This window comes from Arvicanthis niloticus, chromosome 4 (assembly GCF_011762505.2).
Source record: "Arvicanthis niloticus isolate mArvNil1 chromosome 4, mArvNil1.pat.X, whole genome shotgun sequence".
Lineage (NCBI taxonomy): Eukaryota > Metazoa > Chordata > Mammalia > Rodentia > Muridae > Arvicanthis > Arvicanthis niloticus.
Genome location: NC_047661.1, coordinates 99,389,715 through 99,533,893, shown reverse-complemented (window position 1 = coordinate 99,533,893; position 144,179 = coordinate 99,389,715). Strand labels below are relative to the sequence as shown.

Here is a 144,179-nt window from a genome sequence, read left to right as displayed (position 1 = left end):
CACATTATTATCATTTATTATTATTATTATTTACTGGCCTGCAAGTATTGTTTCCATATTGGAGTTGTGTCCTTTTGTTAATCAGTTGTGGGGATGTTACCCCAACTTACTGAGCTCTAATTAATAGAGATTTGGTAGGATGCTCTTTATGTGCTCACTCTGAAAAATGTGGCCTTGATCTTTGATGCACATATGGCAATTGCCTCTTCCATCCTGTTTGGGGTGGAGTAAGGTGTCTGGCTGCAGTCCATGTGTGGTTCAAATACCAGCTCCTCCTTAGAAGTCATAGTTCTCTTTAAGGATTTGGAAAGACTGTCATGTGTGATCTGTCAGGAGTTGTTTTTCAATATTAATTGTGTCTTCCTTGGCCCCCCATTCTTCTGTGGACCTCAGATGGTCTCACTGCTACTATGTGCTAGAATTCTAGGAATTGTCTCTTCCTTTTAAAGGCACATATACCTGACAGTGTGGTGAAAACCACAGTTTATTACACATGATGATTTTGTTCCGAAATTCTATGACTTTTCCAGAAGGGCACTGAGGACATTATTTCAGTGTAACACCTCATAGAGATGATATTATTATTATTATTATTATTATTATTATTATTATTATTATTATTTAGTTTAAAAAACGTTTTATTTCATACTGTCTTAGGGTTTCATTGCTGTGAAGAGAAAAAAATGACTAAAGTAACTCTTATAAAGAAAAACATTTAACTGGGGTTGGCTTACAGTTTCAGAGATTTAATCCATTGTTGTCATGGTGGAATGCAGGCAGACATGGTGCTGAAGAAGGAGCTGAGGGTTCTATGTCTGAGGACAGGAGACTGTATACCACACTGGGTAGAGCTTGAGCATAGGAGACCTCAAAGCCCACCGTCACAGTGACACACTTCCTCTATCAAGGCCACACCTCCAAATAGTGCCACTCCCTATGAGCCAAGTATCCAAACACATGAGTATATAGAGGCCATACCTATTCAAACCACAACACATATGTATGGGTATTTTGCTTCCATGTGTATCTGTACAACAGGTATGTGCCTGATGCCCACAGAGACCAGATCAGGGCATCAATTTTCCTGAACTGGAGTTAGAGATGGTTGTTGGTTATCATATGAGTGCTGTAAATAGAACCCTGATCCTCTGGAAGAGCACACAATGTTCTTAACTGCTAAGCCATCTCTCTCTACTTCCGTGGAGCTCTCTGACCTGCTGCGGGTCTAGTCTTCATGCTCTCTTGATTGAGAATACTCTTTTCTTTCCTTAACCTTCTGCTTTCAAATCTTGTCACCTCAGGCCTCAGAATGAGAAGTGAGTTCTAAATAGCCACCCCCTTGACCGTACCCTGCACAGTGGGTTTTTTGTTTGTTTGTTTGTTTGTTTGTTTTTTGTTTTTTGTTTTTTTACAGAATCTCTGTGAAAGAAAGGACTTTGCTTTGGACCACAACATCTCCTTAGTCTAATAGAGAATCAAGGAGGAAGCATTGGTTTTGTGCCTTTGGGAAAGGAAGCATGAGGGGGATCAAAAAGGACAGATACAGTTTTACTTCCTACCCTGAACTTACAACACAAGTCAGATTTTGAGTTGTAGATATGCAGCAAGCAGAAGACAGGATGGAAGATGGTTGGATCTTGGAAGTGCACCATTAAAGGAAAATCAGAAAGAATGGCATACAAAGTGAATTTCTCTTCCCCATCTCCCCCCTTGTTCTACCTCTTCTTTTCTCCCTCCTCCTTCCCTCTACCTTCCCTTCTTCCCTCCTCTTCTCCCTCCAACTTCCAATAGAATCTTGCTATAAAGTCCAAACTGGCCTCAGCCTCATGAAGGTTATTTCCTCTTTTGAAATGAAGACACGTTTTTCTTTGGCCTGGAAATCTATGTCATTTACAAACATAGGCATCACATCTGGCTAAGGAGGGAAGGGGACAAAATAGGAGAATAAGACAGAGCATAGACTGTGTCACACTGTTGAAGGGAGAAAGCTGTGGTCATGGCATGTGTATGTGTGTGTGTGCATGTCTATCTGTCTGTGTCTGTGTTCTGTACATATTCAAAGATAGATGCTGGTAGGTTGAGCTGGGTTAAAAGACTTAGTGAGACATGACTAGCTGGAGAGAGGAAAAGACTGTGTTGCTGTAACAGTGTATGTCATGGAATAAAATTTCAAACAACCTGGGGAAACATTTGTGGGTAGTCTGTGGACATTCTGGGAAAGGAATGTGCCTGTTAATGACCAAGACAAGTTGGTACAGAGACAGGGGAGACTCCTAAGGGGGTTATGCAAAAGTTTTAAAAACACCTTGGCCTGAGGGAGACTCTTTATTACAGGTACTGCACAGAGGAAGTGAATTTTAAAAAATCATCTGCATTTAGCTAGAATTGATAAGCAGTGCAATCACCTATGAGAACAAGGAGTTATTGCTTAATGCATACATGATTTCTGTTTGATATGATGAAAGGCTTTTATAAATACTAAATGTTGTTGGTTATACAACAGTCTTAGTATAATTAATACCACTTACACATATACTTAAATTAAAATGGCCCTGTGTGCCTTCTCTGTATAAATTTGTCCCAATAAACTCCACCAGTTAATTAAAACATGAAAAATGGTCACCTCCCCAAAGTTTTCTTGCAATCATGAGAAGTCAATACCATTCCCTCGGACCTGGAAAAATCCAATCTATTTTTTTGTCACTATAATTTATCATTTTCTAGATTTCATATACATATAATCATAAATTATGTAAGTCTTTTATGTTTGAACTTTTAAACTTGTAATGTCTTCTAAATTAATCTGTGTGACTGTGTGAACCAGTCTTTTATGACTGCCATTGTTATTAACCGCTGCTTTAAGGATATTTGTTTGACGAAGAACTCCAAAGGACAGAACTGATGCCTCTCAGTAGAGTAAGTGGACATGTTCGCTTGCTGTCTGTGATGAAAGGTTTCAGTCAGGGTTTTTAAGCTCTTGTAACACTGACCATGGTGTGCCTGTCTGATGATATCTGGTGTTCCTTTTGGTACACTGTGGGAGTTAAAGCTTAGGAAATAAGTACAAATGCCAATATAAGCCAGTTGTAGTCGTGATGCATGATTAAGATCTTTGTCCATGACCAGGAGTCTCATGTCTTCTGCTGCCACCCTGAAGCTGTGGCCAGCTAATTTAAATTATAAGTAAGGCAAAATCTCAGGGCTCTTCAACATTCTTGGCAAAGAACTATAACCAAGAGGGGATACGGACAGACAGTCCACGAGAAAGAAGAAATGAAGGCCCCTCGGTCATTTTGCAGGTTTAGCCAGGAGCCCCTGGGAATCAGAAGTGGACACATTAACCAAATTTTATGATCAACAAGGCATCGATTCTTTTTTTATGTTTTTAAATTTTCCTTTTGAGATAAAGTCCCCTGTACCCAAACTGACCTTGAATTTATGACCTTGAACTTTGGATCCTCTTGTCTGCTTCTACCTTCTGATTGCTGAGACTGGAGGATTGCTCTATCAGGGGACCCATGCAAACTGAATAAGCTCCCTACTAACTGAACATGCCTGGTTCCTGATGGTCTTCCTCTTCCTCCTCTCCTCCCTCCTCCTCCTCTCCCTCTTCCTCCCCTTCTTCCTCTTTCAGTTGTAAGAGTGAATTAAAGACTTACAGGTTTACTATTAAAGTAGATTCAAAGTCAGCTGCCTGGATAAGACCTTGGGTGTCCCTGACCCTCCTTTCTAATCTAGTGGTGGAATTTTGGGTCTGCTCCACCATAGCAAATGAACTACTATTTATCCAGTGGGAAGGAGATTTGGTACTTTTTGGAAACTGGGCCATGATGTGGCTCAATTACACCTACAGTCTGGCATACCCAGCCTTACACTGAGACAAAAGTAAAATGCCTCATGGTTTTCTAGTAGATCTTTATGGCTGATATGGAGCTTTGGCTTTTAGGAAGTATTCTGTGACACAGAATGTCAAAAGCTACACGAGTAACATTTGAGCTACCTCCTTCCTGGGATTGGGTTCACAGTACCAGAACAAAAGAACCTCAGGAGAATGAGAAATAGACTCCAAGAATTCTAGAAAATTCTTGTGGCCAGCTTCGGAGCCTTGGAAAGCTTATGGTGAAACTTTATGTACTGTATTTTGAAACTAGATCAGATTAAGATAGACTCCTTAAGCAGATTGGCAGTGGTGTGAGCCCAGCCTAAGTCAGGAAAAGGCCACGAGGTCAACAATACTGTAAAACTGTGGCTATGGCTTTGGACCCAAAGCATCCCCAAGGCTGAAGGAAGGGAACCTGAACATGGAGAATAAAGCACTTGGCTGATCTGAAGGACTGTGGCACCACTTGGTTGACCCATGATCTGCTGCCACACGGTGTGAAGTAACAAGTAAGTCCCTGCCAGTCAGAGAGGCTCTCTCCTCCTTTGTTGACTTCACACCTTCTTCCTCTACTCTCTCCTCAGTTATGGATAGTACAGATATTCAATGTCCCTTCCATTCACCAAATATTTCCTCCAAGGGTCAAGATGGAGCTCGGTTGGTAGAGAACTTGCTCAGCACACACCACACCCTGGGTTCAGTCCTTAACACCACATAAAACTGAGCATGGCCTATGTCTGCCATCCCAGCACATGGGAAATGAGATGATAAGGACCAGAAGAAGTTCAAGGCTATGCTTTGCAGCTTAGAAAGTTTGAGGCAGTTTGAGGCTGTCCAGGGGATGTGTGAAACCCTGTCCCGAATGAATGAACAAGCAGATACTTCTATCCACAGGCATCTGAAGTATTGAGTAATGGGATGATCTTTTTGTTTTTGTTTTTGTTTTTTGAGACAGGGTTTCTCTGTGTAGCCCTGGTTGTCCTGGAACTCACTCTGTAGACCAGGCTGGCCTTGAACTCAGAAATCCTCCTGCCTCTGCCTCCCAAGTGCTGGGATTAAAGGCGTGCTCCACCACCGCCCTGCTGGGATGATCTTAAAACTTGATTCACGAAGCTTTCTCACTCATTGCTTGCACAATAATCCCTGAAAGATCATCCTGTGACTAGTTTCTTGATAATAATCAGGACAAAAGGGGTGGGCAGCTGCATAGATTTGAAACTTGAAGTTTCTCTCTGACCATTCCTAGGTACAGGGAGTCTTCCTCCCGTCCCTCCCAATAGCAACTCTATGACCGTTGATACTCTAGATGGTGGTAGCCAAGACAGGCAGCCCGGGAAATTAAAGCTGAATTCTAATTCAGCCATCTGATTTCTCTGGTTAGATTCCTAGATCCTAAGGGTAATCGTCACTTGGCTGAGCACACACTCACCAAAACATCTTCCTGTGGCCCACACAGGCAAATACAGAGACCTTCTCAGATCTCTAACACTTTTATGAAAACGTCTGACCTTCTGAATAAAAAAAAGTCTTGGTGTGATTAGAGGGTGCTTGAAAAAATAATAAACGATAGTTCTGGACATGGACATAAGAATTTTAAGCAGGAGAGGACAAGCACCAACAATATCAGCTGGTGTGGAAGCCCCTCTGTGATGCTCATGTTTCGAAACTGGCCTTTGTTCATGGTTCCTGGTTCATGACATTCTCTCCAAGGCAGACCATACAGACTAGAATTTCACTTCCTCCAGGTGACTCACAGAAACTAAGAGCATATTGCAATCTTTCCCTGCCTCTCTGTCTTGGCAATGCCCACTCTCTCATCTCCAGTTTCCCTTCGCAAGTGAAAACTTGAGGGATCTTCACCATCCCCCAGAGAGGAGAATGCTATAGACATACATATAATCAGGAAGAATGCCAAGCAGTTGAGTCTTGAGAGCTGGGTTTCCCACTAGCCCATTAGCAATCCTGTCTGTGAAACAGAGGCTTCATCAAAAATCCAAAAGGACGGGGTTCAGGAAGTTTTCATGTAGCTGAACGTGGAGGTTCTTAGAAACGGCAATCTCAGAAAACACGAAAAACTCCATTTTCTTGCCCGATGCCAGTTTCTCTGCATTTCTTACATATTAATTATAATAAAACAATAATGTAAATGTTTCTCTGAGTTCTGAGCAAATGAAGTGAACCTGCAGAGGAGTTGTGAGGATCCAAGTTGTAGCCAGTGGGTCAGACCCACAGTGGGACTTACAACTGGCATCTGGGAGGTGGGTGGACAGCAGCTTTGGGGATTAAGTCTTCAAACTATGAGGCTTGACATACATCTTGAAGGAAACAGAGTCAGAGCCAAACTGGATTGGAAGACCCCCAGCTGGCAGCCACTGAAGTTCTGCTTGGCATGTGGAGAAATCTGGTGTCAGAAGTCTGCTGTACTGGTTGTTGTGATAGAGAAAGCGCAGGAATCATATTTACCTCTACAGAACCTCAGGCCACTGAGAAAAGGGGTGTTCAATAGTGTTTATTTTTCAGAAGGAAAACACCCACAGAGATGTTCTCAAACTAGAGTAAAGGCTTTCAGTTTAACTGACTCCTGGATCTGCAACCCTTGACCAATAGCCCTGCCTGACTCATCTGCCTTGTCCTCTGACCCTACTAGGAAGTCTGTCAGAAACAGCAAAGGATGACTGTAGCTCTGTCACTTCCCATACAGAACACCTGCCAACACCTCCAGACGCCTCTCCTAACCCAGCGCTCAGAACTATAATGGATTCCTTTGGTGGCTATAACCCCCAACTGATGATGTTGAGAAGCAGAATAGATTAGCCTAACTGTCCTCAGCCAGTTTTAAAACCAGACTAATGTTATTTAAATGAAACTGGAATTTTTAAAGTTCACTTACTGGCCAAGAAGTGAGGTTGGAGACCCCTGTAGCCTGTTCCCCTAGTCTATGCAGGACCACTTAAGGGTCTCCAAGGATGATAAGCAATCGTTTCTTCTTTGGTGTGATGTTCATACTGGGACGTTCTATCTTTTGTGGAACTGAGGCATTAACTGAGGCATTGTGTTTTGTAAACACAATGGTTTGCAGAGTTGCTGTCATCTTAAGAAATCTTTAAGCACTCGGTGGTGGTGTCATGACTGCACAAGCCTTTAATCGCAGCACTTGGGAGGCAGACAGATCTCTGAGTTTGAATCCAGCCTGGTCTACAGAGTGAGTTTTAGGAGAGCCAAAGCTACACAGAAAGACCTGTTTTGAAAAAACAAAACAAGTTCCAGGACAGCCAGGGCTACACAGAGAAATCCTGTCTCAAAAAACCTAAAAAGAAAAAAACAAAACAAACAAAAAACATTAAATCTCAATTTTCAATTTGACTGGATTTAGAATCATCATAGAAGCACATCTCTGTGTGTGCCTGCAAAGGTTTCCAGGTAGGTTTCTGGTTTGGGGTTCAAGAAAGAAACTGAGGTGAGCTGTCCATTTGGATAAGAGAGTTATTGGAAACGTTATTAGCGCCATGGGCAGATGGACAGTGGATATCCCAGGGTCTGGAAATATGTGTTGAGACCCGTACTCTGCCTGGCTTGGCAGCTACTGTGTTGCTGACCGCACTGCCCCATGCTTTGGGGCTAAGTTCTCTGGGAGGGAGGGAGGGAGGGAGGGAGGGAGAGAGAGAGAGAGAGAGAGAGAGAGAGAGAGAGAGAGAGAGAGAGAGAGAATGGAGGGACAAGAGATTTGAAGAATGGAGACAAGACAGGGTGTGTAGTCAAGTCTGGTTACTCCTTTATTTCCCCTATTCTCCCCCTCTATTACAAGAAAATCCTGGGTATTTATAAGCACAAGCAGGAGAACACAGGTGAAGACATTTTACCATGTGCACCATGCAGCTGGGGTCACTAGACAGCAAAACAAGCTATGTGGGATAAACAAGGTGTTTGTCAGAGTGTGCTTCAGCTGTTGTAGGCTGTTGAAAAACAAGTCTATCAGGGTATATGGTTCCAGATGGCTGCAAAGATGATCTAGCCACTTTCTGCTAAAAGTTGGCTCCCAACAGGTCCCCCTTTTAAAATTTTTTTTCAAAAGGGCAGGCTGGGAAAACTTACGGAAACCGTGCCTGTCCTAGGTTGGAACAAAGGACCCCAGCCTCCCTTTCCCATCCTTGGATACTCAACAGCCATTGGTTGAGCTCCTGTCTTAGGATGGTGAGGCCTCCCTTCTTTTAGGGGCAAGGGTCTCAATATGTTCTCATTGACTATCTGGCTTAGCACATAAGTTAGGGGTTAATCCTTGTCAGTCTTGATGACAAAGGTTTCAGAGTCCCCTACTTTCAGCCTGTAATATTGGACCTGTATGGGTTTCATTTGAATAGTATCTATCTGTTGCCCTACAAAAGCCATCAGTTTGTTGAACAGCATGAACCCGAGAGACAAGAGACTTAATATCTAAACTGTTGATATAAAAGCAACACTCTTTAAGGCAACACACAACTTCCCCTGTTGGAGAAGTAAAAGGTCTAAGCCTTGTACCCACAAATTTTCAATAGAAGAAATTATACCAATGATATCCTTGAATTTGCATCAGCTTAGTAACAATTATACAGATTTCTACCAATAGATTATGGCTGTGTAATCAATTTTAGCTCTTCCTCCCCGGTCCAATAAAACCATTACTTTTCCCTAGAAAGACAGCCTAATATTAACCACCTCAGTCCCCAAGTCCAGGGAATTGGGGTGCCAACTCTTCATTAACTTCTTCAAGCTGAACATGGGCATTGAGATATTAGAAGAGGGATGAGGGGAAGGGTAAATTGATAAGCCTCTGATATCTGTCTTAACTGCATCCAGCTGGAAGTCCAGGGCATCAGTGAACACGCAGGTGATAAGATTCATTCACCAAAGCTGTGTATTCTGTAATATACAAATCTCAAAACAAGTTTTAGTATCAAGATAATTATTTTGTTTCTCTGGAATCTAGTCTTCTGGAGGCCTACCTCTGTCATGTCTGATCCATATAATTCTGGAAGACATAACTACTACCTTAATGACCTCATCAGAAAACTCATAGAAAAACCTTTTCTTCCCAAATCTGTCCATCCTTTGGCCAGTAACCAGAAAAACCTTTATATTGACCTTTTATCCAGAGGAAAAATAACTATACAACTCAGAATCACACCCATTTCGAAAGTTACATCAATTAACATTACCATTCTGCTCAGCTCTCTGCCTAGAGCAACCTTCTATTTATCTCTTTATCTGTTTGGCTCTCTTGACTCAGAGCAGCCTGCAATTTACTCCTTGCATCTTTAAAACCTTTTTCATCTGTTTCTGCTTACTTATTTCTTGCCCCATTTTTGTTACTATGACCTACTGGTCTCCCTGCAATCACCTTTGTTTCACTTCTGAATTCAGCCAGCTTCATCAGTCGACTGGTTCTCCAGCGCAAGGAGCGAGGATGGCCGCTTCCAATTCCTGCAGTGTCCTTCACTGTATACCACTTACTGGAACTCCACATTGGGTGCCAAAATGTTGAGACCCGTACTCTGCCTGGCTTGGCAGCTACTGTGTTGCTGACCACACTGCCCCATGCTTTGGGGCTAAGTTCTCTGGTCAAGAGAGAGAGTGGGGATGGAGGGACAAGAGATTCGAAGAATGGAGACAAGACAGGGTGTGTAGTCAAGTCTGGTTACTCCTTTATTTTCCCTATTCTCCCTCTATTACAAGAAAATCCTGGGTATTTATAAGCACAAGCAGGAGAACACAGGTGAAGACATTTTACCATGTGCACCATGCAGCTGGGGTCACTAAACAGCAAAACAAGCTATGTGGGATAAACAAGGTGTTTGTCAGAGTGTGCTTCAGCAGTTGTAGGCTGTTGAAAACAAATCTATCAAGGTATATGGTTCCAGATGGCTGCAAAGATGATCTAGCCACTTTCTGCTAAAAGTTGGCTCCCAACAAATGTGAGATCTGTAAAGTCCTTGGGGCAGTGTGAATGGCACCTGCCATTCTACGGGAATCCAGAGACCTGGGGAGTCTGCTAGAGAGAAAGTTGGGGAACCAGAGAGGGGGTGTGCCACTTTCTTATAGATGCCACAACAATGACAGACTTCTGCAGGTAGGACGAATCCTGTTGATGAGAATGTACTTGAGAATTGTATGAGACAAACTGAGTGGACTGGATGTCCTCTGTATTCATCAGTGACCAGTGGAGTTGTCATTATTACTTAGTATTATTTATTGAGCTCAAGGCCTAGAACATGTGAAGCCTGTGCAGTATTGTTGAGCTATACTCCAGCCCCTTTCTAGCAAAGGATCATAGCCCACAAGATTATTTCCATCATTTTGAATATTAGAAGACTAAGACACAGGGTCTTGAATATCCTGTGTAGCTCATACATCTAGTAAAGTGACAAAGCTGGAATCCTCAGATCTGCTCGGAACCTGCCGGGCAACTCTGTTAGGTCACCCTAGGCCATCACTTTCAGCCTAAAGTATTTCAACTGATCCTTGGTACAGTTTCCAAGACTTCTCAATGCTATCTTAAGAAGAAGAGAATTTGGCCCTTCTGGTCTCCCAAATCTGCCTCTGCCAGCTTCCCTCTCCCAAACCCAACCTTATGATAGAGGGCCAGGCACTGATGACAGACTCTGTCCTGTTCCAACATCCACAAAGGGAGACAAAGGTTAACATGTGAGTGTCTGTCTCACAGTTTATCTCAGAGATGCTGGGCTTGAAGCATCTTGATATAATGAACCTGTTGGAAGAACATCTACTGTGTGGGGCAAATTCCATCTCTCTGGAGAGACTCTTTGCTTTTAAGATCTGCCTGAACCAAGATGTATTTATGTATCTTTTAACTGTATCTTCTTACTATCAAGGAAATAAAAAGCTCTTTAAGCATGTCTCAGGAACCATCTACATATATAGATTTACATATATAAACACACACATATATATCTAAAGATTATATATTATAAAACTTTTCGGCTGGAGAGACGCCCCCTGAATTAAAAGTGCCTGCTGCTCTTGCAGAAGACTGGGATGCTTTTCCCCAAAGCTTCATTAGGTGGCTCACAAGCACCCATAACTCCAGCTCTAGGGGTTCTGATGCCTTCCTCTAGAGCTCTGTTCTGGCTCCCACAGGCATCTGCACACATATACAAATATATAAATAAAATAAATCTTAAATATATATTATAAAACTTTCTCTGTATATGTTTAAATAATTATAACTGAATACTACGGAAACATTATTTTTTCTTCCCTTAATAATTAGCACAACAATAATCCCAACGTTTCATAGACAGGCAGGGGAAGAGGCGTTTAACTGCCAGACAAGACCAACTTATTCACCTCTGCTCTCCTGCCCTTTGTCCTGGGAAGTCTCTTCCCCTCTCCTCATCCAGAGAGCTTGTCTGCTGATCCCATTCTGCCCAACCTGTGACTTCGAGAAAAGGTGGACTTTGCCCAGGAACAAATCCTCCCTGTCAACTCTCCATTCACCACCCTCCCCACTACTACCAACATACAATCTAGATTGTTTTAAAGAGTCAAAACAAGGAGGGAAAAGGTGAAAGACATTCTGGAACTGGGGCAGAGGTTATCAGGAGGGTGGCTCTGTTTGACTAATTCAGGGCCGACTCTTGCTTCATTGTGGTGCGGCAACATTCCTTACTGATGACCTGCTTGAGGTCATCCCAGAAGAATCAGAAACAGAAGTCACATTGCAAACCTCATCTTTAGAGATTGCTGAAGCAAAAGGTAAATGCTAGTGAGTGAAATGGAGACAGATGTACTTGACTTTTGAGACATTGCCTGAAATTTAAACAGGAGTGGCTTCTTTATTTTGTTTTGCCTCCTAAAATCTTTTGCATTATGAACACCTGTATGTCCCTTTAAACTTCTCTGATTGTAAGCAGGTGGCTCAAACATTATCTAAATTTAAAAGTAAGAAATCTCTTTTCTAACTCATACTTTGACGAGAAAGGTGGAGGGCTCTCAATTTTGTACAGAGAGCTAATAATGAAGAGGACCCCCAAAGGGAGTTGGAATATTTCTTTGTGTGTTTGCTAGAAGTTATTTACTTTAGATTTTTAAAATGTGATACTCATTTTTCAGATGAAGAAGAGGAAGAGGAGGAGGAGGAGGAAGAGGAAGAGGAAGAGGAAGAAGAGGAGGAGGAGGAGGAAGAGGAAGAAGAAGAGGAAGAGGAAGAAGAGGAGGAGGAGGATGAAGAAGAGGAGGAGGAAAAGGAAGAGGAAGAGGATGAAGGAGGAGGAGGAAGAGGAAGAAGAAGAGGAGGAGGAGGAGGAAAGAGAAAGGGAGAGAGGGAGAGAAAAAGAGGTGTAGAAATAGGGATGTTAGATGCTTTTCTTTCTGAGAATGCTCCTGGGTATGTTTTATTTTTGTTTTTAGACAGGGTCTCTCTGCATAGCCCTGGCTGTCTTTCAACTCATCATGTAGACCAGGCTGGCTTCGAACTTAGAGGTCATCTTGCCTCTGCCTCTTGATGAACCACCACACACCCAGCTTCTACTGGTTTCTTAATGAAGTAGTTTAAAACTAAGGAGACTGCAAGATGATGTGGAAATAAAGTACCAGCCCTTGTATTAGAGCTAGCAAGCATTTACTGAGTAATTCTTTAGAGTTATCTTTAGCATAACATTCTGTATGACCTGAATGTGTTGGCACATGCCTATAATTGCAAGCTCAAGAAGGAAGGAAGCTTCCAAGAGAGTACCAGTTTGCTTTTGTTTCATGTTCTGTGACCTCTTCAGGAATAGGGTCTTAATGTCAAGTTCTGGAGGGTAGCCAATAGGATTGGCAATAGCTTATTATTTTGAGGAGGTCGAGGGGAATCCCTCGAGGGGAGTGGAAAGTGTGTGCATAAAGGCATAGTGTAGAAACTGCCAATATGACTATTCTATTAGGTGAAAGGTTTTTATTGTAGGCAAGAGAGAGAAAATGTCCAGAGCATCTGGAAGAGTCTAGAGCAGAGAGAAAGAAAAACAGACTGGACATGGCCAAGGCTGTTCGAAAGAGAGACAAGAGAGAAGAGAACCCAAGAGAATGTGAAATAACATGGGGCAGACAAATCATGTGGATTATGGGGTAGGCGGAGGAGCTGAGGGGTGGGACTTCTGAGATGCAAAACCCGTTTCACAAGTTCCCAAGGAAATCTGGCTTTTATATAACTGCAAGAATTTCTTCTACAGTCCGGCATGAGCTCATTTCTAGATGGATGCACTCCTGAGACCTAACATTCCAGCCTTTTGTTGGCAATGAGGGTGACATTATCTCTCTCTCTTTATAGCTGCTTCCTGTCAACTGGGGGCTTGAGAAAATGGAAGTCTGCAAGCAAGGGCTCAAATAAGCGGGTGATGGTAGGAGACCAGAAGAAAATCCAGCAGAGGCATCTGGCATCTGGCTTACTGGCAGTCAGGCTAGGTGATTAATTTCACCAAAAAAAAAAAAAAAAAAAAAACCAAAAAAAACCCCAAAAAAACAAAAAACAAACAAACAAACAAACCCTGGAGAGACAGAGAGCTGTTGCATTATGTTTGAAAGGAAAGAGATCAGTGGGGCTGAGTTGCCAGAGGACCTAGAGGCTCAAAAGAGGCCTTGGAGTTGGTACCTGGAGGCCAGAGTTTGCAAGCCAGCTCCTCACTTTGGCTGGACTGGTTGAGCAAGTTGAGGGCTTGCCAGTTTTGCAGGACCACTTGAGGCCAACAGGGTGCAGGCCGCTTTGAAGCCATTGGTGCGTGCAATGCAGTTGATTCCTGGATGGGAATTCCTGTAGTCAGAGTAGGAATCTGCTTCAGGGACACATAAAGACGAGGGAGAGCAGGTATTAGCAGGACCACTGTCCATTCTCTTTGCTATAGATAACAGCAGTTGGCAAGTGTCTGCAAACAGCTGGAACAGATGCTTGCCTTTGAGTCATAGTACACACAAAGCCTGAAGAGTTAGCAACATAGTAGAAGGTGAGCATTCATTTGATATAAGACACATTTTGGGGGTGGGCAGGGAAGAGCCCGACTGGGATGAAGAACTTGAGGACCCAAAGATGGCTTTAGAATAGAAACATGAACATTTTTTGCCCTTCATCTAGAGGTCTGGACAGACAGATTGGATAGGAGTGTTTTCAGCACAACGAGGAACATTTTAAAGTATGTATCTAGAAAGCAACCAGAAGAAATTTAAAAATTTTGAGCCCATACTATGATAATTTTTAAAACTTTTTTTTAAGATGGACTCTGTGAATTTCCCATCATGTACCCCAATCCCACTCATCTCCCTGTCCCTCCATAGCCACCCTCTGCCCTTGCAACTTCCCCCACAAAACAAAACAGAAAACATCTCTCCATGAAAGCTATAGTGTGTCACAGTGTGTCCCAAAACACACCCTTTTGTCCAAACACTTTTCTTGCAAAGGTTCATTGCAACGAGTCATTGGTCCCATTCAAGGCCTCTGGCTTCTGCTATACTATCTACACTGGATCCTCACTGGGAGTCCTGCTCTTCTTCCTGGCCAGGATGCAGCTCTGGGCATCACAGCAACTCACACAGTGGTTGGGTTTCTCAAAGAGAGAAGGCATAGTTCCACTGGCACTTGCATTTATTACTGGCTGTATTGATGGACAGTGTAATTCACCATTTCCCAAGGGGCAAGAACAGCAACCGCCTTGTCGTCTCTAGTTCTGCCTCTCTTCAAAGCGCACAAACCACTCGGCTACTCTTCCTCTTCTATCTCTCCATCTCGTATTTGCTGGTTTCTTTCTCTCCCATCACTCCACCACGTACTTGCTATCTTCTGCCAGGCGGCACAGCCCGTGGTGTTGCTTTGAGCTTCTCACAGAGAGTGCCTGCCAGACTATAATAATTATTGAAAAGGTTTAGTAAGCAGTGTTTTTGTTACCAAGGTTACCAAGACCAGATTAACAAATCAGAACTCCACTGATTAGCATCAAGCTCTGAACTTTGAAATCTTGACACCGAATATATCATCTTTAAGTCTCACTTTTTACATACACCAACCACTCCCTCAGACCTTCACAACTTGCATCCACACATCCCAAATCATTTCTTCAGACCTTCACAACTTGCATTAGCTTTAGGCTTTCTCTTTTTTCTTTTATCTGGAACCATCCAGTCATTAACCATGAAACACATAGGTGGTTAATTACTGAGAACAGTCATTGAAAAGCAAGTTTTTTTTTTGTTTTTTTTTTTGTTTTGTTTTGTTTTTTTTGTTTTTGTTTTGTTTTGTTTTGGTTTGGTTTGTTTTGGTTTGGTTTGGTTTTTTCGAGACAGGGTTTCTCTGTGTAGCCCTGGCTGTCCTGGAACTCACTCTGTAGACCAGGCTGGCCTTGAACTCAGAAATTCGCCTGCCTCTGCCTCCCAAGTGCTGGGATTCAAGGCGTGCGCCACTACTGCCCGGCGAAAAGCAAGTTTTTAAAATAAGAATTAGTAAAATGGCAAATTTCTTACATTGAAATGTTTTGTGAGTTTCCCTTTTCCCGTGGGAAGCCTGTCAGCCAGGTAAATCTGTGAGCTTAAACTTTTGGTTTAAAATTTGTATCCTCAGCGAGCAACATGTACATCTTTCATACCCAAAAGTTACTACAAAGTCAAAACTGTTTTAAAGGTGAAAGCAGACTTTTTAGCTAAATGGACTGACTGCAGCCTTGTAGAGAAGAGCTGCCTGAGGTTGGCTTCCGGCTACTAAACTGTCCGCTAAAGCTAGTACCCCACCCCCACCCCCACCCCCCATCAGTGCCATCACAGAGATCCGAGAGAGATAAATTTGAGTAGGTAGTATGGACCAAAGTCTGTTGCTTGGACAGCCAGCATTGGATCCTCCATGGTGATCTAGAGGGCTTAGTTGGGACAGAGGCCATCAGTCTTTGGCCACCAGACCTAGGTCTAAGAGATTTTTCTTTACAGGAGGTGGCTTACCTTGCAAAGGCAAGAAGAGAGAGCTGACTTTTCAGCATCTTGCTTGTCCACAGTTTGGTAGAGTTCTGGTAGGGTATGAGGAGAAGGGTAATCTGCCCAGAGACCCTTGTGGTCGCATTTGAAGCAAGTTCCAGATGAAGTCTACTGCCCCATCTTCTTTGGAGGAGACCTTAGGGCTGCCACCAGGAGTTGGCATTTCTGTCTACCATGGGAAACCTTTTCCTTTCCTCTTCTCTTCTCTTCTCTTCTCTTCTCTTCTCTTCTCTTCTCTTCTCTTCTCTTCTCTTTTCTTTTTTCTTTCTGGGTTTTTGAGATAGGGTTTCTCTGTGTAGCCCTGGCTGTCCTGGAACTCACTCTGTAGACCAGGCTGGCCTTGAACTCAGAAATCTGCCTGCCTCTGCCTCCCAAGTACTGGGATTAGAGGCGTGCACCACCACTGCCCAGCTAGAAACCTTTTTCATTGGATAACCTTAAATACCATATTCAGCAGATATCTCTGAGGGGTTTGAGGACCATCCTCTAATGTATTAAGTATACCTGATTTTAAACATACTTTGCTTGTTTTAAGTTACTTGTTTTAGGCTTAACCTTGACAACATGTATAGAAAGCTAAAGCTTGTCCTTGTAAATTAATTACATGACTAGAAATGTAGTTCTGAGCATAAAAAAATTTGAACATTTATAAGGTGACTATCAACTTACATATCTTAATTATTGTTAACAGTTTATGACAAGTTAATAGCTTTTGTAAGATTGGGATTTCATATATTTATCCCTGTTAACTCTGAGCCTTAAAGTTTTGAATTGAAGATTCTTTAGGATTAAAATAAAGTGATAAACTATAAATATAGTCCACAGAAAGGCTGTGAACCTTATTTTCCTTATCCTTTTATAGGATACCTTTACAAATATCACAGTTTCAGGTATGATCCAGTTTATCTAAATAGCTAAAGTTTAATGGAGTTACCAAAGACAAAGTGGCTGAACATACATTTTCAAGTCATTTCTGCTAATCTGAATAGACTTTAGGAATTCATAAACCTTACTCATCAAAGATATATTGTTCCTTATGCAAAAAAAAAAATTTGGAAGCCTAATTTTGAACACAGTTAGCAAAGACATAAGTATACATCTCTAAGTCAGTTTCTATTAACCTGAGTGGACCATTATAACTTTAGAAATTTATAAATCCGGGCTGGAGAGATGGCTCAGCAGTTAAGAGCACTGACTGCTCTTCCAGAGGTCATGAGTTCAAATGCCAGCAACCATGTGGTGGCTCACAACCATCCATAATGAGATCTGATGCCCCTTATGGGGTTTCTGAAGACAGCTACATATTACATATAATAAATGAATAGAATCCTTTAGGCCAGAGTGAGCTGGGCTGGAGCAAGAGGGATAAGGGGAGGGGAAAAAAGAAATTTATTAATCCTAATGATCAAATACATGTTGTTTTTAAGTCCTATTTTCCTTAAACTTTGTTTATTGTTTTGTCCTCATCGGTAACTTTTCATTCTCAGGACAAAAATCATCACACAGAAATCTATTCTAAACCAAAATATCTTGGAAGCCTGCTCTTGTCTCCTCACTGTAGGTGAAATAAAACAACCCAACTACCTTGGAGGTCTGGTTTTGCCTCCTTAGTCTAAAAAGGGAGACACAATGAGCAGAGATTCAGTGGGACTGAGAAATTTTATGGGATTGTGTAGGTTCTACCTTGGGTTGTTTGTAACAGGTGGTCACTTTCACTAAGATGGTGGTGAACTCACATGGCATGTTCCCTCTTTACCCTTAGTGAAGATGGTGGCCATTTACATGGTTGTGACTTACTCCAAGATGAGCCCACTAGGCACATACCCTTTATAAAAAAAACAAATCTACTTTTTAAAATAGGAGTTGAATCTACGTTACATACAAGCATGCTATAGCGAATTTATGTGTGTGTGTAGTAATATGTCTGCAGGTGCGTGTATATATATATATGAAATCAACCATTTCTGTTACAAGTTTTAAGCTAACGTTTTGTTACAGAGTTTACAGTTCTTTTAAACCACACCTAGTGAGTTTATAAATTCCAAAAGATACATGAAGTTTATACAATGGTCTTACAAATCTTGAGATAAAAGGAAGTTTATACTTTAGCAGAAGTTTTCTTTAGAGCTATACAGGGGGCTATATTCACAGAGCAAAACATCCGTGTTTAAAGACAGTAAACACAATTTTAAAAGAAGTATGAGATAAGTAGCAATAATCCTTATTGGAAATAATTGGCCTTTTAGCTGTCTTTAAATACAGTGTCATCTCATGAGCTTTTCTGCATTGTTCTTCTCCATCTCCTGACCCAGGGTAGAGACTATGGGAGAAATGTGTGAAGCATGAGAAGGCTATAACTCAACTCCAGAAGCAGCTTCTTATTAGAGCAGAACACGGCATGAATCGTATTATCTCAGTGATCAGGGGAGGGGAGAGAGCCAAGAGTGAGAAGCCTTAGAGATAAGAGATTTTTGACAGTGGAGAGCAAAGAAAGCTTAAAGATAAAGGGATTTTCAAATCATTTGCTTGTGTGGAGGCAGACGTTCTTACAATCTGTGAGAATTTGGAAATCGAGTGCACCCTTTTCTGGCCATTGAGACGGATTATCTGGTCTGTATTGAAGTCAAGTCGTTTCCAGTAAGACAGTGAGGCTCTAATGGAATCTCTAAGTCTGAGGAGCTAAGAGGTTAGAGAAGGCAGGCGAGGCATTGAGGAGCCGAATTCTGAATGGGAGGAGCTCCTCCAGGATCGAGCTGAGAGAGAAAACACAGAAGCAGAGTGAAAAGGGCTTGGGGAAATAATTACAACCAGGAACTCTGGCAGAGGGAGAATTCTGATCTTACAGAGGCCCGGGAGGGCACAGAGCAGCTGCCTGTTGTACATTTACAATTTACAGTCGGCTCTAGGGCTAAGCAAGAATAAAGACAGAGCAGGCAACTCCTGGGGGAAGGTGAAGGGAGACAGGTGGTTAGCCATGGTAAGAGTCAGTGAAGCTCCAGGCGTCAGCTGAGAGAGAGATGAGGAGGGAGCCAGGAACAGAGCAAGGAGGAGATGGGAGAGACTTACAGGGGTAATGCTGTGGTGAAAAAGGTTCCAATCTGTGGTATCCTCAAGGGGAACAAGAACCTTGTCAGAGAGATGGGCAGGATTAGAGGAGGGGTATCCCTCCTCTACATGATGGAGTGCCCAAAAGGAAGCTGCCTGATGAACAGGGCATAGGTTTTTGGTAGGCTTCAGGAGGTGAGAGAGACAGAGCAGGCAGCTCTGAGAAAGACATTCACCCAAGTAGATGAGGATGGGCGAGTCGTTAGAGCAGGTGAAGACAAGATGGACTCCAGAACCTGGAGTGAATTTGGTGGGTGACAGAAGCCAGCAGAAATAAATAAATGACCCATACCTCAGGAGAGTCAAATCAGCAGCTTGATTTGGTTAGAAGGCAGACTCCTTAAAAGGGGTCCATTTGTGTTCCAAACGTATGCAAGGGGACTCGTTACAGAAACTGCCAGCATGACTGCCTCATTGAGGAAAGGGTTTCTTATTTGGGCTAAGAGAGAGAAAACAGAGGTGTCTGGAAGAGTCCAGAACAGAGAGAAAGAAACAAAGTGGTCATGGTCAGGGCTGTCTACAATAGAGGCAAGGGAATGCAAGAGACCATGGGGTGGGCAAATCATGCAGATTAGAAGAAGGACCAGTAGCTGGAGGGAGGGATTCCTTCTGGGGACAGAAAACCGTTTCACAATTTCCCGAGGAAGGCTGGCTTTTATCTAACCACCAGAAATCCTTCTAGAGTTCAGCCTGAGCTCATGTACTCCTGAGACCTAACAGAAAGATGGGGAGAGCCAGATGTGGTGGGTAACCTCAAGGAAACTGTTTTTCAGACACAACAGGGCAGTTGCACATGTAAACTCAAGGATTGTAATAGCACTCACAAGTGCAAAAATAACCAGACGAGATAACCAGCATGGGGGAGGGAGGGAGGGCACAGAATCCCATTAGCTGAGAAGCTATTGGCATTGGGTAGCTTCTGACAGAGGGAAAAGTTGGTTTTCTTTAAAATTGTGACCTCTGGTAGGTTGACCAAGAGTAGTTGGGCAACACAAACTGTTCTCAATTGGGGAAGAAGAAAAAAGGAAAGAAAAGAAATGCCTCAAAGTGGGCTGGTAGCCAGTAAGGGTAGAAAGGGAAGATATGGGGGAACTGTGGGATGGAGTGAATATGATCAAAATATATTGTATGAGGTTCTCAAATAATTAATAAAATATAAGAATGTTATCTATTATATACACACACACACACACACACACACATACACACACACACACACACATATATAGTCGTGATTCCAATATGCAGCCAGAACTAGTTCTTGTATTGCCTTATGATATAAATGCTACAGATTTTGCAGTCACCCCTTGGCTTTTTTGAGATAGGATCTCACTATCTTTTCAAGTATGGCTTAGCTTGGAACTCAAGCTGTTTCCCAGACTGGCTTCAAACTTACCATTCTCCTGTTTCTAGTACTGAGATTTTAGGCATGAACCATTATTTTTTGAAAGATCTTATGTTTTGATTTCTAGTTTGTTGTTGGAGAACATACTTACATGATTTCAATTCTTTTATATTTGTCAGGATTTCTCTTATCACCTGGGATAGTTTGGTGTGTGCTCCATGGGTCCATGAACAAACTGTGTCCTGCAATTTCTGAATATAGTTTTCTACACCTGTTCTTAGGTCTTGCTGGTTGATATAGCTCTGAATTCTTCTAAGCCTTGATGATTTTTTTGCCTAATTATCCTATTAAACCAAAAACTAAAGTTACATTTACTTTGTGTGTGTGTGCGCACACACACACACACACACACACACAGGTGCACAAATGTGAATGCACCATAGTGTAAAAGGTTGGCTTCGGGAAAGACGCTCTTCTACCATGTGGTCCTAGGGAATTGAATTCAGGTCATTAGACTGGGTGGCAAGTGACTTTGCTTGCTGAGACATGCTGCCAGCCCTGTATTAATGTGTTGTTGCTTGTCTGTTGGCTTTTTGATTTGTTTTGTTTGCTCACCAGCCAACCCTGACTGGACTGAAACTTGCTATGTAGGTCAGGCTGGTTTAGAACTCATAGAGAGCAAACTGCCTCTGCCTCCCAAGTGTTTGGGATTAAAGATGGTGACACCATTTACTGCTTTCTATTGATTTTTTAGAGGAAAGGCATTGAAGTCCTTATTGTCATTGCAGGCATATCTTTCTCTTCTTTTACTGCTGTCACATTTTCTTCTTCTTCTTCTTCTTCTTCTTCTTCTTCTTCTTCTTCTTCTTCTTCTTCTTCTTCTTCTTTATAGTACTTGAGTTTGTGCATGTGTTTGTTTTAATGTATTGATGGCAAATGGAGGCTTTGATAACACAGAGGCTTGAACTTTGCCCTGTGGGGTGATGAGTGGAAACCACAGCGCTAGGTGCTGCAAGTGCAAAGATCAGAGCTCACCTCATTGGAGAAACCACCACTCACCATGTCCCTTCAACCCAGCTATTTCCTGATGGAGAGAGAGTTTGAAATCTATACTGACAGAGGCCTCAGCTTCTCCACTGGTTATGGTCGTGACTCTCATGACATGGAGTCAGTCCCGGTGTTCTCAGTAACGGGTCCTTGAAATGTGAAATGATTTACAATAAAAAAAAAAAAAATCAAAGATCATTACTGCCTCTTTATGCTATATGTAACTTTTCCTGTACAGCGTTGCCTATGTCTACGTAAGGACACCATCTCCCTGAAAAAGTTTTAATCCTAGAGGCTTGCCTATTTTTCAACAAAATGGTTTTTCTTTCTTTTTAAGGGAGAGGTGTGATAAATGCCTTTTAACACAAATGTACATACGATGTGTTAGCCACATGATATGTTTTGCTTTCTCATACAAGAGAAAGGCATTAAACTCCCACACTAGCTACTCATAGAAAGCCCTTTCCTCGGGCTCTAGAATATTTTTTTAAGGAAGTGAGTTTAAAACTAGTCAGATTATTTGTATTGAAGTAAGAAGAAGGTTCTGGGTAATAGAAACTGAGAGCTTTGATGCCCCTAGCCTAATGTAGAAGAATGCGTGGATAAACTCATTAGTGACTAACATTGAGTCACTAATAATGCGTTGGTATTGAATTAAGGAAAGAAGGCACTTCACCCTTGGAAGTCACTTAACCAAGAGTAAATCTGAATTCGAATTCTCTATGTCATGCACCAGAAAGAGCTTCTACTCTCTCTTTTATTGAACAGCACAGAAAAGGAACGGGATACTTCACAGAAATACTAACAGACAAGGGATTAACTCACAGACTTCAACTGACCCCAGCTGACCCAGACAAAAACATTACTACAAATGTCATTGCTTACCTACCAATATCCAAATGTTATGTTCAACATTTAGGGTAGACATTCTTCTTCTTCTTCTTCTTCTTCTTCTTCTTCTTCTTCTTCTTCTTCTTCTTCTTCTTCTTCTTTTTTTTTTTTTTTTAATTGCTTTCAACATCTGTATTTGCTGCTTTCAGCAAATGATACACATACATTGTCTGGTCAGGGGTATGGACGAATATATAATTTCAAATTAAAGCTATCTATTAGCTTAGGTTACAGAAGTTGATTGGTTGGGAAATGTGGGACAAATAAAGTTGGTTGTTACATTATTCTCTTAAAGGCAGGTACACAGTACACATTAGGATACTGGTCTTAAATTTTAAGTGACCTCAAGGTGTATTGTTATTATTAACTCTGGCTGTGAGGTCCAGTAGAAGTGATTGTTATCTCCGTGAGGGCCTCAGAGGAGGAACAGATGCTATGTCCCAAGCAAGTAGCTCATGAGACTGGCTATCCCAGATGACTACCTTGGTTAGAGCCTTTTAGCCCATGCAGTTCTGCCAGGGCTTCTCTGATGCTGACACAGGGGACTTCCCAAAAGACAGAGACTCCTAGTGGCAACTCTTATGGGGGTGGGGGGGGGGATGAGGAGGGAAAGAAGTACAGTTTGAGGTATATTTCATGATGATCCTCAAAAGACTATTTTTAAAGAATTGGCTTCTGTAACAGTGATGCTTTCTGGGATTGTTTCTTCTTCCCTTTTGACTCTCCCTCATGCTACTCTTCCAGATCTTACACTTCTATATCAGATAACTATACATACCCCTGTCTCAGACTCTAAACATAGGAAGCAGGCTAAGACATCAATCTTCACAGCCAGAGTGATTTTTTATTTATGTACTTTCCTATGTCACATGTCTAGGTAAGGCTTTGTTGCTATGAAGACACCATGGCCACAGCAACTTTTATGAAGGAAAACATTTAACTGGGGCTGGCTTATAGTTCAGAGGTTTAGTCATGGCAGCATGCAGGCAGATGTTGTGCTAGAGAGGAGGTAGCTGAGAGTTCTATGTCCTGATCAACAGGCAGCAGGACAAGAGAGCAACACTGGGCCTGGCTTGAGTTTCTGAAACCTCAAAGTCCACCCCTAGTGACAGGCTTCCTCCAGCAAGGCTATCACTTCCCAATAGTGCCACTCCCTATGAACCTAGGGGGGCCATTTTCATTCAAACCACCACATGGTGCTTTATGTACAGCTGAAGCTGAAGAATGAAGACTTTATGCACGGAATTCCACGGATGCCCAATAGGACCATGGCATTAGAGTTGATAGTCTGTCTTTGGGGACCACACTGGAAGCAGCAGGCCTTCAGAAATCTTTATTGTTGAGCCCTGGTTGTCATGGATCCTCAGGCTTGTCCCACTTCCGCTGTACTAGGAGTTATTCGTGTTTCTACTGGTTGATGAACTTTGGGGCCTCCAGGGCGTGAGGCTCACTTCTCTGCTATCCTTCTCAGTCACTTTCTGCTTGATTGCTTCCCTTGGAGTATTGCTGCTCCTTCAACTAGCCCACCTGTCTCCCTTCCTCCTTCCTTCTTTTCTTCTTTTGTCCTTCTCTCTTTTTTTTTTTTCTCTCTCTCTCCTTCTCTCCCCTCCTCTTCCTTTCCCTTTCTCTCATTTCTCCTCCTTCCTTCCTCCACTTACCCTCTTCCTTTCTTCTGGTAGATTCTCTGTAAGAAAGCTCACAGCCCATTTTTAAAGTAACATTCTCTGAGTCACACTTTCACATAGTCAGATGACAAGCCTTCAAACGCAGTGTTAAGAGAGGGCTGTAAAGATGCAGATGCTGTAAAGATGTAAAGAGCTCACAGTTTGGTAAACAATGTCACCATTATAAAGCAATTCTCAGTGTAGAGATGATTAGCATCGCTCTTCTTTTCTTTTCAAAAATATTTTTGGAGACAGGATCTCACTATGTAGACCAGGCTGGCACCAAACTCATAGAAATCCACCTACTTCTGCCTTCTGCATGTTGAAATCATCCCCAGTCCTTTCTCTTTAAATATTTATGATTGTTTTTGTGTGTGTTTGAAGCTTCAAACTCCTAGTTCTTCATAAAGTATAAAATATATGTGTGTGTGTGTGTGTGTGTGTGTGTGTGTATTGTGCAGTGGGACATTAGCATTCAGTCCTCCAACCTTCTTGTTATCTCTCTCCTGTCTTGTACTTACAGTATCTGCTTGAGCTGAGCTTCCTTAAGTCCCCCACCTCCCACTTCTGCAGTGCACACTATGTTCAGTATTTCTCTGGGGGTGGGGGAGGGGAAGAGAGGGGGGAGAGGGTTGGGGAGATGGCTCATCGGTTCTTAACCTTAAGTGTTCTTAAAGAGCACCATCTGCTCTTCCAGAGGTCCTGAGTTCAATCCCCAGCAACCACATAGTGTCTCACAATGATCTATCCTTCAGGGATCTGATGCCTTCTTCTGGCATGCAGGCACATATGTAAATAGAGTACTCATATACAATAAACAAATAAGTCTCTTTTAAAAAAAGATTTGAAAGAGACTGAGAGAGGAAGGAAGAGGGAGTGACAGAGAATAATATGTGTCCTGTGGCCAGTTTCACCTCTGTGTCCCCATGGCCCTTTTATAGTGCATGTTATCAGCTGCCAATCCTCTCCTAAATGTCTTAGTCTGGGAAAGCTTAGAAACTCCAAGCTGTTTTACTTGGGATCCTTCTTTTGAACTCAAACGATTCAGGAAATACATAAGGTTATTATGAGTATCCCATAGTATTTTTGTTGCCATGGTAACATATAGACGGTACCCTTTTAATAACTGTTAGATAGTGCAGAGATATCACATTCATTTCTTTTCTTTTTTTTTTAAACATTTATTTTTTATGTATATGAGTACACTCTAGCTGTTTTTTTTTTTTTTTTCAGACACACCAGAAGATGGCATTAGATCCCATGACTGATAGTTGTGAGCCACCATGTGGTTGCTGGGAATTGAACTCAGGAACTCTGGAAAAGCAAGTCAGTGCTCTTAACCACTGAGCCATCTCTCCAGCCCCACATTCATTTCTATTCTTCTGCAATCAGTTGTAGCCACAATCCCTCTACCGTGCTGTTCACCATCCGGAACTGGAACGCTGTACCTGGTTGACAGTAACTTCCGTAGTGTTATCACCCAACTTTGCTGACTTTATAAAGTGATCAGTCACTAGTCTTCTTGGTGTGGTCACCTGAGAGTTCTACCTTTAGTAACTAAAACCCAGGTGTGTAGTGAATACCACCAGCTGTGCTGAATTGGGTTTTTCATTGGGTGGGTAGGTAGCCCTTCCATGCAACAAGCATCTAAGCTGTCCTGGGCTGAAAAAGAAAAGGCAAATGAACAGGCATTATGATCTTTATTTTAAACACGTGCTGCTTGTCACAGCCAGAGTGCTGATGCCCTAATGAAGAAGCTGTTTTTAAACCCGGTCCCAGCAGCTCGTGCCTCCATGTCATTCTGGAGATCACACTTTCACATACTTGGTGATTGCTTTGTGCCAGAATTCCAGGATCTGAGATTCAAAATGAGAGGGAAAGGTCTTATCTGCATGGATTTCAGGCCCTGTAGACGCCTGATGTTGTCATTTGCATTCAATTTGCATAGGCGAATTCACAACTGTTCTGGTCCTTACCTACTTGGACCTCAACGGAATCGCACTAGGAGTTGAAAGGATGAAAACATGGGCTGTGGTTACCTGGTGCTGATCGATGATTCTGGGAATGTGAAGTGAGGATTCAAGGGTCATCTGTCATTCACATCACCCACATGGTTCTTTAGAGAGCCAGCTCTTCCAAGCACTGACATTCTATTTGACTTAAAAGCTAAGTGCACAGATTTCAGGCAGGGAAAATACCCATCCCATCTCCAGAGCTGTCTCCTGCTGAGCAGACTGCAGGGAGTGCTTGGGGTAGCTCTTTGCTTCTTTGCCTAGTTGTTTTGAAGTATGTGTTTTGCTTGCCACAAGATCTCTCTTGCAAGAAAGGCTGGTCCCTACCGATTCTTACATAATCTTACATAATCGTTCTGCAATGTCTCATTCCTATGCTCTCACATCAAGGTTCTTAAAGCTGATCATCTTTTTAAATCTCATACCCATAAGATGCAGAGCAAGAGTCATAGCTACAAAGAGTTCCTGACCCCAGTCCAACCTGTAGACATTTTCACATTCTGACAGCACAGTGAATTTAATATTTCAAAGCTCTCACTTAAAGATATAGAGGCAGCTGGGCAATTATGGTACACACTTTTAGTCCCAGCATTCGGGAGGCAGAGAGGCAGGTGGATCTCTGAGTTCAAGATCAGTCTGGTCTGCAAAGCAAGTTCTAGGACAGCCAGGGCTACACAAAGAAACTCTGCCTTGAAAAAAAAAAAAAAATAGGGAGAGTAGAATTGTTAAGTGGATACTAGTACAAACTGGTGCTTCAATCTATCTTAGCTTTAAGCTTTTCATCAGAAAACAGAAATAATAGAAACCTCACAGGTTTTCTTTTAAATATTTTTTGTTTTGTTTTAATGTATATGAGTGCTTTGTCTGCATATAAATCAGTTGTGTGCCTGGTGCCCATGGAGGCCAGAGGAGGGATTTAGATTTCTTGGAACTGGAGTTACTGATGATTGTAAGCTGCCATGTGGGTGCTGGAAATGGAACCTGGATGCTCTGCAAGTGCAGTCAGTGCTCTTAACCAGCTAGCTATCTCTCCAGCCCCTTCACCGGTTAGTTCTTACCCTAGCGACCATAGTCCAAATGCCTATTAATAAATAAACAGAAGTTGTATGTGTATGATATTTGTTTAGCTGTTCACCCATTGATGAGTTCCATTTTTGAAATGTTGATGCTTGCAAGGCAGGTAACTCTACAACTGACCCACACTCATGGCTCTACCTCCCTAAAGGATTCCCTCGTGAACAGGAATGGAACTCTGACACATGCTATTGGATAGATAAGCCTTAAAAACATGATACATGAAATAAACCAGACACAACAGGAGCCATCCGTATTCTATGATCCCACTTAGGTGTCTAGAACAGTCAAATGCACAGAGACAGAGAACATAGCAGAGGCCACTGCAGAATTTAAGAGAGGGGGGACACGATGTCACTGTTGAATGGGTACAGGGATTCAGGATTTTAAAAGCCTAAGTCAGGTGTGGTGGCGCAGGCCTGTAAATCCAGCACTCAGAAGGCAGCCCCTCTGTAATGGGTGGTTACCCTAGGCTACAGAGTGAATTCCAGGCCATTGTAAGACCTTACCTCAGGCTAATCTAAACTAAATCAAGGTGCTTTTTATAGAGGAACAGTGGTTAGGGTCACACAGTGTGAATGTCGTTTATGTCATTGAACTGTACATTTAAACTTGGTAGGTTTCATGTGATATATTTCTACCTAACGAAAGATGTTTTTAAATGGCTTGGAACAGAGTCTGATGCACAGTGCAACGCTTGGGTTAGTCTGCCATGCTGTTGCCTAACTCTCTCCGTCCTTTCACGGCTGCATTTTTGTTCAGCATTCAGTTTGATGTCAAAGGCAAGGGCCATATCATAATTTGGCTTGTCCTTTGCTGACCTCCCTGTGTGCCTTGCTGTTAGCTGGACTCTGTAAATCATTGACTTGGTAAGTGCAGGTTCTACATAACCTGTTTTTGTAATGATGTGGCCCTTGCTTGCAAAGCAGCGGAGCCGGTTCTCAGTGTTTTCTCTGTGGGAGGATTCTAGGATGTGGCTGAGAGCAAGGACTTAGAATCCAACAGACCCGAGGTTGAACCGTCATTTCCTAAGCATGTGTCCTTGGGGGAAGTCACTCTGTCTGTCCATCTTCTATTCACTCTGGTTTGTATACTAAATAAAATGAAATAATGAATGCTGAGAATATGGCCTTCATGGCTCAGAAAACAGTACCCAATATAAACGTTTGTTTTGGTTTTGTTTGTTTGTTTTTTGTTTGTTTTTTATTTTTTTTTAAATATGAAGCAACATCTCCAACTTAAATTCATTAAAAGTCTGGCAATTTGCTCAAAGCAGATACTGGTTCCCATATTACAATGGATATTTCTGCAACAAAGGACCATGTCTTGGGGGGGGGGGGGGAGATGGCTGTCCACTAAAGTGCTTGTTGTGCAAGCACAAGAACTTTATTTTAGATCTCCCAGAACCCATCCACATGGAGGAAGGAAGGAAGGAAGGAAGGAAGGAAGGAAGGAAGGAAGGAAGGAAGGAGAGAAGGAAAGAAAGAGAAGAAGGAAGGAAGGAAGGAAGGAAGGAAGGAAGGAGGGAAGGAAGGAAGCAAGCCAGCTGAGTATCCCAGCCCACACCTGCAGTCCCAGAGCTGAGGAGGCAGATACGGGAGGATCCCTAGGACTTGCTGGATAGACAGGGTAGCTGAATCAGCAAGCTTTGGTTTTAGTGAGAGTCCTTGTTTCAAAATAAGGTGAGAATGATTAAGGAAAGCACTTGATATAGATCTCTACATGCAGGCATATATATATATATATATATATATATATATATATCCCCATGCACATACCCATACACATACAGACACACTCACTCATGTACACACACAGACACACACACTCATGCACACACACACGTACTCATGCACACACACACACACACACCAGCACACACAGGATAATGTCTTGAGAACCATGAGGGAGATTTAGAGTGTCGTAAGGCCTACCTGCCTAGGCCCTTATGCAATCCCAGGCGCACCAGTAAGATGCTGAGTGCTCTGACAGAGGGAGAAGAGGCTTTCTCAAGTCAGGGAGAGTTCTCACTCAACACTACTTAGAACCACTCTTTGATGGAAGTGGCCACTCAGAGTCTTCAAGGGAAGCCAGACTGTTGAGGCCTTTACTCTGCCTCAACGCTTCGCCTCAACACTTTTGGGGCTAAGTGCTCTGGTCAAGAGAGAGAGTGGGGCTGCAGGGGCAGGAGACTCGAAGAATGGAGACAAGACAGGGTGTCTGATCAAGTCTCGTTTATTGAAGGGAATTCTGAGCTATTTATAGGCTTTTGCCACGTGCCTTGTAGGCGCGTGGATACCACGTGCCTTGCAGGTGTTGATATGACGTAAGCCTTACAGGCGTCTATAGCGTGGACAGCATGTGCACTGCAATGCTTTGCAGGTGTGGATAGCACATGCGCCTTATGAACATGTATGGTGTAGATAGCACGTGGACAGCACGTGAACTGCAATACCTTGCAGGCGTGGCCACCACGTGCACCTTGCAGCTGGGGGCAGTAAACAGCAACACAAAATATGTGGGATATCAGAGTGTGCTTCAGCTGTTGTAGGCTATTGAAAACCAAATCTTTCGTCAGGATATATGGTTCCAGATGGCTGCAAAGTTGATCTAGCCGCTTTCTGCTAAAGTCGGCTCCCAACACCAGACTCAGTAAAATCAGATGGAGATTATGATTTGTTAAGAGAAGAATTGAAAAACTATTGGCCTTACCCCATGAAGAAAGTGAATTACTAAAGACCACTTAGAGGCTGGACTTGTTTTAAAAACTGCTGCGGGTGTAACTCAGTTGGCTGGGTTGGCTGGCGCGTATGAAACCCTGGGCTCCCAAGGCTACAGGCCAGTGCCTGTGATCCCAACACTCAGGCAAGAGGGCGGAAAGCTCTTCCTTAGCAACAAAGTGAGTTCGAGCCAGCCTGAGGCACAGAATAGCCTGTCTCAAAAATAAAAGTAAATATATCTGCTGTAGGTGGCTTTGATGCCAGAAGACAAAGCAGATGACCTGACCATAGAGATGAAGTAATGAAAGGCCAGCTTTCCCTGTAGCATAAACCAAAAATGAAATCTTCTCATCTTCTAACTCACCAGGGGCTTATTACAGCCTGGAGCAATGGCATCCTGTTAGCCTAGGGAAAGGACCCGTGGCCATATTTCCAAGTGAATGTGAGTGACACAAGAGACCGTCTTGGAATGGACATTCCAGAAGTCTAGAAATGATCTTGAGAAATAAAATAAATCATATACTAGAATAAGGCCTTTGATGTCCCAATACCTGGTGGGGTGAGGAAAGACCTGAGAAGGAGAAAGCAAACACTTGGCATAGAGCAGTTCTTGGCAGAGGGCTGATGGTGAGATGACTCTGTGTTGCTGCCAAGCCTGACAACTTTAGTAATGTCTTGGGACCCACATGGTGGAAGGAGAGAACCAACTTCCAAGAGTTGTCCTCTGATCTCCACATGGACAGCATGACACACATGTGTGAGTTACACATGTGCATGCACACGTGCATACTCATCCACCCGCATACAAATAAAGTAATAAAAGTGTTTAAAGAAAAGGAGAAGACCACAAACTGTCCACAGGCTGCTGCGCACAACTCCTCTTACCTGATGGGCAGTCACTGTCATGAAGCAGTAATGCTAACCTGCTCTAAACTCCCCGGAGGGTGCATGTGCGCACCTCACTACTGTTCTGAATTCAAGAATGAAAGACACACAGGCAACCTTATTTTTAATATGCCCTAAGCAGCTCAATGACTGGGCACTTCCACATCTCCCTGTAACTAACATAGCTAACACACTCTCCCCTCTGATATCCTGGAATTATTACTTCCATCCTCCATGTACACAGGCCTGCAGCCCTCATGGACCACGACTCCTGACTCTTATATCTTGGCAGTCTCTCTCTCTCTTTCTCTCTCTCTCTCTCTCTCTCTCTCTCTCTCTCTCTCTCTCTCTCTCTCTCTCTCTCTCTCTCCTACACTTCTCAAGCCAAGACATTCTCCTCCCTGGCAGTGGCAATCCTTTTCCCTTCCCATTTCTTGCTGGGAGGGGGTTGGGTGGGGTTGGGGATGGAGGGACACGACCTCAAAGTCCTGCCTCTGTCTTCCTGCCCAGCCATTAGTCACCAGCAACTTTATTTACTAATTAGAACCAGCTAGGGGCAGGGACCATCTTGTCTCACACACAGATGTGTGAGTTCCCATGTAATTTGGGAACCCAATTAGCACAGCATAAGCAATAAACCAAATCCACAAATTCACAACACCTGTCACCCTCACCCTGCCACCCATTGTCATTTCTTTGGGTGTCTTGGCCCTGGTGGCATGTAAATATCCCATATCTATCAGTGTTTAAAACGTAGATGAATTCTATTTTCCCACCCATAGAAGGTATGCAAGTTCCTCCAAGGAACTTGATACTTCAAAGTCCTGTGTCTAACATCTGACTCACTTATAATTGTCACTCAGAGCTTGGAAATGTCACCCTAATAGGACTTCAAAGAATGCTTATCTGTCTTTATAAAGACTTGCCTTGGGCTTGCAAATGTGATAGAGAAATGCATACGGTTGTGTTTGTATAATAGGACATCAAATAGAACATCAATGCATGATCTTAAATTTGAAAAATGTGTCCAGGAAAGATAGAGTGGAAGCATATTCACACTTTCTCCCAGGGGTTATGTTGTATTATCTTTTTATATTTAAATATACCCACCTGTGGTTTCTAGCATTTTAGAAGTTTATTACCTTTATAAAATTGATGCTTTTTACTTTTTGTATTTTTTTCCTACATTTATTTTTTTAAATAGGGTCTTATGTAGTCCAGCAATGTCTTGAGCTGTTTATAGCCTAAGCTGGTCTTGATCCTTCTGATCCTGTTGCATCCACCTCTCATGAGCTGGGGTTATGTTTGTACCATCATCCACTTTTGTTTTGAGACAAGGTCTCAAGATGTAGCCTTGGCTGGCTAGGAACTCACTATGTAGATGAAGCTGGTCTTGAACTCACAGAGATCTGCCTGCTTCTGCCTCTGAGTGCTGGGATGAGCATGGGCCCACATACCTGGCTTTTATACAGTTTTAAAGGATGCAGATATCAGAGCACATTCCATGGAAGGAAGGCGAGCATCCAGGGTAAGAGGCTCATGGGCAATGACAATCTATTCTTAAACAGTGTCCTTGAAGGTCAGGAGAAACAGGCTTCTTCCATTATATTGATTTAGGTTATCCTAGTTTATATTTAAAATTTGTAATAGAAGTAGTAAGTCAAGAGTTTCACGAATACAATTCTGTTTTCTTTCAAGACTGGTTCTCTCTGTGTAGCTTTTGCTGTCCTTGAATTTGCTCTGTAGACCAGGCTGGCCTCAAACTCATAGAGATATTCCTGTGTATGCTTCCTGAATGCTGGGACTAAAGGCGTGCACCACCACCTGGTTCCATTTTCTTTCTTAAAGGAAAAGATTGTTACTAAGAAAACTTAGCCTTTATTCTGTCTACTATATATTGTTAGCTCCAACAAAGACTATTGATTCAAGTCAGCACATGTTCACACTTCTTACAGAAGGCTTTGAAATAATGCAAAGCTGAACTTTTACCTGGTAGAGAGGGCACTATAAATACATAAATAGTAATATCAGAAATCATTGTCTATTTACATACTCAGCAGAAGACTCTCAGAAGACTCTAAAATGCTCATATGATTTTTTTTCATACATTCTAAATTTTGAGGAGCTAATATGAGGATTTATAAATAATAAAATGTTTGGATTTTGTAGGCAGCCAATTCATCATTTGATGACTAACGAAGTCCACTGGATCGTTTGAGATGCTTAATGAGCCATGTTACTTTGGTTCTATTTATTTTTTATTTTTGTTTCAGACTGCAAAGAAAAAAAATTTTTTTTGAGCTTCTATATGATGTTTGCTGGCTCTTTGGTTTGATTTTTCCTTTCAGTAAACATTTGCCATTAATTCTGCATTTGTAAACCTTCTTTCTGTGTGAAATGTATCCTGTTAATATGCCTGACTATTTCACAATAAAGGGCAGCTCCTCCCCCTTCTTCCTCCTCCTCCTTTTCCTGCTTCCCCCCCCCCCCCCACTTTCTTGCTCAGTTTCAGTTTATCCAAAGGTAGCCTCACTCAGTCTCTTGGTCCAGCTGATCTTACTGATGAGAGCCACCATGCTTGGCTGACTCCACAGAGCTTCTTGCCAGTGTGTGGGTTAGGACAGCCCAGGGGCAGGGGAAGATGTTCTGCCTCTGCCTCTTGATTCACTGCTATCTTGGATGGACCAGGGGCAGGGGAAGATGTTCTGCCTCTGCTTCTAAATTCACTGTCATCTTGGATGGATTACTTCACTGAACTTCTGAGCAGTGTGATGTGATTCAAAGGACTCTTGAGTCCCTGCTGTTTATTAGGTGATGGCTTTGCTGACATTTTAAAAATTAATTAATTAAGTTTACATCCCAACAGCAGTTTCCCCTCCCTCATCTTCTTTCCCTGCACCCCCCTTCCCCCCCTCCCCCCGCACCCCCATCCACTTCTTTATTTCTCTTCAGAAAAGGGAAGGCCTCCCATGAATATAAACCAGCCATTGAAGCCTAGTTGCAGTAAGACTAGGCACCTCCCCTAATATTGAGGCTGGAGGAGGCAGCCCAGTAGGAGGAAAGGGTCCCCAAAGCAGGCAAAAGAGTCAGAGGTAGCCCCTGCTCTTACTCTTAGGAGTCCCACGAGAACACCAAGGTACACAACTGTCACATATCTAGAAGGCCTAGGTGTGGGCCTCCTGGTTGGTGGTTCAGTCTCTGTGGGTCCGTATGAGCCAAGGTTAGTTGATTCTGTGGATTTTCTTGTGAACACATTCTTTTCTTTTCTTTTATTTTATTTTATTTATTTATTTTGGTTTTTTCAAGACAGGGTTTCTCTGTATAGCCCTGGCTGTCCTGGAACTCACTCTGTAGACCAGGATGGCCTCGAACTCAAAAATCCGCCTGCCTCTGCCTCCCAAGTGCTGGGATTCAAGGCGTGCGCCACCACCGCCCAGCGAACACATTCTTTTAAAGTAAGACATTTCTGCTTTTGCAGATTCCTAGGTCTTTTGTCCCCTCCCTGACAGCACCAGGCTGTTGGGAGCCGACTTTAGCAGAAAGCGGCTAGATCAACTTTGTAGCCATCTGGAACCATATACCCTGACGAAAGATTTGGTTTTCAATAGCCTATAACAGCTAAAGCACACTCTGATAGCCCACATATTTTGTGTTGCTGCTTACTGCCCCCAGCTGCAAGGTGCACGTGGTAGTCACGCCTGCAAGGTATTGCAATTCACGTGCTGTCCACGTGCTATCTACGCCATACATGCCTGTAAGGCACACGTGCTATCCACGTCTGCAAGGCATTGTGGTGCACGTGCTGTCCACACTATAGATGCCTGTAAGGCTTACGTCATATCAACACCTGCAAGGCACGTGGTATCCACACGCCTACAAGGCACGTGGCAAAAGCCTATAAATAGCTCCGAATTCCCTTCAATAAACGAGACTTGATCAGAATCTCTGTCTTGTCTCCATTCTTCGAGTCTCTTCCCCTTTATCCCCACTCTCTCTCTCTCGCTAGACCCTGACCCTCAGACCGGAACGGGCAATACGGGCTACAACAGTTTTGTGCCCAAGCGTGGGGGGTTCGCGACAGTTTGGCGTCCAACATCGGGCTCCAGTAAGCACAACAGTTTGGCGCCCAACGTGGGGCAGCAGGAACGAGAGACCCAGTGAGGGACGTTACTGGAAGAAGGTGATCACGAATCTGCCGAGTTGAGAAAGGTAAGGAAAATGGGACAGGAAATTAGTCAACCTGAATCCAAAATTAGTCAGCTTGAATTCAACTCTCTGTTTTGGTTTTGTTTGCTGCTCACATGTGTTAATTTTCTGCTTTTGTTCTTGAATGCTGTCATTTTGGTTCAAAATAAAAAGAGGCGTAAGTTAGAATCCAAAATACAGCCAAAGGTTGATGACAATTTGTCAGAGCCAGATTGTGCTGACCGAGAGGAAGAGGAAGTCAAATTTTATGACGCTGAAATGCCCTCTTTCTATGTGCCTCCACCTCCAAGTGCTCCCCCAATGGAGACAATGGTTGTAGATCCTAAAAAGGAGTTACAGGACAAAATTACTACCCTTAAACAACTGATAGAGTTAGAAAAAGAGTATCAGGGCTTAAGTAACCAGTTACAGAAATTAAGGACAGGGAAGAGGTCTCAAGAGACTAACTGCGAAAATCCCCCGGATTTTCACGTTCCTCAACCTGGTGTCCAAAGGCAGTCCCTATCCTCTAGCTTTAGTTCAGCTACAGATCAGCCAGAGGAGGGAGACGCTAAGGCTTTCCCTGTATCAGAGACCAGAGACGCTCAAGGGGTTGCTTGGAGACATCACACAGGGTTTAATTTTCAAATTATTAAAGAATTAAAAAATGCAGTATCTCAATATGGTGCCACTGCTCCCTTTACTCTTGCAATTTTAGAATCTGTTGCAGAGGAGTGGCTAACTCCTAGTGATTGAAATATGTTAGTGAGGGCAGTTCTTAGTGGTGGAGACTATCTTATTTGGAAATCAGAGTATCATGAAAATTGTAAAGAGACAGCTAGGAGAAACATTCAGGCAGGCAATGGTTGGTCCTTTGATGCCTTAGTAGGAGAAGGGCAATTTGCTTCTAGTGATAACCAGATGCAATATGACCCAGGTTTATATGCTCAAATTCAAAATGCAGCCATGAAGGCTTGGCGTAAACTCCCGGTAAAGGGAGACCCTGGTGCATCTTTAACAGCAGTCAGGCAAGGGCCTGATGAGTGATTTTCTGACTTTGTTCATCGATTAATGACAACAGCAGAGAGGATTTTTGGCAATGCAGAGGCAGGTGTAGATTATGTGAAACAACTTGCATATGAAAATGCTAATCCTGCCTGCCAAGCGGCCATTAGACCTTATAGGAAAAAGACAGACCTTACGGGATATATCAGACTCTGTTCTGACATAGGTCCCTCTTATCAACAGGGCTTAGCTATGACAGCTGCTATGCAAGGAAAATCTGTAAGAGATTTTTTGACAAATAAAGACAGAAAGACATGTTTTAAATGTGGTAAGCCTGGACACTTTGCAAGAGATTGCAAAGTAGAAAATGAGTTAAGCCAGAGACAGCCCAGAAAACAGCCTGGGCTCTGCCCACGTTGCAAACGTGGAAGGCATTGGGCTAGTCATTGTATGTCTAAAAGAGACACACAAGGTAACACCCTTTCCCATAATCAGGGAAACGGGAACAGGGGCCAGCTCCAGGCCCCGAACCGACACAAGCCAAAACAGGCTTATGGAGCAGTCAGTGTCCTACCAGCAAACACCAATCCCTTTCTGAACTTAGTTGAGCAACACCAGGAAGCGCAGGACTGGACCTCAGTTCTGCCACCCACACAGTATTAACCCCAGAAATGGGACCTCAGGCTTTACCCACTGGAGTGTTTGGACCACTCTATCCAAATGTGTTTGGCCTGATAGTGGGAAGAAGCAGTACTACTATGCAGGGATTACAAATTTTTCCTGGAGTTATAGATAATGATTATCAGGGTGAGATTAAGGTAATGGCGCAGGCAATTCAGAACATAGTCACCATTCCTACAGGAAAGAGGATAGCTCAACTATTGTTACTTCCATTGTACCCTACTAATCACAAATATAAGAATCCTAAAAGAGGGGATCAAGGTTTTGGTTCCTCTGATGCATACTGGGTACAGCCTATAGTTAAACAAAAACCTATGATGACAATTTGGCTAGATGGAAAGACATTCCAAGGCTTGGTTGACACAAGAGCTGATGTGACTATCCTAAAACAAAGTGATTGGCCTGCTACCTGGCCTCTGACCCCAACCTTAACCAATTTAAGGGGTATTGGCCAAAGTCAAAATCCACTACAAAGCTCTAAGGTGCTAACGTGGAAAGATAAAGAAGGAAATACAGGAAATATACAACCCTATGTCATCTCAGGCCTTCCCATTAATCTCTGGGGCAGAGATCTGTTATCCCAGTTGGGATTGGTTATGTGCAGCCCTAATGAAGTAATCATGGCTCAAATGGTAAACTCTGAGCTTTCCCCAGACAAAGGATTAGGAAAAGGTAAAGATAAAATTATTCATCCTACTGAAGTTTATGACATCAATGAAAGAAGAGGCTTGGGGTATTTTTGATGGGGGCTACTGATTCAGCTGCACCCCTAGGACGTTGTGCGGATCCCATCACCTGGAAAGGGGACTCGCCCGTCTGGGTGGATCAGTGGTCCCTAACCACCGAAAAATTACAAGCTGCCCAGTTGCTAGTGCAGGAGCAATTACAGGCAGGACATTTGGAAGAGAGTAACTCTCCCTAGAACACCCCAATATTTGTCATTAAGAAAAAATCAGGAAAGTGGAGGTTGTTGCAAGACTTGAGGGCTGTTAATGCAACCATGATTAAAATGGGAGCCTTACAACCTGGGCTGCCCACACCGGTGGCCATACCTTTAGGTTATTATAAAATAGTTATAGATTTAAAAGACTGTTTTTTTACTATCCCTTTACATCCTAATGATAGAAAACGTTTTGCTTTCAGTATTCCCTCTATAAACTTTAGAGAACCTATGAAAAGATATCAATGAAAGGTATTGCCTCAGGGTATGGCTAACAATCCTACCTTGTGCCAAAAGTTTGTGGCTTCTGCCATAGAGGGTGTTAGAACTATGTGGAAGCAAATTTACATGATTCATTTCATGGATGATATTTTGATAGCTGGAAAAGATGGAAAACAGGTACTCCAGTGCTTTGATGATCTTAGAACTGCTTTACAGACTGCAGGGTTACAAATAACACCAGAAAAGGTGCAATTACAAGACCCATATACCTATTTAGGATTTCAGATTAATGGTCCAAATATTATTAATAATAAAGCCACACTGAGGACTGATTCCCTTAAGACACTTAATGATTTTCAAAAACTACTGGGAGACATTAATTGACTAAGACCATATTTGAAACTTACAACAGGAGAATTAAAGCCTCTGTTTGATATTCTCAAGGGAGATCCTGACCCTAAATCTGACAGGGCTCTAACAGAGGAGGGTAGAAAAGCCTTACAGAAGGTAGAGAATGCTATTTCATCCCAATTTGTAACTCATATTAATTATTCTAAGCCTTTATATTTTCTTATTTTTAACACTAAACTAACTCCTACTGCAGTTTTTTGGCAAACTGCACCCATATTATGGGTTCATCTTCCCTCATCCCCCAAGAAGGTTCTTAATCCATACTATGCAGCTGTAGCAGATATGATTATGTTAGGCAGAGATAACAGTCAAAAATATTTTGGAAAAGATCCTGATGTCATAGTACAACCCTATACAAGGCATCAGGTTGATTGGCTTATGCAGAATTCTGAAGTCTGGCCTATTGCATGTGCCTCATTTGCTGGTCAGATAGATAATCATTATCCACCAGATAAATTGGTTCAGTTTTGTAATCATCATGAATTTGTTTTTCCATCTCGTACTGCACATGAACCTATCAAGGAAACATTGCTAGTTTTCACTGATGGTTCCTCATCAGGAACAGCTGCTTATGCCTTTAAAGATCAAGTAATCTCCTTTGCTACATCATCTGTGTCAGCTCAATTGGTTGAATTACATACTGTTATTGCTGTGTTTCAAGCATTTCCAAATCAACCCATTAACATTTATACAGATAGCTCATGCATAGCTCAGTCTATCCCTCTGCTAGAAACTGCTGCACAGATAAAGCATTCCTCAGAAGCAGCTGATTTGTTTTTACAGTGCCAACAATTAATTTTGAAGAGAAAGTGTAAATTCTTTATAGGACATCTGAGAGCCCACACTGGGCTACCAGGTCCTCTCTCTGAAGGAAATACCAAGGCAGACCTAGCTACTCGAATAGCTACAGTGACTTTATCAGATCAAAAATCTAATTTGGATCAGGCCATAAAGGCTCATGAGTTACATCACCTTAATTCTAAAACCTTAAGAGTTATGTTTAAAATTACCAGAGAACAAGCTAGACAAATTATCAAACAATGTCAATCATGTGTTAAACTTTTACCAGTTCCTCATTTGGGTGTAAATCCAAAGGGACTGATACCAAACAGTATCTGGCAAATGGATGTTACTCATTATAATGAATTTGGCAAACAAAAATATATACATGTATGTGTAGACACATACAGTGGTTTCATCTATGCAACATTACAAACTGGAGAAGCAAACAAACATGTGATTGCTCATATGCTTGCTACAATCGCTGTAATGGGTGTGCCTAAACAGATAAAAACTGACAATGGCCCAGGTTATACAAGCTCCAGTTTCCACCAATTTTGTAAAAGATTGGGAATACTACATAAAACGGATATTCCATATAATCCACAGGGCCAAGGTATAGTAAAAAGGACACATCAAACCATTAAATGTCAATTTGAAAAAATTAAAAAGGGGGAATGGTACCCTACCAAGGGATCCCCCAGAAATATCCTTCATCATGCACTCTTCATTTTAAATTTTTTAAATTTGGATTCTGAAGGAAAATCTGCTGCAGATAGATTCTGGCATCCTGATACAAAAAAAAATTTTGCAACAGTCCTCTGGAAAGATCCATTAACTGGAACCTGGAATGGGCCAGACCCAGTGCTTATCTGGGGAAGAGGTTCTGTTTACATATATTCCCAAACTGCAGATGCTGCACGTTGGCTGCCAGAGAGACTGATTAAACAAATAGACAACAATAACAAATCCAGGGAGGAGAAACCCCCTGAGAAGCATATTTTTTCTTCACAGGAAACATAAAGATGCTTCACAATTGCCTTCAAATTGGAACAGATCAACAAATAAACCTGACTTGGGAAGTTATCAGTGCTGAAGAAGACATCACCACCCATATCTCCAGGGTGGCTCTATTGGACTCTTGATTCCCTGACTTATGATTTAGTGGGGAACTAGATTGTTTTAGATTTAGTGGGAATTTAGATTAGGAGAAAACCCACTACCACAGTTACTATAGTTGTTTTTTGGGTTTGAGATTGACTAGAGCAGGAACAGGGATTTCCTTAGTTTTCTTTAGATCAAAGCTATGATCAGTTTTGTATTTATATAGATTTAGATTCTGATATAAGACATTTATAAACAGAATAGAAGAGCTTACACTTTTTACTCCTCTGATAGAGGGAGTTATGTGTTACCCTTAAAAAAGAGTGTTGCTTTTTTACTGACTGTTCAGGCATTGCTAAGTCTCTTGTCTCTTGGGTTAATAAGGTTCAACAAACTGATGGCTTTTTGTACGAGATACTATACAAATGAAACCCATACAGGTCCACTATTACAGGCTGGAAGTAGGGGACTCTGAAACCTCTATCATCAAGACTGATGAGGATTAACCCCTAACTTACGCGCTAAGCCGGATAGTCAGTGACGGGTAAGAGAACATACCGAGACCCTTGCCCCTAAAAGAAGGGAGGCCTCACCATCCTAAGACAGGAGCTCAACCAATGGCTGTTGAATATCCAAGGACGGGAAAGGGAGGCTGGGGTCCTTTGTTCCAACCTAGGACAGGCACGGTTTCCGTAAGTTTTCCCAGCCTTCCCTTTTGAAAAAAATTTAAAAAGGGGGACCTGTTGGGAGCCGACTTTAGCAGAAAGCGGCTAGATCAACTTTGCAGCCATCTGGAACCATATACCCTGACGAAAGATTTGGTTTTCAATAGCCTATAACAGCTAAAGCACACTCTGATAGCCCACATATTTTGTGTTGCTGCTTACTGCCCCCAGCTGCAAGGTGCACGTGGTAGTCACGCCTGCAAGGTATTGCAGTTCACGTGCTGTCCACGTGCTATCTACGCCATACATGCCTGTAAGGCACACGTGCTATCCACGTCTGCAAGGCATTGTGGTGCACGTGCTGTCCACACTATAGATGCCTGTAAGGCTTACGTCATATCAACACCTGCAAGGCACGTGGTATCCACACGCCTACAAGGCACGTGGCAAAAGCCTATAAATAGCTCCGAATTCCCTTCAATAAACGAGACTTGATCAGAATCTCTGTCTTGTCTCCATTCTTCGAGTCTCTTCCCCTTTATCCCCACTCTCTCTCTCGCTAGACCCTGACCCTCAGACCGGAACGGGCAATACGGGCTACAACAGTTTTGTGCCCAAGCGTGGGGGGTTCGCGACAGTTTGGCGTCCAACATCGGGCTCCAGTAAGCACAACACCAGGCTACTCTTTGTCTCCCCTCTCCTACCCCTGCTGTTTCTCTTCCTTGCCCACCTTTTTCTTCTGGATGGCCTGAAGAACCCCAACTCTTCTATTGTGGAAATCAATCTCACTTCATGAGTCCTTTTCACTAATGAGGTAAGGTGTTTACTTCACAAAAATCAAACCTGCAGAAGAAATTGAATCCTGAATTCTGTACTTGAGAGAAAAATACCTTTCTTAACAGAACAATAGTCGTATGTAGAAACAGGCATTGTAACGCACATTCTTTTAGGAGGAGAAAAAAATACAGCAACTTCTGCTCCTTGTCATTGAAAGTTATCAGCCAGGCAGTAGTGGCACACTCCTTTAATCCCAGCACTCGGGAGGCAGAGGCAGGTGGATTTCTGAGTTCGAGGCCAGCCTGGTCTACAGAGTGAGTTCCAGGACAGCCAGGACTACACAGAAAAACCCTGTCTCAAAAAACCAAAAAAATAAAACAAAACAAAAGTTATCAAGTGTAATGTAATAGTTACGCAATATTTATCTTCACAGACACATGGTGTGCATTTGTGTAAGGGCATTATTAAAACTTATTTGTAAGCTCCTTGTTCTAGATAGACTGAACATTTTTTTCTGCAGAAATTCTCATTTTAAAGTAATTTTTATGGGAAGAAATAATTATTAGTCAGACCCTTGCTCAGTGAGCATACACAGATTTTTTCTTTTAAATAAAACTTTCTCCAGATATTGATGGTGGAACATGAGTTTCCTCTCATAGCTTACAGGGTTCTTTTCAAAATACTGCTATGGATGATCCAGAATTTGATTTCAGGTTGTATTTCCTCATTTGGTAACCTGGCCTTCCATGTGATAACTGCTTCCGGTGTCAGTGATATCTTCCACCTGAAGTCCACACAAGGTGTGAGTTCCAACAGTGGAATGCCTCCTACAGTGCCTCCTACACACAGCTGTTCAGGGACAGGCTTCCACAGTGATGGGCTTGTTCTCTTAGTGGGCCTCAGTTGGCTTCATATTACACTGAGGATAAAGGCCAAACCCAACCTAGCTTTATCAGTGCTTCAAATCTCCATCCGGCCATATTTCTAGGCTTACCTTCAGTCAGTTATTTTAGCAAATATCCATGAAGTGTCCTGCATGTTGGGTGCTGTGCTTTGCTGGGATGACACAGAGATGGACAACCTCAGGTCCAGTTCTGGGCTCACATAGCTTAATGTGGAACATGTGGTGCTTCTCTTCTGAATTCCATGGTCACAGATAACTCACCACACTCCAGATACACTGTACTTTCCTTTCTCCAGACTTCTCTTCCCTTCCTCTCTCCCTCCCTCCCTCCCTCCTTTCTTCCCATGTTTCTCTCCTTTCTTCTTTCTCTTTCCTCTCCCCTTTACCTTCTTCCCTCCCTCTTCTCATTCTCTCTGTCTCTTTAAAAAGAGAACTGAATTAATTTTGCCTTTTCACTCTTAACTTGAAGCCAACCATGAAATTTCAGTGGTCTGGGGCTTGGGACTCAAAGAAGGTAGTTTTCCTCCTCTTAGGAGCTGTGGCCCTGTTTTCTAGAAGAGGTACAGATAGGCCAGTCTTGCTGGAACCACTGGAGGAGCATGGGTGGCTCTGCCTGAAGGCAAACAATGCTTACCTTCAGCCAGTTATTATAAGAGCAGACCTGGGAGACAATGGCCTTTGGAGCTTCCAGCATGCACTAGTCACTCACTGTGGGCTGTCACCCACAGTGGCCAGTGAGCTGGCAAATCCCTCACCTCCCTGGAGTAGTGCTTAGCAGAGGTGATGGCTGCCTTTTGTGGTGCTCAGCCACTTCTGCCACAGGTATGGAACTCTCTGTCTCCTTGTGAGCCTCTCATTTGCCTCCTATGTCTCTGTGAAATGTTCTTGAAGATAAATATGCCAAGGACAGACGATTCAGATGAGCCCAAAGGTGTCTGCTGGCTTCCTGCAGACACTCCTCACCTGCTAGAGATCAGGGCTCTGTGCTGGGTCATTAGTTCTCCAGTGTCAAAGCAATCCATGCCTAACTGACTAATCTCTGTGGAGACAGCAGCAGCACATGCTCATCACTGTTGTTCGGGGTGAGGGGGCGGGGAGGGCTGCTGACAAAACAGGGAAGCTGGCTAGACCAGGCCAGGTGGAGGTGTGCAGAATAATGCTGTCCCTCTACCAGGAATGACTAGCATGCTACCTGGTCAATGGCAGCAGTAGAAGATTATTGGTTACTGTTCTCAAGGGATGGCACAATGAGTCCCCCTTTTCTATAAAACTGTCCTGTACCTCACAGAATGTACCATAGAAGCAACTCTGGACCCAGAATCTACATTGTAGAAGGCAGACTTCACCATGCCTCCTGGGATGGCTGTGTTTCTGTAGGATTTGCTTATGAACTCAAATACATTGGCAGCCATGTTCCCTGAAGCTCCATGTTCTACCCATTGCCTCTACTTTGACCTACACATGAATTCTCCCCTGGCACACTTTCCTTTCTCCACAGTTACCTATAAATTCTTCAAAAGGCCAGACTTATATATCTCACTTCCTTCAAAAGGTTTCTCCAAGTCCCCCAGCTAGGATTAATTTATTTACACTCCAGAAGCTCTCTGCACTACTGTCAGAATTTATCACAGCACAGAGGAAACCTGAACTTTGAAGTTACAAAGCACTAAGTTCAAAGCCTGTTTTTAACACTTACTGACCATCTAAATGAGGTAAAGTCTTTATTTCCAGAAGGGAGAGAATAAGATCTGTTCCTTGTGATTAAATTATATTTCTACAGAAGGGAAAATATCACGGTTCATAGAAGTCGAACTATTACTCTTGCTCTTCTCCATTCAATGCAAAAATTTTGAAGTGGGTATAGTCTTTCTCTATGGCGATGCTACTTTACCTGTTTGGATGGGGATAGCAAGAAAGGTGGAGAGAGGAAATAAGAGGACAGTAAAAACAAAATACAATGATATATGTGTGTTTAAAAATTCCAGATACTCCTCAGGGAGTTAGGGATCAGGGAAGGCCACTGACATTTACACTGGAGCTTCAATGTAGAGTTAAGATATTGAGACAGGATAGAACCCAGAGGAAGTGGGCCTTCCAGGAGCTCTAACCAGGGCAGTATCTTAGGTAAGGAGAAAGCAACACCTGCCTAAAACAGGGAGTAACAGGGACCTACTAGGACCCAGGAAGTCACTCCTGGCCTGGAGCACTGATTCCTTCCTGTCTGCGCCTGAGCACTGAGCAGATCTTGGGCCCCCATCTCTAACCCCAGTAGTAACACTCACCCCACACAGTTCTGATACAACCAAGATAATAGAAAAGACAGGCTCCAGTCAGAGACAGGGCAGGTAGCACTAAGGAGATCCAGATGGCAAAAGGCAAGCGCAAGAACATAAGCATCAGCAACCCAGGGTACTTGGCATCATCAGAACCTAGTTCTCCCACACAAGAAAGTCCTGAATTCCCCATATCACTAGGAAAGCAAGATTCAGATTTAAAATCACTTCTAATGATGATGATAGAGGACTTTAAGAAGGACATAAATAACACTCTCGAAGAATTTGAGGAGAACACAGGTAAACAGGTAGTAGCCCTTAAAGAGGAAGCACAAAAATCCCTTAAGGAATTACAAGAGAGCACAACCAAACAGGTGAAGGAATTGAACAAAACCATCCAGGACATAAAAATGGAAGTAGAAACAATCAAGAAATCACAAAGAGAGACTACCCTGGAGATAGAAAATCTAGGAAAGAAATCAGGAGTCATAGATGCAAGCATCACCAACAGAATACAAGAGATAGAAAAGAGAATTTCAGGTGCAGAAGATACCATAGAAAATATTGACACAACTGTCAAAGAAAACACAAAATGCAAAAAGTTCTTAACACAAAACATCCAGGAAATCCAGGACACAATGAGAAGACCAAACCTAAGGATAATAGGTATAGAAGAGAGTGAGGATTCCCAACTTAAAGGTCCAATAAATATCTTCAACAAAATTATAGAAGAAAACTTCCCTAATCTAAAGAACAAGATGCCCATAAACATACAGAAGCCTATAGAATGCCAAATAGACTAGACCAGAAAAGAAATACCTCCTATCACATAATAATCAAAACACCAAGTGCACAAAACAAAGAAAGAATATTAAATGCAGTAAGGGAAAAAAGCCAAGTAACATATAAAGGCAGACATATCAGAATTACACCAGACTTCTCACCAGATACTATAAAAGCTAGAAGATGCTGGACAGATGTCATACAGACCCTAAGAGATCACAAATGCCAGCCCAGGCTACTAGACTCAGCAAAACTCTCAATGACCATAGATGGAGAAACCAAGATATTCCATGACAAAACCAAATTTATGCAATATCTTTCCACAAACCCAGCATTACAAAGGAAAATAGCAGGAAAGCTCCAATACAAGGAGGGAAATTATACCCTAGAAAGAACAAGAAAATAATCCTCTTCCAACAAATCCAAAAGAAGATAGCCACACAAAGATAATTCCACCTCTAATAACAAAAATAACAGGAAGCAACAATCACTGTTCTTTAATACCTCTTAACATCAATGGACTCAATTCCCCAATTAAAAGACATAGGCTAATTGACTGGATATGTAAAGAGGACCCAGCATTTTGTGGCATACAGGGAACCCACCTCAGTGACAAAGACAGACTTTACCCTAGAGTAAAAGGCTGGAAAACAATTTTTCAAGCAAATGGTCCTAAGAAACAAGCTGGAGTAGCCATTCTAAAATCTCCAGCCCAAGAACACAAAGGGAGGGACTCATGGCTCCACCTGTATAGGTAGTTGAGGGTGGTCTTGCCAGGCATGAGTGGAAGTGAAGGGCCTTGGTGCCTGAAAATTTGTATTCCCTAGTGTTGGGGGAATTTTGAGAGCAGGGAGGCAGGAATTAGAGGATGGTGGGAGCACACCTTCATAGAAACTCCCAGAATTATATGGATTAGACATGACAGAAGCAGGCTGTCAGAAGACTAGATCCCAGAATTCAAACAAAAAATTATCTTGATACTAAAATTTGTTTTGAGAATTGTATATTGCAGAATACACAGCCTTGGTATATCTACTTATCATGCAAGCTGAGCAGACCTGCTTGAACCTCTGATGTCCTGGAATTCCAGCTGGATGCAGTGAAGACACATTGTCAAAGGCTTATCAATTTACTCTTCCCCCTGCCCCTCTTCTAATATCTCAACACCCATAATCAGCTTGAAGAAGTTAATGAAGAGTTAACGTTTCTATTCCTTGGGCTTGGGGACTGAGATGGTTAATATTGGGCTGTCTTTCTAGGGAAAAGCAGTGGTTTTGTTGGAACAGGGAGGATTAGCTAGGATTTATTGCATTGCCATAACTTACTGGTAGAAATATGTATAATCGTTATTAAGATGAAGTTATAATGTCTTAAATGGTACAAGGTTTACCTCGATTTCAAATTTAAGGTTTTCATTGGTATGAGCTTCTTATTAATATAAAAGTGAGATTAATATTGTTACTCTCATAGGCATGTGCCTGTATAACACATTTAGGAATACAAGGCATAGACCCAGTCCTTCTTTAACTTTTCTAACTGATTTGAGATGGTTAGCTTGTGATTTAAGGGCCTATTGCAAATTCATGGCTCTGAGTTTATTGTTAGGGTGTTTTCTATATTTTATTTAGAAATAGCTGAGAGGAGTGAACAGACAACAGTCCAGATTGCCTTACATGGATAGTTGGTTTTCAGAATGTCAGAAGTCCACAGAATTGATGTTATAAACATTTCTGTATTAATGTTCATTTTGATTAGAGATCTGTCTGCTCCTGACAGCTTCCTGTCTTGATTCTAAGAAGAAATTGAGCATCTCTGCAGTTACTCCAGTTGTGGTGAGACAGCCACTAGGCTCAAGAATTGCCTCTTGTCATCTACAGACAAATTACTGTCCAGAAAAGGACACACTTTAGGAATAGTCGACTGGTTATATCTGCCAAGACGGAGTAATCAGCCCTTAATAATTCTGCATCACTAGGTCTGTCAGATGATCCTGGGCCAGAAGGCTGAAGATCAGATGCTTCAACGTTCTGTAGTATAGGGACTGTCCAGGTGTTCCGAGATCTCTATAAATTGGCTAAGTTTTAGAAGCTATGCTTTGTACTTCCCATAATGTCAGTGAACTTAGCCATTCTGGATTTCTGACAGGGTTTACTTTGAGAGAAAAGATTTGAGAGGATGGTTTTTAGCTGACACTCATTCTAAAGCCAAGAAAAAAAAAGCCAGGTTCAGAACTAAGTTTTTTAGTTAGGAGCGATGACAGAGGTTCTGGTTAGTCAACAAAATAATGGACTGAGTATTAGGTATTTTAAGAGAAAAGTTTTATTTTAACAGGAAGGGTGATATGTCGGAGGAGCTAAGGTGGGAGGAATAAGGAGAGGAAGAAGAGGAGTAAGGAGTGGAGGAGGAGAAGGAGAGGAGGAGCTAGGTGATGGGGGGGGGAAGGAGACATAAAGACAGATGTTCAAGTGTCTTCACCAGTCAAAGATATTTGATATATCTGGTTGGGTATTGGGTTACACTTCTGATTGTATGGGCATCTTGTTATTAAGCATTACCAAATTTATAAAGCCTTTGATTAACATTTTTTAATACTATTTTTTAATAGTATAAAGGCAAAAAAGAGAAGGGGGATTCGATAGGTGTTTTCTAGGGAGAGGAAATGGGGAAAGGGGATGGCATCTGAGATGTAAATAAAATATTCAATTAAAAAAGGTAAAAAAAAAAAATCACAGTGAAACCCTGTTCTTTTGTGTGTTAAAAAGAACAGTAATATTAATAAGCTATTTTAAAAAGCATCATAGGAAACAGGAGTGAATTGAAATAGGGGAGGAAAAAACAGTTATTCATTTGACCACCACTATGATTATCTGATGTTCATTTCTAAAAAGACCTTCTGAGGAGTCAGCTTAGGAGATGTATCTCAGAAGTGCTTCTCTGAGAAGAAAGAGGGAAACATTACTTGCTGGCTTACAACCATTATTATGATGAACCCAGCCTCAAGGCTATTAACTACCATCATTTCCGTTTTGTTCATGGGTGTCAGGTGGCTTCCTATTGGTGTCTGACATCTAACCATTAAAAGAATCTCCAGTGCTAGGAGCGACAAGGATGAGGTGCAAGCAAAGTGCTCGTAGTTTATTTTTTGTGCAAAGCCCTTTGATGCCTGTCCTGTAGGAGGAGCTAAGGTGGGAGGAATTAGGAGAGGAAGAGGAAAAGGAAGAGGAGGAGCTAGGGAGAGCAGAGAGGTAGGAGGATGAAGCGACATGGAGGTATGGAGAGCAGTCCTGGGTAACAACTTATATTTGGGTTAGCTAATTGGAAAACACCTCTGATTGTGTGGGCATATTGTTATTAAGCATTATCAAACATATAAAGCCTTTGATTAATCTTTAAGCATTAGAGTTTCATTCATACCGGGTACCGCATGGATGACGGGATGGTCAGGACTCAGCCCAACCATGTGGAGACAGCGTGGGAGATTGGCAGAGCCATCTCCCACACTGGCGTCTCATGGGTTGCAGGGCCGGTGTCTCTGGTCACCTAAGCAGATGGCTATAAATTGAGCAATGGCGATCGCTTGAGGCCACAGGCCCAGGCTAGTTGGGAACATGGCGGCTGATTGAGAAAAGCCAGAATGAATGCCGCTGATTTAAATAATTGTCGAAACACTGTCCAGAACTGGTTGATGCAATAACAGCCAGGAGTGCAGGCATGCTGGGTAGGTTTATGTCAGCTTGACACGTTTGGGAAGATGTGTCATCTGGGAAGCTGAGATCTTAATTCAGGAAATTCCTCCATTGGATTGGCCTATAGGCAAGTCACACACAGGAAAGCGCGTACTAAATTCACCACGTTGGCTTCTACAGTGTTTATGGCTGTGGCAGATCTCACCACTGTTATTCAGCTAGTTATTGTTTCCTTGGTCACCCTAGGTTTCATTCATATGCTTTTTTTTTTTTAGTACATCTCTAAGTTTTTCCGCTGTCGGTTTACATCTAATTGACCTGATGTCACCAATTTGAAAGTTATATTTTGTAGAGTGGTAAGACCATGAAAGTCCCTGCAGATTCTAAGAGAGAGAGTGTGTTCCTGAAGCCGTGGTGTAAGCTAGCAACTATGAGTAGATGTGTACCTCTGTCCTTTCCATGTAAAAGTGAGCTGCTTTGAGTCTCCTTACTGGAGACTGGGTGAGAAGAAACTAACTTGCCAGATCAGTACCAGCATACTTAGTATAAAGGATATTTTGTCCTTTCTGGGAGACACCATATTTGAAATAGCAGATCTGCCATAAACTACCATTTAGTTACTATCCCTCTCATAACCAGCCGTGGTCCACAGTTTTTAGTTACTGACGTTAAAGTCTGCATCAGTGATTGTTTGAGAGGATAATAGATACCAACACTCCTGCACACTATGTATCTACATGTGTGCACATACACACAGAAGACACCGGCCATTATGTGTGGTGTCTTCCTCAGTCACTCTCCACCTTATCTTTAGAGACAAGGGATTTCAGTAAACCTGGAGTTTTCCCAACTCATCCAAGCTGCCTGGCAGGCAAAGGGGATACACCTACCTCTGCCTCGCCAGAGCTGGGATTACCGATTTGTGCCACTGTGCCTACCTTGTTTTATTAGTTCTAGGTCAGCCTGCTTCTGTACTAGTGGGCTCTTTAACGGTATTGCTAACCTCTGTAGCCCTTCCCTTTACATATTGTTCCTTTGATATATCAACATCACTGGAGAATGACAGTTTTATACTTACTATAGTGTCCCTTCCCTCACAGGCTGGAGAAGAAGCTCTGCTAACTATTGGCAGTATCGTAATGGTAGAGTCATAAACTAGAGAAACAAGAAAAGGCAGGTCTAACAGTTGTACTGAACTCACTGTTGGGAGCTTGCACTAAAACTTAGTTTGCCACTCCTTCCTTATGCCCTCTAAATGGAAGACAATGGAAGCCTTTCAGGTGGTAGGTGGGTGGACCCTGGGAGTGTTTATCACATACATTGCATGTCCTCCCTTGAAGGACTCATCTCTTGTTCAGCAGATGGGCTCCAGGCCTGTGAAGCAACTTATCTGGAGACTGAATGGGGCATGTTTTTCTATACAGTGAAAATCTGTGAAGGTTTATGTTCACAAGTTGTTTAGAACACCATGAGTTGCTAGGCTAACAGATTCGCCAGAGTGTCTGGTGACAACAACCATGTGGCCTTATTCCTAACAGTTAAGCCCTGCCATTTAACCCTTGTCAATCCAGAAACCTATCATCTCTTGTCGTCAATTCCACAGCATCACCTTCCTCATTAGCCTCAGCCTCAGCCTCAGAAGAGTTATCATAGAGGTTCTCAAGTTAACAAGTGTTCTGTAGCATTACCTGAGGGTTAGTGTTGATTGTCAACAGGACATGATCTGGAGTCACCAAAGGCAAGCCTCTGGGCACCCCTGTGAGGGATTCTTTAGATATAGCTTCTGGGCATGCCTGTTGGGAGCCGACTTTTAGCAGAAAGCGGCTATCAGCTTTGCAGCCATCTCAAGCCATATACCCTGATGTGAGACTTGTTTTTCAACAGCCTACAACAGCTGAAGCACACTCTGATATCCCACATATTTTGTTTTGCTGTTTACTGCCCCCAGCTGCAAAGTGCACGTGGTATCCATGCCTGCAAGGCATGCGGTTCACGTGCTATCCACATGCTATCCATGCCATATATGCCTGTAAGGCATACGTTGGTATCCAAGCCTGCAAGGCGCACGGTGAATGTGCTATCCACGCTATAGACGCCTGTAAGGCTTATGTCATATTAACACCTGCAAGGAACATGGTATCCACGCGCCTACAAGGCATGTGGCAAAAGCGTGGCAAAAGCATATAAATACCCCAGATTTCCCTTTAATAGAGAGAATATGGGAGACAATGAGAGACAATACAGGAGAGAGAGAGACACAAACGAGACTTGAGACTTGATCAGACCCTCTGTCTTGTCTCCATTCTTCGAGTCGCTTGCCCCATACTCTCTCTCACTAGACCCGGACCTGCGGAACAGAGCGGGCCGTTACAGTTTGGCCGCCCAATGTGGGGCAGCTCAGTGGTTGGTTACACATGCCTGTGAGGGATGGTCGTGTTTAGGTTTGCTGAGATGAGAAGACTCAGCCTACAGGTGTCCATAGCTCTGGGCTTGAGTCTTGCATAAAAAGGAGGAAGCCAGCTGAACAGTGGTAACATTTTCTGTTTTCCAGCTGCGGATGGCACCAGAACTTCCTCGGCATTGTATAAAACTGTTGTGAGCCAAAATAAACCCTTTCTCCCTTAAACTGCTTTCATCAGCAAATTTTATTATGGCATCAGAAAAGGTAGCTAATGTATGATGTGTTCTTCATTTTAATGGAAAAGACATCCTTTGTTTCTCTAAGATACACTGTCTGATGTCATCTCCTCTGACCACACATAATAAATTCATTGTGGCTTTTTTTTTTTTTTAACCTCCTTGACGCTTCAGAGCCCTGTCTCCTTACTGTGCCAAGGCAGTTTTGACATCTTCACATTTACAGTAAGATGTAATCAATCATACACATGCTACAAAGACACAGACAGGCATGGCAGGGTCCAGGAGGCATCACTGAAACATGAACTTAATGAACTATATCCCAACCGCTTTACGTTTCCTGTGGACAGTCTCTGTAAACGTCGTAGGCAGTAGAGCATGGACCCACAGGAGGCAAGGAGGAAACCCAGTTCAATGTGACAGTAGCTGTGTTGCTTCAAACATCTAGAGTTTGTTTATATAACAAAAACTTAAATTTAAGAAATAAACCAGGCAGTTTGTTTTAGACATATTTAAATACAGTGCAATTTGGGGGGAAAAGAGTTTCCTGGTAACACTTGTATCAATCTCATGTGCACAGTAAAGCTGAGAGTGTGTTTATTTATTTTTTTTGTTTGGTTTTTTTTCTTATTTTATTTTATTTACATTTAAGATGCCATCCACTTTCCCCATTTCCCCTCCCTAGAAAACCCCTGTCCCATGCCCCCCTTTCCTTTTTGCTTTTATACAGTTTTTTTAAATGTTAATCAAAGGATTTATAAGTTTGGTAATGCTCAATCAGAAGCATAACCCAATACCCAACCTAGATATAAAAACTATCTTTGACTGGTGGAGACCTGTGAACATCTGCCTCCATGCCCCCTCTCTCTTTCTCTCTCTCATCACCTAGCTTCTCCTCTCCTTCATCTTCTCTCCTTACTCCAGCTCTTCCTCTCAATACTCCTTCCCACTTAGCTCTTCCTACATATCACTCTTCCTGTTAAAGTAAAACTTTTCTCTCAAAATACAGTTAGAGCATACTTCTTCCTAATTGTACCAGTGAGGTACAAGATAGTCCTAATACCCAGTCCATCATTTTGTTGACTAACCAGAACCTCTGTTTTCTTTTCTTTTTTTTCTTTTTCTTTTTCTTTTTTCTTTTTTTTTTCTTTTTCTTTTTGCTTTAGAATGGATGTCAGCTGAAAACTTATCTACTCAGATCTTTTCTCTCAAAGTAAATAGCCAGGATTGGCTATGAGACTATGGGTCTTCAACCCTGTCAGAAATCCGAAATGACTGAGTTAACTGAAGTTATGGGAAGCACTAAATGTAGCTTCTAAAACTTAGCCAATTTATAGAGACCACTGAACACCTGAGAAGTCCCTATACTACCGAACGTTCGAGAATCAAATCTTCAGACTTCTGGCCCAGAATCATCTGACAGACCTTAGTGATGCAGGATTATTAAGGGCTGATTACTCTGTCTAGGCAGATATAATCAGTCGACTATTCTGCATGTGTGTCCTCTTCAGGACAGTAGTTAGTCTGTAGATGGAAAGAGGCAATTCTTGCCTAGTGGCTGTCACCACACAACTGGCATAACTCCAAGGATGCTCAATTTCTTCTTGGAATCCACAATAGGAAGCTGTCAGGAGCAGACAGGTCTCTAATCAGAATGGACATTAATATATAAATTTTTGTAGCGTCAATTCTATGGACTTCTGACGTTTTGAAAATCAACTATCCATGTAAGGTCACCTGGACTGTTGTCTGTACACTCCTCTCAGCTATTTCTAAATAAAATATGGGAAACCTCCTAACATTAAACTCAAAGCCATAAATTTGCTATAGTCCCTTAACTCATAGGTTAACCGTCCCAAATCAGTTAAAAAAGTTAAGGAAGGACTTGGTCTAGGCCTTGTATTCCTAAATGTGTTATACAGGCACATTGCCCATGAGAGTATCAATATTCATCTCACTTTTATATTAATAAGGAGCTCATACCAATGAAAATCTTAAATTTGAAATCAAAGTAAATTTTGTACCATTTAAGAAATTATAACTTCATCTTGATAATAATTATACAGATTTCTACCAATAGGTTATGGCTATGCAATAAGTCCTAGCTAATCCTCCCTGTTCCAATAAAACCACTACTTTTCCCTAGAAAGACAGACCATTATTAACCACATTAGTCCCCAAGCTCAGGGAATAGGGGCGCTGACTCTTCTTTAACTTCTTCAAGCTGATTACGGGCGTTGAGATATTAGAAGAGGGGTGGGGGGAAGAGTAAGTTGATAAGCCTCTGATGCTGTGTCTTCACTGAATCCAGATGGAATTCCAGGACATCGGAAGTTTGGGCAGGTCTGCTCAGTATGCTTGATGAGTAGATACACCAAGGCTGTGTATTCTGCAATATACAATACTCAGAACAAGTTTTAGTATCAAGAAAAAAAAATTCCCCCCCCCCAGGGGGCTGACATTTTTTCTAAAGATGTTGGTTCTAACAACTTTTCTTTTTCCCCCCTTTTTAAAATTGGTTGTAATATTTACATTTCAGATTTTATCCCTTAACCCCACTTCCTCCCACCACCCAGAAACCTCCCATCCCATCCCCCTCCTCATGTTTCTATGAGGCAGTGACCACACCTACCCCCCCCCCCACTATCCCCTCCCCACCCTCACATTCCCCCCCCACTCTGTGTTTATTTTTTTATGGGACCAAGAAACTCCTCTTCCACCTATGCCCGACAAGGCCATCCTCCCCTACATATACCTCTGGAGTCTTGGGTCCCTCCCCATGTGTTCCCTGGCTGATGGTTTAGACCCTGGGGGGCTCTGGTTTTTGGTATTGTTGCTTTCCTCCTGGGGTCGCAAACCCTTTCTGCTCCTTTAGTCCTCTCTCTAAGTTCTCTATTGGGAAACCCCTGATCATATCAGTGGTTAACTGTGAGCATCGTCCTCTGAGTGTGTTAGTCTTTGGCTGACCTCTAAGGAGACAGCTATATCATGTTCCTCAGATTATGCACTTCCAGCCATCCACAACAGTGTTTAGCTTAGGTGGCTGTACATGGGATGAATACCGAGGTGGAGTCTTCTCCTGATGGCCCCTCCTTCAATTTCTGTCCCATGTTTTGTTTCCATATTTGCTCCCTTGAGCATTTTTGTTTCTCATTCTAAGTAGAACTGAGGCATCCCCTCTTGGTCTTCCTTCTTCATGAAATTCATGTGGTCTGCTGGTTGAGTCTTCGCTAATCTAGCTTTGGGGCTAACATCCACTTAACAGTGAGTAAATACCCTGTGTGTTCTTTTGGGATTGGGTTAACTCACTCAAGATGATAATTTCTAGATCCATCCATTTACCTAAAAATTTCTCGAATTCATTATTTTTAATAGCTGAGTAGTACTCCATTGTGTAGATGTATCACATTTTTTGTATCCATTCCTCTGTTGAGGGACATCTTGGTTCTTTCCAGCTTCTGGCTATTATAAATAAGGCTGCTATGAACATAGTGGAGCATATGTCTTTATTACATGTTGGAGCATCTTCTGGATATATGCCCAGGAGTGCTATAGCTGGATCCTCAGCTAATGCTATGTCCAGCTTTCTGAGGAACCGCCAGACTGATTTCCAGAGTGGTTGTACCAGCTTGCAATCCCACCAACAATGGAGGAGTGTTTCTCTTTCTCCCCATCCTCGCCAGCATCTACTATCACCTGAGTTTTTGATCTTATCCATTCTGATTGGTGTGAGGTGGTATCTCAGGGTTGTTTTGATTTGCATTTCCCTGATGACTAAGGATGTGGAGCATTTCTTAAGGTGTTTCTCAGCCATTCGAGTTTCCTCTGTTGAGAATTCTTTGTTTAGCTCTGTACTCCATTTTTTAATAGGGTTATATGGTTGTCTGGAGTATAATTTCTTGAGTTCTTTGTATATCTTGGATATTAGCCCTCTATCCGATGGAGGATTGGTTAGGATCTTTTCCCAATCTGTTGGTTGCCGATTTGTCTTATTGACAATGTCCTTTGCCTTACAGAAGCTTTGCAATTTGATGAGGTCCCATTTGTCAATTCTTGATCTTAGCGCATAAGCCATTGGTGTTCTGTTCAGGAACTTTTCCCCTGTGCCTAGGTATTCAAGGGTCTTTCCCACCTTCTCTTCTATTAGTTTCAGTGTATCTGGTTTTAAGTGAAGGTCTTTTATCCACTTGGATTTGAGCTTTGTACAAGGAGATATGAATGGATCGATTTGCATCCTTTTACATGTTGACCTCCAGATGAACCAACACCATTTGCTGAAAATGCTGTCTGTTTTCCACTGGATGGTTTTAGCTCCTTTGTCAAAGATCAAGTGACCATAGGTATGTGGGCTCATTTCTGGATCTTCAATTCTATTCCATTGATCTTCATGCCTGTCTCTGTACCAATACCATGCAGTTTTTATTACTATTGCCCTGTAGTATAGTTTGAGGTCAGGGATGGTGATTCCCCCAGAAGTTCTTTTGTTGTTGAGAATAGTTCTCACTATCCTGGGTTTTTTGTTGTTCCAAATAAATTTGCAAATTGCTCTTTCTATCTCTATGAAGAATTGATTTGGAATTTTGATGGGGATTGCATTGAATCTATAGATTGCTTTTGGCAAGATGGCCATTTTTACTATATTAATCCTGCCAATCCAGGAGCATGGGAGATTTTTCATCTTCTGAGATCTTCTTCGATTTCTTTCTTCAGAGACTTGAAGTTCTTGTCATACAGATCTTTCACTTGCTTAGTTAGATTCACTCCAAGATATTTTATATTGTTTGTGGCTATTGTGAAGGGTGTCATTTCCCTAATTTCTTTCTCAACCTGTTTATCTTTTGAGTATAGGAAGGCTACTGATTTGTTTGAGTTGATTTTATATCCAGCCACTTTACTGAAGTTGTTTATCAGGTTTAGGAGTTCTCTGGTGGAAGTTTTAGGGTCGCTTAAGTATACTATCATATCATCTGCAAATAGTGAAATTTTGACTTCTTCCTTTCCTATTTGTATCCCTTTGACTTCCTTTTGTTGTCTAATTGCTCTAGCTAGGACTTCCAGTACTATATTGAATAGGTAGGGTGAGAGTGGGCAGCCTTGTCTGGTCCCTGATCTTAGTGGGATTGCTTCAAGTTTCTCTCCATTTAGTTTGATGTTGGCTACTGGCTTGCTGCATATTGCTTTTACTATGTTTAGGTATGGACCTTGAATTCCTAATCTTTCCAAGACTTTTAACATGAAGGGATGTTGTATTTTGTCAAATGCTTTCTCAGCATCTAGTGAGATGATCATGTGGTTTTTTTCTTTGAGTTTATTTATGTAGTGGATTACATTGATGGATTTCTGAATATTGAACCATCCCTGCATTCCTGGGATAAAGCCTACTTGATCATGATGGATGATTGCTTTGATGTGTTGTTGGATTCGGTTTTCGAGAATTTTATTGAGTATTTTTGCATTGATATTCATAAGAGAGATTGGTCTGTAGTTCTCCTTCTTTGTTGGGTCTTTGTGAGGCTTAGGTATGAGCGTAATTGTAGCTTCATAGAACAAATTGGCTATTTTTCCTTCTGTTTCTATTCTAAGATACTGCCCGAGTTAGAGCACCTGGGATCCCCGCTTCCTCTGGGTTCTTGGAGGTTGGGGGCAGAGCTGCCACCCAAGATCTGCTCAGTGCTCTGGCCCAGACTGGAAGGAACCAGTGTTCCGGGCCGGAAGTGACCTAGAGTGTGTTTAAAGGACTTGAGGAATGTGTTTTACGACAGCATAGGTTGCCTCCAAAATCTAAAGAGACATGGGTGGTGTGTGTGTGTGTGTGTGTGTGTGTGTGAGAGAGAGAGAGAGAGAGAGAGAGAGAGAGAGAGAGAGAGGGAGGGAGGAGATTTTGGGTGCAACATCTTTAGAGAAGATATATTAACACGTTTTGACCAGCATGCCTATAAGTATGGCTCGTCTAGCAGACCCCTAATTTCTCTCAGAACTCATCTTCTATCTTTAGTGCACATATGTTTTATTAAGGCATTTAGGGTGCTGTTTCTTCTAGCTCAACAAGTACACTTAGTATCATGTGACCAATGCCACGAACCGGTGTGACTTCTCGGCAGATGCTAGGATAATTTCCATCTATAAAATCTACATGCTAGAATAATTATTTCTCTGTGAATGGTATTATGATAGAAAACAGAGCTGATATAGCTCTGATACAAGACCATGCTGGGATGCTATGCTCCCTGGAGTAGATGGACATTACTTCTGATCACACTTGATAATGGGAAAATAAATTCCTTAGGTCAATATCTGCATACCAGGTTCTAGACTAAAGATGACCTAGTCCTAGTGCGTTTTCATTGTTAACGTGGCAAAACTTAACTGGAGTTACCTGGGAAGAAAGAGGCCATTCTCCATGGTTCCTGCCTCCAGGTTCTTGCCTTGAGATCCTGTCCTGACTTCCTTCAGTGATGGACAATAGTCCTGAAAGCACCTGAAAGTATAAGCCGAAATAAACACTTTCCTCACCCAAGTTGCTTTTTGTAATGCTGTTTATCATGGCACCAGGAAGCAAACTGCAACAGAAGTCGCCCCCTTCAGGTGTGTAAAAATCTACCTTCATTCTTCAAGAGCAGCCTTGCTTTCTGTCACCCTTCCAGTGAAAAATATAAATGGAAATATTTAGTTATTAGTAAATTTTTATTCAGGGGAGTCTCATTTCCTTAGAGCAGGACAGAGCAGATGTTTGTGCTAGCAGATTCTGTATGGGATTCACTCCTATCTCTTTGCCTTAAGTTCCTACTCCTTCTCTGTCAAAGCTTTAACATAGGACTAAGAACCTAAGGTTGTTATGCATTTAGCTCACACTGAAACCCCACAGTCTGTATAATCGGGCTCTCTGTTTAATCACATTTTTCTCTGTACCTACAGGATCTAAGAACTCCTTTAAAAACGACAACACACAGGGGGTGGAGAGATGGCTCAGCTGATAAAGGACTTGCCTAACACGCTTGGTTTATTTCTCATCATTCCACAAAAATGGCACAGAGCATAATTGTAGTGCTGGGGAAGCAGAAACAGACAGATCCCTGGGGCTGACTGGCCAAAGCAGAGGTTCAGTGAGGGATCTTGTCTTAGAAAATAAGGGTGGATAGCAACGGTGGAATACACTAATGTTGATCTCTGGCCTACACTCTCGCTCGCGCGCGCGCGCGCGCGCATACACACACACACACACACACACACACACACACACACACACACACTCACTCACACCTTTCTCATGTTTCAGAAATGCTCTAAGTTCGGATTCAATGCTTTTATGTTGTGCTTTTCTTTCTGTATGCCCTCGGTTTTTTTTTTTTTTTAAAGACCAGGTCATTCTAAGTCATGTGACTTGGTACTTAACCTTGTTGCCATAATCACCAAATCCCATCACCTTCTTCTAGGATGCTTCATCTGCATTCCATCTCATACTCATGAGTAATCTCAGACCCAGTCTTCCAGCTAGCAAGAAAGCTGTCCCTGGGTTTTTCCCCCTCCATCCCCCCCCCCCCCCCGCCCCCAAGCCAATCCACTCTGCTCCCTTTTAAATTGTTAGGTTAGGTTAGTCAGGAGCCTTAGAGGAAAGAGATGAAACCCAAAGAGGTAATTAAAGTAAGTTGAACGAAAGTAGGGTTTATATTAATGCAATAGAGAAACTTGCAAAGAAAGACTGTAGAGGATCATGGAGCCAGCCACAGAAGGAGTCCATATCCAAGCAGAAGAGAAGCAGCGAGAGAAGACTGACTCAAACCAGTACAAGAGGTTGTGCTAGGGAGGGCTTCCTGGAATTAGAATGTGGCCTTTGATCTAGGAATTGGTAAGTTGTCACTGAACTGAGGTGTAACCAGGAGAACTTGTCAGTCAGGCCTTCTCTGCACTCGAGTTTTCCAGGATTGGGTCAGAGCTTCTCATTGGCCAAGTCAAACTGGAAACCCAGTTATCACCAGTGATAAAAGTCAAGCTACAGCCATGGATCGGAGTGGAAAAGAGGGAGAATGGATCTGAAAAGGCAAATAAAGACTAGACAGCCTCACCTCTTTGTCTCTCCCACTGCTGTCTCTTCTGCCCTGAATAAAACTTTATTTCTCTAAAATAGACACTTAAAGCCCATTAGGAACTCCTAAACTTCCTAGTGTTTGCTACAGGTTGTCAGTTCCACAACTTCAGTCCTGATCATCGACTGCTAGCCTATCTTGAAAGACAGGAGCTAGCTCCTAGTTACCCCCTAGGCAAAACTAGGTGATGTGGTGTTGAGCATGACAACTTGTTAGGCTGATGCTGAGGGCTGAGATCCTATCTGGGAATCAAACAGAAGGTAAAGAAGACCGGCTTACTCCAGCAGTGACTACACAGGCAGGCAGCTTCACGCTCCTGCAGGAACTTTTCAATCAGAGAGTGCTGTGCGTCTCTGCCAAGTACTGACTTAAAACTGTTAAGAGAAAAAGAAGCTAGATCCTTGTGGAGCTTAGGTAGATGTGAGGAAACAGAAGTCAGATAAATTCATTCAAGGGATTTACTAACTATTACAGTGAAACACACTGTACAGAAGGATGTTTAATAGTGAACTTTAACAGGAGACCCTAGTGGTTCAGACTAGTTGGGGAAAACTCACTGAGCTGAACTTATCTCCAGATCTTTAGTCGGTGTGTGAGAGTCACCAAGCCTTGCGGGCACCACTCCTTTGAGGTGAAAGAGTTTTGCCTAACTCTATTAGAGGAGAGCCTGCCAGGTATCAGGCCTGGGCAGGACAGAACCATTCAAAAGGCAGCCATGCAGAGGAGCCAGGATCTGTTTCTGTAGGGGTGTGTGGTTGCCTGAGGCAGCCTCCATTTTTACTCTATCTGTTGGTTGCTGGGATTTGTGTGTGTGTTTGTGCGACAATGACAGACTGAGACGGAAAGAGAAAACGTTTACTTGCGATTCCACTGGTTTTGTTTGTGTTTTTGTGTGTGTGTGTGTGTGCCAAACTGGTTTCACTGGAGATTCTTTTCACATACAATCTTGGTGCTTTGGGCAGCATATGGGCAGTCACTAGTGGTATGCAAGAACTTTAAAACTCCCTTCTTGTGTGGACTGTCAAAATAAAAAGGCACTATACAATCGAATGACCTCTTCGTCTGATGTTCTAACAGGGAAAGCTGAGTGTGTCGTTTGCAGTCCACATTGGCTGCACTGCTTACTCACCGTTCACAAGCCGACTCGGACTTTCAGGAAGAAAAGTGAAAACAGCAGAATGGATGATTTGAAAACCCCAATCTTCTAGAAAAGGAACCACTGCTTTCTTGAGGGTTATCATCTCTGGGATGTCACTGCAAAGCCCTGGCTGCCTGACACATGAGCAAAACTAGTTGTAGGGAGTCAGGTCTGGGCTGGATTCTGGTTTTATGGGAGTTAAGTAGATTTTATGGTATAGGTGGAAGAGGACAGAAAAATTAGGAAAATTTTCATACCAACCAGGCATTGTGTGCCAAGGTGTGTCAACCTCAGGGGTTGGCTCCTTTCTGGGAGCCAAGAGGGAAGTCTCCAAAAACTAGGAGGAAGAGGTGTTTTCTCTACACCGAGCCAGCTCTGGTGACATTTTGTGAGTAACATCTGTTCCTCCCTCCATAAAACAATGAAGCGCTCTGCAGGTGAACAGGATAGGTTACAAAAGTAAAGCAAAATAATGAAAATTTTGCAAAACTTTATGAAAAATAGTATTTCAAACTGTTCAGTTCCCAGGAGCATGGCTATGGAAAACGTACACACTTTCCTTGCCATCTTTGGCCTTCTTTGCCTGGTCTGTTTTGACATCCCAGTTGCTTGCAGGGTTACCTGAATCCTTGCCAACATCAACTTTCCCTTTTGCCCAATAGATACCCTCTCTCCCTTCTTTGCAGGGCCTTTTATGGGCTTGGGAGAAGACTGGTTAGCTGACAACCTTGCAGGTTGCTGTGCCTCTTCTTCTCTTTGGCTTTACGGCCTTTAGCATACCCTTCAACCCTCCTTCTGGGCATGACGGCAGAACTGGGGAGGGAAGGTGAGCTCGGGCACACAGAACCACTCACATTTGGTTCTCAATTTCTTTTTCTTCCTTATTTGTTTTTTATTTGTTTCTTATTTTGTTCCAACTTTTAAGCCAGTTTTAGCCAGTCAGAGCAGGTCTCAAGAAGGAAGAGTGTTGGCTCATGTCAGTAATCCTGCTACATGGGAGGTAAAGGCAGGAGGAGCACTGTGAGTTGAGGCCAGGCTGAGACAGACACTTAGCATTTCCAGGTTGGCTTGGGCTATGGAATGAGACACTGTATCAAAACTGCACGTGGATCTGAAGTGCTCCAGACACATACTAAGCTCTCTTCTGGGCTTACCTGTTCCTTGTTGGTCCCAAACTCTGCTAAATAAAGACTGAGAGCACAAACTCTGAGGTAAATGTATTAGTCAGGGTTCTTTAAAGAAACAGGACACTGATATAGATATAGGTATAGATATAGGTATAGATATGTGTATACATATGTGGATATGTGGATAGATATGAATATAGATATGTGTATGATATATGGATAGATATGTGAATAGATATGTGGATATGTGTATAGATATGTGTGTAGATATGTGGATAGATATGTGGATAGATATATGGATAGATATGTGTATGATATGTGTATAGATATATAGAGATATATGTATATCAGTGTGCCATCAGGCTCTGCTTCCCTGTTAGAGGGGAAGAGAGTCAGGATACCCAGGATCAAAAGAGACCTCAGGCAGTGGTGAGCACTTAGAGAACAGACTTGCAGGAGACAGCTTCAGTGAGTCAGCTGGCTTAATGGGGAGGAACGGAGCTACTTAAAACTTTGGAGGGTGAGTAGGGGCTTTCGGGGTGAGTTATGTCATTGGCCAGGGCCAGGGTGCTGAGGATGCCTCATTTGCATTAGGAGGAATTCCAGGTGCTGCTGGACATGACCTCATAAGGGGAGAGGAAGTTTAACATGGCTGCCAGTCTATGTGATCTACTCTGGTGGGCAAAGGTAGAAAGATTTCCAGGGTTTGGACATGCCTTAACCCCACTTCTTGTTCCGGCCTGTCCTTGCCCCCAGTTCCATAGTTCCCTGGATATATCTATATATATATATCTATATATATATATATCTATGTATATCTATATCATCTATATCTATCTCCCAGTTATATTAGGGATATGTATATACACATACATATACATATATACACACATACACACTATATATATATACATATATTCATATATATCCATATATATTCATATACACACACACACATATATACATGTGGGTAGTTGTTAGATTGTTTACAGGATGCAGTCTGGGTATTCCAACAATGGCAATCTCACACTGGAGAGACTGAACATCCAGTAGTTGCTCAGTCTAAGGCTGATTTCTTAGCAGTCTCAGTCAGGCACAAAAGGACTGAGGATTTATGGAGAGCTGCTGATCTTCAGTCTTCATTGGAATCTCAGAGAAGTAGGTGGCAATATCTGTGAAGGAATGCCACAGTAGCAGGATAGAAGACTAGCCAATGAGAGTGAGGGCAAGCAGGCGCAAAGCAGTTTCCTTTCTCCATGAAACTTTCTCTTTCAGTTACCAGAAGGCGTGGCCCACACTCAGGGTGGGTCTTCCTGCTTCAAATAATCTGACGTAGAAAGTCCTGCTGGAGTGGCCTGAAGCTTGTGTTTGAGATGCAGTCAAGCTGACAACCAAGATTATCTACCACAATCACCTCATCCTAGATTCCACTCCTACCTTCCCTAATTATGATCTGTGTGTGACTTTGGGTAAATTCCCTGATGTTTCTTAGCTTCACTTTCTAATTATACAATGGAGGATGATAGTAGGACTTGCCACTTCCGACTTCTGTGAGGATGAAGAGAGATGCACCTCTGTAAATGGAGGCTCCGATGATTAGCCACTCTCCCCCTTTCACACTGTGCACCTGACAAGAAGATCTCACTCTGACCTTAACACCCATCATACACTGCCACACAGAGTCGTGGCTCTTGGGTCTTCTCTCTCATGCCTGCTTCACGCCTGCAGTATCCACCCTCATTCCCTGACTGTGATGATCAGCCAGGATCAGCCATCACCCCTCATCCACCCATGAATTCCAGCCGCCTCTCATCTGCCTCTTCATCCCTCTCCCTCTCTTTCTATAAATAGTTCCTAATAGGAATTAAATATTTTTTTGTGGATTTTGTTTTTTGTATTTTTGGAACAAGTTTGTATGACTTCTTTAGAACTTTAAAGTTATATGAATATAACACCACACATTTCTGTCTCTGGAAAGAAGACAGAGAAAGATTACAAGTTGCTTTGTACTGACAATGATTAATTTTTTTTATGGTTTGGTGGCTGATATGTGAAATGTTCTCCTTGCTTAGAATAACATGTTTTTTTAGGTTCTTCCAGAGATACAAAAGACAAGCTAAGTGACACACTAGTGACTTGTAATCTTATATGATTTGCCAGTTACCTTCACAGGTTCTGTTGATAGTCTCAAGATGGCAGCCCAAGGCTCGTGTTCAGTGAAAAAGAACACAATTGTCTCTGTTTCTGTATTTTTTTTTTTGTCGTACACCTCAGATCCTCACAGCTCTACCGTGAGATCTGTTTTATTACTAAAATGTTTACAGTGAGAATATAGTAGAGTTGATAGCAAGTTCCTCACAGTCTAAAATGAATGGGACTTTTTGCCCATGTTCTGAGCAGCTATTTCCCAGGAGATGGGTTCCATGTAGTCACGCCTCATTGCAGCCTCCTGGAAAATTACTCCACCGCCTTTGTAGGACTGCTTGCATTGGCATCTGCGATGGTAGCTAAATAAATGAGATTTCAAATAAATAAATGAGTAACACACGCTGATACTGGACGCACTCGTTTGCTTGGCCCTTGTGCTGATACTCCACGATACAGCGGATCAGCTGGTCATTCTCCTCCAGGAGCCGTTGGATAGTCTCCTGGTTGACCTTGGCCTTGCAGCGTAGCCAGTCAGGAGTGAAGATGACCGACATGCTGCAAAGAAGCTCAAGAAGCTCGGAATCTCTATTTCTGTATTCTAATTTTTAGTTTATTTGCACTGTTTTTATTTATTTATTTATTTATTTATTTATTTATTTAAAAAAACTTAGCTTCTGGATCCAAAAATAAGGCTCTTGGTTAGACATAATATTTCATTGGGACACTGAAGGCATTTTATTTTGTTGTTTTTTCTTCTTCTTATTTTGAGACAAGGTCTTACTCTGTATTCCTGGCTGGCATGGGGCTTGTTTTGTAGACCAGTTTGGCCTCAGACTCCTTGGCTGTGTCTCCCAGTGCTGGAATTGCAGGTGTGTGCCATCACACCCAGCTTACTGATGGCATTTTAACACACCATCTTTCTAACTTGATTTTGAAACCATTTTTAGATATACAGACAAATTGTAAAGACATTACAGAGATTTCTTATACCCATTTTACCTGGCTTCTGGTGATGTTAATGGTGCCAGAAGTCCACATTTGCATATGACTGTTAACTCAAACACACACTATTTAAAATTTCCACTTTTTTCACTTGCATTTTTCTTTTTACTGGAGGACTCAGTGGAATACTGTATGCATCTGGTCCTGATGATGATATATTCTCCTCCAATCTGCAACTGTTTCTCAGGTTCATTTGTCTTTTATTAACTTAACACTGATTTAAAAAGCACTAATCAGATGTTTCATAGAAAAAAATCTCTCCATGTGTGCTTACGAGATATTTCCTTGAGATTTCACTGGAGTTAGGGAATTTTTCAGAATAGCACAGAGGGGAAGAACCCTTTTCATTGTAGGGTGTTAGTGATACATGATAACAATTTGTAGTCATCAAATCATTACTGGAAATGACAATGTTGATCATTTGGTTAAAGTGGTGGCTGCCAGATACCTCAGCCATAAAGTGAGTACACTCTCTTCCTTTTCATGCTTTGGATTCGTTAGAAATGAGTTAATAAGTTTAGTTAACATTCAGGCTCTGGCTTGTGATTTAGATATGAAAGTATTACACAGAAAGGCCTCAGGTTGAACCCTTGGTCCCCAGGTAGTGGTGCCCTTAAGAGGTGATTAAATAAGGTTGCAGGCCAATCCACTGGTGAATTCACAGCTGAATCCCTCTAAGAGGGAGAGCTGACTCAGAGGAAGTTTGAGTCTGAAGGAGACCCTTTCTCTTTGGCTACTTCTTTGGTTTCCATGAAGTGAGAAACTTTCTCACCATGCTGATCAGCCAGAATAGGAGCCAGATAATAAAACTGTGAGCCAAAGTAAATCTTTTCTCCTCCACTGTTGTTTGAAAGTGTTCTCTCAGAGTGACAAAATGTAATGAACACAAACTGTTTTACCGCCCTGATGGGAGGGTATCAAAGACTATGCAGACCTGTGTTAAAATAAGCAAAACTTTTACCATAGACTTGGAGGCTATCTATGCAACTGTTCCGTTCCTCTGATAAAATGCGACTCGCTAATTTTAGCATTTATCCTTAAGTCTTGTAAGGACAGTAATTAATGAGCGACAATATGCTCAAATGCTGATTTTCTATTGCCCCAGTTAATTCTACATTTATCAGTTGGATACTTTTGAATTTTTCTGAGACAATGAATTTCCCTTTGTTTTTATTTTTTATTCAATCATGACACTGTTACTTATGTGTATGTTCATAAAAGTATGGATTGATGGATACTTATTTTATTCCTTGTGTTTAATCCAATTCTAAGCTTGCTAATTTTGTTCCAGGCTTGGGTAATAAAGGCACTTAATTTCTGTATTATCTAGTCACCTACCAAGCCCATATGAGTTCATGCAGATACCTTTGACTCAATTCTAGCACTACAGGACTCTTTTTACCTTCTTGCTGATTTTCTCTGACAATGAGAAGCCTAACTTCTATGACTGATAGTTTTTTTTAATATGTTCAGTCCTAGCACATGTGTGAAAACACATTGTCATTTAATCACTAACTGTATTCATATGTGAAACACAACTAGAATACAAATATTTTCTATAGTTCTTCTTGTCTTTAGCCCTACAATTAAAAAAAAAAAAAAGCAAAACCAAAACACTCTTTTCCAAAATTACTTGTCATGTTTTCCCTCACCCTAAGACGTTGTCTGTCCTGTTTGGATTCATTTGTATAGTTTACGTTCCATCCTGAGAGTTTCAACAGCCTGATTTACTTCTTAAATTTGTCCACAGTAAATTTTACTGCTTGTGATTGATCACTATTGAGAAAATGCCCTAAAGCTGGATTTCAAGCTTGTGTCAACTTGACACATAAAAGCAGCCAGTACAATTGTTAATTGCTATAGGGTGATCTCAGCTGCTATAGCCACAGAAGGAGGGCACTTATGTGTCAGAGGAAGATCACAATCCAGATGTTTTTACCGAGTATGTTATACCATAGAAAGCTCTTTAAAACCAGTGAGCTAAGCAAGCACATAAACAAAACAAAAACCCCAAACAAAGACAACCCCAAGTCCTGATACAAATAAACAAATAAAACCCCTGTCCAGTCAGGCTAGAGTAAAAATTTAGCAGGAACTAACAAGAATCCTAGCAGCCAGAAGGCCACAGCACAGATTTTCTTATGAAATTCCCAGATTTACAAAGATTTGAGAGCTAGCAAAAAAAAAAAAAAAAAAAAAAAAAAAAAAAAAAAATCAGCATTCTAGAACCATAAAAGAAATATGAGAGCCTGGACAGAAAACTCAGAGGCAGAGCACTGGCTACTCTTGAAGCAGAAGTTCAAGTCCCAGCACCCTATATCTCTAGTTCTACAGGATCTGACTCCCTTTTCTGGCCTCTGAAGGCACTTGGTGTACTTACATGCCAGCAAAACATCCATACACATAAAAGTAAAATTAAAAAAAAAAAGAATTATTGATAAGATTCATGTCCTGAAGACTGCACATAGAAGGAACTCCTGGATTTGTTAGTAATTGTGATAATGTGATAACAAGAGGTGGCTCTGGGAGAAAGAAGAAAAGTGGCATCTGACGTCTGAAGTGGAACTCGCACAGTATTAGGCAAGATAGCAGCCAGAGCCTGTCAGTTTTCAGCTTCTCAGCATCAAGAAGAGGGCCTACTACTGTCTATCAGCTTAGCCTATGTCCAAGGGTACTTTGAAATATAGCACAGATAATTTTTTAAAAAAGATGATTGTCAGCCACCATGTGGGTGTTGGAAACTGAACCTGGATTCTCTAAAAGACCACAAGACCTGTTAAGTTCCCAATTATCTCTCAAGCCTAATCACCAACAGCACAGGCTGTAAGCACGTCCCACCATTATGCAGTTTTGTTTTGTTGGATTCTAAGGATCCAAACCCATGGGAAGCGCTCTTTCAGAAATACCTACGGAAGAGAATCGCTGCAATCACATGAGGTTTATTAAATGAATAGGTGGAATAACAGTAGCTGGTGCACCGGGGTCCTCCGCTCTCAAGCGAGAAAGAGGAACCCTGAATGACCAAAAAGGATGGTTTCTATACAAAGTTCACAAAGACAGTTAATTGCCTATTAGATAATAAAAGAGATTTCAAACATCTGTTCCCAAGCCTGGTTTCCATCCAGCCTCCATCCCAATTTACAACCAGGCCCTATCCTAATTTACATCTGGATCTTGTTCCTGGGAGAATTCCTTTTATGTGACTTTCGTTTACCCAGGTGTTTTATTGCCTCTATCTTGGGTCTTTTGTGCTTTTGAAATGTTTATTCAAGCCCTTGGGATGCATCCTAGGGGCAGCTAACACTTGAGTGTAAATTGAAACTCTGAACCTAAGAATTTTTCATGTTGAGACCTAAAATTTCATTTTTACAATTTATTCTCACATTTTCTCTAAATTAATCCTATCATGAAAGCTGGTCCTCAGGGAAGGGGAATCCAAGTCAGTTCCAGCTCAGGGGTCTGTGGATCCTGTTTCTGAAGTGTGTGGTGTCATCAGTAACAGGGACTTACCTTTCACCTCTTGGAGAGGGGAACCAAGGACAACCGCAACATAAACTTCCTGCTTTTGCTTCTTGCTGGTAAGTGTATCTACTTTGTTGCTATTGCTGTTGTTGCTATCCTTGGAACCTAGTGATAACCTGTAGCTCTCTGGGCCTCCGATAGGCCTTTGGTGCCAGGTAGGGACTCCTGAGGCCTCCAGCCTCTTGGACTTTATAGTTGCTGGGTTCTAAACCTCTTCAGTGTATAGAACATACATACATACATTTCATTCAGTGGGTTCTGTTTTCTCTAGGGAACTGATTCATACAGTTCCTAAGGATATTCATCAATAACTCAAATTTCTCTCTCTTTAACAAAATCTTTCTATTTTGAAATTATGATTTACTGAAAGTTGCAAAAACTAAAATAGCACAAAACATATACTCTTGGTTAAATGGTAGTATCGCTTTGTCATTTGTGTGCATGTCTTCTTTTTATACATGTGTGCTTGTATCTCCTGAACTATTTGAAGAACTTTACTCTTAAATTATGGCCCCTTTATACATGGATAGTTCAGTGTCTATTTAATTACAATATGAATATCTTATAATACAATTAAAGTATATACCAATTTTAGTAAATTTAATGTTGACATAATACTCTGATCTACCAGTAGTATTTCAATTTTGTTGTTATTGACTCAGTAATGTTCCCATGCTCATTTCAAGTCAAACTCCAGAACAGAGTCGACTTTTACTGTGAACTGTCACCTCTCTTTGGTTTATCTTAACCTGAAACACTTCTTTAGCTTTTCTCTGTCTTTAATGATGTTGGCAGTTTTGGCAAACACAGCATCCTCTTCTCTTTCAGCAGCATGTCCCTCATTTTAAGTTATCTGTACTCACAGTCAGAATAAAGAAACTAAACTATTTATTCAAATAGTTCTGGGAACACAGCACACAGGTGTAAAAAGAAGACATACAGACAAACAACAAAGCAATACCATCGTTTACCCAAGAGTATATGTCTCAGGTCAGGGCCAGAGACAACCATCTGTCCTACATCGGTGATGTTTACTTGAGCTGCGTTTGAATACACGTTGTCCAACTTCTTTTATTTGCCCCTCAGCCACACCAACAATGGCTAAGAGTATCTCTGATACGTTTTCTAATTTCTGTCAATGTTGTTGGTACAAAATAAACTGCAGTGTAGGTTGACTTTATTTTAACATATTTTACATAGTTTACAGTTCTGTATCATGAGTGAAGTTGAATATCTTTCAACATCTGTAAAGATCATTTTTAATACTTTTGGGTTTTCTTGTAAATTGTTCTTGTTTTTTTACCTTTTTTTTTTTTCTGTAGAAAGTTTTGTCTTTTTACTTAAGCTTAAAGTTCTTTTAAAATTAGAAATGTTAGGGGCTAGAGAGATGGCTCAGTGATTCAGAGCACTGGCTGCTCCAGAGGATCCAGGTCCAATTCCCAGCACCCACATGGCAGCTCAGAACTGTCTTTTACTGCTGTTCTAGGACATCTGACACTCTCACACAGATATACACAGTCAAATCACCAATGTACATAAAATAAGAATAAGTTATATTAAAAATTGGGGATATTAGCCTTTTATCTTCAATGTAGTAAGGAATAGATTTTTTTTCTTTTTCAAATGGTTACCCAGCTGCCTCAATAGTTAAACAGACAACAAGCAATTATCTTTGCTTAAATTATAATACATATATACTAACTTTACATACATGAAATATTTATATGCATTTTACTACATTTCTAGTCTTTCTATTCTAGGCCACTGGGCTGTCTATTCTTATACAAAGGCTCTTTACTGTATTTTACTATCTGATAGAACTAATTTTCCTTTCTAAGTATTCCAGAATGTTCTTTTCCTATATAGACCTCATGACCAACTTTTTTCACATACATTAAAAAAAAAAGCTCATTGAAATGTGTGTATGTGTGTGTGTATGTGTGTGTGAATGTGTGTGTGTGTGTGTGTGTGTGTATGTGTGTTGGAAGGCATGGGTTGGAATTGAGTCAGGGTCTCAGGTACCTCAATTGGGCCTCAAACTAACTAGGTATCAAAGGGATAGTCTTGAACTCCTGACACTACTGTTTGGAATTGAATATTCCGAGATTCAAGATATGTGCCACCACATCCAGCAGCTCACTGAATTTCTTCCAAAAATTGCTTTAACTTTATAAATCAACATCGGGAGAACTGGTGTGTGGATGATATTGAAACATCCCAGCTAGGGACAAAAACAGCTTGTTATTGGTTAAGTCTCCTTTTGTATCTTTTAGAAATATTTTATAATTTTTTTTCAGATAGATTTTGAACATTTGCTGTCAGTTTTTGAAAAAAAAATTGTTATTGAAAATGGGGGTTTGGTATCTGTTGGACTTTAAAACATATATATATATATATATATATATATATATATATATACCTTTTTTGCACATTCATTTTATATCCTACTACTTTTCATAACTCTTTGGTTAGTTTAGGTGATGTTATCATTGATTTTTTAGGGCAGAGGTTAGCCAATGTTTTATATAAAGGATTTGTACTAAGCCAGCATTTTCCAGACAAAACCAGGAAAATATAAATATGAAAATATACATATGTACTATGTGTCAAGCACCCTCTTAAACACTTTTCAATTGTTAACTTATTCAGTCCCCAATGCATGAGCAGATGAACGCATTAGAAACAGTAGGAAACTGAAACCCGCCAATAAGGATTGTCAATGAGGGCTGCACGACCAGACTAGAGAAGCCCTTGAAACCTTGGTAAGGAACTGAACTTTAGTCTAATTCAGGGTGGTGGTTTGAATATGCTTGGCCCAGGGAGGGGCACTATTAGGAGGTGTGGCCTTGTTGGAGGAAGTGTGTCATTGTAGGGTGGGCTTTGAGACCCTCCTCCTAGCTGCCTGGAAGACAGTTGTCTTCTCCTAGCTGCTTTCTGATCAAGATGTAGAACTCTCAGCTTCTTCTCCAGCACCATGCCTGCCTGGACGCTGCCATGCTCCCGCCCGGATGATAATGGATCTAAGCATGCCCCAATTAAGTGTTGTCCTTCATAAAAGTTGCCTTGATCATGGTGTCTCTGTACAGCAATGGAAACCTTAACTAAGACAACCATAGAAATGTTTTAAGCAGAAAATGTGTGATCTGCTGATTCATGCTTTGAGAATGTCACTCTTCTCTGATAGTAAGATTTAGGCAGCAGATCTGAGAGAAAGACCTTGCAGGCGTGGCTAGTCACACGAGTAAAGACATAAAATGGTGTGGGCTATTTGAAGCATAGGTCTGTTTGGAACAGAAAGTACCCAGTGAGAGGTACTTTCAGTGAGAGGCAGGAAGGGTGGTCAGGCTAGATCAGTAGGCTGGAAAGATAGGAATCCAGGATAACATTGGCAAACAATGTAAGGAAACAGAAGAAACTAGTATTTTGAAAATTAATATAAAATCAGGTTGCATTAAAGATTATGTTCCCTGACCCTAAATGTATTCTTTTTTGACCCTTACCCACCTCACATATTTTTGAGTTTTTTTTTTACTTGCATGTTTGTGTGTGTACCACCTGTATGTAGTGCCAATAGAGACAAGAAGAGAGCATCAACTCCTCTGGAATTAGAGTCCCAGATGGTGCTGGGAACTGAACCCTGATCCTCTGTATCTTTTTAAACCACTAAGCCACCTCTCCAGCCATTGTGCATACTTTTATGCCTTCAGTTATCAGTGTGTGTGTGTGTGTGTGTGTGTGTGTGTGGTGTGTGTTTTCTCTTAAGCAATTGCTTATTGGACAGTTCCTCTCAACACTTTATAATATATAGGAGCACATTGAGTTTCTAACCCGGGGCAAGGAATTATGAAAGCATTAATGGCAGTGCTGCAGTTTGTAGGGCTTTCTGTTTGCTAATCACTGCTCAGTTGTTGTGCAGACTCAAGAATTTAACCCTGGTAACAACCTGTGAAGTCGGTAGTATTTTATTGATGAGGAAACAAGCACAGAGACGTACGTTTCCCAATATTATACAGTCCATAAAAGTGACACGTAGTGAGGCTGAAAACAAAAGAAATCTAGGCCAATGGCTGCTTCTTACAGCAGCTTCCTATTCAGTTCATTCAGGTCCCTAATGAAACAGCAAATTACTGCTGTTCAGCCAAATCTGGCCTCACCCCCTGTGTTCACAGAGCCTGTAAGCTAAGAATGATCTTGCAGTTCTCCCTCCCCCTCCCATCTCCCTTCTCCCTCCTTCTCCCCCCATTTCTGAGAAAGGGTTTCATATCCCAAGCTGGGTTTGAACTAGCTATGACCTTGTACTTTTTGTTGTGTATGTAGCCAAGGCTAGCCTTGACCTCTTGACCCTTCTGCCCCTACCTCCTGAGTTTTATTGTAACACAGCCTGTTCGTGTATATTATTGCCCATGCTTGCTTTCATTGTTCACTGAAAGAGCTGAGGAGATGCAGCAGAGGTTCTCCGACCCAGACAGCTTCGCTTTGTCCCTCTGTAGAAGAAAAACAAAACCTTCAGCCCTTTCCCTGAAGGAATTCACTATTTAAGGGGCACAAAAGTCAAGTAAATATGTGAGTATGATATTCAGACTTAGTACTCACAGTTAGTACTCGTACTGAGTACTCACACTTAGTATTCATACTCATACAAGAGCTATAATGACTTTGTAGAGGAATCAAGTGGATTTCCATCTTAACTTGAGGATAAGGAAAGACAGAGAAAACACTGACTGACTCACTCAAACATGGAAAGACAAGCAGTATTGAGATAGGACAGGAGATTAAATCTGATGCTATTGGATCAGAATGCAAAGGTTGGCAGAGCCTGGACTACTAAGTAAGTAACCTGTGTGGCTGGAGGAAAAGCGGAGATCAAGGGTCAGACTAAACAAACAATTTGTACGGGCCGGGCCTGCTGCTCAGTGGCTAAGACGTTTGTATTTTCTTCTTTTTTTGTTTTGTTTTTGTTTTGCTAGGTTGAAAGTCACACTGTTTTGCCTAGGCTGGCCAGATTTCTGGGCTCAAGCTATTCTGTTGTCTCATCCCACAGAGTAACTAGAACCATAAGCATGGGCCACCTCGCCCAGCTGTATTTCTTCTTCCTTTTAAAAGTTTTTATGTGTGTATGTGTGTGAGAACATTTGCTCGCCATGGCATGCATGTAGAAGTTAGAGGATAACCTTGGGTATTGGTCCTTACCTAGTGTGAAGCAGGAGATATATATATTGTTATTTTCTATTCTCTACTGTCTGTCAGGCTAGCTGGTTGGTAAGTTTCTGGATTTCTCCTGTCCCTGTCTCTCATCCTGAAGTAAGAGTGCCAGGATTACAGGTGTACTACTGTGTGTTGCTTTACACTGGTCTGGGGATTCAAACTCAGGTCCTCATACTTGTACAGCAAGCACTTTACTCATTGAGCCATCTTCCCAGCCTTGTATCATCATCTTCTTCTTCCTCTTTCCTCCTTCTCCTCCTCTTTCTTTTTTTATGTATATGAGTCATCTGTCTTCACATATACCTAGAAGAGGGCATCAGATATCATTACAAATAGTTGCGTGATAAAATGATTTCTTCCTAAATCAGAATCTAACAGGACCCTGAGAGTGTCTGCTACCATGCTCATTCTCAGATGTTCCGTGCCCTCTTCATCTGCCCAGGAGTTCTGTCTTTTCTCCCTAATGACAGTAACCACTAATAGGTCTTTAAACATTTTATGACCTATACAAATCGGATAGTTCAGTATGAGTTAATGTATCAGCACCTGTCATTATAAGACAACTTATATGTATTGGCAGATGTCATCACAAGACAATTTATATGTTTCTTATCTCAAAATGTATCACTATGAAATGCAGTTATATTGGCAAAACTATGTTGGTTTTAGTTTTAAAAAATATAAAAATGAAAATAATAAAGGGTCCATTGAACTTTGTATAAATTTAACTTTAAAACCATCTGGCATCCCCCCTCTCCCACCAAGGCTGGGGATGTAGCTCAGTGCTTGCCTCTGGTTTAATCAGACTATGTAAACTGAACATGGTGGTGTAAGCCTGTAATTGGTCAAGGTCATCTTCAGCTACAAAGTAAGTAGAAGGCCATCCTGGAATATATGAGACTCTGTTTTCAGTTACACAGTTTTCTATCCTGGTGGTTGGGGTGGAGAATGTGGGAGCCAGACAGTGTGATCAAGTCTTACGAAGAGTGTGGAGCAGGACTTCAGCCTGAGGAGGGTGAAGTTGTGTGTCTAGAAAGGAGACCTGACATAGCTCAGTGAAGAATCCAGTCACAGGTGGTTTGCTGCAGCACTCGGGCCCCTCAAAAGAGAACGCTGACATTGAACTGAATAACTAGTCAAGTTGAGCATTACTGAGGTTTTGAAGGAGTGTTTGGTTGGATCACACGGAGAGATCACTGGGCATTGAGTTGCTGGATGGAGCATCAAGACTGATGTCATTTTGCTCTGTACCTGACTGAGTTCACAAACAAAAAGAACTAAGCAGCAAGGACAGGCATGGTAAAGTGAAATTAACACGAAGACTACAGTAAACATCTGGCACCATAAACTGGTTTCCTGGAAAGCCCCTAGCTTAGATTAGTTCTTTCCCCTCTTTCAGATTCGTATATAATTTTGATTGTATTCCCAATACAGCTTTTATGGCATCTCCCTTTTGATTGTGTTTTTGCTCACATTGCTAATCACAAGAGAGCAGGGCTGCTTTATTTACTTGTAGGTGTGTTCTCAACGGGTGACTCACCAGATAACTTCTTGAGATATCAATCTGACATTTTCTTCTTCCTTTTTCTCCTATTTGGGGAACAGGCTCTATATATCATTGCCTTCATTGGGGGAGGGCTTCACTACTTTTGTCAAAACTCGAATTCAAATTGAAGTTTGAGATGACACCAAAGATCCTGCAGAATCTGGGAAGGAGAGCTTTATCTTGCAGAGAGCACTGAGTTAGGGACAGGGACATTAGAGTAGAGAATGTCTGGTTATCTGAGGCAGAAAGAATAATACACTGCAGGGAGCAAGTGACTGGAGTGTCTGCTTATTTCCTGGGATGGGAGGTTTGGAAAGATAGTCAGGGCTTCTGTTGCAACCTGGCTTCATGTGGATGTGAGGATCCTGGAGTTTATCTCTGTGATGAGAAAACAGTAAGGGGTTTGCTCATTTGCATATCATTATCCTTCATAACAAGTATGTACCACTTCTGTGTCATACACTTTGGGTAAATATCATTATCCTCTCAGAAAACCAGGAGATGGCACAGTCAATTAAAAAGTTTTCTTCCGACTAATTAACAATATCACCTACCCCTTAGACAAATTAAATCCACTCTTGCTATTTGCTTGGTGCTGCCTTGCTTCAGTTCTCATTACCTTTTACCTAGATATTTCACACGAGTATGTAAACTGGTCTCAGCCTGCCATTTCCTCCTTCAGTCTACCCTTCCTGCTCCCTAAGCATGTTCTACCTTAAGTCAAAGCTGATGTACTGCTCTTCCCCCAAATTTATACATGATGCAGCGAATCCGTATCCTTGCATGCAGAATAAATCACACCTTGTTAACTTGGCACTTTATGTCTTCCTCAAGTTGATACTTTTTTTACTTAGGGTTACCATTGCTGTGAAGAGATACCATGACCAAGGTAACTCCTATAAAGGACAACATTTAATTGGGGCTGGCTTACAGGTTCAGAAGTTCAGTCCACTATTGTCATGGTGGGAAACATAGCAGCATCCAGGCAGGCAAGGTGCTGGAGGAGCTGAGAGTTCCACATCTTGTTCCAAAGGCAAACAGGAGACTGTCTCCCATGTGGCGAGGAGGAGGGTCTCAAAGCCTACTCCCACAGTGACATACTTCCTCCAACAAGTCCACGCCTCCTAATAGTGCCCCTCCCTGGGCCAAGCACATTCAAATCACCACAAGCATTTCAACATTCTCTCTCATCCCACACTCCTCTAACCTCAGCCTTAGCTATCTTCCTCAATTGGCTTTGTTTCCCACTATTTCCTCTTAATCTCTTATGTCCCAGTTTTTTTCTTTTTAATAGGCTTGACCTAAATCAATCAGTTGCAAAAAGATCACACTCCAAATTTAGTGTCTTAACACAGTAAACATGTTTTATTTCCACAGCATCTGTGAGTCAGGAGTTTAGGAACATCTCAGTTGAGTTGTATGGTGGGATCACTCATGAGATTGTAATTTTCTGAAGGTGTCACTGCAGAGAGAGATCTGTTTCTTTTTTCTTCTTCTTCTTTTTTTTTTTTTTTTTTTTTTTTTTTTTTGTTTTTCGAGACAGGGTTTCTCTGTGTAGCCCTGGCTGTCCTGGAGCTCACTCTGTAGACCAGGCTGGCCTCAAACTCAGAAATCCACCTGCTTCTGCCTCCCAAGTGCTGGGATTAAAGGCATGCGCCACCACTGCCCGTCGAGAGATCTGTTTCTTAAGTGATTGCCAGGCTGGTGTCAGCTTCTCTGGGGCTTCCAGAGCATTCTCCATGACAGCTGGCTTTCTTTATAGAAAACTTTATAGTCCAGGAGATCAAGGCCAAAGTCCTAATATTCAGATCTCAGTCAAGAGTCACATACTATCAGATTACTCTTTGTACCGCTCTGAAGTAAAGGAGGGAGACAAAGACAAGGGCATCAGGAGGCAAAGCTCAGGAGAAGAATCATTAGAGTTGGCTGCCACATTTTTACTTGATTCTTTCTTCATTCTCCAACTCCATGCGTCCCCTATCTCCTCTGTTCTCTGTAGCTCAAATTCTTTGAATGTCAGATAGCCTGCTTAATAAAATCCTACTTTCTCTTTCTTACATTTATTTGGTATGATGAAATATGAATCTGAAAATTACATATCAAATGATAGAGAGCTGAAGAACTTTTTCCCTTCTAAAGTCCTAGACTTCGTTGCTCTGAGATTGTGTCACTAAGAAGAGTGGATCCTCTTTTTCTTCTTCTTCTTCTTCTTTTTTTTTTTTTTAAAAGATTTATTATTATAAATGAGTACACTGTAGCTGTCTTCAGACACACCAGAAGAGTGTGTCAGACCCCATTACAAATGGTTGTGAGCCACCATGTGTTTGCTGGGAATTGAACTCAGGACCTCTAGAAGAGCAGTTGGTGCTCTTTAAGCACTGAGCCATCTCTCCAACCCATTGATCCCTTTTGTTTGGAGGATTTGAACAACTTGAGTTTGACTTAGAGAAGTGACCTTGTGCTGGATAGTTTTATGTCAGTTTGACACAAGCTAGAGTCATGTGAGAGGAGGGAATCTCAATTAACAAAACGCCTCCATAAGATCCATAAGTGCAGGCCTGTAGGGCAGTTTCTTAATTAGTGATTGACAGAGGAGGGCCCAGCCCATTGTGGGTGGGGTCATTTCTGGGCTGGTGGTCCTGGGTTCTACAAGAAAGCAGGCTGAGCAAGCCAGTAACCAACACTCGTCCATGGCCTCTGCATCAGCTCCTGCCTCCAGGTTCCTTCTCTGTTTAAGTTCCTGTCCTGGCTTCCTTCAATGATGAACACTTGATGTAGAAGTATAAGTCAAATAAACTCTTTCTTCCCCAATTTGCCTTTTAGTCACGGTATTTCATCACAGCGATAGAAACCCAAACTAAGACAGGCCTCAGTTTAGAGACCAGGAGTTTATAGACAAAACTCTCTGCACTGATTTAAATTTATGTTTCCAAAGAAATAGAACCTGGAGTCTACTTTTCAACTCAGGTTTAATATCGGAAGTGGCTCTGATGTGCTTTGAGCCTCTCAAGCACTACTTCATTTAGATTTTATACTTCTTCTCAAGTGCAGATATTCCTTTATCCCTTCTTGGTGATGAGGGCCACAGTCCTCCTGTGTGCTCTCCCGTTTTACATCAGCCTGCTAAAGCTAATGTTGTTAGACTAATCCTTAGTAGTTTTTATCAGATGGACATATCGACGACTAGAAAACATTGCAGCTTGTATAATCTTCCTTCGTTCCTTCCTTCCTCTTCCTGCCCCGTAGACTCTTCTATGCTACTTGAGTAAGGCTATTGTGTAGACTATTTTGTCAGTGGAATATTCCTGCCTTGTTTTCATGAATATTTTGAAATCTATTTTCTACTTTTTAAAGATTTATTTTATTTATATGAGTACACTGTGGCTGTCTTCAGACACCTAAAAAGGGCATCGGATCCTATTATAGATGGTTGTAAGCCACTATGTGTTTGCTGGGAATTGAACTCAGGACCTCTGGCAGAGCAGTCAGTGCTCTTATCAGCTGAGCCATCTCTCCAGCCCGAAATCTATTTTCTTATAGATGATGTTTTCAATCAGTTTTAGAAACGCTCCTTTCATTATTACAAACTCTTCTCCCCCAAGTTTCCAACACTTTTCTACTACACTGCAACCCACTAGTAAAACAGTGCCCACCCAACTCCCCCATCTGCTAGCAGACTGCTTTGTCCTTAGGGTGTAGCTTTGAAGTCATCCTATCTGTCAAATGTTAATGAAAAGTTCTAGAGAAATTCTAAATTCTCTTATTGGTATTCTTATAGCACCTAGTTCATTTCTCTAAGCTGACACTTAAACTCATCCATATTTTTCTTCATGTTTTTCTTCTGTACCAGCCTCTGGAGAATAAAGGATTGATTGTTCATACTTGTATTCTCTGTGCCAGGCATACCTAATTACCTAAATGATTCCCAGGGTAATAGGACAATACACGAATGGCATATGGAGGATTTGGTACAGGCTCTACTTTTGCATAAGGTAGATTTTTGACTGATTGTTGAGCACCTGTACACAGCACACAGCACACACCACACAGTCTGGTCTTTGCCATTCTCATAACCGTTTAACCATTCACACAGAGAAAACACCGAGGGCACCACTGTTTCATTGGTTACTTTTATGCCTAGGCAACATTTATGTATTGTGTGAGGTTTTATAAGCTTCCTTTCTGACACTTGCTTCTCTACAGTTTCTTAAACTGAAAACAAGCATTCATTAAGTTATTGTGCATGCTCTAGACTAAATGCTAGGATAACAATTTCTGCATGATAGGGGTGGGACAGGAGAAGAATGCTGTAATCTGTAAAGCCGGTCTGCTTCTGGGAGTAAGGCCAGCATTAACACAACGCACGATTGTTATTTCTGAATGTCCCTTTGCAAAGAACAGCGTTTCTCAAACTTTCTTTGACCAGACTTAACATAAAGAAATACATTTTTAATCGCCATCTCTGTACATAGCTACAAAAAAGAGTAATTTCTCTTAAAACTCCCTTTTGTCACGCATTCTGAGCTTTTTCCCACTACATTATTCTTATTAAAAAATAGAGTGGTGGACCCGTCCACCCAAACCTATTTTACAGAACTCCTAGAGACCAGAATCCACGGCGGCTTGAAATAAGATATCTGGTTGTAGTCTTTCTTTTCCGGGTCTCCCTTCACTCTTTAAGTTGCAAATGTTGATCGTACTAGTAGTGCTCTGTGATGGGGCCGTTCCTCTCCTTCCCCCGGCTTCTTTAAGAGGGTGGTACCGACTCATCTAGGGGATGGCGGAGGGGCAGGGCCCACTAAGTCCCGGGCACAGGCCTGGCCCGCTCTTCCAGTTCTTGTGAAAGCTAGGGTGTGTGCCAGCAGAGCTCGCAAGGCCGAAGCCGGGGGGCTGCTCCAGACCGGCGCGGAGTCGGTCCAGCACAGTCGGCCCGCCGTGTTTCCGGCGAGTCCACCGGGGTCCGCGCGTGCGCAGAGCGTCCCCCGGGGTGGGGGAAAGACCCTTTCGATCGCCCCGCGCCCGCGCGCGCGCCCGGGAAACCAAAGTCCACGGTGGGCTCCGCGCGGCGGCGCGCGCCAGGGGGCGTTCCCGCGCGGCCGGCCCCGCCCTCTCTCGGCGCCGAGCTATCCTCCCAGTTTCCCCCGCGGTTCCTGCACTGAGGTTGTCGCCGGCGCGTCGCCTGTCCCGCGGCTCGCTCGCCCTGCCGGTGCCATGGCGGCTTTCAGCAAGTACTTGACGGCGCGGAACTCCTCGCTGGCGGGGGCCGCCTTCCTGCTGCTCTGCCTACTCCACAAGCGGCGTCGCGCCCTCGGCCTGCACGGGTGAGGCTCGCGGCCGCGCCGCCTTCCCGGGCCCGAGCAGGGTGCTGGGTGCGCGCCTTGCCCTTCTCTCCAGGTCCGGATCTTCGCGGGTGCCCGCGGAACCCGGCCAGCGGGTCTCCGAGTCCCGCGGCGCGGCCCTCGGCCTGGCGGCCGCCGCGCTATCCCCAAACGGTGGGAGGGAGGAGGGCGCCCGGAGCACCTTCACCACCACCCTCTGTATGTCAACTTTATGGGTGCGTTCTGGTTTTGCCATCTCATCGCCACTGAGTGCTAAGGCTTGCGTTCAGGATGGACATTTTACTCGCCAGCTCGACTCCGGAGTAATGCCGGTGGATAGTGGCCAGGGGCGTTCCTAGGGGTTTTCTGGGTTCAGTGGGCACGATTTTCTTCTAAATTGGTCAGTGAGTGCCCTGACATCTCATTTGGAAAGGTTGAATTGGTTCAGGGGTGTGTGGAGGACAAAGTTTCCTCCATCGGTTTTATAGGTGAAAGGTGAAAGTGTGTTTTAGGTGAAGATCACTTGTTAATTACACCGTACAGCTTCCTGCCTGGAGAGGATGTTAAAGTTTCCTTTGAACTTTTGGGGAGATTAGGAAAGAAGAGAGAATTGAGTTTTGGTGGTGGGTTTACAGGCACAATTTTAATTTCTTGTCGCACATTTGATTTTAGCGAGCGATAGAGAAGCGATTACTACCTAACTAAGTATGCTTGCTAGTCTTTGGGTATTTACTATTCAGTCTTAGAATAATGCTTTCATGCGTCTTATTTCATCAACCCTCTGGGTAGGTACTATTGTTTCCTGCTTTTGATTTGCTCAAACTGTCTTGTTATTAGAATTTGGCTTAAAATACTAGCAGAGAGCTCCAAGTACCCTTTCATGAAATATTTTCTGTCTCATCTACTTTGACTTACTTATCGACCGCAGCATTGGCCCTTTTCTTCCTAAATCAAAATAATGATATGCATCACCTTCATACATTAACTATTTGCTGTTTTTTTTTTTTTTTTAAAGAGTTCTTGAAGCGGGCCGTGATTAATTCTAAATATTTTTCTATTAGATTGTGTCTCTTCTGAACTCTCATTTGGAATTAGAAGTTATCAGTTATTTGGAATATGCCGATAGAACATATTAAATGCTTTATCTTGAATTACAGTCTCTGTAGAGAAACATTTTAGAGCATAAAATAGACATTTTAATAGGGAGAGAACTAGATTGCTAACAGCTCTGACTGATTTAAAAACAGTTCTTGTTACTGGGACACTGTATACATACAAAAACAATAGACAGCATAAATGCCAGGTTTATAAGATTTTTGCAAGTTAAAGACACCTGTGTAATCAATGCCTAGATCAAGAAGCAGAATGTTATCAGCACCCAGAAAACCCCACTGTCCCTTCCCAGTCACAGTCCACGCCAACAGCTCTACCTGGAAATGAATAGCAATAGAGGGGACATAGTATAATACAATTTATCTTCCTTAATAATTGAAGCTGTTCATCTGCCATTCCAAAAATCTTTTTGAGAAACTTTGTGAACTTTCTGAAGATAGAATTATGCAACAGATAGCTTACTGAACAAAGTAGAGTGGCAGAATCTTTGTTTTAGATGTTAAAAGTTTTGAGGGGTGAGGATGTAGATTATGAGCAGATAAATGTGAAACATACATTATTGAGATAAAATGATTGAACTTACATAAATCACTAATATGTAATTATATATTATATAGGCATATATCTAATATAAGAATATATATACACATATAAAATGTATATATATATACACACACACACACATATATATATTAGATATTGTCTACTTTCATGGTCTTATGCTTATCTTTCAATCCCTATCTTTGGTTTCATAGTCTGGAGGTTATAAAATTCTGGCCTTCTATTTTACTGCCCCTTGGGTGCGCTTGGTAACAGAGCTAATTAATTTTAATATCTGGTACTTAACTAAGGGATAGGTGGTTGCTGGACTTTATTTTGTTCATTTTGTGAATAGTAAATTTGTCTTAGAAGATATATTCTCTTGGAATTGAATAGTTAACAAAACTAATGAAAGCATTTTAAAAGTTACATTGCAAAATTATTCTAAGTATTAGAGTGGATAAAATTCTGTTACTTTAAAATTCTATAAATGTAATTTTTATTACCCTATTAAATCACACACACACACACACACACACACACACACACACTTTTGGAGTAAGTAGAATAATCATCCCCTATTTATTTTACCCATATTGTTTCATCTATCTGTTTGATCTCTACTCCTTTTATAGGTAAAACTTATATTTATTGAAATGTGCAATTCTTAGTTATGTTTGTCAAACAAATAGACATACTTGAATTAAATCCCTGTCTTATAAATTGGGACATATTGGTCTCCCCAGAAAGTTTCTTTGTATTTTTTTTCTAATCATTTTCTACCACTGTTGTGCTAACTTTCCCCACTTTACTCTTCCTTAAGCATGGCAAGAGTCTTTCTTACATGGGCAAGAGTCACTTAATCTCTAAAAAGGAGTTGTTGGTTTAGGATATGCTATTTCTGCTCTACATGCTGTAGGAGACAGATATATGTGACATTTAAAAATAAGTAAGCCATCCCAAGGAGCTTATACTCTTGTTAGGGAAAGAGACTTAAACATGAGATGTTAAAAGTGAAGATGGTGCCGTGGAGAGTAAGGACACTTTAATACCAGCTTACCTGTGTTAACTGGTTTTGTACTTCTTCAGCCATGTGCAGTTAACTTGTAGTCTGTTGAGTGCACTAGGCTGCTTTTCTTTGGGGTCTGATTGCGCTCTGTGCAGGCTCAACCCCTTCTCCCCATTGTTATTTTTCTTCGAGACTTAGCTCAGCAAAGAGCTTTCTGATAGGTGTTTTCCACCGTTTCTAAGGTGTTTTCCACCGTTTCTAACTCCAGACTGATGTTTCTACCCTTTGCTTCTCTGACACTAAGATTCCTCTTTCCTAGCACTCACTGCTTAGTTTCGTACAGGTCTCTTTTACTGGCTTCTGCTTACATCAGAATCTGAATTTCTTGAGGCTTTGGACTGAGTCATGCTTATTTTTCCAGTTTACTTAACTTTTATTTTTTGCTGTACTGGGATCATACCTATTAGGCCTTGTCCATGCTACACAAGTAATTTACCACTCAGCTACAGAGACTTTGAGTGATACTTAAATCCCTCATTTGCATATGTCCCCGGGTAGACAATAAATGTTACAGAGGGGATAAGTGATACAGAGCTGTGGAAGAACTTTTTAAAGAACAGTTGACAGGAGTTGAAGAAGTAAATACAGGCCTTATCTCTATAGAAGTCATATGTGTACCCGAGAGTCTGTAATGTGATCTGAAGAATGGGAAATCAGCAAGGCTAGCTGGAATACAAGGGCAGACACCAGTGTACATTGTCACAGAATTTTACTATGCTAAATAAGTAAATCATGAAAGACTGAAGACCGAAGAAAGCAGTTTTCCTTCCCATCAGTGCTTGTGAAACAAAAGTTCAGATTTCTCATCCTAGGTTTCAGAGCTTTCCTCCTTCTGGTCTCATCTTACCTGGCAAATCTCATTGTGGTCTCGCCTGCCAGTTGGTATTCTGTGTTCCAAATAGGCCAGTTTCTACACTGTTCTGAGCAGACTATCCTCATTCCTGGCTTTGCAGCTTTATCCATGTGATCAGTCTTATCTGTAATTCCTCTGTCTCCTTTGTTCCCCTTCTTTAACATTCTTAAAGGGCTAGAGAGAGGTCACTCTGACATGAAGTATTTAGCTGCTCTTGATGATCTAAGCGATGATCATGCTGCTTTTAACCGTGCATACAAGTAAGTGCCTTGCCTGCTGTACTCCGCTTCACTGAGTGTAGCTGGGCGTGTCAAGTACACCTTCATCTTTTGTCCCTTTAAAGCCTTAGTCTATAAATGGTGGGTCACAGTTTCCTTCCCAGATTTTTCTGCAGTTTCAGGCAGCCCATATTTCTCTTATTCACATCTTTGCTTCTGCTTTATTTTAGGTCCCACTTACTTCGTGTCTTTTGAGCCTGTCTTATATCTGTGTTGCTTTCTCTGCATCTGTTAGAAAATTAGCAGAATTAGTAGCAAAGATTGTATCTCAGCTTAGTAAATATCTTAAGATTCTTTTACTTAGGACCTTTCTTATATGTTCCCACTACTGGAAACTTCTTTGCCATTTCTCCAACCTGAGTCTTAGTGGCCTGTTGCCAGGCTCTACTTTATTGTATGCATGCCTTCCTATCTAGCAATTACTTCTTGCACCCCCTTCCCACTAACCCTTGGTAACTTTCCTGCAAACTAAATTGTCCTTTCCTTATGTCTGTGGGGCTTGCTTCACCTTTCTTTTACAAGTTCACTGAGGGTTTTGTGTAAGTATAAGCCATGTGAGGTACTGGGTTTGAATGACACCCTTAGAATGAACTGTTGAGTAGAGCTATATGGCTGGCCTTACTTGGGTTTCTAGAATAAAAGGAGATGCTTGTGGGAAGCATACATTAAAAAAGCATTAAAGGGTATATCCGCAGCAGCAGTTGTGTACTGAGCCCAGTTGTGGTAGATCAGGTGAGGGTTGTGAGAAGTGTGTCTGTGGTAAAAGTGGTCCAGTTAGTTACAGTTCTCAGTTTTTGGTACATTAGCCTTTGTGGGCAGCCCCTCTGTTTCAGTGCACTGGCATGTGCTGTTCCCTGTCTGGAATGTTGTTTCCATGGCTGTCACATTGTTTCCTTCCTCCCCTCTTTCAGTCATTGATCAGTTAGATCACAGCTAGACCTGTTGCCATTCAGTTTAAATAACGTCCTTTGTGTGTGTCCCTTTCTGGCTATACTTTTCTCCTTAGCACTTACTATTACCAACTGTGCTATTCATTGTACGTATATATCTTGTTTACTGTATATCTGTGCTGCTGGGATGTAGTAATTAAGCTCCACTGAGGAAGAAATTTTTGTCTGTTTTGTTCATTGGTATAGCCTTAGTGTATAGAATTGGGTTTGGCAAATTGTACTCAGAAAATACTGTTCAGTGATTCTACCAGTGAGATGCTGATTCCTTAGAGCATGGTTACAGTTAATGTAAACAGTATAACTTTCTTGTTATAACCCTAACCCTAACCCTATCCTTTTGGAAACTAGACCTCTTATGCCTTCTATTTGTAAGTTCAGAAGCAATATACATGATAGAATTAATGTATGATTTTTAAAAACCAACTTTTGACAGTTAAGGACTAGAAATTAATATTAAAGAAAAATAAACTAAAAATTATTGATATGACCATAAATATAATAAACATGGCTTTATTTTTGCTTACTCTGTATTTATATGCCCTTTACAGTTATGCATGTTTTGCTGTTTTCATTTAAGGTGTAAATCCTTTTTTCTTTATGATCTTTATGGTTATAGTTTTATGGCTTTATCATATTTTATTTTACCCTTTCTTGTTATGTATTTTCAATGTGGAAGATTTGTTTTTTCTTGTAGTGCTAGAAGTGGACTCCAGAACCTTGCTTGTGCTAATAGGGGTTCTACAACTGATCATTCGTATGAATTTTTATGGATAGTACTGTATAGTTTTGTTTCTTAGGACTACATTGTAGAAATAGATTAATAAATGCAAGTCTATGGATGTCTTTATCATGATGGGAGGGGTGTGGACATTCTAAATTAATGTAAATTGATGTGACTTTTTAAAACGAGTCATGCAAAATGGTAATGCTATGACTGAGTTTTAGTATAATTTGCCATTATTGAGGGATTTTTTTTTTTCTTATAGAGGTACAAAACAATATTGAAAAGTTAGTTTACATGTGTTTTATAGAGTAGCAAGAATGAGGTTTGTTTTTTGTTTTTGTTTTTCCATTCAGCAGCAGCATCTTGATCATGAAGTACCTTGATCATGAAGTTAAGGAGGTCTCTGAGGTTGAGGAAGGACTCAGAGGGTTAGTTAGCCATGCCTTAGATCTATGACTTCTTACCAGTTTCCGTACCTTCTCTGAGCCTCAGAAGAATAGGGATAATAGTATTTATTTCAGCCATCAGTGTATGTGAAGATTGAATAAGAAGGCATCTTAATCCAGTACTCAACTCAGAAGCCTCATTATGCCTACCAAAAGAAAACTAAAAGGACAACAAAATATCCCTTTGTTAGCTTCCCAGAAATTATTGAGGCTTCTTCCTAAAATTGCTTCTTTAAGAATTTAATGTATCAATGAAAATGTCCTTAAATAGTTTTCAAGTTGGTGAATCCATTTACTTTGAGGGCATTATACTGGTTTTAGAGACATAGTTTCAGGTCTTACATGTTTCTAGTTGGCATCTCCTAAATAGGATACTCTGTATTTCTCTGGCTGATAAAGAGGGGTCTAAAGTTGTAGTATTCAGAGTGTGGTCTTGCAGTGCAGAATAGAACTATGACTTACTTTGTGACTATAAGCTTTTGCTAAAATAGCATGAAGTTGCATTCATTTTTATGACAACCAAATAGTTTTCACTGACTTCCCTTTTCAAGTTGTTCCTTTGTTGTCATTGTTATTTTTGAACCTTGAGTAGTATTGGTTGGGTGGTACACATCCTCTTTGGTGTGTCACATCATCTAAAACTTTTGATCCTTTAATTAGTATTCTTTCTGTATATTTTCCTCATAAAAATCAGATTAGAGTAAGTATAGATAAGGAATGACCTTTTTGTTGATACATACCCTTGGAGAATATACCCTTTGAGAGAGAATTGTTTTGGATCTTACCTGTACCTTACCAGCACCTTCTGGTGACAGACCCGTTGTTTTCCTCCTCTTTCTTACTGAGTAAGCAGAGTTGTCTTTTAGAATAATTCTATTAGAACTGGAGGGAGGGGTCTTTCTGTTTGGGTTATGGAGCTGTCAGGATGAGGCCATGGAGCCAGAGGTGTCTTCACATTGAAGCAGGAGAAAATCCCTGGTCTAGTCTAACATTTAGTGTGTAGAGTTGCCACCATCCCTTCAGAGACCAGATTGATTTTAGTCTGACAGATAAGCTCATGTGTAATCGTAAACTTTACTATGTCCTTCTAAGTTCTCAGGCCATCTATATCTTTAGAGAAATGAATTGTAATATTGTCTCAGGATCCACTCATCTAGGACCTGACAAGTATTCTCCACCTAGTCTTTCGGAGTAGAATACATGCTGTAGTCATATGAAAAAAAAAAATTACATTTTTTGAATTTATGTAGCACAAATTATTTATGTAGCACAAAGTAGAATCAAATTTATTCAAAATATTCTTTTTTTTTTTTTTTTTTTTTGGAAAGTTTTAAGGAATGTTAAAGGTTGTTTAAAATGGAATTTGTTCTCTGTACCAGGGCATTGGGTCCTTGGTTAAGAAAAATCAAGACATTTTTCCTGGAGTTACTTGGGTTGTAGGCATTTGTGTCAGTAGGCAAGTATAAGAACACAATACTTAGACTGTTGGCTGTGTTCTTCAGGGGAAACTATACCCACGTTATGGAATTTGGTTAGGGACAACTGTGGATGTTTTGTTTTGTTTGCTAACTTCTTGAGACAGGATTTCATCTAGCTCAGGTTGGCTTTGAACTCTAGGTAGTTGAGAATGACCTCGGACTTCTGAGCCTCTGTCTCCTAAATTTTGGGATTACTGGCATATGTTACTCTGGTTTTATGTTAAAAACAAAACAAAACATTTCTTACCCTTCTGCTCGTGTAGCAAACCTGAGTGAGCGCAGCTGAGTAAATATAAATGGCAAAGGAAGCTCACCAGAGCATTGTCAGTAGCACGGCGCCTACAGATAGGTACAGCAGCTCACACAGGACGGGAGCACGGGCAGACACAGAACAGACTGGATAATCTACTCCATGTGTAAAGTCTCTTGATGATGACCTCCTTTTATTTTTAAGCCATGTGCGATTGGTTTTTTTTTTTTCAGACCATAATTTAATATACTTATTTATTATTTACACATTTTGAGACAAGATCTTATGGAACCCAGGCTGCCTTTGGACTCAGCTGTGCAATTAAGGATGACCTTAATTCTTGAGTCTTCTGTTTCCTCATTTCTCAGGTGTTGAGATTGCATGCATGTACTGCCAGCCTTAACATAATATTTCATGTCTGCTGGCATTAACAAATTGGTACACTATGTGGAATGGAGCAGCTTCTTGGGTGTGTAATAGTTTAGCTACTGTCTTGTGTTTATATGCCACCCATTGTATGTTTTCAATTTAAAACGTTTATGAAACTTAAGCCTGTGAAGTAAGGAAGTGATTATTTTAATGTAGTAAATAGCACTAGACTAGACCTGAGGAATAGTTTTAAAATTGTTCTTTTAATGCTTCATTATTTAAAATATTAACCCATTTTGAATAACTAAAAGTTTTAATATACCTTAAATTTGAATACTAAACAAGAAAAGGAAAAAGTACCTATCATTTATCTGTTACATTTCATTGATCCTAAAACTATTTTTTTTTTTTTTACATTATAGCAAAAATACTGTGTGTCACCTTATATGGAGGGCTCTAAATTCAGTGTCATTATTGTTCTTCAGTCTATCATATGCATAGGAAAACAAGAACATGAAATAGAATCATGTATTTTCCTCATTTCAGACCAAGGGTTGAAGGAAGTAGGCTGACGTGAGATTAGTGGGTGGATAGACCAGTTTCTCAAGAGGATGCTGAGACTTTGTAGATGATCAAGAGACCCTTTTCCTGTGATTGAGAGCTATGGGCCTACTCTGAACCTCAACATGGGAGAATATAGTGATGAAGCAAGAGACTGACACTAATCCTGGCCCTCATGCACCAGCATACCACTGCACCCACACACTAACACACATGTTTATGTATCACATATGTACACACATGTTTATGTATCACATATGTACACATGCAAAAAGAAAGAAGACTTTTGAAAAAGAGCCATGCAATATAACATTTCAGTACCACTTTTCTAGTCAGTCCCAAACACTCCTACTAAAAGGTCCTCCTCTACTAATATTATATTTAGAATACCATTCTCTGTTTACCTGTGTATAGAATTATATTGCATTAAGAAATACATTTAAGGTATTTTCTTTTTTTTTTTTGTTGTTGTTGTTGTGTTTTTGAGACAGGGTTTCTCTGTATAGCCCTGGCTGTCCTGAAACTCACTCTGTAGACCAGGCTGGCCTCGAACTCAGAAATCCACCTGCCTCTGCCTCCCAAGTGCTGGGATTAAAGGCGTGCGCCACCACTGCCCGGCTTAAGGTATTTTCAATTGTAGGATTCCTTTAACTTCTTCTATCAGTTGTGCCCAGCCATAGAGAGAGGGCTAGGGAGAGGGAGATGGGGAGGGGCAAGGGAGGGGCAGAGAGGAAGAGGGAGGAAGGGGAGAGAAGCCAGTGTAGGATAAATGGTAGTATACAATTTTGTGTTTGATATGGGTTCAACAAAAATAGCTATCTCCCTTAGAGAAAGTGGGATTGATACGAGGTAAAATTTTAAAACTTACCTAGTGCATTCAGTTGAATGTTGTTTCTTAATAGGCTAGACAGTGAGTTTAGCACTTTGAATGAATATTATTTCTAAGACAAATCTTGTGGAAGTACAAATAATAGAAAATCCATATAACCTAAGAATTCCTAGATCTGTGTTAGGAATGTAGTCTTTTGGGAGAGAACATGAAGTTAGGAAGATTTAATTAATATGCTTATTAATATAGATAGATTCCACCTTTGAGCCCAATCTTAACTTCTTTTACTTGAGGGGTCAAAGGTGTTCCAAGTATGGAAACATCTTGGCAGGGACATGAAAATTGGAGATAGTACTATAAACTGTTTAATGAATTTTTAATTTTGTATTTTAGACATATTTTACATTTATTGTTTACATCAGTTGTTTGAGATAGTTTTATTATTTTTCTTTTGTGAGCGAGGAATCAAAGAGGTTTTAAAACATTAGGTGTGAGGTCCTTAGGATTGAACTGATCGGGGCAGAGAGACAGCTCAGCGTTAAGAGCCGCTATTGCTCTTGCAGAGGACGCAGGTTTGCTTCTCAGCACCCATAGGGTGCTCACAACTGCCTGTAGCTCCAGTTCTGGGAGATCTGCTACCTTCTGACCTCATTGGGCATCAGCCACTCAAGTGGTCCAAAAATGTGCAGGCAAAACACTCTTATACATAAAAATCCTTAAATCTACAAACAAGTAAGATTGAATTAATCATGTTGATTGTAAAGAATAAATCTTTTTACTCAAATTCTTTTAAATGAACTTTGATTCAGAAGAATGGTCGAGACTTATTCATGGGCTAAAAAAAGATTTTATATTAAATGCAAAACAAAGTTATTTGTTACATTTATTATTAAAATATAATGTTGAATTACTTAACATTTTCCATTTTATGCATGCATGTGTGCATGTGTGTGTGACTGTAGATTTGTGAACATGATTGTGGGTGCCTGTGGAGGCCAGAGGTGTCTGATGTCCTGTAGTTAAAGATACAGGGAGTTGTGAACCATGTGATCTGAGTGGTTCCAAACTTCTATCCTCTGGTATGTGATCTTAACCACAGAGCATTTCTTTAGTCCTGCTTTGTGAATTTGTCTTCAACTGTGTAAAATGTGCTAATCCTATTGATTATTTTAGTTGTGTATTATATTTTTAAAATTTTATTTAGTTCTTTCAGGTCAGGTGCTACTTTGATATATTTTTTCTTAGTGGATATTAAAAAAAAGTTATGGATCTGGAGAGATGGCTCTACAGTTAAGAGCACTTGCTGCTCTTCCAGAGGACCAGAGTTTGATTCGCAGCACCCACATGACTGCTCACAACCATCTTAATTACACAATAGTTCCTGGGGATCGATACCTTCTGGCCTCTGCAGGTACCTGGCACCCATGTGCTGCATGGACATGCATTCAGGCAAGACACTTAGACAGTAAAGTGAAACAAAAGACATTTTAAAAATGCATTTACAGAGTATTTAAAAACAATACTCTGTTTATTGTTTTAAAGCCATTTCTGGAAATGTAAACATTTGAAATCTGTGGTCTGAATTTTCTGTAATTTCTGTGGGTCTTGGTTAGTATGTAGTTGTGCTTGATTATTGTTGGCTGTTGTCTGGACATTTGATCTAAAATTAACTTTCAGAAGTATGTCGAAGCTTATAGCCAATGTCATCTTTTTAAAAGAGCTTTGGCTTTAGAGTACCTAGGTAGAATGTCAGTCTACATCTTAATAAACAAAACAGGCTTCATATTTCAGAATTCATGCTTTAGTTATATCATCGTTACAGTAAATCTCTGTCACATTAAACCAATGTCTGCATTTATGAGCTTCAAATCTAAACATTCCTTTGTCTTTTGACTGGTTTCCATATAGTTCTCTTATTGGAATATGAACACAAAACATAGTTCAACATTGCTTTACAGAATTCTTTACTATTATTAATTATTATGGCCAAGGACTTGCTGCTCTCCACTCTTCCGAAGGGCATGTTGTCTTTGGGAAAGGAAATGTTTCATTTTGCTGGGCATTAGTTTGGAGCTGATGGTTTCTCATACTACCTACCTTTAATGTTCTCAAGCGTGTGCCCCTTTTCTCCTCTCGTTTCCCTGTTGAGTTCATTCTCAACTCTAACCCCTTCCAGCCATCATTTCTAATAAATTTCTTGGCTTTTTTTCCTATCTGTATAGCTACTGCCTTTGTTAGGTGTTTATTATGTCTGACTTGGGATTATTTATGTATTCTAGTATGTTCTCATTAAGGGCAGAGATTTTCTCAATTATTATCCCCACTCCTAAACATAACTACCAGCTCTTCCTCACACAGTGCTAATATCTGAATCTTTGCAGTGTGTTAGGTTCTGTCATAATAAACACTGTATGTGTCTTAGCTGATGGAAACTGATGGAGATACTGTAACTGATGGTGGTGTTATTTTCATTTTGTAGAGGGGAAAACAAGGTACAGAGCAATTATTTAAGTTGCCCAAAGTCACACACAGTTAGCACACAGTGTCATTAGAATTTTGACCCGGAAATTTTCTCTAGTGCTATACCTGTACTTACAGCTAGAACACATTTAATTTGTCTTTAAGGTAAATGTATTTTGTTGTTGTTTCACTAGGAAGGGCTGCTTTCTTTTCTCTGGTGTACTCTACCCCTTATGAAATACATTTTTCTGCTCATGCTGTCCATGATATTATTCACCTCCACCCCTTTAAGTCACCTTCACACTAAGTCTGCTCAGTTTTCAGTCTCAGTTTAGGTTTTACATGAATAAAGGCTTAGGTTAACATTAGTTCCATTTTTCTTTGCATTTCAAAGCACTTTGCTTAGTTCTAGTACTTGTCTGATTTTATAGTTCTGTCAGTACTTTACTCAAGCTAGATTGTAACCTCTTTGAAGGCAAGACTATTCCTGTTAACATATGAGCCTGTAGTATGGTGTAGTATTGCTCAAAGCTTATAAAATGGTTGTTTTCAATTTTTAATTGCATATTATTTATTTCCTTAATTATTTCTTTTAAAAATAATTATGTTTTATTTATGTATGTTGTGGATACACATGTGCCATGTGTGAAGATCAGAGGACATCTTTAGGGAGTTGGTTCTCTTTCCATTGTGGGTTCTGAGGATTGAACTCAAGTACTTTTACCCAATAAGCTGTCCTTAGATTGGTAGTTCTTTAACTTACAAACATACTCTTCCTTATTAGAGTGCGGGCCTCTTTCTGTATGTATCTGTCCATTGTGAGCTTTCATGTCCCACTCTCCTCTCCATGGTCTGTTGGTTGCCTTTCTTTTCTCTGTCCTTTCACAAAAATTTAAGAACAGATTTTGAGTCCAAGTGGATCAGAAGTCAATGTTTTAGATTCAGATTCAGTGTGTCCTAATTTTATGACGTGGTTTCAACTACCTTTAGATTTTAGAAAACAGAAATCATGCCTGTAAGATGACAGACTTGCCTTTCTTGACTACTTAGAAGAATGGAAATCTGTGAATTCTATAAGGAAAAACATGTTTTGTGTTAGATTCTTTCTCATAAATAAATAGTCTTCAAGTCTCTATCTACTGACTTAAATATAGGTATTGCATTGTTTGCTTTATAGGAATATATTGTTAGAAAACTTGGTGTCGGTGTTATGAAATGTAGCTATTGTTAGTAGCATTTGACTTTTAAGGTTTTATACTTATGGCCTCAATTGTCTTCTAGATCTTAGAAGTCAGACAATGTTAATGGAGAGAAAAACTCAGGAATTTTATTGAATTGACTTGTGTGTTGACTGTATATTTTTAAGCACTTCAGCCATCAGTGAAGGTAGTTTGTGTCCAGGTAGATGTCTAAAATTCCGACTTTATTCACAATGAGATACAAATAGCTGGATTACTTGGGAAAATGCTAGATGGCATGAGGAAGTGAATATGGCCATTAGTTGAGCTTTATTTTGAAATGGTGCTTATTAAAACAGCCATGTCCTGTGGGTCTTAGGAAAATCTGGTGTCCCTGTCCCCTCAGAAGTCTTGTTGAAGGAAGCTGCTCACTCATTCACTTGTTCTGTCGACTTGCTACCTTTCCTGGAGTCAGACACTTGTGTATCTGGTCACTTAGACTTTTTGTCTTCTTCATAGACAGATTTTAAAAGTCTTGGTCTGAAACGAAATTTAAAGGAGAAAACAAAATGCAAGTTTAGAACATATCTATCATATGTCAGGCACAGTATTAGGCATCAGTGATACGGAGATGAAGAAGACAGGGTCCCGTTTTCATGGTGAGGGGCAAATGCACTGTGTGGATTGTGGATGAGTGCAGCAGATACTTGATACTCTCCTTGAAGGGAAAAATCAGGCAAAAATCAGGCAAAGAAGACTTCTAAGATAGAGTTGCTGGATTGTGATTCTGACTGGCACAGTTGAAAGCTGAAGGGAGATATATTAATTACTTTGTTAGCACACAATAGGTGTGAGGAAGGACCAATCTGACTTCTATCCCAAGAAGTCAAATAAAAGATGGCTGTGAGTGGCCATGTGGGTGCCTGGTTCTCCATGAGAGTACCAAGTACTCTTAACAGAGAGCCTTCTCTGCGGCTTTGATTTGGTTTTTGGAATAAGTTCTCATTAAATAACCCAGGTTGGCCTGGAACTATAGTCTTTTGGCTTCAGCCTGGGACTATAGATGTGTGCTATGATGCTTGCCTAGGAAGACTCCTTTTCAGCAGCAGCAGCAACATGTAAAGACACAGTGCAGTGTGAGAGCATGTGAATTAACACTTTATAAGTGGGAGATGGTCAGATACTTGTCATTTCACAGTTCAACCTGATTAATGTTAGAGTTTCTTCAGCACATAGAATCTGTGCTTGGTGGCATGTGAGCCTGACTCGGCAGGAACCAAGACCTGAGCGGCTTCAGTATCATACTGTAGAATTTGGTACCAAACCTTGAGTCCTTTCTCCCACCCCCAAAGTATTTTAAGCACATGCAGCTCTGTGTCATCTTGTTAAAATCCCAGTGGCTTAATACTTAATGTGACCAAGCTTTGATTCAAGAACGGACAGGTAGATTTTTACCATTCTGAGGGAAGACTTATAGAAAAAAGTATACATGATATGTGGGAGTTAACACACGCATACAACACCATCTGCTCATAATACTGTAACCTAACATTTAATGATTCCATTCTCTAAACAATACTTAGCACAAATTAAACATATCTGCTTTGAAACTATCTGAAATAATAAAACCTTTGAGAACCCTGGGTTTTTACATCTGGTAACATGTATGTAGTAGGTATTCCAAATTTTGAAAACCTATGAAATCTGAAACACTTCTGTACCCAAGTACTTCATGCAGCATGCACTCAACCTGTAAAGAGGCATGTCAACTATTCTTTTTTTTTTTTTTTAAATTTATATGAGCTGTCTTCAGACAAACCAGAAGAGGGCATTGGATCCCATTACAGATGGTTGTGAGCCACCATGTGGTTGCTGGGAATTGAACTCAGGACCTCTGACAGAGCAGTCAGTGCTTTTAACCACTGAGCCATCTCTCTAGCCCATATGAACTATTCGTAATGAATGAATTTTGTCTCAGTTATGAAAAAAGAAAATGACCATTTGGAGAATTTTATGGTTTTTGACATCTTAGAATAATTTTAATTATGGAAGCATATAACAAATAAAGTAAAGCTCTTTTATTTTTCCTTTGCAGTAAGAAAAGTGGAAAACAGCCATTACAGAATAATGAGGTAAAAATTTCAAATGACCTATTTTTGGGGGTGGTTTGCATTATTTAATCAATTTTGTTGGCTAAAACAGAATTTTAGAGTTAGAGTACAAGTTTTAAAATCTCACTTCCATTCTACTACAAATGAGATTCTATTACAGGAATTCTCTTTTAAGAGTCTTGCCTAGTGTCTTCTAGTGTTACTTGTATTGTTCATTGAAAACACTCTTCTAAGGAGACAGTTATTAACCCTGTTAGATTTAGCCTGTGAGGACTTGCTGCCCGTGTGGCTTTGTTTTTCTCTCTTTTGAGACAGGATCTCACAATATGTACAGTCTTAAACCCTTCATCCTCCTGCCTCAGCCTCCTTAGTGCAGAGGTTAACATGTGTAACACTTTGATTAGAAACTTTTTCTTTAAATATTTATTATATTGAAATCATTTTATCTTTTAAAAAATTCTGTATACATGTCTCTGGACCTATCCTAGAATCTCCTTAGACATTGTGCTTAAAATAGAGTGTAGTTACCCAAAGGAGGTTTTTAACTAGCGCGAAATACAACACCATTAAATTACTTGATATGAGCACCATATTGCTAATATTCAGCCTAACATTGATATTATTTGTTTTGTTGTAACTATTGTTCATATTGTTATTGGTAAAGTATAATCTGTAGGTATCTTTTGATCTTTCTGATAACAGATCCTCTAATTCTGTACTTACCAATTGACTTTTTAAAATAGTAGCTTTATTTACACTCATTTTAATAGTCATCAAGTCCAATAGTTGTTAGTATATTTATCATAGAATTGAATGGTTGTTACCACGCCCTTAAACTTATTGTTGGTAGCGAGTGGGCTCCGAGGTTGCGTCTTGCCCAGGTGGATCTCCACAGTCCCCAGTGCCCATCTGAGTGCTCCTGCAACATTCCTGGTGCCACACCATGTGCCTCAGCTCCAGCTCAGCTTGCCAGCTGAGAGAGTGGGGCTGGGACAGCTACATTTGCTCACTTGGCCTACAAAACATTCTATTAAAGATCATTACACAAAAGCTGTGGTGAACCTTCAGATCCAGAAAGACAATCCCAAGGTTGACATGGAGGATCTGGGAGATACGGCAACGTACTGAAGCTGCTGGAGGTCTGAGAGTTCCCTATCTGTCGTGGAGTTCACATAGCAGCTTTTATATTCACTGCATCAGCCTCGCTATTGAAACATCGTGGTGAACATTCGTTCAACGAAGAAAAAAGAAAAAGCTAAACCAACCTCATGGTCTAGGAGTTAGTTTGGTCTTATAAAGATCTATTCCTTTGAAATATAGTTATATCTTAGCATATAGTTGTATCTCAAGGTTAACAAATTCTCAAAATCATGTACATGCCAATTATACCTGTACGCTTAAAGAAAAATTACCTTTTCATATTACTCAGTTAGCCTGGAGAATAATAGAGTATGATGAGCTTGCACTGATTTATTACAGCATAGGAGAAACAGACCATGACCTTGACTGTCCTTGTGGCTGATATGACCTGCTTGTGTGTTTCAGTGTTTCAGTCAGAATTAAAGAAATGATATTCCCTTTGAAGCCAGCCAGATAAGATCAACAATAAAAGGAGCAACAACTTAAAAAGAATTACTTCTAAGTTCCCTCCCTCCCCCATGTCTCATGCCTAGTAGCACGCACCCTTGTTACCATTGTTTCCCCACCCGCTGGCAACCGTTTCTCTACTGCTTGTCTATTGATTTGCCTGCTCTGGGGCATTTAATATTAATACGATCATTCAGTATGTAATGTGTGGTCTTGTAGGCTTTTCACTTGGCATAATGTTTTCAAGGTTCCTTCATGTTGTTACTATGACCATATTGTATTCCATTTCATGCTTAGTAGTAATCTGTTGTGTAGGGTTATATCACCAGGTAAGGGATTTTTACATTGTTAACATAAACATAAAGCTTATGAGTAATGCAGCTGTGGTCTATAACTTAGTATGGAATTTGAGGTTATGTAGTAACTAAGTTGACATTTTTTTCAAATAAATGGTATTTATCCCTGTGTCAATTTATTGGCTTTAATATCTGTACTATTAGTATAGTTTTGAATGTAATTCTTATACCTAGTATGCATTACCATATAGGTTATTACATGCAAGTTTAATTTGCTTTCTTTTTCTTCCTTAAAATTATTTCTAGAATTGACTAATAAGCACCAAAATGATTATTACCCTGTTACATCCCTTAAGCCCCACTTGCTTCTTTCTGTCTTGGTCTGTCATCTCTCTCTTTGTCCACTGTGACTATCAAATTGTAACAAAACATAGTTCTTCATTAAGGCCACCTTCCCCATCCTCCCTGCCCCCATCCCCATTTTTTATTTGAGACAAGGTCTCGATTTGTAGCCTTGGCTGGCTTGGAACTTGATATATAGACCAGGCTGGCATTGAACTCACAGAGGTCTGTCTACCTCTGCCTCCTGGGTGTTGGGTTTAGAGGCAGGCCCCACTATGCCTGACCTACTAGAGAGGGCAGAGTTAGAAGGACAACTGGAGGGAATGGTTCTCCCTTTTCACCCCATGGTTGACTCGGGTTTGGAAAGGGCTGGGAAGGATGTGTTCTGTGTACCTTGTAGATTTTGGGTTTCTCTTTCCTCGTCTCCCAGTCTAAGGATAGTAAAGGAAATACTCCTACCAAAAGCTGTAGATGCCACTGTGTCCTCATCTTTGTAGAAGGTTGTAGTTCTGTTTTCTTGCACCTTTGAAAACAAATTTCTAAGGGAGAAGCCATTATCTTATCTCAAATCTCTGTCCTGACAACAAATTTTCAATCCTATCTGTCCTCCTACCCTCTCTCTCCCTCCCCCTTCCCCTCCCCCTCTCTTATTTTTTTCTAGACAGGGCTTCTCTGTGCAGCCCCAGCTGTCCTGGCACTCTCTGTAGAGCACACTGGCCTAAAACTCAAGAGCTCCACCTGCCTCTGCCTCTCCTCCAGAATGCTGGGATTAAAGGTGGGAGCCACCATTGCCCAGCAGATGTTTCTTAAAATTAGGAAAGTCATGTTTAGGATTTTTAAAAAAGTTTCTTTTTATTAAGACTTGGAGGCTAGGGGTGCAGGACAGTGGTGGTGGTGGGGCTGTGCCTACCATGCATGAAGTCTTGGGTTCAACCCTGTCACTGCGAAGGATAAACCAAGTCAGTAGATACTTGGTCTTTCTTACTCTGCGCTTCTCAGAGCTTCAGCCACACTGGGCGCCTTGTCCCTTGATTTCCACTCGCTTATGTTCCTCTCTCAGAGAGCATGCCTCATTTCTCTTTTCACCTGTTAGGTAATTCCATTTTCTTGGAGTCTGTGTGAATACGGTGAGCTGCTCAAGTGTGTGCTATAAATTCAGCTGTCCATCTTCACAGTGTGGTCCTGTGATCACTGTGCATTTGTTGCCGTTCCCTTAAATGTGGTTCAGAAATCATTGTATTGTTGCAGCTATCTTAAACGTGGCTCTTTAAACACTGCATTTGTTGCAGCTACCATCTGAAAAAGGTGTTTTTTTTTTTTCCTCTCTCTACATGTAGAAAGAAGGAAAGAAAGAGCGAGCTGTGGTCGACAAAGTGTTTTTTTCAAGGCTCTCACAGATCCTAAAAATTATGGTTCCTAGAACATTTTGTAAAGAGGTAAGTCTTAAGAAATTATAATAGTAAATGTTCAACTTTCCATTTTTATGACTATTTAGAACAATCAGTCCTAGCAATTCAGGTAAGACGTTTTTGTGTAGGTAAAGAAGACTATTAAATAATGTCTCTAGATTATCACCAATACTGATGATGTGACATTTCATACTTGTCACTTTTTAACATCGTTTTACCTAGTAGAAGTGTATGAAAATTACTTATTATATGGACTTGCTGGATTAGCACCTGCATGCTTCATGTGGTTTTAGTCTTTTTTTCCCTTAGCCTTTATCCTCTCCTGTCTTCCTTGGTTTGTTTCATGTGTCCTCAGGACACAGCTACGTTTGCTATTCTAGACATTCCCTCCCTCTCTTCCACAGAGCTCTGCTTGCTTTTCTTGTCTAACTTTTGCCTTAAAAGCTCAAGTTGAAAGCCCTTAGAAAATCCAGACAGTATAAGAGACTTTTTATTTAACAAGCTGAACCTGATTTATTCAGTTTGTACAAAATTTTAAGCTTGTTGTTTAGTTAATGTAGTAATCATTACCAGTGTTCTTTATTAAAGTAGCATATTAAAAATAAATAAGAAAATCACAATATGCCAAGCCAGAAAATCTTAAGTTACCCATCTAGTTTCTGCTATTGATTGTGAATTACTTGACCTGCCTTTGAATTCTAAATGAGATCTTTAGTTAAAGGCTCTATAAGGTCTTTAACATACATGTTATAATTTTAAGTTCCCTTTAAACTCTGTTAAAATTTATTATAGATAAAATACACATAAGATGTAAATAAATATTGTTAGAATAGAACTCTGAAATTTAACCAAAAACATTACCAAATTATTGCTTCTTTTAACATTCTGCATTGCATTTAGTTTACTTTCCCTGGTTTATTTTAGACAGGCTACTTGCTACTTATTGCTGTTATGCTGGTATCTCGAACATACTGTGATGTTTGGATGATTCAAAATGGGACGCTGATTGAAAGGTACTTGTCAGTTCACTTTTTTCTTGTGTGAAATAGTAGTTTGCCTGTATTTAAGCATTGTTGTTCTAAACAAACAAACAAACAAACAAACAAACCCAAAAAACAGGAGGGTGGGTAAATGCACTGAAGTCCAGTTATGTGTTGTTCATCTATATACACAGTTGGGGAGGTATTTTCTTGTGTCAGACACTATGGATCGTGATGGTAGGGACCTATACCAGTGAACAGGAGACATTCTGTGTTAGTCCTTGCTGAGCTGGCATTGTGTAAAGGGGTAAAGACAAGTACCCCCAAAAATTAAAGTGTAGTGTAACAGGCACTAATACAAAATTAAATTTAGGCAACTGTTAGTGTCTAAAATTAATAACTTGGAGGAAAATATCAAAACATTTGATGAGTCATATGGAGTGATTAGTAGTAAAAGAAAAAAACAGACTTTTCTGATTCTAAAGTTAATTTTTTAATGTTTTTATAGATTATATTTCCAACAGTATCTTAATCACTACAATTGAAAATTTTGGATTTAAAGTTGAAAAATGGCAGTTGGGATATTTCAGATTGTTGCAACACTCATTTGTCTGTTAATGAATTTACTGTTATTATAATATGAATGATAAGGTAAACATTTTTATTGGAATTCTGTTTCATAGAATGCAGTGTTTTATCACATATGTATTAAAATAAATAATTTATGGTAACTTTTTGGATAATGTACCCACACTTTTGAAATCTTTTAAAATAATATTTTTCATTTATGTATCCTTGATCTTGAAGCATGCTTTATGCCTATGATTTCTGACTCATTTGTGTAGGAAAGTGAAAAAGAATGCTTGCTTAAGATAAAAGCCCTATGTAAACATGTATGGGTAAATTATGTAGGCTTGTAAATTCAGCACACATCTCCCTGAGTTGATGTGCCTTTTTTGAAGGCTCTGTGGCTTTAGAGTAGGTTTGTTCCCTGCTTTGGAAGGAGAGAAGTCACTTGTGCTTGTCTCCTCGGTGCCATTCTACAGTGTTTGGTTGCCAGGATTTATTGGCTACGTGATACTGTGTATTGTTGGAGCTAAGCTACAGGCTGTGCTTTGTAGTTGCTCTTGTGTACAGCTTCTTGCTTGTTCTGCAGTTGATTAATTACAGGTTTTGTTTGCCCACTGTTCTGACTCAGCTCCAGGTTTTTACAGTTCTGTCAAATCTCTACAGTATGTATGATGTAATTTTGCCAAGCACAAGCCTGCACAACAGTGTTAAGTTTGCATTCCTGTTTTCACCCCATCCTGTGTCTCTGTAGATTCCTGTGTGCCTGAGTCTTTTATTGTTATATTTCCTTTTTCTTTCTCATTTTGGTAGACATAGTCTTTTTCTGAGAAGGGAGTGTAATTTGGAGCCGTTGTGGATCTGAAAATGTCTTTCTCTGTTCACACTTCAGTGATAATTGAGCTGTGTTTATGCATTCCAATTGAAAATTATTTGTCATTAGACCTTGAAACTGTCACTCTGCAGCTTGGCTGCAGGATGTAGAATCATATGTACCATCTTAAGAATTGCTGATGCCTGGGCCTCACTCAAGATCTCTGGTTTAATTAGCTTTGAGATATCAGGTGATTGTAATTTGCAGCAAGGTTTGAAAATCACCTATCATATCTATCATTCTATTACCTAGAAACTTTCTCCACACTTTCCAGAGAATTTTTGGTATAACTTTATTTCCAAGATCTAACGCGCCCCCCTTCGAGCCTTGCATTCGTGGAGAAATCACGAGACGCAGAGATCAGGTAGTTACTGCAAAATGAGGCTTTTTAATCTGTCTCACACACGTGGGGAAACGCAGAGAGGCGCGGAAGGGGAGAGCTGAGGAAGGGGTCCGGCTTAAGTACAGTCTAGAGTGACGTATTCACTTCTGATTGGCTGTTCGCTCACCACCCAATATTATGCCTCGGGATTGGCAGTGACTAAGGCACGCCTATCTGCCTAGCAACTGCGCAGATAATTGTTTACATCTGGAGAAGACACGCGGCCAGCGCCATCTAGGAAATGCAAATGTGTAGCCACTGAAACAGCGGATCACTACACCAAGAACCATTTTTTTTTAAGGATTCTTATTTTTATAGTAGTCATACTTACAGTTTAGGATTTTTTTTTTTAAATTTCTGAAGCCATTCTTTTTTTCTTAGTTATTTTTGTTTGTTTTGTTACTAGTGCCCAGTATTATTTCTGTGTCCTTAATAGTTCTTGTTCATGCCGGGCAATGGTGGCGCACACCTTTAATCCCAGCACTTGGGAGGCAGAGGCAGGCGGATTTCTGAGTTCGAGGCCAGCCTGGTCTACAGAGTGAATAGTCCTTGTTCATGGTAAAAGATTTTCTTAAACAGCTTGAGACTCTTGGCTGTAAATTCATACTTAAAAGTGAAGACTTTAAAAACCACTTAAGACTTGTTCATCTCTATTCTAAGGTTTCTATTGAAGGTGCCTATAGGAGTCTTAAGTGTATGCATATGTGTGCATGTGCAATAATATTTTTGCTCATGCTCTGTTTATGAAAGCTATAAACTCAAGTAGTTTGAGACCTTAGTATGATAGGTAACCAGAAGACATTTCTAACCTTCCATATGATTTGTAAAGCTTCATATTTTTTCCTTGATAAGTTTATTGATAATTTTAAGTGTCTATTACAGTTTTTGCAAATAGTACTGTATTTGTGTGTAGTAAAAGTATACAGTTTATGCCCACTACAAATATTATATTATTTGGATAGAATCACATAAAGAATGGTACAGAATTGAATATTACTTTATCTCTTAAAGAATAGAATGAAAAATTATGTTCTTAAAGTTTTTTCCTTTCAAATATTATACATTCAGTAATTTGTATGTACTAGGTTTTCTATCTTTTTTATTGAATTGATTTTCTTTCATACTTAGTAACAGAAAATTAATTGCCAAGACTAGGTGGTTTGTAATTTAATTGATGATGATGGTCATAAGTCAGTTTGTAATTCTGTTAGCCTAGTATTCAGTTTTAATTTTTAATTTGGAAACTGAAAAAAAATGTTTTCTACAAGTTTTCTTGGTGTTTTATTTTATTTAAAACAATTCTTCTGGAGTTGATGTGATGTGGGCTGGCATATACCTGTAATCCCAGCTTTACAGAGTCCGAGGCAGGAGGACAGCACAGCTGGGGCCAGCCTGCACTCTGTTACAAGACTCTGTCTAAAGTAAAATAAAATAAAATAAAAATTTTAATACGTTTTCACAGAGTACGCTTTGAGATTTTGGTAGCCTTTGCCGTTTTCCCTGGTTATGGCATCTCTTCACACCACTAGAAAGTAATTAAAACAACTTCCTACGCAGTACAGGTTTTGAGTTTCAGTCATATGTGGGACTTTGACACTTGGTTAAGTACAAATACGTATTAATTGCTTAGTTAAAAAGATTTAAATATTGCAGGACAAAAATGCAGAACAATTTTATTTGAAAAATTATTACTTTTTTGTCTCAAAGTTATACTGTGAATAAATTTGTCTTTTCCTTTTTGGCTCTTCTAAGTAGGTTTAGTGTTCTTAGAGATTTGTCAGTGTCATTACTGTGCTGCATTTTATGTTTTCATATCTAAGGCTTATTTGTTAGTAATGGTTGAGAAGTGTGTAGACCGGGCACAGTCATCTGTAGGGATGAAACTAGTGATGCCACAGTGTGGAGAGATGAGGATCCTTCCTCACTGTGCTCTCTGTCCAACCACAGAGATGTGAGCATTGCCATCTGTTTTGTTATGAGCATTACTTTAATAGTACCAAACTATCTTTTATAGTGTCCTTGAGTCTTTGGGAGTAACAGTGACTTGATCACTCTTTCTTAATTACTTTTCTTTTGCAGTGGAATAATAAGCAGAAGTGTGGCTTTATTCAAGGAGTCATTTTTTAAGTTCATAGCAGCTACTCCACTGGTAAAGAGTGCACAGTGATGGGTGGATGGCATGCGCAGTACCACATGCTCTGTGTAGCCTCAAGTGGGTCACAGCTTGGGCATCGCTAAAGCTTGTTGGTTTTCTATACTTTGAATCAATTGTAATTGAAACTTACAAAATTGAAACTTACAAGCTTTTTTTTTTTTTTTTTTTGCAGTGTTCTAATTCTTGTTTAAAATAGAATCATTGCTATAAACAATATCTTTGTACTGTTTCATTTTCCCCTTATGGTTCAGCTTTTTAAAGACCAGCATTTCTTTTTAATCAAGAATTGAAGAAAAATTGTGTATTCTTTTTTTTTTTTTTCCATTAGTATAAGGTAACAATTCCTAAAAGTTTTCTCAAGAAAATAGAGCATGCTCTAAAGCCCTTTTTGATTTTTATATATTAGAATCTTTGAAAAGATCTTTGGTAAAGATGTTTGATAGCTTTGTTTAATCCAGATTTTCTCAAATTTATTCACCTCCTCCCTCATAAAAAATAAATTATTTCCTTATATACCAGTCAGCTATTTGGGAGACCTAGGCAAGTTGTTTGCTGAAGTGTTTCTCAATATAAATATTATGCATGTTCTCAGTATATAGATATTTGCAGTATATCTGTATATAGTTATAAAATTACATTTGGGAATATTAATAAAACTTCTCTGAAAAGAAAGTTCTTATGTGTGGTCACACCATACAAGATCATACACACACACACACACACACACACACACACACACACACACACACACAATATACTTATATCATAATGGCTTTCAAACCCTTATTAGGATTTATTTTTATTTTATGGTTTTTGCTTGCATGAGTCTGTGTGCACCATACGCATGCCTAGTGCTCGCAGAGGCTAGAAGAGAGTTGCACAGTTGTGAGCCACTGTGTGGGTGCTGGACTAAACCTGATTTCTCTGCAGGAGCAGCAAATGCTCTTTATTGCCAAGCCATCTCTCCAGCCCCAACTTTCAAACCCTTAAATAAAGTAGTGGAACCCTTATTTTAGATTCTTAATATGTATTTTAAAAGCAGGTAAATGCATAAAACAGACAAAAAGCAGATAAAAGAGGAACTGCTTTTGTTGAACTGTGTTGAGACCTGAAGCTTTTACAGACTGATTTTAATTCTTTTCTCATGTGCCAGCCAGTCTCAGGATTGGCCAGCCAGGACCTACTGGTCTCATTACTCACCTTAATTTCTTTTTTTCTTTTTTCTTTTTCTTTTCTTTTTTCTTTCTTTCTTTCTTTCTTTTTTTTTTTAAGAGAGGGTCTCAGTATGTAGCCCTAGCTGACCTGAATCTCAATATGTAGACCATCTTGGCCTCAAACTCAGAAAGTCTGCCTGCCTCTGACGGCTAGGATTAAAGGTGTGCACACATCATACTTTTTTTTTTTTTTTTTTTTTTAAGAGGCAAAGCTTTACTAGAGTCTAGTCAGGCTGTCTTGGTTACTCATAATCCATTGGTGAAAACATTGAGTAGTTTCAACAAGAACTTGGACCCATAAAGCCTACACAGCTTACTCTCTGCCCTTTCCAGCTGGCTGAGGTAGGCTTTCTGCCATCATTAACTCAATCCAGTGAGATCAAGGATGCTAAACTATTTAAAACAAACAAATACTACTTTGGTTTAATCTGTAATATCCCAGAATTCCTGGGTGTTGTAACCCAGAATCTTGCACATGCTAACTAAGCATGTGTCCTACTTCTGCAGTTCTACCCAGGCCCTCTATCTGTGGCCCTTAGTTACCTTTTTCTTCATCTTGTCATCTGCAGCCAAGTTCAAGCAAGTTGTTAAAATGGTTCAAAACTTGTAAACATGTTTGTAAGATTTCTTTTCATTTTTTTCCTTATTACTTAATAACACAGTAGAAATCACCAAGAATGGTTTTAGAGCTCTAGGTTTTCTAGTGTTACATTTGGCTTCTTTTGCAACTAATGCATTGCATGTGGTGGTTTGCAGTGGCATCATTGGTCGTAGCAGTAAAGATTTCAAGAGATACTTATTCAACTTCATCGCTGCCATGCCTCTTGTAAGTGCACTTCTTTAGAACACTTCTTTGGGAGTACTTTACACCTCATTAAATCTTGAATTTGTACTAGATTCGTGATGCTAAATTCTAATTTTGTGTTAAATTTTGTAGTTTAGCTTCTAATTTTTTCAGTGTAAACACACTTAATAGAACACTTTACAATTTTGTTTGGCTTGGTTTTATTTATGTTAGTATGTGTGTAACACATATATGTATGTCGTTTTTTTTCCCTCTGTTTTCTAGCTTTTTCCCCTCTGCTTTCCTCCCGTCCCCTCCCTTCCTTTCTCTCTTCTTCTTTTCCTTTCCACTCTCTCCTGACCAGGTTTCTCCAGTGTTTAATCACATTCCGTTAAATGGCGATAGCGCCTCTCCTACTTGGGGCAACAGAAAACATTTCCAGATTGTGAAGTTGGGAGTAAAATGGGCAGATCATCCAGGAATTATTGATTGAAAACATAAACAATTGTAACTTGAACCACTGTTTTTTTTATTAGATATTTTATTTACACTTCAGATGCCATCCCCTTTCACCATCCCCCCCCCTTAGAAAACCCCTATCCCATGCCCCCTTTTCCTTTTTGCATTTATACATTTTTTAAAAAATGTTAATCATAGGCTTTGTAAGTTTGGTATTGCTCAATCAGAGGTGTAACCCAACTTGAACCACTGTTAAACTAGAGTGTATTCTCCGAATTAATTAGAAATTACTATAGCCTAAAACCCAAGTGGTTTTCTTACCTTAGTCTTTATTTTTTATTTTCATGGTCCTATATGACTTTTAATGTCCAAATTTGGGAGGAGAAAAGTTTCCTTGAGATATCTAATTAATTCTAGTTTAATAAAGCTTGAGGATGGGTATACATAATTTTTAGGCTTTTCAAATGAAAAATTAATATAAAAGTGACAGGAATCAAAGGTTGGAAACACTATAAGAACATTTTTTTTATTAGATATTTTATTTACACTTCAGATGCCATCCCCTTTCCCCATTCCCCCCCCTTAGAAAACGCCTATCCCATGCCCCCTTTTCCTTTTTGCATTTATATATTTTTTTTAAAATAATGTTAATCATAAGCGTTATAAGTTTGGAATTGTTCAATCAGAGGTGTAACCCATTGACCAACCTAGATATAACAACTATCTTTGACTGGTGGAGATACATGAATATCTGCCTCCCTGTCTCCCCCCTCTTTCTCTCTTTCATCACCTAGCTTCTCCTCTCCTTCTTCTTTTCCTCTTCTTACTCCTTTTCTTCCTCTCAGTACTCCTCCTACCTTAGCTCCTCCTACACATCACCCTTCCTGTTAAAATGAAACTTTTCTCTCAAAATACAATTAGAGCATAATTATGTCAATTTGTACCAATGAGGTACAAGATAGTCCTAATACCCCGTCCATCCTTTTGTTGACTAATATAAGAACATTTTTAATAAAGTAGTTTAAACAAAACTGGAAGGATTGATTTAATTGTGAGGTAGACTAGTAAAGTGGTTCTAGAATAATCTGGAAAGTAGCATATAAACTCAGAGTTTAAACCAGAAGCACATGGATTGTGACTGGAAGCCACTGTCCAGGCTGTAGTGTGGATATGCGGACAGAGAAGCTAGGGCCTGGACGTGTGCAGCCTCTGTCGGGGAGACAGCGGAAAGGTTTGCATCTCAGAATAATATTTTAAAACTAAGCTCCAAGTAAGGGCTAAATAGCAATAATTAACTACATGTGGCCTAGCTTATATTTTTGCAGTTATAAAATCTAAATAAAACAGGACTGATGTGCAGTATGGCCTGAGTTATGAAAATCAGAACCTGTAGACTCAGAAACTAATAGAGAAATAAATTACAATTTAGTAAGTAGACGTTGAAGCAAAACCAGTAATCAATCCTCTTGTTTGATTAGATCTCTCTGGTGAATAACTTCTTGAAGTACGGGCTGAACGAGCTGAAGCTGTGCTTCCGAGTGCGGCTCACTCGACACCTCTATGAGGAGTACCTCCAGTAAGTGAGACCATTGGGCAAAAGGCCTGTGATAGTAGGCGTTTTCTTGTTTACTGGATTGCTTCTCAAGGAAATGGCTCTTCCGTCAGGAGTACATTGGGAGTGATTTGCCAGAGGTGGGCTCTAATCTTAGCACTCCCGTTAGCCACCAAGTCTCCCTTCCCAGGGCTCGCTTCCCCATGGCTGACGTAAGTTAGGACAGTCCTTAGACCGTCCACACTGGTCTGCTTGTGTCATGCTGTAGGCAGTATATGAGTATGCATGCTCTCTGTACTCACTTGTTTGAAATCACCTTCTAATTGCTGTTTCAGAGCTTTCACCTATTATAAAATGGGCAACCTGGATAACAGAATAGCAAACCCAGACCAGCTGCTTACACAGGATGTAGAAAAATTTTGTAACAGTGTAGTTGATCTGTATTCAAATCTTAGTAAGGTAAGTTTACCTACTTAAAAAAATTATATTGTTGTATTTTGAATCTGAACAAATTTATATAGAATTGGTTGAGTGGAAGGGAATAGCATGTAAAGAATGTTTTAAAAAGAAAATTAGGACAGCTATAATCATTTTAATTATATGATCAGTTTAAAATATTATTTTCATCAGCTGTTTGACTTAGAATTGAAATTAGTATCTTAGAAAAGTTTTATAAGAATTGTGTGGACTGATTTCAGACAAGTATTTTTCTTGTCTGTTTACTTCTAGCACTTCTTGCAGGTTGACTTTTTAACTTATATTTCAAATTACATATCCATTAAATGAGACAAGGCACTTTCTGTTTCTCTTCTTTAATGTCATCCTATGTGAAGAAAGTAACTGTGTAAAAATGTGTACACATGTGTGTATGTGTGCATAAGTGTGAGTGTGTGAGTGAGTGTGTGTGTGTGAGTAAGTGAGTGAGTGACTGTGTGTGTTCTTGTGCATGCATTTTGAATGTGTTTGCACAAGCAGCTTTGGATTTCAGTTCTCACACTCTCCCCGGATTGGAGATAGTGTCTCTCTTCCTGTTCGTTGCTGTGTCTGAGGTAGTGGCTCACAAGCTTCTGGTGGTTTTATAGTCTCAGTTTCTTATCTCCTGAGAGGAACATGCTGAGATTACAGATGCTTGTTCTTGGTGTTCAGGACTTATGTGAGTTTTGAAGATCAGGACTTAGGTGGTCAGGTGTTCGTGGCAAACACCTTTACCCACTGAGTCATTTCTCTAGGGTCTCTCTCTTCAGGTTTATTAATAGATCTATGAAGCTGATTTTGAGAGAAACTGTTACATAGCCTTTTCCTCTTGGCACTTGAACAAATGTGTAGCTCATAAAGTGTCATTCCTTCAATAAAGAAACATTCTGAAATTAATTATAATCTTTCTATGCACTGTAGTACAGTCTCTGTTTTAAACATCAATTTAGTTCCTGACTTAAATTATAAATATTATTTTTGCCCAGTAACTTTTATATATATTTGAATTGAAATTTTACTTGTTTGCTTGGTTAGTTGTTTTTTGTTATTTTGTTTTTTCTCTGTTTTGGCCTTGGCTATCTGAGAACTGACTGTATAGACCAGGCTGACCTCAAACTCAGAGATCAGCTTGCCTCTGCCTCCTGAGTGCTGGGATTAAAGGTGTGTGCCGCCACCACCTGGCAGAATTTTAAAGTGTTTTGTTTCTTAATAATATGTAAGAGAAATGGAAATGTACATCTTGGTATGAGCCAATTCATAAAGTAAGACATTTGTATTAGTACTTATGTATTTGACTTCAAATAAATAAACAAAATTTGGGTTCCTTGAAAAAGATTAAAATACATCCTGCTTTTGAAACACTGGTTGAATTGGTTCTCAGTGAATAGCAGTATGTAAATGTATAGAAACTTGAGTATTTTTATCATCAAATAAGCTTCATAGACTCACTTGATTATTTCATTTATGTAATTGTTGGTAAGACCCTTTCATTTTACAGATGTTACCAGAAAAGTGTGATGCAGATTTGGAATTATAACTCAAGTAATTTTGTTTAACATATTTATATTATTGTGTTATTGAGTAATTCTCCTGATAGAACTGTCTTAGTGATGAAGAGAAATATTTCTTACACTTGATGGTCAATAGTTATCATTTGGTATATCTCCATGTCAAATTTCTTAAGAACTTTATTTATTTATTTTTGTATATTCATTGGTCTAAGCACTATTACAGTCTAATTATTATACATAGTGAGAGTTCCACATATTATGTATTAAATATTGAATTGTATTTTATATTTGACATCTTGTATTAGTTGTCAGTCTAGGCAAACTAGTTCTTAGATCTAATTCTGTATATTCTAATGTTTATTTTACAGCCATTTTTAGATATAGTTTTGTATATTTTCAAGTTAACAAGTGCAATTGGAGCTCAGGTGAGTTCATTTTTATTTTTGTGTATGTATTTGCGTGTATACATGTGTGTACACACACAGACACACACACTTGTGCGTGTGTGGATGTTATAGGACAGCTTGTAGGAGTTTTATATTCTTTCACCATGTAGAGTCCTAGAGATTAAACTCAACCTTGGCAAAAAGTGTCTTTACCCACTGAGCCATCTTGCTACCCCTGTTCCACATTTTAAAATCTACAATATTGTGTTTTGATCAGTGTGAAGATCTAAGAATTTTTTTTAACCTTGGAAACATATGATACCTAATATGATCTGATTATAAAATAATACTATACTGGAGGCTCTAAAATAAGTTCCTAATTTGGCTTTTTAAATTAGATACATCATTTTTTTTTCTAGCAATAATAACCAGAAGTAGTTAAACAAACATTGCATACATTGAACACACATGCACTTATTATTGTAAAGTAATGCTAATGAGAGGTTTGGCAGCAACTAATTTTAATAAAAAATTAGGATAGTATCAGCAGTACTCAGAATGAAATACTAGTTTCAGAAGTATTTTATAACGATAACTTGTTGGCCAGCCCCTGAGCCTTATTTTCTCTCTGATATGTGTGGTGACAAAAGCTTTAAGTCTTTTTTTTTTTTTTTTTTAAAGATTTATTTTTTTTATGTATGTGAGTACACTGTCTCTGTCTTCAGACACACCAGAAGAAGGCACCAGATCCCATTACACATGGTTGTGAGCCACCATGTGGTTGCTGGGAATTGATGGACTGGAAGTGTAAGTTTATGATGAGATGAGCTAAAGAAGGAACCTAGAAGACTGCTAACATTCAAATAGAGTATAAAATAGCTCTGAGAATTGTTGTGGGCTCTTGAGAGAACAGTAAGTTGGGTTCCAGCAGAAGAGCGTTAGGTAACAGAAGGTAAGTCCAGGAGAGGTTTTAGGTGGTCAGTTGTTGGGGACGGAGTTGTAGGAGTTAGGGATGACAGTAGAAGTATAGAGACTAGCATGTGATTTTCCAGGAAGAAAGAAAAAGAGAGGAATAAGAAGAGGCTGAGCTTCTCTGGAGTCAGTTACTTACAGACCTCCATGTGGATTTTCTTACCTATCCTTGAGTGGTACATCATTCTCCTTGATTAACCCCAGGGCCCAGCAAGCATGATGGCCTACTTGCTTGTCTCTGGACTGTTCCTAACTCGGCTCAGAAGACCCATTGGTAAGATGACAATTATGGAACAGAAGTATGAAGGAGAATATAGATACGTTAATTCACGGCTTATCACTAACAGGTAAGGAGAGACATTTGAGGACAGTAATGACATGTTAGTCTTGTGGATATTGATGTCATTTATATTGACTTGAAATTATAACAATATAGGTACTAAATAGTGTGGATTTTTACTTGTTTTGAAAATAAGCATTATGAAGAGTATTAGTTTTGTAAAGTAGAAATCCTGCATGTTTCAAGTACTCTTATTAGCTAGCTGTGTAGTTTCCTCGATTTACCTCTTCATGTGTTTTATTGGCTGATTTTCTGTGAATTTCATTTTAAAATTTAGTCATGATAGTATTCAACTTTTTGTACTTACTCAACAAAACTTCTGCCTTAATTTATCTGCAGGCATTTTAAAATTGTGACTGTTTTGCAGTGTTCAGTAATTCTGGTTTTTCAGATAGTTTTTTTTTGTTGTTGTTGTTTTGTTTTGTTTTGAGGGGAGAAAGAATAGAGTGCTGGGCATTGAGCCTCAGGATCTCTTGAATGCAGGCCAGAACTGCATTCTGAACAGTTTTGAGATCTAAAATAAGGAGAAAAAAAATGTAGCCATTGAAGCCATCCATTTTAGTTTCAATTTCTACCTATTAATTATAAACTATGTGATTTTAGCGAGTTATTCGTAGCTTCTTTTCTTATAGATGGATGATGAGTTGTTATGATGATTAACTGTATGCCTGCGTCTGGCTCACGTTTTCATCAGGAGCTAAGGTGCTCTGTACATTTTCTTGTGCCTATCTGCCAACTTTAAATCAATATCAAGGGTCCTAGTACTTAATGTAATACTGTGTAGGCTACTCTATAGGAAGCCACAGAATTACTTAGGAGATTACTCTTTTAATAGTTTCCTCTTCCCTTTCTTATATTGATTTTATATGTAGAGTTTCATGTTCTAGGGAGGCAGGGGGATAGTGAGTATAATTAGGGGAAAAAAGGTGTTTGTGGTATGCTTTTACTAGAAAACAAGCATGTTCCCATAGTAGAGGCATTGGTTGTATCATGTAAGGACCCTTAGGACAGTGCAGTCACAGCAGGATTGGAGCTGTGGCTTGCTGATATTCTCTTGGCTCTGCCCTGTATTGTAACCATCCCTTTCTTCTGATTAACTCTTGTGATCACAGAACGCCAAAACAGCTGCAAGCTTTACCACCAGAAACAAAAAGAAGAAACTACTTCTTGCTGTTTCTTTAAGAGACCCTGCCCCCTCCCCTCTTCTCTTTTTTCATCATCTTACTCTTTCTTGGGTCTTACTTTTCTTTCTTTGTCTTACTATGTAACCCAGGCTGGCTTTGAACTTGCAATTCTTCTGCCTTAGTGTACTGAGTACTGAGGTTTTACATTTTCACTTTGATTATATATCGTGTGCACACGTGCATAAATGTGCCCATGTGGAGGTCTCAGTTCTCTCCTTCCACCTTTTGGAGTTCTGGGATGGAATTGGGTTGGTCAGGCCTGCATTCCAGTGCTGCCCAGCCCTCTCACAAGCGCCCACATACATTCTTAATGTGTCTAGGCTGTGGTGCTTAGGCTTCTATGTAGATGCTTATTTTCTGGTCCTATAAGAAGTACGTGTGGAGGCTAGAAAGATGGCCCTGCAGTTCAGAGTATTTATGACTTGCAGAACATCTGGATTCAATTTCTAGTAACCACATGATGGCTCACGACCATCTGTAACTTATACTTTACTTGGGCAGTTCTCGTCATGCTTACAGGACAGAGAGACTATAAACTTTAGGTTAGAAAGGAGCGATAATTTAGCTTCTGAACTATGCTTGTTATGTGAATGTAAAGAATTTACCTAAATGGCATTTGAGCTTCCTTTATCTGTATGGTACTGTTTTTCCCCGCTGAGGATATTTGTGGCCCTGTAGGCCCATTTGTGCTCTCGGGGGAAATTGTTTAAGGACAACTGTGGTGCTGGAAATAGAACAGCTTTGGTGCATTTAGACTCCTGGTGGCACTGTGTGGCAAAGCATCACTACTTGTATTTTTCTGTTATTTTCTGCCTCTTTATCTGGTCTAGGTCTGTATTTCAACTCATGGTCCATAATGTCTGTCCTAGCCTAATCTTTCTCTATAATAAGGTGTCTTCTGCCTCTTCTGCCTTATTTACAGTTTGTGAGTATGTGCTCACTCGTCTTTAACAGCCAGGTTCTACACGGGTAGGTTGTAGTCCAGCCTGTGATCCAGTCACTTGTGTGCGCTTGGGCTCCTATAAGCATGGCTAGGAACTGGATCTCAACTACACTCCCTGGCTTGGCCTATGCCGGATATTCTCTTAGTGACACGGTGTTCATTTATTATTATCTTTGTATTTTTATTATTGAGGACAGATTTGTGGAGTTAGTTCTTTCCTTCCACTGTAATGTAGGCTTAGGAAAGTGAACTCTGGTTGGCAAGCTTGCATTTTACCCCCTGCACCATCACATTGGCCCAAGATGTCCACTCACATACAGAATTTCACTCATTGAACACTGCATTTCAGTTACATGCCAGGGTGAGACAACATCGACATAATTGCAAAATTATTTTCTTTAATAGTGAAGAAATTGCCTTTTACAACGGGAATAAACGAGAAAAGCAGACAATCCACTCAGTCTTCCGAAAACTGGTAAGATAAACACTTGACAGTCACATGGTTTTTTTTTCTATGCCTTTACATATGTATGAATAAATGTTAAAGATATATTTTAAATAACAAGTCTTTATACTGTGTTTTAAACTAAAAATGAGTTTAAATAACTATTGCATCAACATTAAATTCCCCACTTATAAAATAGATTCATTTACTAGATAATCTTGTTCGTTTTTGCAGTGTTTGCTATAGAACTCTCATTGGATGATTATTTAATGGTTCTTACAGATCAGTGGAGAAGGATGGGATCATGTGCACGTACTTACATTTTAAGTTTCCTGACCATGTAGTTTCCATTGGACAGACATACATACATGTGGCTCTGCTAAACTTGATTTGCAACAGAAGTGGCATGCTGTTGTCATAGTTCGTTGACCTTTGATTTAGAATATAAATGTTTTCTAGAAGCTGTTTTTCTGTATTGGCTGCTGTTTTGAGTTCAGCTAGTTATACTCATTCAGAAGATACTCAGTGACAGGTAGGCGGCTTAAGTGCTAATGAGAATTAGGTGAGTGTGATGGGTGAGATCTCATCTCCAGGGAGCTAGTATTTTAGTGGGAATTTGTGATCTTGAATACATACTTTAAGAATACTAAAAAGTTGTCTTAGGCTATTTCAGAAATGATATTTTTGCCATCTCACATGACTAGAGTTTTTAGAGTTTGAAAGCACTTTTTTCAGCCTGTGGGTCTTCAGCCACACACTCACAGCCTAGTACAACTTTACCTTCTCTGACAAGTGTACTTGAAATGGCTTCTCATCGTTTCTTTTTGCTTTAGTGGTTGATGAGTTTGTGTATATAGGTGTTTGGCATTATTGGAAACAGCATTATACTATTATGTGTAATAGAAACAACGTTAAGTGAACAGTGTGTGTTGTGGTGTGTTTGGCATCTGAGCAGTGTTGAGCATTGTGTTCACTGAGTGGTGTATAATTGAGTCAGGAATCATAGCTATTCAGTATATGTTTGTAAATTAGTTATGCTTTATCCTTATGGAGAATTAGTTTTTTATTTGTCAAGGAAAAAAAATGCTTTGTTTTGTTTCCTGTCAGGTGGAACACTTACATAATTTCATTTTCTTCCGGTTTTCTATGGGTTTCATTGATAGCATCATTGCCAAATGTAAGTATGTTAAAAGAGATGGTGCAACATGATCTGTGGGAAGAGTAAAATAACAGTCCTTATAATCTTAGCTATTTTGTTCCAGATGTTGCCACTGTGGTTGGGTACCTGGTTGTCAGTCGCCCGTTCCTAGACCTGGCGCATCCTCGACATCTTCACAGTACACACTCAGAGCTGTTAGAGGTAATGCACTGACACCAACGAAGTGAAAATCCAAAATTAAGCCTTTGTTTTATTTTAGGAATGTGAGCAAAGTCTAATACTCGTTTGTCTTTAAGGATTACTACCAAAGTGGAAGAATGCTTTTGAGAATGTCTCAAGCTTTGGGTCGTATAGTTTTGGCTGGGCGTGAAATGACTAGATTGGCTGGGTAAGAATTGTACTAATATGCAAATACATGGAATAATTTTTAAACATATATTGTTCTTATAAGCTGGTACCCAGTTGAGATTAAAATTATGGGAGGTACTGTCCCTTCCTATTCTAGGAAGCTGGTTTTGATAGACAATTATGGAAGACTTCTCTCAGTGAACTTCTCATGCTTCCTGAAGGCTGTGTGAATAGTGTCACGTTTGTTGGCTGTCTTTCATGGACACTGGCCTTAGATATGTTGGGGAAATGATTCTTGGCAGCCTTTTTTTTTTTTTTTTTTTTTTTTAAACAGAAGTTTAAGTTAGTGAGTAGAAGTTTTATGTTTGAATATTTTTGTTTTCAACTACAGATTTTTACCCCCTAAGGATTTATATTGGCAACTGTGTTCTTTTTTTTTCCTCTTTCTCCTACCCCCCCCAAAAAAAACCATTTTATTAAGGAGTGATTGGTATGTTAAAAGCATCATAGTAGTGTATACAAAATTCATAACTATTGGGACAAATGTGTTTCTGTGACACTGTCAACACCAAGTATAAATAAACGGATCATCTCCCAAGGTTCCTCTGCTCCCAGAGCTTTCTGCTTGTTATTTATACCAAACAAGCAAACAAATAAATACCCGTTTGCTTCTCTAACAAGAAACCTCCTCTTGACCTTCATGTCCTTATACTCCTCGACTTCTTATCACTGGACTAGTTTCTGTTATCCGGTGATTTTCATCAAATATTATGAATTCTTTATCATTTTCTCTCTTCAGAATATGAAAACAGAGATGTCCTCAGTTTCCCCTTTTGTGGAGAATCAGTGCCTCTTTCTCTCTGATAAAAAAGCCAGTCTTGTATGTGACAGTATGTCACTCCAGCAGATCAGAACCCAGCCTTCCTGTGTCTACAGCATGCACTAGCAAGAATATGTGTTAGTGACCAAGGGAAACGCTTATCTTGCCTCTGAGTGGGGTGTTGTTGAGACGAGGATCCTGTGGAACTTCTTTCTCATTTCTTGTCTCTTCTCTTTGACTGAAGCAAAGTAGGACATGTGTGTTATTAATATTTTATGCTCTGAGACTTCCTTTAGGTTATGTCTCTTAAGCTAAGTTACAGTGTTAGACATTTCAGTTTATATACAAGATGTAATAGCCTAGGCTTTTGATTATGTTTTCTATTAAATTTTAGTTTTACGGCTCGGATTACAGAATTAATGCAAGTACTAAAGGATTTAAATCATGGCAAATATGAACGTACAATGGTGTCACAGCAGGAGAAGGGTAAATATAAACATCATAGTTTGCAGTCATGGTTTTAAGTTTTTCCTAATATATAATATCTTAATAATTATTTTCCATTAAGGTATTGAAGGAGCACAAGCCAGTCCCTTGATACCTGGAGCTGGAGAAATCATCAATGCAGACAACATTATAAAGTATGTTCTAGAAAAAGGCTGTGCTGTACTCCACACATTTGTTACGCTTCATGGCAGCCTTTCTCTTCAGCTTGGAGTTACATGTGTGATTTAAAGTTGACCTTTAAAAAATTTTAAATAGCTTTGGTATATCATTGACTTAAAAGTTTTGAGTAAGGTATATGTATACATTTATATATGTATAGTTTGATGTTTTGATATTACCTACATATTATAAAATAATGTTCCTGTTTCAGTTAATTATTATCTTTTATTTCTACACCTGGGTGTGTGTAGTGTATGTGTGTTATTTCGTGTGTGTAGAGCATATGTAACTGTTGCCCCTGTGCTGCCGGTTAGACCTAGAAGTCACTCATCTTGGCCATCATGATCCTCAGATGACACCACCTTCATTTCCCTTTCCCTCAGCCCCTGGCAGCTACTACCACATTCGACATATAAGTTATATATGAACTGTGTTTCTTTTTCTCTCTCATTTTTCTTACCATGATGCTCTCTATCATAACCAATTCAGTTCTTTTAAAAACATGTTTGTGGTTTGAGGAGTTTAAAATCCAATTTTTACTTATGTGCTTCCTGTGTTCATGCTTGTATGTGTGTTCACCGTGTGTGTGCAGGTGCATATGGAGGAAGGCAGAGAAGGGCATTCAGTCCTCTGCAGCTGGAGTTACAAATGCTTCTGAGCCACTTGATACGGTTGCTGGGAACCAAATGTGGGCCCTCTGCAGGAGCAGCAAGTGCTCCTACCCACAGAGCCACCTCTGCAGCACTCCTCTGAGTGTGTACACATGTGATACATTCTTTATTGTTTATCACTTGAAAGACATTAAAGGAGTTTCCCCAGTTGGTTTGGCAGTGAGGGAGGGAGGGAGGGAGGGTACCACTCCGTGGCAATTACTTTATTTCCTTCAGATATGCACTGGAATTAGGAGTGCCCATCTGAAGCAGGAAACTTAGAGCCGTTAACTGAGGATCTTCCATATTGCTTTCCTCTCATTGCTGTTTAGTTACATTCTTACCAACAGTGGTTAAGGGTTCCTTTCCTCTGAGTCTTGCCAGCATGACCTTTGTCTTTATAACTGCCATCTTTAATAGGGGTGATGCACATTGTAGTTTTCATTTGCCTTTCTATGGTGCTTAGAGATCTTGAGAACCTTTTCAATTACATTTTGTCTCCTGAATGTATTCTTTTATGAAGTGTCTGAATGGTCTTTTGCTGTGTTGGGTTACTTCTACTTGGAGTATTGAATTATTTAAGTTCCTTACATGTTTTAATTTCCCTCTTTTTATTAATGTCCTTTTTAGGTTTGATCATGTTCCTTTAGCAACACCAAATGGAGATATCTTGATTCAAGACCTTAGTTTTGAAGTAAGTTTTAAAATGTTCATATGGGTTTAAATTATCTTCAAAATAGAAATTGAAAAATTTAGTATTTAAATTAACTATATATAAATCCATACAATCACATTTGAAACTCTCTCTTTGAACCATCTAGAAATTTCATTTTTCTTAAAATGGACTAACTTTAAAATCTCAGTCATTACTACTACATCAAGTTTGTTTTGCTGGCTATATGGCTCAACAGTTAGGAGACGTCACAGAGGAACCAGCTTTTGTTCCCAGCACCCACATGGTGGCTAACTGACTCCAATTCTCAGAGATCTGATGGCCTCTGTGGCCTCTGCAGACTCCTACACACACATGGTACACATAAGCTTATACAAGCATGCACACACAAATGAAAAAAAAATCTTACTTTTTTTTGCAAATAAAGTTCATGATAAGATGCATCTAATTAGAATATCCATGAATGTTGGACATTTAAATATGCAAATAGAACTTTAATCTCATTAAATAAAAAATCTAAATCAAGTCTGCTTTGGTTGTGCAGCATGATTTGTATCCATATAAACAATACAAAGTCAGTCTTTCTCACCCTGTTTCTCGTTATATTTTATTTATATATTTTGTGTGTTGTGTTTTGGGGGTGAAACATGTGCCATATTGAGTATGTCAGAGTCAGAACACAATTTGAGTGAATTGGTCCTCTTCGTCTACTGTGTGGGCTCCAGGGGTTAAACTCAGGCCATCAGGTTTGGCAGGGAGCATCTTTACCTACTGACCCATATCACTAGCCCCTGGACAATTAGCAGCACCTAGTGTAGCCATTCCAAATAGGACGTCAGCCAGATAAACAGCGATACTGATTCAGTATGTTTTCCTAATTAAACTGGTGGCATGATAGCCATAGTAAAATGAAATGGCAACCCATGGCTGGTTTTTGTGTGATTTATATCTTGAATTTTGAGGATTACTATTGTGCCCATTGATAAACTTCTGAAAATCAGAATTTCTTTCTTTTGAAAAGTCATCAGAAGATAGACTTGGCCATCAGAAAGCAAGTTTCCTGCTTGCTTGTCTGTTGTGTTATAGCTAAACAAATGGACTTTTTGCAGGCGAAGATTCCATTTGCTTGGGCTGTCTCTGCCTTTGGCTCCTTTGAATACTGCCTGTATTTACTGTCACAGTAGGAGTCCCGTTGGCTTGGCGTGCTTTGGCTTGTGCTGCTTTTTAGGATTTGCCGGCACCACCTCCTCCTCCCCTACCTCTGAGCATGTCTCTGAGCCTAGGAACTGCTGCTGCTCCTCTTGCTGTCTTCTCCAGCAGAGCCAATCTGTCTGCCTGTTCCTGTCTCGCTGTCCCCATGCCTGCTTGCTGCAGTGGTTTCCTCATGCTAAGCTTCTTACATGAAGTTTTCCCAGTTGTCACTTCCAGTGAAGTGTACGTTGACCTCTGCCGATGCATCTGTGCCCGTTCCTGTTTCCTTATCCTATCCTGAGTTTTCTCCATGGTACTTAGTCTGTAGTATACAATTTAATTTATTTTGTTATTGTACATATTTTTGCTGACACAGAAGCTATACACATTGTCATTTAAAGTATTAAAATAAAAGATGATGTACATATCATTGGGGAATGTTTAGATAAATTATGGTGTAGTCATACTATTCATATAGTATAGTGTGTAGTACATACTGAGTATGTACTACAGGCATTAAAAGAATGGGCAAGAGGGACCCAAATGCAGTGACCTGGAAGAATATTTGTGACACGTTGTTAAGTAAATATAGACCTTTAAGTAAAAGAATCTGCTCTACGGTTCAGGTAATGATACATTAATAAACGTGAATATATACAATTATTATTTTCAGAATTCTCAGATTTTTTAAGCCATCAAATTTTGTATCTGATTAAGACTATATTAAACAGTCTAATGGTCTTTAAGTGAAAAAAAGAAACTCAGTAAAAACTGAAAGTTATCAGAAGTAAAAGGGCTCCCATCATGCACACCATAGTTGTGCCCAACACCACATTTACAAGTAAAATTAGAACCTAAGAATTAGCAAAGACCAATCTTTGAGTCTAAGGAAATATCACACGTACATATTCATTTAATTTAGTTAATTCAAAGAATAATTGTCTTTCAGGTTCAATCTGGGGCCAACGTTCTCATTTGTGGTCCAAATGGCTGTGGGAAGAGTTCCCTCTTCCGTGTTCTTGGTGAAGTATGTACGAGCTGGCTTCCAACGCTTGTTGTCTTATTTGTAATACTGTTAGGTTATGAATTTCAGTCACTTAATGTTCTCCCCGTGCTTTTATAGTTATGGCCTCTTTTTGGAGGACGTCTTACTAAACCCGAGAGAGGAAAGTTATTTTATGTTCCTCAGGTAAGACTTTGTTTGGACTGTTTTGTAACCTTTAAGATCTTTTTGCTTAATATTTTAAAACATGTGTTTAATGGCTCTTGCTGTGTCACTGCTAGCGACCCTATATGACCCTGGGAACACTGAGAGACCAAGTAACATATCCAGATGGAAAAGAAGATCAAAAGAAGAAGGGGATATCTGACCAAGTAAGGGGTGGTTATATCCTACATGCACCAAGCATGCCCTGCTTCAGATTCGTTTTAAACACCATACAGTGTGGCCTAATGTGTAAAGTCTTCCTAAACCATTGTTAGAACTCTCCAAGAGGTGGAAAGAGATAGCTGCTTTGCCTAAGGATTACTTTCAGCATGTTTTAACCATTACGACAGTGCTGTGTAATTATTGTCCCTGTCCTTTGCTTACATGATAGTGTACTGTCATGAAGCTGCTAGACATTTTGTCAAGGGTACTATGGCTAGGGCCTGACAGTTCAGGTCAGCTTTGTCCCATTTCTCTCCAGAAGAGCACCTAACTGTCCAAGTGGTTGGCTATAGAGTTACTGAGCTAGTCTAAAAAAAATAAGGTGAGCCAGGACAGGACATTAGTTTCTAATACACTTTTTCGGTCTTTCATCTTTTCATAAAGGTACTGAAGGAGTACTTGGACAACGTGCAGCTGGGTCACATCCTTGAGCGAGAAGGAGGCTGGGATAGTGTTCAGGACTGGATGGATGTACTCAGCGGAGGAGAAAAACAAAGAATGGCGGTCAGTGTCCTCTGAAACTGGGACCAAATGCTTGTTTAAAGCAGTGGGCAGAGTCCAGAATTTGGCTAATCCAGACACAGGGCTTTGTCTTGTACTCAGCAAATACTATAGTGTTAGTTAGTTTAAATTATAATAAAAGTTCTAGAAAATGTTTAACTTTATATAAGTTTGAAATTTTGAAACTGTGTTAGTAATGCTGTTGTTCTGTGAAAGGGAAAGCTATAGATGGAGTGTATGAAAGTTAGGCAGGCTGCTCTCTTGACAGTGTCTTGTGAGGAGCATGGGTTATAGCATCTTTCAGGAACTTTTCCCTGAAGATTCCTTTTTGCTCTCATTCAGGCTGTTCTCCATGAACAGCTCAAAGTATTAGAAACACCAGTTCTTCATCCTGTGCCTTGTCCTTGCTCCTCCCTGCACTGTCACTTATAACTTGGTTTCTTCAGTCATTAACCTACTCCCCAAGTTACATAGAATTTTAAAACTTTCCTAGGATAAAGAAGAATTGGAAACACTTTAGATTTTGTAATTACAGAGTTATCCTGAAAAAAGACAGCATTGACTCTCCTGTATGCAGTCTTCTCCTTATTTGTTATCCTCTAAGCTCCCACAGAACAGCCCAGCTCCAAGTTGTAAATGCTTTCACTATCCTTCCAAACAACAACATGGTCAGGTCCATTGGAGGAATACCCTACTACTGTCTGGTGCCAGTTTGATGATTAACACCATGACCAAAACCAGTGTGAAAGAGGAAGTCTATTTTAGCTTGCGTGTTACAGTTCATCATCTAGTAAAGTCAGGGCAGGAACTCAAGGGAAGAACTGAAGTGGAAACTATAAAGGGATGCTGCTTACTGCCTTGCGTCCAGGGTCACATTCAGTTACCCTTTTTATTCAGTACAGGCCTGCCTGCTCAGAGATGGTACTGCCCAGGTGAGCTGGGCCTTCCGACATCAACTAGTGACCAAGAAGATATGCTAGAGAGATGGCTTAGTGTTAAAGAGCACTGTTTGCTCTTCCAGAGGTCCTGGGTTTGATGCCTAGTACCCACATGGCAGCTCAGTCATTGGTGATTACAGAAGTCTACATCAGATGTCTTGTGGATTTATATTTTGAGACAGGGTCTGTCATTGAATCTGGAGTTTATCAGTTGGTGAGGCTGGCTGGCCAGCAAGCCCACAAGATCCCTTTCTTCTAACTTCCAGCACTGGATTATTGTTGGTGCCACCATGCCCAGCTTTGCTTTTATATGGGTGTTGGGGGTTTGGACTCAGGTTTTTGTGCTTGTACAACAGGCTCTTTATCTGCTGAGCCATCTTCCCAGCCCCCATCTTCAGTTTCCTACCTTACTACTTTGCTGCTCAGCAGAACTCATTTTATATTTGAATAAAAAGCTATTCAGGTCAGTAACAGCTAATTTTGAGTGCTTAGTAGATGATAGCAGATTACAAAGGCTAATACACTGTATCTTTAAAACAGTCCTATGAAATTATTATTGTGAATATTCCAGTCACCAAGGAAATTGCACTTTAGTAGTTTGAGGCTTGCCAAGCAGACAGTTAATGTTAGAATTGGTAAAAGATTGTGTGTCAGTCTCAGCTCAGACAGAATATTGGTTTAAATACTTGCTTTGCAACTTTCTTGTTTTGTGGAGTCAAATAGCTGACAGCATGGGGGGAAGATGGAGGCACACATGCACACATGGTAAGAATAATTTCATGGAGCAGAGAGGCACTTGTGAAGTACCATCAACATACTGTCTGTGATAATGTCTGATGCTTCCTCTTCCTCATTCTATGCACATAGGTGTAGACCTCAGAAAAGCAGTTTGTTTTAGTTATCTACTTGCTATATACTTGAATGGAACAGCTGTGTTAAGTGTCAAGTATATTGTAGTAATTTAATCACGGTTTCTACTTTAGTGAATTTTACAGCTTTAGGCAACCACATAAAAAGATAAGCTCAAGTTTGCCATATACAGCAATTCCATAAAGGGCCCACTTGGATTGAGAGAATGACTTAAAACACTTGGAAGATGTCTGGACCAGAGTCAGATATTGGGACTTAAGAATGAATAAGCTTGTTGTGATAGCACAGACATGGTTCAAGGATTCTGGAGTCAGAGGAAGGAGGATTGCCATGGGTTTAGGCCAGCCTGGGCTAGTCAGAGTGAGAGCCTGTATCAAACAAACAACAGCAAAAAAAGATGAAAAGAGAAAGGAAAGAAAGACATGACAGAGCCTCTAAGGCCCAGGCCATCTTACTCCTAGTCGTCGATGGGAAGAGACAGTGCTGGCTGAACGCTGAGATCAGAGCATGGTAGGAGGAAGAGGGATAGGACCTTGGAGATGAAGAAGGGAAAGCTGTGGAGAATTTTTTAAGTCAAGTGGGGTTCTTTGAGTTACATATGTAGTAGGTGCTCCCTGGCTACATGGAGAATAGTGAAAAGGCAGAGAGTTGTCATGCAGGCAGAAAATGAGTGTTCTCTGAGATGAGGGTATGGCAGAGATGAAAAGTATGTGTACTCTAAACTCCATGAGACAGAAAAAGAGGGTGGATGAGAGGGAGGGTAGAAAAGAGGTCAGAAAGATTGAGCTCCTAGCTCTGAGAGAGAAGAGGATCTGGGATTTAGTTCTGAGGACTCTCACGTACACACACTGCATGGCCAGGTGGGAACGTACTAGAGAGGACAGAGAGAGCAGTGAGCAGACCCCAGTGCCCTCACTGATCTCAGGGAGGGGTGCCTTGAGGATGTTTCTCAGAAGATAGGTTGATTAGAGTTAGGAAAATGTCTGTTGGTTTTGCAACATGAAGATCTCTGTTGGGGACAATGACAGAACATTTCCAGAAAATAGAGTACATTTGGAATATAAGTAAGGGAAAATGTCCCACATTCCTGCTAATGACAGAAATGGAAGCATGATTAGCACTTGTGAGCTCATTTCTAAGATCAGCAGCTTCTAGAAACAGCACACTTCCAGACCAACCAGACAGGCCTGGCAGGAGCACTAGCATGTGCTTGGTGAGCACCGACAGATGCCTTTACTTAAGCAACAGTCGGGGATTCTGTGCATCTGAGCCATCCAGAGTCTGAATTCTAAGGTTTGGCGAAAGCACAAAACTTGTTTGTCTGTTGAACGTTCATCTTAAGACTCAGTTCCATCTCACACCAGTGTTTCTTTTGTGTTAGCTATACATACTTCTCAAACATATGTTTTCCTTTTGTTTAAGATGACAATAAAAAATTCATTTTATTTATATTATTTCTATCTCTGAGGGTGATGCTTCTTAGTTAGGAATAACTTTCATATTTTAGCTCTATAAGACACCAAAAAGCATATTTACTGAAGTAGGTTTATCTTTTTAAATTAGTTTTATATTTAGGCCAACCTCTGTTTATACAGATTATTTCCTTTTATGCTTTAGATGGCAAGATTGTTTTATCATAAACCCCAGTTTGCCATTTTGGATGAATGCACAAGTGCGGTTAGTGTGGATGTGGAGGACTACATTTACAGCCACTGTCGGAAGGTAAGCATCATGTACAGGTGCTGGACGGGAGCATCTGTCTGTGTGCCATGGCCATGCAAGCTTGGACCAGAAGGAAATTCCAAGTAACAAGATTGCTACCCAAAAGTAATACCTTGCATTGTCTTTAAACTGGTAACTAATGTATGTAACGGAGTAAAAAGTTATCAGTGTATTCTAAGTACAACTTTATAGATATGAACAGAATACAAGGAATTATCCATGCATTCTAAATGTAACTCTCTTTAGCAATTTCTTAGTCATGATACAGTGTTTCAATCTGTTCTCTTCTGCATCATGACTTACATACACTGTGTTAATCAAAAAAACCCAAAACCAAAAAACCTCTGATCTTTTTTTTTGTCCCAGTAACTTTACCTATATATCACTTTTTAAATTAAGAAAATCAACAGTAACCACATAGTACTTAATTTTTTTTTAAATTCTTATTTTATGTGGGTATGTGTGGCGTATGTGCCTGTTGTGCTTGTATGTGTTTGCATGTCTGGTGGTGTGCATGTAGAGGACACAGGTTGTTTTGGGGTAGCTTTCGTCTCACTCTACTTCATTGATGAGGCAGGGTTTCTTGCTGCAGCTGTAGTTTGTTGACTCAGCTATTTCAGCCAGCTGTTTTCCTGTGTCGGCATTCTGAACATGAGATGTACAGGATGTCTACCATGCCCACCAGCTACAACCGCTGTTCATGCTGGGATAGCAAATGCTCTACCCACTGAGTCAGCTTTCCACCCTTCACTTATTAGGTTTTAATTCATCTGGTTTATTTTATTTGGATAGTATTATCTAAAATTAATTTCTTTTAGTTGATAAGTTGGAGGTGGACTGTGCTCCCATTATTTAAATACTTGTTCACTAGTCCTGATGTACTCTTCTTAGATTTGAAAAATAGTAGTATATTCTATTATTCTGTGTGAATAAATGAGTTACAGGGGTATTTTAAGAGTTTATATTTGGGGAGTTTACAATAAATAAGTCATGTTGTACATACACATGTACACAACACACACACACACACACACACGTGCACACACAATTCCTGCCATTTGGAGGATAGCCATGGATCAGCATTAGCAGTACCTGGAAGTTGTTAGAAATGTGGAGTCTCCAACTTTTCGAGGTAGAACAGTGTGTTAACAAACATGTGAAAGGATGAAGTGTGGTGTGCTGTCCAGAGGGTCTTCAACAGTCTTCCAGTGGAGAAGACTGTTGATTGAACTGTTGATTATATTTATTTAATGGCTTATATCTCTTCTTGAATCCTCTTTAGTAATTTGTGGTTTTCAGTTTTATAGGCATTGGAGATGTTTGTAGTGTTTTCATGCATAAGACCATATAGGCTGTATTTCACTTGAAGGCTTTCCTTGACAATTCTATGTTGTTGCTTCTTTTGATTTTAAGATGTGTAGATCTGTAATATACATTCCATTTGAGGGAAGAAAAGTTACTTGAGGTTTCTATGATCATTTAAAATTGTACTGTTTATGAAGAAGCAGAAAATGAGGGACTGAATCCTGTTTAGAACCTTTAAAAACTGTTGATTTGAAATATGTGTGCATGCATGGTGCTCACATAGGTCAGGGGACAACTGCAGGAGTCAGCGCTCTTCCACCATGTCAGTCCAGGCATTGGCTCAGCCTGTCAGCCTTGGCGTCTTTACCCACTACGGCATCTTGCAAGCCCTGGATTTTTTTTCTAACTACAAAACTGTAAATTTACAAATGAAATAAAGCAACACTTAAGCTCAGTGCAGAATGTTTGACATTGAAGAGCACAGTGGTGCTTCTTGCTGAATCTAAGCCATGAGCATGAGAATTAATTTTGGAAAGGTAGCATCTGGTGTTCAGATCTTACCATTTAAATTTTACTTTTGTATTTTGGCTTAAGTAATTCTAATATATATTATGCTCATCCTAATTGAGGTCTAATCTAATTACAAAATCAGGAGTAGAAAAAATGTCTCACTAGGCTGTTGATACAGTTGAAGTGTGTAAAAGCTGATAATGTGCATATCTTCTTATGCAGGTCCTAACTATTTGCACATTGGCAGCCAAACATGGACACAGTTTAAGTGATACTACTTGGTGCCAGCAGAATCGTTTAGTCATAAAATTTCATGATAGAAATTATCAGAATTTACTTAGGTTAATCTTTAAGATTATTATCAAAATGAAAATAAGATTAGGGTCTAGAGAGATGACTCGGTGGGTGGTTAGGAATACTTGCTGCTCTACAAGAGGACCTGAGTTCAGTTCACAACATCCACATGGTATCTCACAACTGCATTTAATTCCAGTTTCAAAGGTTCTCACACCCTCTTCTAGCCTCCATGGGCACTGTGTGCAGGTGGTAGATTTACAACCTGCAGGCTAAGCAGTCACACACATAAAATAAAAGAAACTAAAAGATCATGGTGAAGGTTTGCTGATTCTCCCAAACATGAGAGGTGTGTGTTGAGGATCTGCCCTAAGTCAGTGTTTCTCCTCCTCATCTGAATTGACTGGATAACTCATAGGCAATGGCATGGACTGTCCTGGGCGGTAGGACTGTGTTTAGCAGCACTTCTGGTGTTTATCCATTAGATGGCAGTGTTGTTCTTAACATACCTCCCCCCCCCCCAAAGTCTTCAGTCATTGCCAGAATGTCTACCAGAGAGAGAGAGAGAGAGCCTTCATTTGAGAACCACTGATCCAGAACAACTACAGTGATGTTTCTCCAAAAACCTAAAAATCTGAAGTGTGTTAGAAATGCTGGATCAATACTGAAACATTTTAATGTATTTTATAGCAAACTTATTAGGTAGCAAAACTTAATCCAAACTTACAAGATTTTTTTAAACGTTTTGTCTCATTTATGTCAGTATTTGTACACATTACTGCAGACACATGCAGAATTCTGCCTTAGAATATTCTAGAAGCAATGGAGTAGTAACTCCCAAATCTGAACCCCAAGACACATTCCAAAATGAGACTTTACAGTAGGGAATTGCATATTTGGAAGCACTGGCTTCCTGATTTTAACTTCTTGTTGTTCTTATATTACCATTTCATAATCAAATGTAGGGGGTAGATTTTATCATTAATTCTTAACCGTAGCCACTGAACATGGTATCTAACAGGTTAAAGTGTGTGTGTATTTGTGCTTGCCATTACTAATGTAAACATAAACCCTTTCTTTGAATTAGGTTGGCATCACCCTCTTTACTGTTTCACACAGAAAATCCCTTTGGAAACACCACGAGGTTTGTATTTCTTCCTTGTAATGATGAATGTTTATCTTATGTAAATATGTGAATTTTGTTGATGGATTTTAGATTTTACGGTCATGTTGCCATGTAGGCATACATTTTAAGGAAAAGTGAGTTTTACAGTACACAGTGGGGCTTTATTTGGTATTATTGTTGTCAGTTTTGAAAACTAGAATGTATATAAAAAAAATCTCTAACTCTACTGTGATTTGAGAGCATTTGGGTCTCCAGTACATAGGTGATGGGTGTGTAATAGTTGTGGGTAAGTGAGCTGGGTCATTGTCATTCAGGTTTGACAGGAAGTCTTAACATTAGATGGCAGATGTTAACGAGCATTTTCAGTAGAGGTCAGGACTATAAGGGAAAGATAGTGTAATGCCAGCCATGTGTGTAGTGTAGTAAAACAGGATTGTTAGGTAGGCTCAGCCACTTACTAGATACTGTACTGAAGTCTGCAGTGGTGCAGGAAGTGCTGTATGTTCTGGGTAGTGTCTTCAGGGTTAGTGGGGTAATATGGAGAACAGAGTTCTATTCTTCTCTCCAATTCTCTTATCTTTCCCTTCTCAAACTTTGCTATTCTCTCCCTCTTCTCTCCTTCCTTCTCCTCTCCTTCCCTCCCCTCTCCCCCCTTTTCCTCCTTTCCTCTTTCTCTGTGCTGGGTCCAGCCCTAGGCCTTGTGTATGTTTAGTTAAGAACAGCCACCATGTGAGGGAAGGAATCATAAAGCAGCTAAGAAATAGCAATACAGAAAACAAACAGAAGAAAACATCTTTATATAGAGACACTCACTAACTAAAAGCAGAAAGCTTTGTTCTGTGTCTTCAGAAGGCACATGCATAACTCCTTTTCTTTTCCGCTGAATCTAAACAAGTCTTTCAAGTGGAGAGTGGTAGCTGATCGGTGAAGTGGTCAGGGCTGCACGGGTGAGCCACCCAGGCTCTGGCCCCGCTCATCCTAGTAGCTTTGAGCTGCAGTTCAGAGCTCTGGAAGTATCCTCTTGTGGGATGCCTGTGCATTGACTAAGAAACGTGCAAGTCTGTTTTAGTTCTCCGAAATGGGGAACCATACCTGTTCTTATTTCTGACTTTCTCTTTTCTCCCATAGTACTACCTACATATGGATGGTAGAGGCAATTATGAATTCAAGAAGATCACGGAAGATACAGTTGAGTTCGGATCATAGAGACCATCTAGAGAACTTCACCTGCTTCAAAATGAGATAATGAACAGAATGCATTTGTAAATGCAACGTGCATTGTAAAATAAAGTTAAGCTTGTTTTTTTAAAAAAACAAAGCAACAAATTGACTAGATATAGGATAATTGAAACATTGAAACATTTAATATTGTATAGGATATTGCTAATTGTGTATATGTTGGTTTAATTATTAATTATGTACTAAGAATGTCCTTATTCTTGTGGTTAAAAAACCTGCCTGAATTAAATTGGGCTTAAATCAGTGTAACCTGATTCATCCTGGGATGTAAACCATCTGAAGTCAGCTAATTTGACTTTTATGGCTCTTTTTCTTTAATGAAGAACCCTATTAAAACTGGGGTCATTAGCTGTTCTATTCTAACAAAGTAGTCTTGAGTTTCATTTCTTGTGCCCCAAGGTAGTGGGAACCAGACCAATCACAATGTTTTATTGAAGCATATTCCATCATTACAGGATAGCATTTGGTACACAGCGGCAGATTTCTTTCGCTGCCTCATTTATTCTCATTCCTCATACATGCCTTGAAGTGCAGTGGACTCCAGGAGAGCCATTTGGTTTTTCTTTAGCTAAATAATAAATGTACCTGTCTCAGTCTGTTGGACTGAGTCGTTTTGAAGGTTCTGTCTCATGTGTACAACAGTGTGTATGCAATTGTGCTTACAGCCTGTGGTTACTACACGTTGTACCAGTCTTACCAGTGTTTGGGATGTTCAGACATAACCCTCTTGTGTGAAGCGCAAGGTCTTAGGAGAACTTTGGGTCTTGTGAAGAGATGGACAGGCTCCTCAGAAGTGTGGTTGTGTAATGGTGAGCACCACATGGCTGTAGTGGCAGTCCGTGAAGTAATGCACTGAGCACGCAACGCTGCTGTCGTCCCTGACTGTGGTTTCAGTTTGTAAACATGCTGACCATTATCATACACGTGGGTGAATGACATCTCCTAGAAACTGTCTCCTGGACAGCTGCTTCTGGATCAGCTCTGGCTCCCTGGAGCCATTAGTGACTAACTGTTGTTTGCACAAAGGAGGGCTGAGAGTGGACGTGATCAGTAAGTAGTTGTGAAGTCAGTTTGATGGAGTGGGCTCTGAAAGGGGCATTTGATGGTCTTGTTTCTTCATAACTCACAATCACTGGCTACCAAGATAACCCTGATGTATTGATTCCATAAATGCATCACATTCAGTTTTACCATGTCTCCTAGGCAAACATGTAACTTTCTGTTCAGATTAAAAAAAAAAAAATGATAACCTACACATCCTGTGCCTGTTCTTTTTTATTCTTGTGCCTGAATGCTGACCTTCAGAAAGGGCTTTTAGCACCCAGAAGTCTTTTTACAATACCTTATTAAGTTAGACAGGTTCTTACTATGTTGCTCTGTCTGGCCTGGAACTCACTGTGTAAAAAGTAGGCTGGCCTTGAACTCATAGAGGTCTACATACCTTTTCTTCCTGAGTGCTGGGATTAATGTACACTTTTAAATGTGCATTTCTTTTCTTAGAAAATCCCCACCCAATGTTTAGACCTCACAAATGCTAACAGCTAGCCAGGAGACCCTAAAAGCCAGTGTGTCCTGGAAAGGCTAAAGCACAGGGGAACTACAAGTTTTCAGATTTCTAGGCTACCGCAAGGCTGCCATCTGAAGTGTTCAACCTCTTGTCCGCCTCCTGCCTCCTGATTATTTTCCTGTTTCACTCTAATACTAAAGTGCCTCACCATTTGAGACAGAGAGGCAGGTCTTCCGGGAGAATCCCGTGTACTCTAACATGGTGACGGTTTTCTCAGGGCTGACACTGCTCAGACGTTCTCTGCATGATTCTCACAAACTGCACTGAGAATGCTAATTTAACCCCAACAAGAACTCAGACGGTAAATGGAAGAACTTTGTGGACGGCCTTCTGCAGATCACGTTTATGTGGCTCTGTGTCCTGCAGTTCTTTTATCTAATGAGAAAGCATGTAAACCCCGTTGCTAAGCACTGCTGGAGTGAGGTGGTGTCTCAGTGATTGATGCTTGCTTTACAACTATGGGGTGAGTACAGCAGTGCCATTTTCTTACATGAATTTAGGTTTTTTAAAAATTTATGTTTATTTTATGCATATTGGTATGGTTTTGCCTGCACATATGTCTGTGTGAGGTTGTCAGATCTTGGGGTTACAGACAGTTGTGAGCTGCCATGTGGGTACTAGGAATTGAACCAGGGTCCTCTGGAAGAGCAGTCAGTATTCCTAACTTCTGAGCCATCTCTTCAGCCCCGATTTTAAAGTTTTTAGGGTTTTTTTTGTTTGTTTGTTTGTTTGTTTTTTTAAATATTTTTCCTTACAGATGGTTGTGAGCCACTATGTTGTTTCTGGGAATTGAACTCAGGACCTCTAGAAGGGCAGTCAGTGCTCTTAAGCGCTGAACAATTTCTCCAGCCCTTTAAGCTTAGGTTTTGGTTTTGGTTTTGGTTTTTTGTTTTTGTTTTTGTTTTTGTTTTTTTTTGGAGGGTGTTTTTGTTGTTGTTGTTGTTGGAGGTTTTTTGTTTTTGTTTTTTTTTGTTTTGTTTTGGTTTTTTGGTTTTTTGAGACAGGGTTTCTCTGTGTAGCCCTGGCTGTCCTGGAACTCACTCTGTAGACCAGGCTGGCTTCAAACTCAGAAATCCGTCTGCCTCAAGCTTGGATTTTTAAAACCTTGAGCTGTTCCTAGTCTTGTTGTTGGATTTGACATTACTAATTGTGAAAACCTGCTCACAATGTTTTGAACCTGTATCACTCATTTTTCGTTTATGAAGGATCGAAATGCTTGAGCTTTAAAAACATGTCATGTGTGTGTCACATTAGAAAGAATGTTAGTTCCAGAAAATTCTCTCTCTTTCTCTCTGTCACACACACACACAGAGACAGAGAGAGACAAAAAACTAACCCAGCCAATTTACTCTGCCCCCAAGGGCAACCATTTTTCACTCTTATTTTTTAAACACTGTGAATAGTTTTTTTGTTTGTTTGTTTGTTTGATTGGTTCGTTGATTGGTTTTTGAGACATGGTTGATCACTGCATAGCCCTGGTGGGCCTCAAACTTGCAACTGTCCTTCTGTCTCTGCCTCCCAAGTACTGGGACTACATTGTATGCCATAACTTACTAGCTTTGGGTAGTCCCTGCCATTTAATCTTCTCTCTTCACCCCCACCCCCACCCCATGTAGTTAAGTCATTTTTAAAACTGTAAACACTCTGTTGCAGCATAGGTATAGAAACGTCCTTAAATTTTAACACTGATTTTTTTTGTTCATGTCCACAATTATAGTCACTTGAAATCAGGAAATAGAAATTTATCACCATTCAAAAGCCTCATTTACATCTTTTTCTTAGTTACTAGCCCTCTGCTTGTATCCTACAGTCTAACTTTACCTGTTTTTTTTTTCTCTAACTTTTTTACATACATGGTACCCTTTTGTACATGACCATTCTCTTAATACTATGAGATTGACCAATGGTGTGACAGCACTTCCTTCTCTTACGCCTGTGTTTAAATATGTGCTTTTTACCTAGCCATTATGGGTGTTGGATTGTTTTCTGTTCAGATCTACAGATATAAGCCATACAGATACTCTTAGGTGTATTTTTTGGTGTATTTTGGAGTGGAACTTATTTATTTTTATTAAGCTTCTGCTCAAATTCCTTTTTGTTTCTACTTTAAGTGGGTTTTTGTTGTTTGTTTGGTTTTTGTGTTTTTCTCCCTTCTGTGTCTTTAGCCATAGACAGGAAGCCATCATGTCTCCACTTTTCATTCCCACGATCTCAGTGAGGTTGAACTCTTCATGGCTGTTGATTGTGTCTGTCCTTTTTGGGAAATGTTTGTTTAGTCTCCAGGCCCTTTCAGGATTAAATAACATGTCCTGTGGTATTTCAGACATTCTCCGTGTATTCTTGCTATAAAACTTTAAAGAGTTAAATGCTCTAATATCAGACAAATTCCATTATAAGGAAAGAGACATTTAATAAAATTGTCAACTCTGTAACAGTGAATTGTAACAGTTCTCCATTTGTGCCTAATAATACAAATTTAAAACATGATAGCATAAAGCAAAAAATGGTCAACTGAACTATATTTTTGAGGGAAACTAATAGAAGAAATGGAGATCCCCAAACCCATGTGGAAACATTTGAGCATGAGTAACCAGTCCTGACAGACACACCCATCCAGAAAATAGAGTTCTTGTAACCCTGAAACATGAAAACTCCTTTTCCTTAGGACTTGACTTTGTGCCCAGCAATGTTTTGTGGCTTTCTGTGTAGAGACGGCTTTTACCTCAATTAGTTTTATTTCTAAGTATTTGTGAATTTGTTGATTATAGTATTAGCTGTATCTATTTAACATTTTATTAATATTTTAGCATATAAAATAATGGGCTCTGTTACAATATTTTCATGTGTGTGCATCAGTGTGCTTTGTTCATCTTTCCCCATTACCTTTCCCACCCTGATGCTCTCTCAGAGGTGTCCCTTCCTGTCAAATAATCCCCTCTGCCTATCTGTCTGTCTCCTTCCTTCCCTCCCTCCCTCCTTCCTTTTTTCCTTTCTCTTTCTTTCATCCTTAGTAAAGTCATTCAGTCTAATTGGCTTGAAGACCATCAATTACACTAGCTTGGCTGGCTATCGAACTACAGGAATATGTCTGTCACTGACTCCTCAGTATGAATTACACATGTGCACTGTCCTGCCACATATTTTAATGTCTTTTAGGGATTAAACACAAGGCCTTGCTCTTGTACAATACTTGCTTTACTGACTGAGCTGTATACCCATCCCTTCATCTGGTTTTCTATTTTTGTAGTACTTTTTGTTTGTTTTTGTTGTGGTGGTTTGTTTGCATTTTGTTTTGTTGGGTGTTTGTTTGTTTGACACCAGGTCTCTCACTGGGACCTGAAGCTCATCATCTTCAATTAGGATAGCCAGGCTAGCCAGTGGTTCTTCCTATCTCAGCCTCCCTGAGCTGGGTTAACATGCACATGCCACCACACACAGCCTTTTATTTTTATGCTGGATATCCAACTCAGGTCACTAAGCCCACAGAGCCATCTCCCTAGTCTCTGTTTCTTAAAAAAAAGTGTGTGTGTGTGTGTGTACCACTTTAGTACAGGTGCCCCTGGAGGTTGGACAAAGGCGTTAGATGCCTTGGGACAAGCCATATCAAGTTAAGTGGTTACGAGCCACCTGACATGGAACAAGTGCCTTTAACTGCTGAGCCAGCTCTCCAGCCTGTCCTTCAAAGGTCTGTGGTCACTGTTAGCTCTAGTTTGCTCTTGAGAAGAGCTGGTGCCCTGCCTGTGCACGTGGCAGTTGCCTGTCCTCATCTTCTCTGTCCCCACATCTGTGCTTCCCACCTCAGTCCAAAAATGTTCTCTGCCCCGTCTGGCAAGTCTTAATGTTTCAGCCTCTTGTTGGGTCTGCGGTGGCAACTCTCTTCCCTCCTTTTGTGTATGCTCCAGATAAACACCCCCTGCAGATCAAGCTTTTCAGTAATGAGCACTGTCCTTTTTCCTGGGGTCTTGGCAGGAGAGGAAAGGATAAATGTTTTTCATTTTTAGCTGGAGGTACTTGAAAGTTCCTGTAGTCATATTTTTTATAAGTTAGTGCTTATTCTATAGCAGTAGAGCTTAGTATATTTTTAAAAACTCAAAACAATGGGCCGTGATTCTGCGCTCCTGTGTTCATTATGGTCCTCTTTCTGAAACATCAACAGTCATCCTAAACTCAAAAAAATATTATCAGTACTTAACTTTCCCCCTAATTTTGTTGCTTATTTGCCATTTTTGATGTATTTACTGGCCCCACTGTTTTAGCCAGAGCTATTTAGGTAGTGACCTACTAGGAATGTGCAAAGTAGCACAGAAGCACATATTTGATGAGACGTGCTTACATCACATTGTCTGTGCCCAACGTGCAGTTTGGATGCTTTGCATCAGGCATTCCCTCTTCCCCTTCTCCTGGTGAACTCTTTGTCTTTCAAATAAGAAATTAAAACACCCTTACAAGTTTGAGATAGATGGCTCTTGTGAGCTCCTTCACTTTCAGTGATAACATTTACACACTATTATAATGGCTTGTTTGACATTTTACCCTACAATTTAGCAAGTTCTGTAAGAGTTGAGATGATACCTGTCATATTTAAATAAAACCTATGTCTGGCATGGAGAGTTAGTATGAGAATAATGACTAAATGAGTGAGTCTGAATGCACAAGCAGGCAAAAGCAGGGTACCCACCATTGAGGCCGGGGCAGGGAAGCCTGCTGTTCACACAGCTGTGAGGTAGGGCAGAGGTCCTCCATATGTCTCTGGGAAGTTGATCATGGAGTCACAGCTCTGCTGAGAGCATGCATGAACGGCTCACTTGGGGGTTAATACATGGTTCCTCTCATCAGGTCTGCAGCTCTGTCCCTTTCCATCCCATGTCCCTCATCCACCTTTGGGAGGGACATGGGGAACAGTGGGTTACGTGGTTAGGGAGATCACAGAGCAGTTTCTCCAATCCGGTGTCATAGACAGCATCTGGAAGTTCTGATTCTGCCTCGGTAGGTTTGGCTGGTTCAAGAATTCCACCTTTGAACTAGTTTTCCCAAATAGTTTACTAAAAGGCTGTCTCTAGACAGTGTGACACTTCTAGCTTTGGGCCACAGAAGTCACAGGCACCTGAGGAAGATTATCTTGCTCAGTCATTGTGGCCACCTCTCCCCTCATAGGTCTTCATTTGTAATCATTTATGGGTGGAACATTGTGTCTTTCATTTATGGACTGTTTAGTAATTTTATAACTTAGCCTGAATGTTCTTGTCCTGTTGTTTGTGTGTCTCAGGAACTGTAGATGGCGCCACCCATCATTGTGGTCAAGACACTGCTGTATATCTGTGTGAGGGAAAATTGTCCTTCTTCTGGGGGTTATGCCTCTTTTTCTGATCTGAAATATTTGTCAGAGAAGATGAATTACTATGTTAAAGCAATTTTTTTTTGGTAGTGATGTCTGAAAATGAGTGTGAAGGTCAGGAATCTCTCAGTTTTCCTTAGGCCTCTGTTTGGAAATTTACTACACATCTGCAATAACCAAACCAGGAAGGTCATGAGTTTGATAACTGCCTGGCTACATGCAAGATCCTGTCTCAAAGGAAAAAGATTACCTGTTTAATTTAAAACGAATCACAGTTTCTCTGTCTCATAGTTCCTGGATTTTCTTTTTAGTGGTTTTGTTTTCCCCAGAAAATGATGGTTCCCTAAATTATTTATTGGCACACTCCTACTATACAGTCATAGGCTAAAAAGAGATGGCCTTTTGAAAAACCAACAGTCTTGAATTCATTATTGTTTGTATGGGTGTAGACATGGTGGTCAGAGGCCAGCTTTGTGGAGTTGGCTTTCTCCTACCCTTTTACTGTGGTCCTAGGGATGGAACTCAGGCCCCCAGGCTTGGGTTGCAAATGCCTTTACCCAAGAGATGAACAGTTAGTTTACCTGACCAAAAAAAAAAACCAAAAAAACAAAAACAAAAAACAAACAAACAAAAAAAAAACCTCCAGACCTCTGATTTCACTAAAGCTTTCTGTTCAATAGGGCCAGTCCCACAGGTGCCTGCATGACAGATCGTTACCCGAGATCGTTACAGGTGTCTGTCTGCACAGGGAGGGTTTTATCATGCTTTTTTTGCTTTTCATTTGTGTTGAATTCAGAAGTGGCTGCATTCTGACTTCTCCAAAGGTCGGGAATGCCTGTTCTGGTCTGTACCAGCCAGTCTCCCTGAGAGGTAAATAGTAAACCTTGTGCTGATTGCACTTGTTAATAGATCAGGCCTCAAACTTGAGGCATTCGAATTGTTTTCAGAGTTTCTTGTCAAAGACCTCTAATTAAGTAAGTGTTTCTTGGGTGACACCAGAGCTGCTCATCTGGGGGCAGCTTGGAGCAGGGTTGGATTCGAGGGTGATGGATAACTTGAAAACCTGAAAGCATGTTGGCAAATGAACAGAACTAACCCAGGCAGTCGGAGATGTACACAGGATTTCATCTCGGCCAGCATGCGGTTTTCCTTCTAAAGGAAATGGCACAGCTTAACTGGTAAGGGGAAATGAGGTAAAACAAGTGGACTGGAAAGGACTGTGGCATCAAATACACATTGCCTCACCTCCATCCACACCTCCTCGGACTAGGAAGGTACCACCTAAGCTAAGGAAGAAGAGGGAGTTAGAAGGTGGTCACTGTGGAACTCTGACTCTGAGCAGGATGTAACTGTTAACCATCAAATCACTGCGGCTGTGATTCCCTGCAGGGGATCTTAACCCTGAGCCTGTGGAAGTGAGAGAGGGTGCACAGGGCACCTCCCTTCCCCACTGATACATGCTTGGATGGCCACTCTTCATCAGTGGTGTAGTGGCCAGCAAATTGCCCATGCTTCTGTGAGTAGCTCCCACCCACGCTGTATGTCATCCCACTAAATTCCTTGGTTCAGCAAACTACATTTAGATGTGCCTTAGTGCAGAAACACCCTGATGAAGAGTAACTTGGGGAGGAAAGGGTTTGTTGGCTTACATGTCCTGAATCACAGTTCACTGGAAGAAGTCAGGGTAATTCAAACTAAGTGGACAGGAACCTGGAGGCAGGAGCTGATGCAGAGGCCATGGAAGCTGCTTACTGCTTTGCTCCCATGGCATGCTCAGCCTGCTTTCTTATAAAACCTAGGACCGCCGTCTCAGGGATATCCCACCCACAATAAGTTGGCCCTGCCCCCATCAGCCACTTATTAAGAAAATGCTCTACAGGTTTGTCTGTAGACAGCCTGATCTTACAGAGGCGTTTTCTCAACTGAACTTCTCTCTTCTCAAGTGATTCTGTCTTGTGTCAAGTTGGCCTACAATGAGCCAGCGGCAGGTGGAATTGTTTCTTTGTCCTGTCACTGGTGTCCTGTCTGCAGTGAATTGATGTTGGTTCATGGCCTTCAGCAAAAGCCGCACAGCAATGGGGTATCACTGGAGGGCCTGGAATGGTTTCTGCTGTCAAATAAGAAAGTGGGGGAGCCTAAGTTACAAACGGAGTCCTAAAAATCAGCATGTTGTGATAGTTATTCCTGGGGCTTTGTGCCCTGTCATGAAGATTATGGCGGGAGCAGGGACTAAGGAGGTGAATAGTGAAGGCAGGGTGGCCTTGCCTGGCAGGGCATGCCCATCAAAGTGCCTCAGAGTAGGGTCGGGGGAGTGACTGTTGCAACTGGAATCTTGTTTAACGAGCAAGCTGGCAAAATTCACTTTGACTGAAGAGGCATGAGAAAAGGAAAGAGACGTTAATGATTACCAGGGTCTTGGCCTGAGCCAAGTTGTCATTTCTTGAAATGGAAAAGATTGGAGAGAGCTAGATTTGAAGGGGGTAGGGAATTAGCTTCTCTTTGGATGGTTTGAATAAAACAACTGTTAGTGGGGGGGGGTGGGGGGTGAGATAGAAAATAATATATTTGTATTCGGATAGGAATAGCCAAGTAAAGGAGAAAGAAGAGAATTTCAGGGGCAAAGTCTTACATAGTCATGAACTGGTGAAGAGAATGTATTTATACTAGGAGTTCTCGACATCGCATGTTTCCGTTATAGGTGCTCTGTATTTAGTCACTGTGCAGTTGCTGGGACAAAGCACCGTTCAGTTTAGGGCTCAGCTCCAGAGAGTAGTAAGAGAGTCCACGAACATCATGATGAGGCACATGCAGCAGACAGGCAGGCGTGGAGCTGGTGCAGTAGCTGAGGGCTTTTGTCTTGATTCACAAGTGTGGGGGAGGGAGGGAGGGAGAAGGAGAAAGAGGAGGGGACAACTGGGAATGGCATGGGCTTTTCAACCTCAAAGCCCACTCCCTAACAACACACTCCAAAAAGGCCACACCTGTTAACCTAACCATACCTCGAACAAGGCCAAACCTTCCCAAACAATTCCGCCAACTGGGAACCATGCATTTGAACACAGGAGCCTATTAAGAGCTGCTCTCATTCAAACCACCATAGCCGGCTTCTTCTTTTGTGCTTAACTCCCATATCACTGATAACACAACGTGAGTTTGGGTATTTTTTTTTTTCTATTTACCACAAAGAACAGAAGTCTTGATTACAGGGAACAGAAAACCCAGCTCCAGCTTGCTTAAAAAATTAGTTGGATTTCGAGTGAAAAGTCAGTGGTGGGGACTTGTGGAAAGCGTATTCCAGAAGTCTGTGTCACATCCCAGAATTGTCTTCTCGTTTCACTACACAGATGATCTCTGTGCACCACCCAGTGAGGGCATCCTTCCGTGTAAGGGCTCCTGCTATGTTAAACAAATACACATATTAGTCAATTGAGAGAGCCTCTCCTTAAATAGGATTGATCCCACTGTATTAAAGCCAAGATTAAAATAAAGGAAAAAAAAAAACAAACCAGGGAGGCAAGAGTTGGGGGGAAGATCACATGTAGAATACAGATGTCCTGGAGCACGTAGAAAGGACCTTTGGAAATAAATTTTCCCTGAAGGAGTGAGATGATTGGTGCTCTGACTCAGGGTCCAAAAATCCCATTTTCTTACATATATGCCAAACAGTAATTTAAGATGGAAGATTGCTTCTGGTCTGGGCCCCAGCACTGAGCAAATCCCAGGCTCAGTTCTGCCCCCAATCTCACAGAACCCAGAGGAGGCAGGCTTCCTAGGAGCTCTAACCCGGGCAGTAACTTAGGTAAGGAGAAAGCAACACCGGCCCCAAACAGGGAGTAACTGGGACCCACTAGGACCCAGGAAGTCACTCCCGGCCTGGAGCACTGGTTCCTTCCTGTCTGTGCATGAGCACTGAGGAGATCTTGGGCCCCAGCTCTAACCCCAGTAGTAACACCCACCCCACACAGTTTTGATACAACCAAAATAATAGGAAAGACAGGCTCCAGTCAGAGACAGGGCAAGTAGCACTAAGGTGATCCAGATGGCGAAAGGCAAGCGCAAGAACATAAGCATCAGCAACCCAGGGTACTTGGCATCATTAGAACCTAGTTCTCCCACACAAGAAAGTCCTGAATTCCCCATAGTACTAGGAAAGTAAGATTCAGATTTAAAATCACTTCTAATGATGATGATAGAGGACTTTAAGAAGGACATAAATAACACTCTCAAAGAATTTGAGGAGAACACAGGTAAACAGGTAGCAGCCCTTAAAGAGGAAGCACAATTCCCTTTAAGGGAATTCTTCCCTTAAAGAATTACAAGAGAACACAACCAAACAGGTGAAGGAATTGAACAAAACCATCCAGGACATAAAAATGGAAGTAGAAACAATCAAGAAATCACAAAGGGAGACTACCCTGGAGATAGAAAATCTAGGAAAAAAATCAGGAGTCATAGATGCAAGCATCACCAACAGAATACAAGAGATAGAAGAGAGAATCTCATGTGCAGAAGATACCATGGAAAATATTGACACAACTGTCAAAGAAAACACAAAATGCAAAAAGTTCTTAACACAAAACATCCAGGAAATCCAGGACACAATGAGAAGACCAAACCTAAGGATAATAGGTATAGATGAGAGTGAAGATTCCTGACTTAAAGGGCCAATAAATATCTTCAACAAAATTATAGAAGAAAACGTCCCTAATCCAAAGAACAAGATGCCCATAAACATACAGAAGCCTATAGAACACCAAATAGACTAGACCAGAAAAGAAATACCTCCTATCACATAATAATCAAAACACCAAGTGCACAAAACAAAGAAAGAATATTAAATGCAGTAAGGGAAAAAGGCCAAGTAACATATAAAGGCAGACCTATCAGAATGACACCAGACTTCTCACCAGATACTATAAAAGCTAGAAGATGCTGGACAGATGTCATACAGACCCTAAGAGATCACAAATGCCAGCCCAGGCTACTATACCCAGCGAAACTCTCAATTACCATAGATGGAGAAACCAAGATATTCCATGACAAAACCAAATTTACACAATATCTTTCCACAAACCCAGCATTACAAAGGATAATAGCAGGAAAACTCCAATACAAGGAGGGAAATTATACCCTAGAAAGAGTAAGAAAGTAACCCTCTTCCAACAAATCCAAAAGAAGATAGCCACACAAAGATAATTCCACCTCTAATAACAAAAATAACAGGAAGCAACAATCACTGTTTTTTAATACCTCTTAACATCAATGGACTCAATTCCCCAATTAAAAGACATAGGCTAATGGACTGAATATGTAAATAGGACCCAGCATTTTGTGGCATACAGGAAACCCACCTCAGTGACAAAGACAGACTTTACCTTAGAGTTAAAGGCTGGAAAACAATTTTTCAAGCAAATGGTCCTAAGAAACAAGCTGGAGTAGCCATTCTAAAATCTCCAGCCCAAGAACACAAAGGGAGGGACTCATGGCTCCACCTGTATAGGTAGTTGAGGATGGTCTTGCCAAGCATCAGTGGAAGTGGAGGGCCTTGGTGCCTGAAAATTTGGATTCCCTAGTGTTGGGGAATTCGAGAGCAGGGAGGCAGGAATGGGAGGATGGTGGGAGCACACCCTCATAGAAACTCCCAGAGTTATATGGATTAGACATGACAGAGGCAGGCTGTCAGAAGACTAGATTCCAGAATTCAAACAAAAAATTATCTTGTTACTAAAATTTGTTTTGAGAATTGTATATTGCAGAATACACAGCCTTGGTGTATCTACTCATCAAGCAAGCTGAGCAGACCTGTTCAAACCTCTGATGTCCTGGAATTCCAGCTGGATGCAGTGAAGACACAGAGTCAGAGGCTTATCAATTTACTCTTCCCCCCACCCCTCTTCTAATATCTCAACGCCCACAATCAGCTTGAAGAAGATAATGAAGAGTAGGTGCCCCTATTTCCTGGGCTTGGGGACTGAGGTGGTTAATACTGGCCTGTCTTTTTAAGGAAAAGTAGTGGTTTTGTTGGAACAGGGAGGATTAGCTAGGATTTATTGCATAGCAATAACTTATTGGTAGAAATAAGTATAGCCGATAAGTATAGCCATGCAGTGGTGGTGCATGCCTTTAATCACAGCACGTGGGAGGCAGAGGCAGGCAGATTTCTGAGTTCGAGGCCAGCCTTGTCTACAGAGTGAGTTCCAGGACAGCCAGGGCTACACAGAGAAACCCTGTCTCGAAAAATAAAAAAAAAAAATAAAAAAAGAAGAAGAAGTATAATTGTTATTAAGATGATGTTATAATTTCTTAAATGGTACAAAATTTACTTTGATTTCAAATGTAAGGTTTTCATTGGTATGAGCTTTTTATTGATATAAAAGTGAGGTTAATATTGTTACTCTCATAGACATTGTGCCTGTATAACACATTTAGGAATACAAGGCTTAGACCCAGTCCTTCTTTAACTTTTCTAACTGATTTGAGATGGTTAGCCTGTGAGTTAAGGGCCTACTGCAAATTTATGGCTCTGAGTTTATTGTTAGGGTATTTTCTATATTTTATTTAGAAATAGCTGAGAGGTGTTAACAGACAACAGTCCAGATCACCTTACAGGGATAGTTGGTTTTCAAAACGTCAGAAGTCCACAGAATTGACGTTACAAACATTTCTGTATTAATTTTCATTTTAATTAGAGAACTGTCTGCTTCTGACAGCTTCCTGTCTTGGATTCTAAGAAGAAATTGAGCATCTTTGGAGTTACTCCAGTTGTGGTGAGACAGCCACTAGGCAAGAATTGCCTTTTTTCATCTACAGACAAATCACTGTCCAGAAAAGGACACACTTGTGGAATAGTCAACTGATTATATCTGCCAAGACAGAGTAATTGGCTCTTAATAATTCTGCATCACTAGGTCTGTCAGATGATCCTGGGCCAGAAGGCTGAAGATTGGATGCTCCAACGTTTTGTAGTATAGGGCCTATCCAGGTGTTCAGAGGTCTGTATAAATTGGCTAAGTTTAGTGAACCGCC

At 40.6% G+C, this 144,179-nt stretch overlaps 1 protein-coding gene and 2 pseudogenes across 2 annotated transcripts; 1 reads left to right on the top strand and 2 right to left on the bottom strand.

The window, feature by feature from the left end:
* Positions 1-61,394: 61,394 nt before the first annotated feature.
* LOC117707425 (non-histone chromosomal protein HMG-17 pseudogene) lies at positions 61,395-61,680 on the bottom strand (annotated as a pseudogene).
* A 2,627-nt stretch (positions 61,681-64,307) lies between these two features.
* Positions 64,308-64,727, bottom strand: LOC117707888 (SS18-like protein 2 pseudogene; annotated as a pseudogene).
* A 15,488-nt stretch (positions 64,728-80,215) lies between these two features.
* Abcd3 (ATP binding cassette subfamily D member 3) lies at positions 80,216-131,506 on the top strand. Of its 2 annotated transcripts, XM_034500119.2 has the most exons (23): positions 80,216-80,748; positions 95,939-95,975; positions 99,517-99,615; positions 100,513-100,601; positions 106,517-106,586; positions 108,482-108,579; positions 108,891-109,014; positions 110,909-110,965; positions 112,103-112,245; positions 114,771-114,840; positions 115,918-115,987; positions 116,073-116,170; positions 116,266-116,357; positions 117,532-117,623; positions 117,706-117,778; positions 119,084-119,147; positions 121,267-121,344; positions 121,441-121,506; positions 121,602-121,691; positions 122,131-122,250; positions 125,673-125,777; positions 128,974-129,030; positions 130,141-131,506. In XM_034500119.2, exons 1-23 carry the CDS (start codon positions 80,639-80,641, stop codon positions 130,216-130,218), a joined length of 1,980 nt encoding a protein of 659 aa, XP_034356010.1. In that variant the 5' UTR covers positions 80,216-80,638; the 3' UTR covers positions 130,219-131,506. The 2 variants fall into 2 exon arrangements, with proteins under 2 accessions (XP_034356010.1, XP_076789312.1); XM_076933197.1 differs by lacking the exon at positions 95,939-95,975 and having other exon boundaries at positions 80,623-80,748.
* The last annotated feature ends 12,673 nt before the right edge of the window (positions 131,507-144,179 follow it).

Coding starts and splice junctions, on each gene's coding strand:
- Abcd3 (XM_034500119.2), top strand. CDS start 80,639: ATGGCGGCTTTCAGCAAGTACTTGACGGCGCGGAACTCCTCGCTGGCG. Junction 108,580..108,890: donor CTCTATGAGGAGTACCTCCA/GTAAGTGAGACC, acceptor TTGCTGTTTCAG/AGCTTTCACCTATTATAAAA. Junction 121,692..122,130: donor AGAAGGGGATATCTGACCAA/GTAAGGGGTGGT, acceptor CTTTTCATAAAG/GTACTGAAGGAGTACTTGGA.